At 40.0% G+C, this 144,179-nt stretch overlaps 3 protein-coding genes and 1 long non-coding RNA gene across 13 annotated transcripts; 1 reads left to right on the top strand and 3 right to left on the bottom strand.

The window, feature by feature from the left end:
* Positions 1-28,595: 28,595 nt before the first annotated feature.
* LOC132336836 (uncharacterized) lies at positions 28,596-37,401 on the bottom strand. Its single transcript, XR_009488971.1, has 3 exons — positions 37,293-37,401; positions 36,134-36,217; positions 28,596-34,224 (listed from the first exon to the last, which is right to left on the bottom strand). It is a non-coding gene; the product is annotated as an uncharacterized LOC132336836 (long non-coding RNA).
* On the top strand, positions 37,134-93,669 carry RNF19A (ring finger protein 19A, RBR E3 ubiquitin protein ligase). 3 transcript variants are annotated; one of them, XM_059864725.1, is made up of 12 exons: positions 37,134-37,294; positions 40,216-40,370; positions 71,889-72,118; positions 72,914-73,664; positions 79,467-79,675; positions 81,592-81,736; positions 82,296-82,458; positions 86,907-87,021; positions 89,055-89,216; positions 89,879-90,092; positions 91,512-91,655; positions 92,023-93,669. In XM_059864725.1, exons 4-12 carry the CDS (start codon positions 73,048-73,050, stop codon positions 92,705-92,707), a joined length of 2,454 nt encoding a protein of 817 aa, XP_059720708.1. In that variant the 5' UTR covers positions 37,134-37,294; positions 40,216-40,370; positions 71,889-72,118; positions 72,914-73,047; the 3' UTR covers positions 92,708-93,669. The 3 variants fall into 3 exon arrangements, with proteins under 3 accessions (XP_059720708.1, XP_059720692.1, XP_059720700.1); XM_059864717.1 differs by lacking the exon at positions 71,889-72,118 and adding an exon at positions 38,043-38,167 and having other exon boundaries at positions 37,145-37,294; XM_059864709.1 differs by lacking the exon at positions 71,889-72,118.
* Positions 93,670-98,842: 5,173 nt separating this feature from the next.
* SPAG1 (sperm associated antigen 1) lies at positions 98,843-136,316 on the bottom strand. Of its 2 annotated transcripts, none has more exons than XM_059864697.1 (19): positions 136,244-136,316; positions 134,759-134,900; positions 134,050-134,209; positions 133,591-133,716; positions 128,926-128,993; positions 126,955-127,073; positions 126,373-126,478; positions 124,041-124,171; positions 123,301-123,407; positions 120,762-120,915; positions 116,471-116,884; positions 115,996-116,095; positions 113,757-113,909; positions 109,403-109,575; positions 106,705-106,846; positions 105,684-105,810; positions 102,478-102,642; positions 100,196-100,573; positions 98,843-100,028 (listed from the first exon to the last, which is right to left on the bottom strand). In XM_059864697.1, exons 2-19 carry the CDS (start codon positions 134,896-134,898, stop codon positions 99,897-99,899), a joined length of 2,895 nt encoding a protein of 964 aa, XP_059720680.1. In that variant the 5' UTR covers positions 134,899-134,900; positions 136,244-136,316; the 3' UTR covers positions 98,843-99,896. The 2 variants fall into 2 exon arrangements, with proteins under 2 accessions (XP_059720680.1, XP_059720670.1); XM_059864687.1 differs by lacking the exon at positions 136,244-136,316 and adding an exon at positions 135,212-135,334.
* Positions 136,317-137,747: 1,431 nt separating this feature from the next.
* On the bottom strand, positions 137,748-141,505 carry POLR2K (RNA polymerase II, I and III subunit K). 7 transcript variants are annotated; one of them, XM_059864637.1, is made up of 4 exons: positions 141,418-141,505; positions 139,109-139,172; positions 138,306-138,398; positions 137,748-137,903 (listed from the first exon to the last, which is right to left on the bottom strand). In XM_059864637.1, exons 2-4 carry the CDS (start codon positions 139,167-139,169, stop codon positions 137,881-137,883), a joined length of 177 nt encoding a protein of 58 aa, XP_059720620.1. In that variant the 5' UTR covers positions 139,170-139,172; positions 141,418-141,505; the 3' UTR covers positions 137,748-137,880. The 7 variants fall into 7 exon arrangements, with proteins under 7 accessions (XP_059720620.1, XP_059720659.1, XP_059720629.1 ...); XM_059864676.1 differs by having other exon boundaries at positions 141,354-141,498; XM_059864646.1 differs by having other exon boundaries at positions 141,361-141,492.
* Between the last annotated feature and the right edge of the window lie 2,674 nt (positions 141,506-144,179).

Raw genomic sequence — 144,179 nt, 5'->3', positions numbered from 1 at the left:
AGCCAGAAGGGAACAGGCAGCCTGGGTGCTGTTAAAAAGAATTGCTATATTAAAATCTCAGGTAAAAATTTTAACATAATTTGAAAAGAAAACAATGTGATCCAAAAAGGCCATTTCACAGCTCAATAGGTACATTAAGGCATCACAGGAAATAAGTTAATGTTTAAAGAATGGGAAGCTTACCCAAATTAGGAGAACAGGAAAGCCCATAAAATAAGGGCAAGTCATCCATATGCCCTAAATTAAAAAGGGTAAAAAATAATGTGAGTTGAGCCTTGCAGAGACTGATAGAAAATAGTTCTTTATATAGCAAAGGCAAGAAGCCAACTAGTTTGAGGACAAATATGTAAAAGGGCACTTGGGGAAGACAAGAAAACTGCAGAAATGCTCACTGGGTTTAATGTTCCAGTCTTTCCTGCTGAAGACATGAGAGAGAGCCCCAAACCCAGCATATTCTTGATAGCAGTTCTTCAGAGGAGGTAGTGCAACCTGAATTGAACTCATGGGAAGTAATAGACCAAACAGATAAGCTGGAGGTCAGTAAACCAGTAGGACCAGGCACCACTCACAGAATATTTCTCCTATGAAGCTGCAGAACTGGTGACCCAAGGTGTGTAAACTGCCATTAAAAGTGGCCTCTGTGCTGGAGAAGGAGGAGCCCAGAATTGCCACTGCAGCCCCTCAGCTAGAGGGGTCTTGGGAAGCAACAGGCCAGGGAGTTTGACCCCCATCCCTCCTACAACAGCAGAGCCAACAAACCACATACACACAGGGAAGTGTGATGTCAAGGGAAACAGTCCATATGATTTCTGTAAGGGACAGCCTTGCAACCAGTCTGGAATCCTTAGGGGTGGTAACAAGAATGCAGAGATACTGTTCATATTGTGTTTAGATTTTCAGGGAGCTCTTGACAATTTCTCAGCAAAGGCTATGAAGATACTAAGACATCATGGACTGAATGAAAAGTCCTTTTGTGATTTGAAAGTGCAAAGGAAAGTTCAGGGCTCAACTGTGACTTTTTTTAGGATGGAAAAACAGCAGCAAGAGAACCCCTGGAAGTCACTCTGGTGTTACCTAACACCCTCAGCAGCAGCCTGGAGCAACAGTGTGTGTCTGGCATGCCCAGGTTTGCAGGGAATGGCAAGCTCATTTGTCTGGTGAAGTGCTGAGCTGTAGGTGAAGAACTCCAGAAGTACTTAACAAAGCCAAGGGAGGGGACAGAAGGGTGACACATGAGCTTCAGTGTTCACCAAGGTAATGTCTTGGGTGGAATAATCTGTAGAATAATCTGAATCACATTTATATGCTTCTGAGATCACAACTGGCAGCCACCACTCAAGGAAATGCTGCTGGAGTCACCATGGACTATTCTCTTAAAACCTCAGCTCAGTGTGCCATGGCAGCCAGAAAGCCAGGGAAATGGTGAGCATCCTCAGGGAGGCTCTTCCAGCTTAGGGCACCCGCACGTGGGGCAGTGTGTGTGCTTCTGAATAGGGTGGTTTGAGAAAGGCAACCAAAAAGGAGAAAGGGATCAGCTTCCTCGAGAGGAAAGCCTGCAAAGCCAGGATTGCTCACATTAGAGAGGAGATGGGTGTGGTGTGATTACAACTTTTTAATGAACTTATTTTTCAAAGAACAGAGGTGGGTGTGAAATCTGGTCACCCGGAAGCGAGGGAGTAACTTGCTTAAAGGAAAAGCATTTGTTTCCAGAAAACCAAAGGCCTTGTTGATGATGTTGGTGGTACCCCAAAGCAATCAGGACTGTTCCTCTGATCTCCTCAACAGCCTGTGCCCAGAAGGCTCTGCAGATGGCTAGGCAATGTCCTTTGTTCTACAGGAAGTCAAATTTTTGCCCTGTCACTCGGAGCCAGTGGCTGATCCACTCCGTGGGTGTGCAATGCTGCTGAAACTTCTACTTGAGAAGAAGCAGAGGTCCTGAGATCAGCAACAGGGCTGAGGTATTTCCACATGAGCCACACATTTGCTCCATTCTTCTGGCCAACTTGTTTTGAGTGTCTTTTTCCATTATGTGGTTTGCAGTTGTGTCCCAAAGGGAAAGAAATTATATGTGTGCCCTTTAAGCTCTTTATAGTATATTAAAAAAGAGGGGAAAACTCTTTGTTCTGAGTTTCCTTCCAAACAGGATTTTTTGGTTGTCTTAGGATTTTTTTTTTTTTTGGCCTTAATTTGTTTCACTGGGTAATGTCATCATTCATCTTTCCTGTTTTTGCTGTGGAACTTCTTAGATGGTTCACAGATGTGCACTGGAAATTAAAAGGTAGCATGCTGAACCCTGAACACAAATAATCTTCATCAGTAACTTGAGCTGTTACTGCTCACAAAAGACAGAAAAGAGATTCCACTTGATCTGGCTGCTTTGGTTTCTCTTTTCCCTGGAATTTTAAAAAACTGCCTCCCAAGACTTGCGCAAGAACCAAAATAGGTTTTTTTACAATAACATCACAGCTCAGCTGGCAACCTTCCCCAAAACAAGTCTTTCCTCATCCCATGGTTCCTTCAGGCCTTTGCTAAATGTAATGGAACTTTCTAATCAACAAGGCTGTGTTTTTTCTTTTCCTTCATCTCTTCCCACTTAAAGCAGATTGTAGTCCTGTTCAAGTATCTATTTATATTATTTACTGCAAAAAGCCAGGCTGATCTGTGGACTCATTTCTCTGGTTCTCCCTATCAGCTGTTAATTTCAAAATCCTCTTTATATCTATTTTCCCACTCAAACATGTACTTGAGCTCATAGATGTGACCCCTTCTCAACCTTCCAGGTCCAGACAGAGAAGTTTCTGACCCATCTGCTCCACATGCTGAACATCTTTGGAGATGGACCCTTCCTAATTTTGCACCTTTCTGTTTCAGACAGGACATCCTCTTCTTAGAGGGAAGGTATGACTCTCGAGGCCACAGTGGCAGCCCTATACCCTCTGGCCCTCTGTAAAATATTATTCCCAGCTATTTCTAGTGTGTGTAACATCATGTTTTCTTCATAGCATGTGATAAAAAATGCTTGGTTGGAATGTGAATTATTCAATGGAGGTGGTGGCAAACATCCCCATGCCTGCTGCCCCAGCCAGAGTTAAAGTTGAGGGTGTTCCTGCAGAGAAGCTGTGTGACAATTCAGCAGAGAAAGGTGGCTGAGCATCAAGCATACCAGGCATCTCTGGAAATTGTATCATGTTGTTTTCATTAGGTTCTGATCTTGGTAAGCTGGGATTGACTGAATGCTCTGAGGGAGTTCAAAACGAGAACAGCTGAATCACAGCAGACTCACTGGAGTGATCGAAGGCAACAGCAAGCAGAAATCTGCATGAGTCATCCCAAAGAAGAGGCCAGAGAAAAGGGTGGGTGTGCTTTGTCCTAAAGTACATAGCTCTTCTGGGAACGTGAACTTCTCAGGAGCTTCTGCTTTTCTATTCTGGTAGATAGCCAAAGGGAATCTACTATTTTCTTTGACTTGCTCTAGATAAGGATGGGTTCTGCTGGAAACAAGAGGTACAGCCCAAGTTCTTATACCCATTCTATCCTTCAATTCAGCTGCTTTTCACCTGCTGCTGATCTATGTAAGTGAGAAGGCATCACTCCAGAGCAAAGGCCCAGGGCTGAGCAGGGACAAAAATGTACCCAGAGACATTACAGGACCATTACCTCAGCTTCTTCCACTGTGATATTCCGAAAGCATAAAGAAAAGGATGTATTCATTTTGGGCAGAGGCTGGGAGCACAGTGCCTCCCACAACAGGGCCACCCCTTGCCCTCACAGTGCCACCATGCACAGCCTTCCCTCCACAGCCTGTCTGACCAGTCGTGGCATCCACCCTGCCACACCTCCCACAGCTGCCAGTGCTGCCAGGAAAGGGAACTAGCAGGAGCCAGTTGACTTGACAGGTGGATGCATGGACTGGGGGATTGGCAGTGCCACAAAGGGTGCTGGTCTGAATCCCACCAGGCAGTGACTCAGCACCTTCCCATTTTGACAGCAGCCCCACAGCCTTGGTAAAACTGTGGTGTCTACTTCACAGTAAATATCTCCTTGCGAAGTACAGCCACCACCAAGCCTTCGCTTGAGATCCTTGAAGGAAATTATTTGTCCTGTCCTCTGCCTATTCCTTGGTTGTTCCTAGAAGGGTGTGTGTGTGTGGTACCCTGCTATTGTCAAATCAAATAATAGTTTCTGCTGCTCATCTCTGGTTGAGACAGCGTGCTGGTGGCACTGCTCCCAAATGTCCTTCTGTTGGAATCAGCTGGGTGAAATGACTCACTTTAAATAACCTGTCATTTTGATAATTTGGGTCTTTTTAACCCCAGAAGATTTGGGATGGCCCAAATGAACACCTGCCCTGGCAGTCTGCCAGCACACAGGGGCTGAGCCACTGAGTGCTCCCTCACACCCTCCCTGCTGCTGAGCACCTGGCAGCATGTTTGAGGGACTCCTTCAGTGACTCCAAAGGCTTCCTCTGACCAGGCTCCTGGGAATTTTCCACTCAGGGCACTGTTATCTACAAGGTGTCATGCTTCCACAGCATGGTCCAAGCAGGGATCTCGAAGCCCTGTATAGATGGAAATTAGTGCCATGTCAACAGTGACCTTCCCAGTCCCAGTCTGGAAGCCACAGTATTCCCAGCTGCTCCCAGAGCTCACCTCCCCTCTGTCTTGCTTCATCTTCCCATGTTTATTCCTTTTGGTGCTCTGTTGGCCAGAGGAAGAGTGCCAGCATGACCATAAACTCCGTGTTCCCTGGCCAGGCACCTCCCAGTTCAAAGGAACTAAGCTGTGCTAATGTTTACAAGAAATATTCTAATTCCAGTGTGTGAAACCATTCTCTTGACAACATCTTTCTGCGGCTAAGCATTAAAATGTTTATTCAGACTGGACCAAGATCTATTTCAAGTCAAAACCCCTAGTCAGACATTCCTGCATCCTACAACAGCATTCCCTCAAGCTGACTGTGACAGGGCAAAGCTGTTGTTGTCTGCGGGACAGAAGGATTCTCTCCTGCTCATGCATTGTCCCTTTGTTTCTGAAAAGTGCTGCCCAGTCACAGCAAGTGATGGCTCACCAGATGAGAAGCTGCTCTGCATGTGAATGAGTGCCCAGCACTTTCAGGAAACGGTGAGATGAGCAGTTCCCCTTTTCAATGTTCTTTCATGCCCAATAAAAATATATTTGTCAAAATATGAGCACCAACTGCCTTCAGCTAAGCATTGGATTTACCTGCATATTCCCACCAATCTTCAACTGCAGAAAATTACCTCATGAAAGTTTACCTCATTTCTAGCTTCGCTGTTTCTCAATGGGAAAAATCTAGTGTCTAATGATGTATGAGCTGGGTGTTTTCAGTTTTGGTTTGTTGTGGTTTTTTAATTTATTTTTTAACCACATTATTAGATTTCTCCCAGAAAGTTTCTCCTTGTGGTCTTATGGTATGGATAATCTTCAGGGTATAATGGCATGTATCTTCCCAGATGAATCTAGGAAATGAAATCACATGAACAAGCAGAAGTATAATTACGTATTCCTGCACCTTCTCTACAGGTAAGCATTTGATATGTGTATAAAAATACAAGGCTTGCATTGGTAAATGTGATTCTCTGCAGGGAGACACTGTGGCAACAAATATGTGTATGTCTACCTGTGTATAGCCTTCCTTTTTCAGAGTGTGGTATTACCAACTTTGAAAACTGAAAAATAAGAGGAATGATCACACTTTCTTAAAAATGATAAAATGATAGAAAATATTTTAAAACATCAATATATAGTGAATTCTGTGCCTTTCAGTCTTCAGTCTTCAGGTTCTGCTCTGGGAAATACTTTCAAGCCAAAAAGAAAAGCATTGTTGAGATTCCTAAATAATCAAACCAAGGCTTGAAAAGACAGCATTTGTCATGAGCCACGCACTGAATCTGTGAGAGCTGGCAGCAGTGACAGTATTACAATTAAGTATAACATTTTTTCCAGAGAGGATAAACACCATTTGTCACTTCATAAGCTTTTGGATGTGAAAATGGAACTACGACTATTCCCTTTTCTTATCCAGATGTAAATGATGTTGCTTCATTTTCTGACAATGTATTTAGTAGACGTCAATTAATGAAATTTAAAGCCTCCTCCCTTTCAGTTCCCCTCCTTATGCCCCAATTCTGACACTGTTTTCTTGATCACTGATAGAGAAGCCATCCAAGTGGTTTATTACTGGTTGGCTGTATCACTTCATAGTCAAAATGTGCTATACCAGAAAGGAAGATCCAAAAAGGATGACAAAGAAGTGTGTGGGAATATGTGTAGTTGTTAATATCCATGCTGGAAAAATCTGGTATTAATTATGGCAGTACATTTCAGAATCTCAGGTCTAGGGTTGGTATGACAGAGGTAAATTTGTAGCTAAATGGGATGCCTGGGTATCTTTTTGTTATGACAGTTGCACCCTGCACAGAAATGTCAATAAAGCTGATAGCTATCCATTCCATATGTCAGCAGAGGAATGTGTGTGACCACATCCAGGGGTGCAGCTGGGAACGTTTACTGCAGCACTGCAGAGCAGAGGAAACTGAAAGGATCCTGGCCAGGATTTCCAGCTATTCCCACTGTAATATCCTGGTGCACAACATCCAGGAAATCTGAGGGAGTGCTGGGTGTACAACAGTTTTGAACACCTCTGAAAATCCTCCAGCCAAAGAAGCATGCACCAAAGTGAAGCACAACTGCAGGGATGGACCATTGATTTTTTTCAACAAAATTAAAAAGGGATTTTTAATGACCACAGACAAATAGCACCCAGGTAATGCCTCTTGCTGCTGAGATGTCATAACAAGGTATTTCCTAAGGGACACAGAGGAAAAGCAGACAAAAAAAATGGCCAGTTGCCCATCTGTAGTTCTTATGTATTTCTTTCTGAAATCTCTCTCTTGCTCTCATATGCCCAGCTCTGAGCCACAGGGGTACTTCCTTGAGGGATTTTGCCTCCTTAAGTGACTATCAGAGTTCTGCTTGCTGGTATGGTCTGCTCCTGCCTGGGCTTTGGACATTGACAAGTCATAATCTTTCCAACTGTTTTTTTCTTTTATTGGTCTGAATTTTGTTTTTTTACTTTTTTTCCCCCAGACAGTGCCCTCCAAAGTGTGGAGAGGCAGCCTGGATGCAGATGTTCAGGCCAGAAGCCTCTCCCCCTCTCAAAGCCAAAGCAAATGCAGATTCCTTTGCAGGCTCATGACAAGGGAGACACACAGCTCCCCTCTGCACAGCCTGCCCTCACCTTGGCAAGCAGTGGTGCCCTTGTCTGGGGAGGGAAGCAGGGCTGGGCTGCTCCCTCTGCCCTCATGGAGGAGTCTGTCCTTCCTGGGCCCTGAGGCCATGCCTGCACCAGTGCTCCAGGGAGAGCAGCACAACCAGGAGTGCATTCACCACTCAGCAAAAAGGAATGTTAACTTAAAGGGAGACACTGTATTTACAGTTCTTGAGAGACAACACCCTACAGCCACCACCAGGAACAAAGCAGTGACTTAGGGGGGGGACAAGAGTCCCACAGACAAGAAGATGAGATGAAGCTTGTTAGAAACTGCAAAGTGACACAACCTAAAGAACTAAATAAGTGCTGAACAGCATTAATTCTGTGTGCTGCAGTACTCTGTCCCCACATGATTGCACATGATGCCTTCACCAGGTCTGTGATGGGCCCTGAATGCACAGGTTCCCGGGCTTTACCCCATTGCTCAAGGCTCTCTTTCCTGCCCAAGGGGCAGCCCCAGCCTTGCTGTCTGCTCCCACAGGAGAAGCAGTGCACTGAGGCAGAACCCCCTGCTTTGTCCCCCTTATGGCATCCCAGTTCTGGGGAGAATGAGGACCAGCCAGAAGGATGGGCCTTTCACCCTCCTCAGTTCCTAAAATATTTATAACCTTAAACAGCCTGCACACTTGGCATCTCCAGTGCCTTTGATCCTCTGACATCTGCTCTGACTGCCTGCAGTTTCCAGCCTGGGAAGGATGGCAATTTCAAGGTAGTCCCCCTTGATTTAAGCACGTGCCTGCCTTGGGGTTGAGTCATGCCTGGTGAGATGATTTGCAAAGCAAAGCCTTCCCCACCTGAGCTCACTGAGCTCTGGGTGCTGCCTTGCCAACGTGCCTGTCTGCCCAGGGCTGTGACAGGAGCACTCACAGGCGTCAGATGGTTCACAATGCACAGGCTCAGAAGCACCAGAAAAAGTGTTTGACCTTCGTGTGTCAAGTGTGCTAGAAATGGATCGGCGTGAGAGGCACAGGTGCCTTTTGAGCAGGGGAAAAAAGGAACTTGGCAAGTCTTTTGATGTGTCTCAGTGAGCAAGCAGCAACACCAACAAAGACAGGAAAAGATTCAGAAAAGCATACTTGTAATAGCTGAATACAAAACTGTGCAAAAGTAACAATTTTGATAGCTTCAGAGACAATTTGCCTTGTGTTGTGCCTGATTTGCTGTCATTTCACACAACATGAAAACTTGAAAATAAGACACAGTCAAAATGCTCTGGAGAGGTAATGGCTGTTCATTTCCTAGGCTAACATCCTGCCTCAGGTGAACGTTCTCCATTCTACAGTCAAAGGTGGGAGGTGTCCACAGGCCTCCAGGTGGGGATGATTTATGCTGCATTATTTAGAGCTACTCTAAGTGAGGGGAGAGACAAGGATATGAAAACAATCCTCCCTTTTTACTTTTCTGCTTGTCGTCATACAGCGAAAAATCTCCCCTTCCTGTGGGCTTTCCTATGACCCTGGGCTGGGAAGCTCAGGTGTTTAACCAAGGAAATCACCCAAAGCAGAAACTGAAACAAAGACTGTGACTAATTAAGATGTTATCTTGTGATCACATTCAGATGAAAGTTCCTGGGAAGAGAATACAAAAATTGTAAGTAGCTGGAAAGTGGTTCTTTTCACCAACCGTAAAGCAGGGTACCACATAATAACTCACAGCTGTGCATATTTGATCCCCATCTAGCATCAGTTCATGCATTATTTACATCCTTATTACTGGCAGTTGAACAGAAATCTGTTATACCAGAATATCTGTTACACCTGATAGGAGACAAGCATTTTGCATAGCTCACACTCGTGGCTGAGCAGGGCCCAGAAAGGCAGGGGCAGAGAAGGCAGAAAAGCAACTGAGCTCTGAGAAACTGGAACTCCTTAGAAATCAGATAACAGGGAAGAGGAAGCATGTTTTGGAGCATGAGCAGACATTCAGTGGATGGGAGAAAGGAAGAAAACTTGCTCACTTTGCCTCTATCCAGAGATGCAGCAAAGAGCAGCTGAAGTGAGAGAGGCATGAGTGGAGAGAATGAGCAGTGCATGAAGCGCCAGCATCCTACAGAGAGTGAGCTGGAGTCCTTGTCAGTACTGTCCTTTGATTGACACTCCATGGCCTGTGCTAAAGGTAAGGGGTCAGGCAGGTTTCATGTCGGGACCCAGGACATTCCTCTGGCTGCCCTGGGTGATTTGAGACGCTGGCAAGGAGCTCAGAGACCTTGGCACAGAGTCAGAAACATCTGTGCCATCGATTTTAGTCCATGGAAACAATTTCCAACTTTGTGTGAAGATTTACAAGCCACAAGAGTTTGAGTTAAATGACAGTTAATTTGTCACAGGGTGAAAAAGTAGAATTTTGAAGTTTTAGAATAGGGGTTCAAGAAGCAAAATAGAAGAATCTGAGCGTATTCTGTCTTTCTTCTCCTTCTTCTTGTCCTCCATCTTCTGCTAAGATAGTGACACTTTTTGATTGGTTTAGAGTAGAGACAAACTGCCTAACATAGGTGATAAGTATTAGGAAATTATTGTGAATAAAATACACATAGTTCGTAGTATAAAAAGTTAACACCACGCCAAAAGCAGTCACTGTGACACAACTCGACCTGCTGGACAAATCTCAGCAGGTCAAGGAAAGAATGTAATAGATAAAAAAAATAAAATCAACCTTGAAAAGCAGAACCAACAAATCTCGACTTCTTCTTTGGTCGTGGGACTGGGAAAAAAAAAGAACTTTCTAATACCTCAGAAGTCATCTCAACCACAGAAACCCGAGAGTTTCTTGGCCAGTAACCCAGGCAGAGAGCTGCTTCCTGGCTTGCAGATGTCTAGTAAGACACAAAGAGCTTTGGCATTCCCCTAAAAGAGGTGGTGAGGTACACCACACCCTGTGGTGACCAGGCCATTCCTGCCATCAGGAATCCCAGGACTGCTGTCACGTAGCCTGGTTGTGGAGGTGATTGGTGATGGCTTCTGTAGGGATGACTGCCCATGGGGAAATGGATGGACACCACCAATTTCACTTCTGCAGAGCACTTGACAGCTGGTGGCAGCTGAAAACCTTGCCTCCTTTCCAGGAGTTCTAGAACAAAACCATGAAAAGGTGTGTTTTCTATATCTGAAAATGAGTTTAGCTCCTTCATGCTGTTCCATAGGCACCCTGGAACCAGCTACTTCTGCCATCTTTAGGTAAATGCTCCAAATTCCTTGCTGGACAGGAGGAACGAACTTCCAGACAGGCTGCCAGGCAGGATGGTTTGGCTCCATTGCTGTCTCATTGTTATTAACAGAAGTATATTCCAGGACCACATCCAGCTGCAGGCAGAAGCAGGCAGGAAGCTAGCACACAACCATCTGCTCTAAAAACTGGAATCCAACCCCAATCCAGTCCTTCAGGCAGTAACACGACTATACCCAGGTCACCTGAAACCAATTTCTCCATTTGAGTAAGCAGACCTCCAAGAACAACTTCTCTGATGCACACAGTAGCACCATGCTGGATCATCACACATTAGATGAAATTAGCTTTTTTCCTGTCCTGAGCTCCAAGTCAGAGCCAATTCTTTACAACAGGTCCACGTGGGTCATAAACCAGTAGCACAAGATTGCAAAGTCTCTCTGTGCTGGCCTGGCTGCAGAGAGGAGCGGGAGGAAGAGGTCAGCAGTGGGAGGCTCACGCCAGGTCACGTTCCTGGGTACGTAGAGGGTTTCAACTCAAGCACATTGCCAGCTGCAGCCACCCAAGGCAGCCAAGGCTCACCAACAAGCAAAACATCTGTGTATGAAGGTCACAAGAAGAAAAAAAAGTCCAGAGCTGTACGAAAGGGCCCATTTGGAGGACCTCTAAGCAGTGGCCCCCAGGGGAGGCATAGCTGCCAGTCTGCATAATTGCCAAGAGGTTTAAAGGGAAAACCCACAGCACAGCAGGACTCCTAATGCTGTCCAGATCAAAGCAGCTTTGTGGTTTGGAAAATGTGTCATCAGAGGGAGGAAAAAAAATTAATGGCAACCTCTTCCACGACAGCCTAGTAGTGCCTACATGGTGCAAACACCTTGTGTTACACTTGTATAAGCCTCACAGACATCCTGGAGAACTGCCAGTGGGCTTGAGAAAAGAGGGTACAGCAGCCCCAGCAGCCCCTGACCAAGGACAAGCTCATGTGCATGGGCTACTTTGTAGGCTACACCACAAAGCAGCCAGTTCAGCCTGCTTTCCCCTTCCAGGGCACCTGGACAATTTTGACTGGAAACATCTTCTCTAGTGTTTCATGCTGACTTGGGAAAACGTAAGGAGACATAGCTTGAGGTTTCCAGAAGCATCTCTTTCACAAGACAGCTATAGAAAAACTCCTTGTATTCCAGCCCTCCCTCCCTTCCCAAGTTCTTCTGTGCAGGGGTGAGGCACAGATGCACCTCAGCATTTGCTGTTTGGAGACAATCCTACACCTGAGACCTTTATCTAACTCACCTGATTTGCCCTTACCCCAGAGTAAAAGCAGATCACTCCACGTGACTGATGTAAGCAAGCAGTAGGACAAGCCTGGTGTGGGGGAATATGTTTGTTGGCACATTCCATCCATCCAGTTATCCACAGATGCCTAACAAGACCCAGGAAGGCAGCCACAGGCCAGGCAGCTCAGACTCCATCTGTAATTGCTTCTTGTGCAACAAGTTGCAATCATATGAGAGCTACAGACACGAAGACTATTGCCCCACCAGGAACATAAGCAGGAGGAGAGACACAGTTTTAGTCCTGATCATCTCAGGAACCCTGTGTGCTGTGAGAATCACAATTTGTGGGCTAAATCCTGAAGGCCTTAATCAGAATTTTTCTGGAATTGAAATGCATTTGTGGAGGCTGTGCTGAAGTCTTACCTGGCTAAATGCTTTTAGACCAAGAGCCCTGCTTTCCCTCAGCAGATATCTGGCACCACAAAAAACCTGCTTTGCTTTACAAAGCACAGAAAAGGGATTCTCTGCCCTGAGGAAACCACAGTATAGGAGATGTAAATATGAGGATGGACAGTCTCTCAGTCTTGTAGTGGATCAGTCTCCAGTAACCTTTAAGTCTTTTTGATTTTTGCTATATTTGAAACAAACAAACAAACAATTCCAATGTTGTTGTGAATCCCTTTAGAAACCTAAGGCAGCAAACCACTCTTGCACATTTTCTAGTGAGACTTGACAAGAGGAGTGGCTGGGCAGCTTCAGAGGAGTTTTTGCTTGGTCATACCCTTATGGCAGGTGCTGACCAGGGGTACACTTCTCAGCTCTACCAGGAAAATGGAGAGAGCTGGGAAAGAACAGGTATTTGACTCCTTGTATTGAAACAGGTGATTAAGTACTACACACTGTAGCACTGTGTGTGTTCTGTGTGTGTTCTGAACCAGTGAAGGCAAGGGGTTCTGTGGCATTGGGTATGGAGACAGCCTATGGTAGGCTGGGGCCATTGTTTCTGAGAGAGCACAGCAAGAGGTGTGAGTGCAACACAAAGAAAGATGCCTCTCCTCTTCAGTATTTGTCATTAGGGCTGAGGCTCTTTCAAGGATTCCCTGCCCTCCAATCTCTGACAGACTGAGTTCAAATGAGAACACAAATCTCAATGATAAGGTTGTAAAATATGCCAACAGAATGTCAGATATGATTAAAAAGGAAGATAATAGTGATGTGATGGCTCATGGGGAGGAGACTGCTGAATCAGTTGTAAAAATGGACAATATATTAAAGGAGGCAGCAGAACCCAAGCAGAATGAAAGGTTTACACTGCACAGCAAAAGTAAAATGTGGGTGCTAGTGCAGGAAGCTTTATTATGAGCACACCAGTCACTATGGGAGGTTTGGAACATCTTCTTGGGAAATCACCATCCAAATGGTTTTGGGAGAACTTCCAGAGATACCTGTGATTTCACTACATTAATGTGTTGCATTAGATTCCCTGGTACACTGATTTTCAGCCTGGACATCTGTCTAGCTGAACTGTCTCTGGGTGGTGGTGGTGTGAGTCCTTAAAGAAATTAGATCTTTAACACTGCCTGTGCAGCCCCAAGGATACAGCAAGGAGAGGAACTCCCCCCACACACCCCATTAGCAGGATCACAAGGACAACTTCCCTATTCCTCATTACATCAGCTGCTGTGGCAGCATGCTCCAGGTCAGCCAGGAATGGCCATACAACTCCTGCCACTCAGATTACAGCCATACACATATTTGTACAAGAAAAGGCTGGAGGCTGAGGTGGAGCAGGAAGGAAAAAGCTGGGTAGAGAGATGGTGAAGGGCAGGACAGGTGTCATAGTGCCCTTTCAGCCACCCCAAAGCACCTCAGCAGAACCAAGAGGTGATGTGGAACAGGTGAAGAGGACCTTGCCTGTACCTCAGAAGAAAGCAAGAACACACACAGGGAAGAGTTCTTACTTTCCTGGCTCATGGTTTATGTTGTTTCTGAGACAGTCACCCCACAGGAAGCTTCAGGCACACAAGAGGCCACTTCACCCTGATCTCAGCCTCATTTATTTCCTTGTGCTCCAACCTGTTATTAGGGAAAAGCTGGAACAGGCAGACCCTGGCAGCTCAGCCTGGTGCACCCTTGGGCCCCTTGGATTCTGTGGCCATCCACAGGTACACTGTGCCCCTGGCACTCTCTTGGTGTGCTCTGCCTTTCCCTTCCCAGCCACACAGGCACCCCCTTTGTCCCAGCACACCCGTGGGTCTCCAGTGGACCACAGCTCCCACCTTGGCCAAGCTGAAGGGATGCAGCAGAGAAAGCAAATGCTCTGCACCTGCTTCTGTGCAAACTCAGTGTAACAGCTAGTGCTGACACACAACCCTGGCACAGATGCAGCCAGCTGTAACCTTCACACAACCAAATGCCAGACAAGCATAAGTTGATGATGGGAGCTGAGGCCATGGCAAGGGAGCAGGTTTCTGGCCACCAACAGCAGAAATCTGGGTTAATCTTTCATATCAATAACTCTTCCCTTTAAATTTAAAACTCCCTCTCATCCTTCTGCCTTCCTACTCTGCACCAAACACGCTTTGCCTACTGGTGATTTACTGCTAGTGAAACAGATGAAATGACCATTTTTCTTGCACTGTCACAAAGCCCCATTTTGGGGTAACTGCATGTGTGAGGTTTTCCAGGTGGTTGTGATAAGCAGCCCACGTGAACAGAAAAATAAACATTATGGCTTTTAGATGCTACTCAAACTGCCCTGGACTGTTTCCGCAACACCTGCACAGGCCCTCAACCAAAGCCTCGGGCTGCCTCCAAGGGAAGCAAGGCATTTGATGATATCACAACAACCAGATGCCAAGCAGAGAATTTAGAAAGTGTCAGCAAACAATACAGGAGTTGTTGGGATATTTAAAAGTGTCTCAAGCAGCTGTAGCCAGCTAGAGTACATAAAAGGGAATAGCAATTAATTCACAGTTGTCCATACCATTGATTTAACACAAACAGGAGGAGCAGGTGACTGAATCATGTCATGTTTCTGGCTTGTACCTGAAACCCAGGTGACAGATTTCTAGTTCCTTGCCAGACGTGGGAGAGAAAAATGTGTGGTGATGTACTGCAGTGGCTGTGGAGTCAGATACCTCCAATAAAAGGGGTTGCTTTCTCTAAACCACAGACAAATATAAAGTATAGAAGAAAAGCCCAGTTTCAAATCAGTTGCTTTCCTCCTATTGTTAATTTGATTTTCACATTTAGCTGAATTATTTCTAATTGGTGGTATGTTATATAAATCCCTCTTACCTGAAATCAGATTTCTACAGATTCTTCCATCCACTCCTGCTCTTCTTAAAGCCAACAGGAGTTTTGTTGATAGTCAGGAGAACTAGCTCCAGTGCAGACCCTGGTCATGAGAACCAGTGTACAGGCATCAGAAGGGTGAAGGCATGTAGATGTACCTGTACACACATGTGCTTTAGCAGAAGGCACAGAAAGGGACACATTTAGGGGCAGCCCCATGTCTGGGTTTGGTGGGATGCTGGGCTCGCTTCATTGGTATGAACCAAATGCCTCAGATGATTTGTTGTACAGCAATATATATGCCCAGGGTAGGGAAAAGGGGCTAGAAGGGGCTCCTGGGATCATCAAACTGAGCTCTTGACTGCCACAAACACTGCATCTTAATTCCCAGTATGAATTTCCAGACAGAACAAGAGGGGATATTCTCACCTTCCCCTTGCACCCCAGCCCAATGACACTGCATGCCACATGGTGGCCAAGCTGTTCAGCCCTCCTGCCTGTGTGTGTGAGCTGCTTTCTCACTGTGCATCTGCTTGTCAGAGCCCCTGAGGTCATCATGTGTCCCTGAAAAGCCTTTGAATGGCCTGGCAGTCTTGTTCCCCAGCCTTGAGCACTGAGCTATACAAGGAAAGAAGGCCATACACCTTACAGCTACATCTGTTGGTCTTGATCTGCCCCCTGACCCTTTCCAAAACACCCCAGCTGACAGTTTCCTGGAGTAGACCCCCCACTTCACATCCTTGACAGCCTGCCCCATGCCAAGGACTGTCCTTCCCATCTCCTGTGTGCCACACACCCGAGCCCTTCAGTCATTCACATCCCTGCTCACTCTCGTGGTCACCTGCACACTCCTTCCCCAGAAGTCTTCTGCACTCCCAGACATCTGCCTTCCCCATCCATGAGAAGCATTTGGCTGCAGCACCAGCTCCATAGCCACAGGTGAGCCAAAAAAGGCAAGCGGAGAGCAAACCCTGGGACACTGATACTACACCTCCCTCTCTTTGTTTTTACTGTCAAATGGGACTCAAAGGTACCAGAAAGGTGCAGGCATGGGGTATCATCCAGATACAGCTCACATCTCTTCTGTGAATTACAAGTAGAAAAACTTGTGGGGTGGCTGTGGGCTGCTCCCAGAAACAGCCTTGGTGTTTCTCTTCAGCTGGTGCTGCACCTCAGGTAGTCCTTCGAGGCCGGAGCGGAGGCAGCACGCAGCAGCCTGGGGACTGCTCTGTGCACGGGCATGAATTCAAAGGTCACAAGAAATGCAGAGGCTCTTGGAGTCATGCACAAAGGCTGGCTGTGCCAGATGAGCTGGGAACACCTTGCAGAGAGCAGACACCAGAGCCACACAGCCCATGGAAAAAAAAAATCAGCCCAAAGGCTTGAAAGGAGACAAATTTCTTACAAACCATACTTTTCCTGCAGTACCAATAAATCGTGCTCAAGAAATATACCTCTTTTTTTAGAAAAATTCACCTGACTTGCTCCTTCTCTTGAGCAATGTTTCCAAGCCCAAAGTGAATGTAAACAGATGTGAATATGTCAGAGGCTGTGAAGAACTGGAAAATCTTTATGTGAAATGGCAGCCCCAAAGAAATACAGCCAAGACAGACTTTGAAACTTAATAATGGTAAGGAATGGTGTCAACGGGGATGACTTTAAGAAAATATCCAGCCAGCTCACCTGCTCTGCAGCTCTCAGTGCTCCTGCTACCTTCTGAAGGGCTGGTGCTCCTGATCCTCCCTGCCTGGCTCCCAAAACCTCCGCTGCTTGTCTCAGGATACAGCCTGGGATTTTTGTTTTATCATTCTGTAGTGCAATGACAATGTAATATTTAAGAGGCATATGAAATCAAATGTGGCCTCAAACTAGGTCTTCTCGAGAGTGGTGCACAAGGTGCATTATTCATTTTCATATTTAATTCATTCCCAAACTCCATTTGTGGGTCCTGTTGATGTGTGCTGGCCTGAAGCAGCACAGAATCAGTGTTTCTCACCACAGAAGGTATGGGGACCCACACCACACCATGGAGAGCTCTTTCCACTTCTTGGGTGTCTTGAGCATCACTACAGAAGTTCATATCTGTTTTCAGATGGCTCAGTGACCTGGGCTGTGATCTGCAGTTAAAGGTGGCTTGCTGCTTTCTGGGCTCATGTTTTAGAACTTCTGAGCATCAAACAGCTTCAGGAGCTAAGCTTTGAAATTATAGCTATTATTTGGTGATGGATATTGTGAAAAATTAGGTGTATCTCAAATTATGTCCCCCAAGTTTTTTAATTTTTCACTTTAATCTATCTCAGTTGTGCCAAATCAAAACTACCCTGCCTTAGTCTAGGTCAATTTGCCATTATCTAGGGACATCACCCCTGCAGAAGAGTGGAAACAACCATTTCTTTCCAGTAGCAGTGTTTGAACAGCATGCAACAACTAGGATGCAAATTCACCCATGGAACAGTCAGGGGAAAGCCAGTTTTTCTCAGTAAGTTGGAACCACACATTTCCAACACTGAATGAGGTGATGAAAAAGCTAAAACCAGACTATATGATCAGGTAGTTAGCAGTATGCAAAGGGATTTAATTAAAGTGGCAAAGGACTCCCTGGTCCTGGTCTTTCCAATCTCTGTCTGCTTGAGTTTGCAGCCTTAATGTTCTTTGAACACAGATTTTGAGTTATAGATCAATATTTGTGTGTGGTTCTGTGATTTATATTACATGATTACCCTCGTTTCCCCCTCAAGACAAGATGCACCAGTACAGGCATAGCATCTGATCCACAAAGATTACAGTCTAGAGAGACTAGTACAGGAGGAAGGGAATAAAGGAGAAATAAAGCTTCAACACGTATGGTTGTGTGTATGTACATCCACACACACACATACAAGAGTGCATCTCTGTATTTATGTTACATATGTACCGATTGAAATACTCAGCATTTTTAATGTATGTATATTCATAGAGTATTTGCAGAGCTATATATGTATATATCTGTGCATACATATATATATATATATATTTTTTTTAAAAATATATATATGTCTTGCATATGTTAGGGAGCACTGCCTTTCCAGCTGCCTTGCAGCCTGGATCACATACAGAGGCTGGTTTTCCTGTTGGTGTCACAGCACCAGCAAGCTGTGAGAGGCATACCAACAACAAGGCCTTCCAGATTTCTTCAGGGACATGCTCCATGCATAACGTGCAGTGATACTGCAAAAATGTTTGTGAAAGGAATGGGAAAAATTTTTAAAGCTTCTAGGAAATTACCTTTCTAATTAGATTTGGCTGAAACAACAAGCATTTTAATAAGAAATTATTTTTCAATTTCTTCTATTTACTTGTCATTTGTAGACATTGCCCATTGTGTTTACTCAGTTTGAAGGAAAGAGAGCAAAACCTGATATTTTTACTTTCCAAAATTATTTGTATGTGCATCACATGAAAATTGAGGTTTAATGTATGAGTTTTAACATTAGAAAACAAACACTTTTCACTGTGAGGGTGACTGAGCATTGGTGCAGGGAGGTTGTGGAGTGCCCATCCTTGCAGATATTCAAAAGCCATCTGGACACAGTCCTGGGCAACAAGCTCAAAGTGAGCCTGAGCAGGGCTTTGGACTAGGCAGCCTCCAGAGGCACCTGCCAGCCTCACCACTCTGTGATTCTGTTCATTTGAGCTAAAAAAGTGAATCTGATGATTTAGATTTTTCATTTATATAATGTTATTTACAGTCATCTATCTGCAAATGGCAAAAGTGGTAATCAGTAGTTTTCAGTTATTTTTTGAGTCATTAAACCCTAAATGATTTCCAGTAGAAATACAGGTTTATCTCCAGTAAAATAAAACCTAATCACTGGGAGTTTAGTTTTCTTACTCATGGTTTACTGAGTCTTCTGGTCCTGGGTCAGTGAATCCCAGCAGGGCTCCACAGGCTGCAATAATCTAATTGTTATCATGAATAACTATTATTTTCTTGGAAGGACTTTGAGCTCTATAAGGCACATTCAAATACCTACCAGTGAGTAATAGTAATCATACGTGAGTATTGAGACGCATGGCACTGCTCCCATCCTTCAGGTACTAACTAATAGAGATGTCCTGTAAACATCTGTGGGCTGTTCTTGGAAGGAAACCAAGGAAACTTGAAGGAAATGCCTGTCAGTCCCACCCACAGCAACCCTGGCCTCTAACTCCTGGTAGAGTCTGTTTCTGGAGTTCCACTGATTCATTTTTGAAGCAGGCAATTACCTACTTTAACCAACCTTACCAAAATGAACACAACTCTTACAGGAGCACCAAACATCCCAGGAAATCCATGCAAATACTCTTTTGCCTTCTTGAAAGCCTGCTTGTTCTGTGTGTAGACTAACAAATCAAAGTGCCTGCAGTGGTGACTAATGCCTCCCTTGAAGAAAAAGACTGGTTTCTGTGATCTGCTGCACTTAGCAAACCTGCCTTTCTTCATTCTCACCAGGGTAAATAAAGACTAATTTAACTGAAATCAGTGGTTATACCAGTGGCAAACTAGGGTACAGTAGGATTCAGCTCGAGCCCTCTGTGGTGAATATACAGCTGTAGACAAGTGTGCATATCACAGGCCAATCACTCAGCTTTCAAAAAGACTGGGAAGCCTTGACATCGTCTCTTGCATCTGTACCAGCTAAAGCCTGTTCTGTGGAATGACCCTTCTCATCCTGGCCCAAAAGGTAAAGGAAGAGAAAAAGAAAAACTCTGTTATTCTGTTATGTAATTAGTGCTACATATTAACAGCACTCCAAATGCCCACCCTTCCTCCAGGGCCTGCTATGAAGGGAAGAGTCTAAGAGGAATGACTTTTCCTTGGAGGAAACGAATGGACCAATGAATTAAGGAGACAACACCTTCCAGAACATGGGGAGAGACAAGAAGGGATGGCTGAGGGGAGGCAATCACTCACATGCCACATGTCTCTGAGAGGCTTGTGAGTCTCTATTTTTCATTCAACCTCATTTCACAGTTGCATTCAGTTGCTCCAGCCTTCACACAGACTGACATGAGCAAAATTGTCCATCAGTGTTACAAATGGTCCAGCTCTTACTCTATAGCTGTCACACAGATTTTGTATTAACCCTGGCTGCCTGGAACACACAGCTCAGAGTCTCTTCTTGAGCACCTTGCCTTAAGTCTGAAGTGAAAAGCAGGGTTTTTTTTTCCTATTTCTGATATAACATACTTGAAACACATGCACTGAACTCAGGAAATTCCTGCTACTTTATATTCCTTGGTAAAGGCTCTTCCAAAAAAAGTGCCTGTATGTGTTGCAGTGTTTGCTAGAGGCACAGTGGTAAACGGGTACTCTGTGTCCTTTTAGCTGGCATTAACATTGTAATGAATCATTGATAGAGCTAATAATGTACTCAGTTTAATCTAATATTACAGCACAGTAGCTGCACCCAGTGCTTACAGCACAGGAATATACAAAAGTAATTAATTTTACACTACTGCTGCTAACTGCAATTGAACCTCTCCAGGTCATAAAAGTTTGCTAAAGCAAGTGATGAAAATGATCACTGTAGACTGAGCAGGGGTTGAGCTTTAAAGAGCAGAGCCAGATTCAATGGCACAAACAAAAGAGGATAATTGTATCTGAAATACATCTGATGTATCCCAAGCAGCCCATAAAAAAGCTATTGACAGCTAGGTATGAAATTGAGCTACATGGGAGCTCACTTCAGGTAGGAATCATTGCTTCCCAAGTCTTTCCTGGAGCATGATGGATGTTTACTTTATAAGCACATTCATTTCATTTGCAAAGTAAGAACAGATAATATGGGCCCAAAGTAATCATAGCCCTGAAGCCAGCCCCTTTGTTGGCATGTACCATAATAGCTCCTTGATAGGAGTCACGCAGTCATGGGCCAGGTGAAGCTCTGATCCACTCCCTGAAATTACAAACTAAGCATTGTCCTTTAAATTAGCATTAAAAAAAAAAAACTTAGATCAGATATTATATTCCAGCTTACTATACATTTAAGCAGTATCCATAGTCAGACAATTCTCATCTGGTATCATATCCTGCTGAGGTGGAAAAATTTAGTTGAACTCACTCCTCTGGCAGCAAAAGCCAGAACCAAATTAAACCCAAATTTATGCTGGTCTGTGGATCATCACAGCCCAAGACATTCACAAGGGAATTTACTGCTTCCTCACTAGCAACAATGCTGCATTTTTTTTCCTCTTCAGAAACTGTACTGTTAGCTACATCATAAGAAGCAGGGGAGGATAGGAAAGAAGAGGACAGGACAAGGACACATTACTGGCTTGAGCCCGTAATGCCATCAGACTCAGTCTTCTGCCACGTGTAATTCTTTTGGAAATGTTTCCATCTCAGAGACTACCATCATGCTACCCATCTGCCAGGCTCACTCTCTGGACTGATCAAGGAAACATCAGCTCAGGCCTCCAGCCACCCTCTGAGGGAAACCATCCTCTTCCCACCCAAATGCCCAGCATGCCCTATCTTCAAAGGGAAATCAAACAGATGGTGTTGACCAAACAGGAATTTATTGGGCAGGAGAGCTGAAGAGCAGAAAAAGCTCCCCAAAGACAAGCAGTCATTCCACAGCCCCAGATGAACAAGAGCTTGTCTCTTGGTGGAGGCCTGTTTGGCCAGAATGCCACTGCTCCCCACTGCTTAGGGTGGGCTAAGCAGAGATGCCTTCCTCCTTAGCCCCTGCAAACTGCTCTGCTTCGACTGATGCCCTTCTGCACCAACTCAGCAGTGAGCAGGGAGGGCAGCAAGTCCCCCTTCCTCCTCCCACAATTTCTTTACCTCAAAATGAAAAAAGCAGGTAGTGCTGTTACTCACCCTACTCATGCAGGGTTGGTTTGCCCCCTGCTATCATAACAAACGGGTGTATTTCACATCAGGTTATGGCGTGGCTACTTTTCTTCCTCACACTACCAGGACTAGGACAAGTCAGAGGTGGTGGGACAGAGCTGGGCATCAGCTCCTAGCAGAGTCAGCAGTCCCCAAAAGGTTAGGCTCCTGCATCATGTTTAGCAGCAGTGCTAATGAAGCAGGAGAGCTCAGTGGAAAAAATGTCTAAAGACAGATATAAACATTCACAGAGATGGAACAACACGAGGAAACAAGAGTAATGTAGCCAACTGAAATAACACTGAATGTTGGAAAACTGCTATCAATCTAGGAGATAGCCTGTCAGAGCTGAAAAACAGGGCTTTGGCACAGGGTTTGCCACCTCTAGATTTGAGCTTTAGAGCTAATCTATTTCATTTTACTAGTTTTATGTACCTTGTCCAGCTGGATGGAGTTTTACAAAGTTCACTGTGTTGTTCAACAATGAGGTGAGTTTTGTTGAAAACACATCTCTTCTGGCAGTATGTTGAGTTTTTTGGTGATAGTCACTTCAGCGTTATGTTGAGAATTCTTCTGGGAAGTCTTTATTGCTAGGACCATTTGGTTAAACAGAGCAGATTCTTACAACTATTCAATGTTGCTTTTTAACAGTAAAAGTTTCTACAGAGTCACCATTTTATCTCTCAAGTTGCCATAAATTTCCATCAGCTACTTTCACTAGAGATCTATGATGATAACAACAATAATAGGTCATAAACAATTATGAAAGGTCCTAGCAAACTCATTTCTATTCAGAAGGATAGGACCTACTTTGACTATTGTCCCTGCTATTCAAAAACCCCTTCATCAGTTGAAGTCTCTTCAGTTCATGTGCTCATTTTGTTGCCATTTATCCTGGCTTTCTTCAACTGCCCTTTAGTTTTGCACAGTGGAGATTAAAAGACAAAAAAAAAAAAAAAAGAAGAAAAAAGACCCAATTGCTTGAGATGATTTTTCTGCTTGGTGGGAATGTCTGACTCTTCAAGGAGACCAATTAACATTCTCATCATCTCTCTGGACCTAATATAAATATGAATAAAATATCAAACTCTTCTTAAAATTGTTCATTGTTCTTCTTACCATACTGAAATTAACTTTTTGACACGATGCCTGGCAGAACTTCTATGGAAAAGGCACGATTCCTCCCCCTCCACATTTGCATAATAAAATGCACTTGTGTGTGTAACTGGGCAGTGCTACTGTAACAACAGACACCCCTCTTTCCCAAAAAACCCCAACCCTCACATGTAACGATTCAGAACTGTCCCAAAGTTTGGTGGGTTTGGATATACAGATTATGACACATCATTTATGAATATATGGCACCACATCTTTTAATTTGCTTAAAGAGAGGAGATTGTACTAAGTACTGAACATCTCATAGAAAGATGAAAATCTCGTATATGGGAACATTTGCAAGGTTCTTGCTCATTTCTGGCTAATTATGGTCATTTCCACAAGTAATTACCCAAATTGCTCTTGCAATCAATGTAATTGTGCTAAGTAGTTTAAAAATCAGCTTCATTAGATTTTGCCTGGTAAAATGTACAGTTTTTCAAAACCTAAATTTTGATTTTGTATTAGATGTCAACAGGCCTTTAAAAGCAAAGAGGTTTTATTCTGTCTTCCTTCTCCCTTTCTTGCATGTTGGTGTGAGATTTTTTACATTCAATACAGATTAACCATAGTCAGAAAATTTACTATAACCTCTTGCAAGAAACTATCACGTGCGTCTGCAAGTTATCGTATGGTTCTCTTTCATTTTCAAAACCCTAAGCTTTCTAGTTTCTATGGGTCTGGAATTAAAAGAATATTTCAAAATGTGAATATTGAGTGTTTAGGTAATTGTGCGGTGGGCTGAAATAACAAGCAGTCACACAATAAGCAGAGCTGTTCACTGACTCCTGCTGCACCCACACAACCACGCTTCAGAGGAAGAGAGCGATGTGCCAGAAGCATGCTCCCTCCCAGCAGTTTCAATTGCATTCTGTCTAGGATATAATACACCACCACCTCTCCCTCTCTGACCCCACATCTCTCCCTGGCAATCCACCTGCTGCTTTCATTTCCTTTCCAAATGGTTCCTCTTTACTCAGCCATTTACAAGGGAAAGCTGTAACTGCAGTAAGGTGCCCTCCGTGTCCTTCACTGCAGCTAGGACCGTTTCATAGGACCTGCTCCTGCTGTTAGCAAGCATTTGGACTGGCATCATAAGCATCTGCTGCTCAGGAACAGAGAGAAGTTGGGCTTGTGCTCTGGAGAGAGAATGGTGCTGGGGTGAGAGGGAAGAGGAGCACTGAGAGGAGGCTGAGGCTGCCGCAGCACAGCTCCAGTGATGCATCCGAAGGACGCTGGCCCTTCAGTGGTACATTTAACCTCACTGGCATCCTCTGTGGTGGGAAAGCCAGCTCTGTGTCAGCTTAGCAGCCCTGGGTTACACCAGAGGTGGTAATTGTCAGAAGGGTACAGTAAATGCCATGCTGAGTGTGAACATCCACTGGTACGCCTCGGCAATCCTCCATCTAAAGCACACTTTGTCACATCATGTTTTCTTCAGGAATAAAAGCTATTTACTTATCAGTAGTAGCTACTTGAGTCTCTCTTCTCTTGCAACTGGGTAGCAAGAAAGAGGCTGCAGTATGAAAGGGGCTCTCCCTGGCCTCAGTGCTCAGAGGTGAGGTATCAGATTTATGAAGGTTTTCTGATGCGAGGAAGAATGATGCATCTGACTCCATTGATTCAGAAGGCTAATTAATTACTTTATTATACTATACTATATTAAAGAGACACATACTACATCATACTTACTTCTAACACTACTGAAAACTCATGACTCTCTGCCTGACAGTCCTGACCCACAAACATGGATCCAATTGGTCACCTTGGGAAAACAATTTCCAGAATACATTCCACATGGGCACAAACACAGGAGTAGCAAACGAGATAAGAATTGTTTTGATCTCTGTGCTTCTTCAGGAAAAAAACTGAGAGAGAGAATTATGTCTCCTCTGTTCAGAGAATGTGAATGCCAGAGTGAAGGGACTATCAGGAGGCAGAGCCCCAGTCAGCCCCTCAGAGGCCTGTGTGTGGAGGCAGGCTGAACCTCAGCACTCCAGCCTGCAGCACAGTCATTTGGGTGCAAAGGCAGGATTGACCAAAGTCTTCTTGTGAAAAAAGTAAATGACAGGCCCCGAGGACACTTTCAATAGATTTTTCTCTTACCTGAAGATCTCTTATTTTCCATGCCTCCCTTTCATTGTAAAGGAGATTATGTCAGAGTCATCTGTAACAGCTGCACTGTAAAACACCTCAGTCACGTGGCTTTAAACAGCCCAGAGGGGGAAAAAAAAAACCCCAAACCCAGTTCTTTAAATAAAGATACATGTATTCTTGTGACATTTACATACAATTGCAATTTTCAAGGGAACCAAACACTCATTACTACACAGTTCTTCAGAGGCCAAACCTGACCTTTAGTCAGAACAAAATCCCACTTGGCTAGGTTTATTCATACAGCCTACAGCTCTGTTTGAATTCTACATTGACTGAGAAAATTTCAAGCTGGACTGCAGAAGTAATTAGATTGAGAGTAGGACTATTAAAAAACCTGCATTGGCAGAGTAATGGGATAAGATCCTTAGCCTCAGGAGCTAAGGTTCTTATCCTACATGTACATTCTAGGGATCAAGACTTGGAGAAGTACTTTGGAATAGTGTACTTTAACTGTAGGGAGGAAGATGAAAAATTCTGTCTCCCCTGCTTCCAGGGTTGTGGAGATCATCTTTTCTCTGGTATATATCCATATAATGTCCCCAGGGCAGCTGTATTCTGTGGAATACCATTTCCCCCCTGCTTTTACTAGAACCTAGCAGCTGGAAAAGATGAGGAGCCAGCAACACAAGTCTGTGGGGACCACCAGGCAGCTCTCCATAGGTCACAGTAGGAAATTTCTAGACAGTTTGAAAAGAATTGGTCTCACTATTGTTCTATGCACTGACACTGAGACATCATCTTTAGTTTTGGCAGGAAAACTATTTAGTAGAGTATTATATGTGCTAAGTTATGGTGGGGTTTTCTTTTCGGAATTTTTCCTATTAATAGTTTAAAGGCAGGTACAAACAAGAGGCAAAAGAAAGTCCACAGCATGCAGTATTTCAGCTGTACTGAAGTCTTGGCCTTTTGGGTAAGATATTAGTAAGCACGATTACTCCACTGAAAAACAAGAAGGGACGGGAAAAACCTGCAAAACACCAAGGGAAAATAATCTCATTAAATTGGAAGGTACATAAGAGTTGGGAAAGTGAGCAAGCTGCAGAGAACTAGGAGTGCATGGCAGGGCTGTGCTCCAGCAAACTCTGGCCAAGCCAGTTGGAAAAGCTCACTATATTTCCCAAAGGAAAGTAAAAGTCATCAACACTCTCCTCCAAGCCTATCTGTGCATATGAAATAAGGGAAGGAAAGAGTTTTCTTTCGTGAACTATTTTAAAACTGCCTTTCATATACCTGGCTATAGAGAATGGACTAGGATTAGATATATACCAATGATCAGTTTATTTCTTGATAAAAATCTTTGCCTATTGAAATGTTATAATGTGAAGATATCCATAGGCAGTAGGGATGAAGAAACTTTGAAAAGGAAAACACCCAGAAGATACATCCAGGTGCTTGTCTGTGGCAATATGAGCACTAGTCAGTTTGGACACCCAAAGATTTGCCTAATTCCTGTTAAAACATTACACATGATTTTCTTGTTGCCCTGCTACTTAATTCTACATGCAAACTATTGTGACTACTTCTGTGACATTGTTATATAAGTACCTTATATCCTGCCAGTATCCATTTCAGTTTCAGGAAACTTAATATTTAGATATATTTTATTATTTTTCTTGCAATGAAACTAACTCAACAAGTTTAATTGCTCAACTTGATTAAGCTCAACTCCATTTGTGGCATAGAACTTCTCTATTTTCTCCAACATACAACATACTTTAGTGAAGTTCCATTTGCCCTTAACTTCCCTTTTCTATAGATAACAATCTATTTTCTCTGAGCATTCTGCTTAAATTGATTTCTCAACTGAATGCAGTGTTTTGCCATCTTCTTCAGAATTCTGCAACACTATTAAGATGGCCAGAACTGATAGCCTCGTTGCTCTTATGTGTCCATGTGTAAAACAGAACACTAGATTTTGCAACAAAAATATATATTCAAATTACAGATTCACTGGCATCATGTCTTCATATGGTGCTAAAATAATCTCCTGCAGTCTATATTCAGTGTTTCTATTCAGGAAACTTGTGTTTTGCTTAGCAGTTAGACAAAGAGAAAGCAGGCCATCGTGGGCACAGCGTTGAGAGGGTGTTAACTCTCTCCCCTCTGGACTTTTCCTAATCTTTCAGTACTGGGGGTGATTCTATGAAAAGCATGAAAATGACAGTTCAGTATGGTGCAAAAACCTATGATCTTGTACTTTCTCATTCTACTTATTCTAACCCTCCCTTAGACCTGACATACTTTAAGCCCACATGGGGCACTCTCAATGGCTGTACAAGTCCTGTGGCTTGACCCTTACACATTTAGAGGTTTCATATGGGATAAAGAGGAATAAAAATTACCTACCACCTAGCTGACATCTCTACACACACACACACACACACACACACACACACACAAAAAAAAAAATAATGCCTTGCAAAGAGGTTCACTCACTGCTTCTCTCCAGTTGTCTGCTGTGATTTGGCTGATAGAATCCTCCAGCTGTGGAAAAACTGGTTTAAGGGTCTGACAAATGGGGTAAGAGTCTATTTGCAAATTAAACTATGAAAACGATCATCACTGATTAATCACAGCACTTTGCTTTTAAGTATGAGCATTTATTATATCAAATAATTCTTCAAGAATCACAACCTAGATTTTCGGTAATGCTATGGAGGAAAGAAGAAAAGAACAATTGATATCTTTTCTGATATTTGGCTAACTTGTGGACAGAATTTATCTTATCTAACCTTAACTACTCAAATGGTAAGGTTGAACCTAAGATCATAACCTGTGCTTTCTCTACACTGAAAGAAGAGAGGCAGATGAAGACAGAATATGATTCATACACCTTCTTCAGAGACTAGCTCACATGAGGCTACAGTATGTCACACAAAAATGACCTGCCTAAAATATTTACACTAACCTATGTCTTCAGAATATAAACTGTTTAAGGATCTCCAGTCTTCAAAACACTGTGGTACATCCTTCATGTCCTAATTGCAGGTGGTCAGGCTCCAAGGTTTGTCTTACCATGGTAAGTTAAAAAACTTTTAAAAATTAGTCTTCACACGTAACAGATGATATGAATCCAGTTTGTGAGGGTTTTTTTTTTTCCTTTTTTTTTTGGTCTGGAAAACTTAAATAAGGAGCATCCCTCAAAACCTTTGATAACTACATGAAACTCACCTTTGGGATGGGGAGGTGTTTCACTCCTGTCAACTGCAACCTAGAAAAATCTGAATGGTGACACTAGTTTCTAAATTCTAGCAGCACATAGAAAGAAATTGCAAATGGCAAAGCAATCTAATCAGAGCAATTGGAAATTTGCAAGGAGTGAAAAGACTGTAAATGTCGAATCCTAAAAAAAGGAAAATTAAAAAAAATATAGAAAACAAACAGGAGATGGCAAAGAATCCAAAGATCTCATCAAAATAAATTTATTGTCATTTTGTCTTCCCCTTAGGCAGTGATACCGTTTTCATGTAACCAAGCAATACAGCTGTCACAATGCAGGTGTGGAATCAGAAGGAGTGTCATGAGATTGCTGCTGTCAAGCTGTAATTCAGCACCCTGAAAAGGATTTCCACTGATGTCACTGGAGTATCTCTCATCATGACTGAAGTGATTACCCCACTGAGCCCTGTGTCAAGTGGCAGGCAATACCAGAGGCTTCAGAGGAACCACTCTCCTATGAAGACTGAATGCATGTGTGGAGGTGCACGGTCTTCCCTGGTCAGAGCTTAGTAGAGTGCATCATTTGCCTGTTGCCTTCTTCAGCTCTGTACTTATATGGATTTCTTATTGATCATAAACTTATCCAACCTTTTGGATATATCAGCTAAGTACCTGGGTCTAATAATGAATTCCAGTCACCAATAACTTCTGCCCCTATATTTCATGGCCCAGACCTGACAGATAAGTAAGTGGTGAACTGGGATGACCTAAAGCCTAAAACACAGCCTGGGCATTGCAGAAAGAATTCCACATAAGCAAAGAGATCTGTGTTGCCTGTTACTGTTGGAGGGAACAATTTTGCACAAAATCTCATAACCTCAGTATTCCCTAGGGAAGTGAAGGGGGAAAAAAAAATCAAGCAGCAGTGGAAAGAGTAGGATCACAAGATCTTGACTAGTTCAGTGTCAGCACTAATGCTGCAACAACACAGAGCACTTCACATGGAAGTGATGGTGAGCTGTTGTTCTTCACCAAGCTCCATGCTTGCACAGACAGCTGAACCCAAGCAGAACTGGCCCAAATGTATCGACACCCCCTGCATTATAGATAAACCTCCCAGCAACATCAGAGAGACTGCCCACTGAGCATCATGGCTGCCCTTCTGTTGCTTCAAGCAGAAAACTGGACTATCTCAGTGGTTAAACTTCATCAAAACTTGAAACCAAACAAAAACAAAAACAACAAAAAAATTAAACAAGTTTCAGTGCCAAATGTCAATTCTAACCCTTTAGGGATAAATGTGGGGCAGAAACACCTTCCATAAAGTGATGAATAGCACTGCAGTCTCCAGGGAGGACTCACTTCTGCAGGTTTTGTAGTAGAGTGCATCTGCAGTAAGTGTAGGATTAGGAATGGTATCTGAAGGAGAAAGTGATCTCCCAAAAGGCAGGTGAAACCCTAACCCTTCCTTCTAATCATCCAGACTTTGTGACTCATTACCCTTGGGTGAGAGGAAATCTCTGTCTGTATATCTTGGCCACAATTGAGAGCAGGGGGCACAGAGAGTGTAGTATAAGGTGTCATGTGTTTAGTTGATCTAATGCAAAAATAGAAAGGAATCAAAGGAAAAAAAACCTGTGAAGACAAGCCAAGGGGAAAAAAAAAGGGAAAAAAGGAAGCAACACCAACACACAAGCACCTTCTGTAGAACTCGAGGCAGATGCAGTCCTCAGAGAAGCCAAATCCTCTGATTCCTGACTTGATTACTTTGGGGCAGTAAGCAAATTCTAGAATAAAAATAAAAAGGCTAGTTCTGGTTCCAGAAATTAACAAGTATGGCCTTAAACATATGTTATATATATTTTAAATAAATTCTGTTTACTTTTTGAGGAGAGGCACAGCTGGCACACCATCCAAAAGCTGTAGCACTCCACTTGCAGCACAGCAGAGGTGAAGCCAGATGGAGTACCAGCTCCTGGGGACCTTGTTGGACAGCAGGGAGAAGAAAACACATCTCAGCATTTCCCTCACTTTGACATCAATGCAAATGCACATAAAGACCCCCATGGAAGACCTTGAGGGGAAGCCATGTAAGGAGCAGCTGAGGTCACTTGTTCTGTTCAGGCTGGAGAAGAGGACACTGAGGGGAGACCTCATTGCAGATTCAACTTCCTTGTGAGGGGAAGAGGAGGGGCAGACACTGATCTTTTCTCTGTTGTCCCGGCGACAAGACTCAAGGGAATGGCCTGAAGCTGTGTCAGGGGAGGTTTAGGTTGGATAATATAAAAAGTTTCTTCACCCAGAGGGTGGTTAGGCACTGGAGCAGGCTCCCCAGGGAAGTGGTCACAGCATCAGCCTGACACGTTCAAGAAGTGTTCGGACAACACTCTTGGGCACATGGTGTGACCCTTCTTTGGATGCTTCAGGTACTTCTCGTGCATGAGGAAAGGACATTTGAGACCAGCAGTTCTCTCCCAGTCACATTGCATCATGGTCAATCTAGGCATGTCCTGGTATGCTGCCCCATGAACCAAAAACAATATTTAGATCTCTCTGTCAAAGATTTAATTATGTACCATTCCTGGGTAAACTCACAGCACTGCAGTCACTGTCCTCTCTGTGTGATGCAAAAGAGGCTTGAAGTCTTGAAAACTGTTGGAGAGAGCATTGGAATTGGGTGCTCCTGACCACAGGAAATTGTTGTTATTAACTTGTGTCTGGAGTCAGCTTCATGCAAGAAAGCAAGAGTTTCACACTTCTGGAAGGCCTGGTTCTGGCTAGCCTGAGGAAACAGAGACAACAGAGGAGACTTCTGGGCAAGAGGTAAAGGCCAGAATTGCTGCTTTATGAGGGTCATGCTGAGAGCAGTCACAGCAAACAGCAAACTTGCCAGTGATGTTGGCAGGAAGGCATGGTGACGATGCTCATGACGAAATGACCATCCGAGTGCATAGAGGAGAGCAGTGTAGCTGTAGCTGTTGTACTTGTAGGATTCACCTGCCAATGCTGAGGAGAACCAGGATGCATCAGAGTCCTCCTCTCATGTCCTCTGCCCTTGGCAGTGGCTGGGGCTGCAGAATGTGTTACCATAAGTGGGAACTGCCAGACAATCTGGCAGAGCTGTGTTTGCAGCTCCCCACCTAAAGCAAGTGACTCTATGGCTCACCTGCCCTGGTGGGGCCAGCAGGGATGACACACTGAAAAGCTCTCTGCACAGAGGTCCCGTGTCCTATTGCTGCTCACTGTTGGCTCTCACAGCTATTGTATGAGAAAATGTGTTCCATAAGCAGAGGCTAAAGGTAACCACTCTTCACCTCCTCTGTTCTTTTCATCCACCAATCTAACTGCACACAGCAATGCTCCTGGACAGAGCTCTGCTTCTGTGAGCACTCCCTATCCAGCTGAGAAGGACACCTTGCTCACTGTCTTTGTCCAATGTGTGCTTATGCCGGACATGTAACATCTGGCATGACCACATGTGACAGCATGTGACAATGGGTTGGTTGTGTCTTGTCATGCCTGCCCAGAATCCCTTCCTTCTGCTGTCCAGGCTAGCAGCTGGTGCCCTGGCTGCAAACACATGCTGTCTTCAGGTCCACTGACCTCCTGGCCATGGACTTGAGGTAGGTCAGCAGACACTAGAAGGTGCTCTTGAGGAGAAGCACTCTGCTTCTGCACATCCCACAGACAGTTGACCGAGGCCCCTCATTGTCACAAAGATGGTTTACATTTTTAAAAGCCTGTGGTACTTAACTGTGACATGAGGACATGCAGAGAGAGAGAAGGCCACAAAATCCTGCTGCAACACATTTGGAGATCCCATACCACCAACAGCAGAGCGTGGCCACAGTGTGCACTGAAGTAGAGCCCCCGTGGGCATCGAGCCCCTCTCTCACCAGCCTCCCCAGTCCCAGTTTATTTGTGAGAGAACCTGTAGATACACTGCAGATGAGCCACCCCATGAATAATTAGGCAGTAACGGGGCAGGACTTTGGGGTACAGTCAGTGTGTCACCATGAAAATATGGAGGAGCTGTTTGTGACACAAAGGACAGCTAAATCTGAGCAGATACTTGCCCTTCCTATCTGGGAAGGTCAAGTGAAAATGCTCCCTGGCTCTGACAAAGATATATATGCTGCTTGAAGGACCCATTTGAGACCAATTTTAGAAAAAGTATAGGTCTTCCCTGAGCAGGGTTATTTCCACCACTACTTTCATCTCTTCACATCTCTTCATGACGAAAAAGTTATTTAAAAAACCCTAAAGCACTTTTACCTTTATGCAACATTTCCCCCCCATCCCACTGTTCTCACACTTAAACTAGCAAAAACATTCTTGCTCAAGGCTTCCAGTAACAATTTCACCTTTGGGCAGAGAATAAGCACATAAATTCTGAACCCAGAAAAACAGAAATTTCAGGCTGTTCTGACTAAAAGAGGAGGAAAGCTCAGGAGACGAGAATGGAAACAATGTTGTGCAACAGAAATTAGTCTGCTGCTTCTTGCAGTATAACTCTTACTTGAATTTCATTTATTTTTCTAACAAATTGAAGTTCCTTGAGGATACTGACAGTAACAGACAACTGGCCTTTATAAATGGCTAACTCCAAGAAAATACACAGTTATCACTTTTGCATCCTGCAACTCCTTACCTCCAGAGCTTTAATACTACATCTAGGAGTAGAATTTTAGGTATTTGAGAAAATTTAAACTTATATAGAAGTCTTTTGCAGACTTCTGGAGCCTTGTAAGTTGAGTGACATCTTATATGGGTTTAGGAACACTTTTTGGGTTCAGGCACTCAGATTTCTCAACCTATTTTTATTCACTGTCATAGTGGCTGGAAATAACTTAATAAATTTTATTTATTTAAACAGATTTTCTTTCTTGCAGCAGGCATGTTCTAGGGACTGCAGTTCTATATATTACCAGTTTTCTACTTTTTCTTTATTGACTACCACAGAAACTGATTAGATCAGATGATATAATTCTAAGATATCTGAGATGTTTGAAATGGCTATGGAAGCCTTCATCTTTAATGTTTTATGACATGCCAAAAAATTTGGAAAGTTCTCAGCTTGCACATTATTTACTGGTATCTTGCCACTTTGTAACTTGGATCAGTGAGATTGCATCTATATTAGATAGCTCTATTTGGCACTAATGCATTATCCTAGCCTTGTCATCATGGTACACAGGTATTATTGTCTTTTTTTTTTTAATCTACTGCACTCAGTACCATTTATGACAATCAGTGCATGGCAAATAATCTTTCACAATGGGCAAACAGAAATCTGATGGTATTCAACACTTATTCCTGTTCTCTGCATTTTCTCTCTTAGCTGCAATTATACATAACATTTATCAATTGTATAGTGGTATTTATAAATATTTTCTCTTTTTACATGCCTGATTTCTGTTTTGCTATCCATGTGTATTGCAGATATTTTAATTCATCGAAGGCTTTTATCCTCTCTTCTCCAGTTGCAAGTCAGAATGCATTTCCATACAACATTTTTTCCAGAGGCAAAACTGATCTGGACAGTTCTCTTCCTTCCCTATGCCACTTGTTCCTGCTGCCACATCAATCTTCTGCAATGCTTTTTGTGCAAATGCAGCCATCTGTGGGGCAATACTGTAAGACAGATCAGTAAAATCAGGGGTGCTAAAAATAAAGTCTCCAGGAAAAAAAAAAATTGGCGAGACAGCTGAACTGGAAAACATAGGAGAGTGGTGAATCTTCCAACAGAGGGTGTTCTTCAGAACAAGATGAAAGAAAGATCAAGGACACAAATGTGCATGTCAAAAGGGGAAGAGTTGAGGACAGGTTTTTCCCAAAAATGATGGGCTGGAGACCAGATGATGACAGAGCCTGCAGGAAACATGAAATTACCTAATAAAAAACAGAGTTTGACTTTGCCAATTTTATGTTGAAGATGATGGTTGAATATTCAGATAAAATATTTCAAAGGGAGACTCAGTTGTGGGATCAGAGACATGAAAACATTTACACATCATATTTGATACTCTTCCAATATGACTTTAAAGAAAAGACCACCAACACATGAAATTCTGGTCCAAGGTACCGATTTTACACTACCATATGAGACAACAGTGTTTCATATGTAAATATTGAAATTACACTGAGGCCAGCAGTCCAGATAAGCAGAGATTATGGCAAGGACATAAAAAATTGAGATGAGGTTGTCTATCTCATACCCATTTCTCCATTCCTTACAACCAAGAAGAAAAGCACTTTCCTTCCTCAGCCCTCTCTGCTCACCTTTCTTCACGTTGGTATGATTTTTACCCTTCCATGCTTGACAGCATGTTGAGTGTGCTTATGCCTCCTTAGAACACACCAAATGCTTTGCTGAAGGGCAGTATTTTTGTATTGTGATATAAGACTTTGTACTTTTCTGCCAGCAACTGAATTAAATACCCACAAAGGTTAAATCCTAGATGTTCTTCAGAAAGTGTTTTGGAAAGACAGGCTAGTTAACATTCTTAAACCTTGTATGCCTCACCAAATGCAGTGCCCATAAAGTATTTCCTCTCTGCTCAAGAGTTTGAGCAGCCCCTATTTTTCCTTAATACCTCTTTGTCATCCTGTTCTATAATAATAAACTAGCAAGCAAGCAAACAAATGTATCTTCCTTACATTCCAAAATAAACAACTGCCAGTTTTGGTGTACAGCTTGTGTGCAGAAAAGAGTTTCTTTCTTCCCTATGCTTAGTGTATTTCATTAATTGACTATTTTGAACACTTCTGATGAAAAGAACCTACTTGGCTGCAAGCTCTCAGCAGGGGGGCTGGCTGGAGGTTTGCTTTGTCCCTCATCAGCTTCAAGGAGAAACCATCTCACCATCACAGTGACTGCTCAATGTCCCAGTGCAGAATTTTAAAACAGGATTCTTTTCCCCTCCTATTCTCCAGCACTACCCAAGATATTTCAGAACATTTGTGCTGATTTGCTGAATCCCTCTGGACATTTAGAAAGTAATATATTACTGAACTGCTTTGCTGGCTGGTTTTTGTTTTATTACCAGCTGCACATTTGAGCTGGTAAAATGGTTTGCTGTTGCTCTTCCAAAATTTGTTCACCAACCTACCATCCTATTCTATCTGCTAATCTTTTTGTTTGTCTCTTCATTTTCTTTCCCTCACACATCTCCATTCTTGTCTTTTTCTCATTTTATGAGCTAATTCCCTTTCTCTAATTCCCTTTTTCTGTATCAAATTCCATATATAACAAAGTGTCCAGGATTTTACTCTGCAAATTGTTGTACGTTATAAACTTCTGTATATCTTATCCAGCTGAACACAATGGCACCACTTACACACCCTAAGTGACATGTACATATTTGCAGTACTGGAGCCTGAGCAACTCACCTAGCCACTGGCTTTTACAAGCCAAGAAGGAACTACCGTGGTTTGTACACAACATGCCAAAATTCCAGTATAATCTCATTGGTGTTACCCTTATTTTCCACTTCCCCTCCCTGTTTGTTGTAACTGCCTATTCTGTCATTTCAGATTAAGTATCTCACCATGGAATCACTTGTATTTACTCTTAATTTGATGTACTGGAAGTAGTCCTATTGACTTAAACAAAACTATGCACATAGGTAAGTATACGTGCAAGACTTTAACTGATGGTACATTGCAAATCCCACAGGAAAAGCATGGTACATTTTATTCATTTTACTATCTTTGTGAGTGTTAAATGCAGGCTGGGTGGTTAATAACTTTTTCCAGAGTAAATTTTCGGGTTTCATACCAGCTTAATGGAAGAACCACTAGTCATAAGCACAGGATCAGCTCCAGTTCCACAGAATTCTGAGACGACAGTGTGCATGATTAACTAGGAAAAAAAAAGCACACGATTTAAATCCAATGTAATAATAATGTAGGCAGAGAATTCTGAAACATGCCCGAGGAGATTGGGAATTGGGCCAGGAGTGGAGGTCAGGAGCAACAAGCCGGCTGCGGGAGAAGGCGGCAGCTACGATAGGATTGCAGAGGGAAGGAATCCCGTGGAAGACCGCATGAAGGTCGGTAGCAAAAGGAGACGGAGGACCCGACCTCAGGGACGGGTGAGCGATACAGGTCGGCGGGAGGCAGCCCAGGGCTGCGGCTGCTGGACGCCGGTGCCCAAGAAGCCCGGGGCTGACCGCAGCTAAAGGCAGAACAGGGCCAAGCCACCAAGGAAGAGATGGGGGCTTGTGAGCAAATTCTGAGGCGGCTTCTGTTTCAAATGGCAAGGGGCGGGGGGGGGAGCGAAAAGAAGATAAATCTCTATCTTGCAGCACGGAAACAGGGCTTTGTCACTTTGGCAAGTGAATCAGCGTTCAGCAGCACGACCTATTGAAACGCCCCAATAATTCATTCTTCGCCTCGCGCTTTTCCATTTCCACGGGTACGAAGCCCGCGGAACTGTACGTGCATGTAACGTTGTACCTTGTGCTGCTACTGCGGCTGGCAGCGCTGCGGCGTCCCCCGCCACGGGGGCAGAGACACTGCACCCACCCCGCCGGCTGCGAGCATCCTCCGCACCGCGCCGGGGGCGGCAGCGAGCGGGGACCGCGGCAAGTGCCCCCGGCCCCACCGAGGGGTCCGCAGCGCTCCCGCCCGCCGGGGCCGCCCTGCCGGGGGCGGGCGAGGGGCGGCACCGCCGTGCGCGTTGAGCTCAGCGCGTCGCGGAAACCGACGGCCCGGGCGCCGCCTCCCTGCCGGGCAGCCCCGGCCCCGGCCCCGGCCCCGGCCCCGCGTCGCCCCGCCCCGCCCCGGCCAGGCGGTGCCGCCCCCTCCGTTCCTCACTCGCACTCACACACACACACACATAGACACACACACGGGCACACACAAACGGAGGCGCTTCCTGCGCGGCGCCGGGCTCGGGCGGGCGGAGCAGCGCCGCTTCCTTCCCGCCGACTCACAGGTACCGGGGGTGGGTCCGCGGCTGGCGGGGGGCGCCGAGGGGCCCGGCGGTGGCGGCGTCCCCCGGCTCGGGCCTCCGCCGGCGGCCGCCGCCCTGAGCGGAGCGTGGCGGCGGGTGAGGGGTGGAGCGGAACCTCCGAGCCGGAGCCGCCTCTGGGCGGGAGCCCGAGCCCGGGGGGGAGAGGGCCCGAGAGCGTCCTGGGGGCCGCGGCGAAGTCGGCGGCGTCCCCCGCTGCTGCTCGCATTGCTGGAGGGTGAAGTCATCGTGCCCATTGTCTCCCCCCGGGCGGAGCGAGCGGCCCGTGGCGGAGGAGGGGGGCACGGCCGGCCCCCGGGGCTCGGGGAGCCCCGGGTGGGTCCCGCTCGGCCCCGACGCGGTGTGCGGGGAGGAGCTGCCGCCCTCCGACAGCCTGGGTGGGCCGCGGGGCCCCTCGGCCGGCGCCGCGCTCCCTCCGCCTGGCAGCGGCATCGGGCCGGGGGCCTGGGAACTCCGGCACTTGAACTTGCGGGGCACCGGGAGACCTGGCACGGGGAGAGGAACGCGAGCAGCTCCCCGGCCTCCAACTCGCCGGGGGCAGCGTTCGCACCTCCCCCCGGAGAGCTTCTAGTTGATCTCTCTGTGGTGTGCTGCCCACCCCGGATCCGGTGGGTCGGAGGAGTTTGCAGGGATAGTGCATCTCGGCTGAGAAGGCAGTGGGGGACAAGCAGTGGGAATAGCCCGCGTCCTGCCCAGTGTTTTCCTTGCACAGGTCCTTCTGCAAAGCTGGGAGTTTTCCACCTAGCAGTTTGCTAGGCACACACAGCAGCTACTGCAGGCGCACGTTCGAAAGACAGGGAGGAATTGGTAACAAACTGTGTGAAAGCCAGCGTGCATGTAAGTGAGCTGAAGAGGTGATGGCTGGCAAAGGGAAGGCGTCCTTCTGCCTTTCTCGTTCTGCTCCAGTACTGCCTCTTGACAGAAAGAAATGGGGCTTTGCTGGAGGGGCAGTGGTGGAATGGAGTTGTGGGGATATACCAAAGAGACAGTAGTAGAATGCTGTTAGTGCTGAGCAGAGAAATCAAAATTTGAAGCCTTCATGCCCTTGTGGTTGCTTATTGGATATATGTCTGTGTTTTTCCATGAGGTGCACAACAAATCTTGTTTCTGTTAAAATACTGTAGTTGGCATTGGTACTGATTAGAGCTTTATCTCAACTCTCATCAAGGATAGCATCATTTTATTAAGCACGGTTCGGGGAAACACATCTTGCAGGGTTTAATTCTGGAGACAAAACTAAATATAAATTAATTTTGAAATTAATTTTTCCCCTCAGTGTTTTTTTACTAACTAACCTTTTTGTTAGTCAAAGAACCATATTTCACTGTCTGATTAAGTGTTTCTTATTAAATTCGTTGGAAAAGAAACTTTCTGGTTTAATATCCACATCAGACTGAAGTAAAATGCTGAATTGCCCAGCTAACAGAATTCACTTGAATAATTAGAAAGGATGGCTGTGTAACATTACTTAACAGTTTACAAAATCTGGTACTTACTTAACTGTAAACATTTAAATGCTTGTACTTCAAGCTTTCAGAAAGCTGAGAAAGCACTTTTTTATTTTTAATTGCATGTGAACTCAGCCTGTTTGTCCAGAAAATAAAAGGTTCGCTTTTGCACAATGATAATAATGCTAATCTTAAAAACGAGCTCAGTAAAAGGCTTACATATGTATAATTCTTCTCTGTGCATATTTCTTGAAGTATGCCAGTTTCAACTGCATTTTATACAATTCAGCATTTATAAAATTGCTGAATTCAAGCTGTTATCAGCTATTTTTGATTTTGTGGACGTAAGATCAGAATTTCTAAAAGAAGGAGTTGAAATGTTTAAGTGTGTTTTTCTTCACTCCCCTTCAACTTGAATCTGTCAGACAAATGACACATTCCTTATGCAGAGCAGTCATCAGATTTTGATTAATTGTACTAGCTAAGGCTCAGGAGGGAAGAAGATGCTTGACAGATGTATTTGTTTACCTTCGTAGTGTGTACAAATTCTGGTCTCTCCATTAGTAAATGAATCATTAAAACTCCCTTAGCTATGAGATTCCCAGTTAACATTAATAAATGCATTAGGAAAACTTGGTTTATGTAAGTATTATCAACCTGTGAAAGAACACAAGCCCTTGAATTCTTTAGGTAGTTAGGTAGAGTCTTTTGTCATGGAAAATATATGTTATATGGGTTTTTTTCCCCCCATATTCTTAATTAACAACATTTAGCTACTGTTCCCCTATGAGAAATAGGGGAGCTACTATGAGAAAAACTCCAGACTGAATTTGTTTGGTGAGTAGGTGATTCTTCCTAACTAGTACAGTAGATAGGGTTTTCTCCCCTGTTTACTGGGCCTGTTTGATCCATGCTTATTCTTACTGAATTATTCCTTACAAAGATCCAACACAAACACAACCCCCCTTCCTTCCAGGATGACAGTGTAGGATGCCTAAATCTTTTCATAGGTCTTATGAATCCTGGTTTGGAAGCACTAAGAAAGATCTTTGAGCTCTGAAGTACAACTATAGTGCTCTAGACCACTGTCCTCTGATGGCCTTTAGCCAAGCTGGTGCTCTTCGTTTTGGGGTCAGTTTACTCTGGCCCATGGACAGACATCCATATTAGCTTTGTGATTTGTTTTCTGAATTGTACCTAAACATCATGTACTGGCCTAGCAGAATAAATTTTAATACCTGAATTAAATGAACTGATGGATACATGTTTTGGGTTCTACTCTTAGTGTGATTTCTGTTTGTAGCTGAGGTGTGAGTCAGTCCAGTTCTTTCTGAGGGTCGGTGAAAGCTCTCTGAATGATTAATAAAAGTGTTAATTTTAACACTGGCTTATCCATAAAGAAATTAATTTCAGATTTTTGTCTTGCGTTTGTCTTAGCTCTGTTTCCATTGTGCCTTCTGTGTCAGCTGATGGAAGATGTGTAGCTGAATGAATTGGTGTACCTAATACAGCTTCAAGACACTGGGACTGGTGTTGGATCTTACTGCTAAAAGCATGTGAATTGCACCTGGAGGTAGACTTCCACCAAGAAGGTAAAAAGTTACATTCAGTCTTAGAGAACTGATTGTTTTTATTGGTGTTGCATTATGGTACATTAAAATGTACTATTTTTTCCCCCAGTAGGATGAATATGGAAGAGGCTCTTAAAACAGTATCAGTGCCTCTTGAAACAGTTGTTTGGGACTTTTTTAATGTTCCTATTTTTCACAAGAGGAGACTTCCTTTTATTTATGAGTCTCTGAAGTGGAAGTTTTATTCTTGTTTTATTTTAATTTTAGTTAATTTCAAGTAGTTTGTATTTTAAATCATCAATGAAATATTCTTTAAGGAAAAACATATATTTTTGTGTATTGCATATAGATTACACTTGAGATACTGCTGTGCTCTATTTTAACCCAGAAAGAAACTTTCACGTAGAAATACACTATTCCCCCTTAAGTATTCACTTGAGGGATTACTTCAGCAGATTTCTTCAGGCACTTTAAAAAAATTATTTTATTTCTTGGTGCATTGTAATAATAAATAGGTGTTTAGTCTGTTGCTGATATTTATGTATTGACAGATTTCTTCCAAACTTGTTCACCTCATTATTGCAGATCTTTTTGTAAGTTTATTTTTTAGTTGATGGAAAGAGACTTTGTGGAAGAGATTTCACTCGTTTGAGTCATAAGGTGCCTTAGTCTTTTCTTCAGTGATCTTGATTGTTTCATGTACATTTCTGGCAGTTCTCAAGCACTTAACAACTGTGTTTTGCCTTGGTTTTGGTTGCTGGTCCTTCTCTGGCATGGGTTGCTTGTTTTTTCTGGTTTTTTTTTCCTCTTAATGCAAGTACTGACTCAAGGATCCAAACCAAAGCAATGGATATCTAGAAAGAGCTGTAAATGTTGTGTGGGACTAGAATATTACAGGGCTCTACAAGAAGTTTTCTTCCTGTTGTGAGCATGTCTTATGCCAGCTTTAGAATGGTCTTTGAGTTCTTCAAAGTAGAATTTGTAGAAGGAAGAAAAGCCCCACAGGTGAGCTGTGAGATGTCATTTGTGATACGACCCTTAGGTCTTCCACCAATACGGAAAGTGAGAAGGGGTTTGTGTGTCTGTTTTGCTTTACCTTCATTGGTGTTGTAGCAAACTTCAAAAAAATAAGAATTAACCATACCTCAGGGCTTATCCATCGAACAAGGAAAAGCAGGAGTACTTTCATTTTAGATTACTTTTTTTGTAATGGAAAGGTTACTGTAGACTTTTCCACTTTTGAACTGTGGATTGAAGTCAGTCACCTGCTGGGCAGCTGGTAGCCTCCTGTTGGATGTGTAGCCAAACACAAAATGGGAATAGTTGTTGCGGTTTTTTGGGTGTTTTTTGAAGAGCGAGTTTCCAAAGATTCACTTTGCATCTAGACATACTGCACCAGTCTGGAAAGCTGATATCAGAGTTATTTTAACCTAAAGCAACTTAGCAAAATGACCTAGTGAAATGAGCTTAAAGTTTCATATATACAGGTGTTTCCTCAGGCATTAAAACTTCCTCTCTTTAGAGGCCAGCATATCCCCTAATGATGTCTTCAGCAAGACATTTAAAGGGCACCTTGCAGAAATAAATGTTTGTACCAATTGAGTTTGGTATAGTCACTTGTTTTTGCTTCCTAAATAGAGCACAACTCTGTTAATGCAAGTATCCTGTTATTGTTCAGCACAAACTGTCATTGTGGGACTATGTCAGTTCTGTTCTGCTTCCATTTATAGTTGAGACAAATTACTGTTAAACAAACATTTTTCCATAGGTCCTTTAGTTGCTCCCATAAGGCAGATTAGAGCTTACTCTAAATTGGAGCGCCTAGCTGTCCCCTTCTGTTGTTCCATTTAGTGGATGAAGAACTGCTTCAGCAAAAGGACTAACTCTGGGGAAATTGTATGCAGTAAGAATTGTGTTTTGTTCTCATTGTGTTTCACTGATACTGCATATCCTTAATAAATAAAATTACCACTTTTAAGTTTCTTGGCTAATGATCAGATTTTTCACATAAAAGCAAACTCTGTGAGCCACATCAAGTAATCAAGTTTCATTTTTATCCTAAAATGCTTAATATATCAGACCGTTCCGGCTGTAGTGTTTAGTGCATTGTGTATGACTTCTGGTGAGACAAATTTACCTTGTGCATATTTTCGAAAAATGTTTTTTAGGGAGTGCTAAGTGGTCTTGCACCTTGGGGATCTTCTGAACAGTGGAGGTTCAGGTGGGACTGAGGGTTTTGGTTGAGGCATGGGGCTTTGGCAGTGCTGCCTGCTAGTGTTCTGGATTTGATGGCAGCACTGCACTAGTGCTGCTGTGCCTTGTTTTTATTTTTAAGTATTTATACAAAATAACCTTGTTAACTGCTCTTAGACAAGAGTCTTTCTTAGCACCATAACAGTTGCATTCCAGAGGAAAAGAGTATTGGTGTTGCTGTGCCTAAATGCGTCATTCATCTGTTTCCTTTGCTAGAAGTACATGGTGCTCAGGACTTGCTGTATATTTCTGTGAAACTGGACAAGGGGAGGGATGTTTTGGCAGATCTTCTGCAGTATTGCCATTCAGAGCTCAGTCTCAGGAAGAAACATTTATACTTTTTTTAGGAAATAGAAGGCTTTTATTTTGTGTAAATTAGATAGTTGAGGAGTGCTTTAGGCTTTTTATGACCTGCACATTGGGGCCATATGCCAAGCCCTATTCAGTGTTGCAGCTCTTCCTCGTATCAAGATCTAGTAGGACTTTCCCAGTAAATGTTTTATTGAGTATTAATTAATATCTGTACAGGAACTGTATATAGTAAGTGACAATGCTGACAGAGAGTGGTTGTTGCAACATACTGTTTGGCTTTTCTCCTTCATATCAAAATTCATTATGTAGGGAACTTCCAGGTGTCCCTCAGACTTCTGATAGTGGAAGAACATTTGGATGGGAATAAATAGTGATTGTGGTGACATCATTCTACTGGCAAAGTTGAAGCTTGATAAGAAACACTTCCTTCTGGTTGGCCATTAGGAACTGTCTTACTCTGAGTCTGCCTTTCATGTTTCCATGATAAGCAATGTAATACACTGATCAATGCAAAGAAATGTGTCTGGAAGGTAGAGCATGTTCAAGGTTATTTATTTTTAGATTGTGTGGAAGAATAACTTTAATCAAAGTGTTCTCCACTCTATGAGGTGCTCTGATTTTGTGTTCTGCTATATATTACATCAAATATAAACAAAATAAAGCATTTAAAATTACCTTTTTTTTTCCTGAGTTGAAGACCTTGCTTCAGTTTACTGAGACAAGCAGCTGCCTTTTCACTTTCATTTTACCTGTGAAGCTGTATCTGATACTTACTTTTTGTTTGACTTTGTTTTTTTCAAAAGAAGTTAAGCTTTCCTTTATATGATACTGCTAAAAACATCTTGGGAGACCAGGAGCCCTTTTACTCAGGGTCAGAGATGGAGGTATCAAGCTTCTAGCTCCTTTTTAAGTGAAGGGAATGGTATTGCTTATAGTCTGTGAAGCCAGGCTGTTGCTTTACTGAAGTGTAAGATTTTACAGTCAATGTAAGATTTATCTGTGGGACAACATAGAGGGGAAACCTAAAAAGCTGTTATGCATGCTGCTCTTCATTGCACAGCACCATGGTTTTAAGCCATCTGCTTTTTGATTGAGAGTTTTTAGTACCTAATGACCAGAAGTATTTTCCTCCTAAAGTTCTTATGTGACTAGTTTGGTTTTTTTTTAATCTCCTCTCTTTCTTCATCTTTCTATTCTTATTTGCTATTGCACTTTCTTCCCTTTATGTGCCAGTATGCTTTGTTTGGACTTTGTGGTGGTTGTACACAGCTGAAGAAAACTCGACTTCGCCTTCTGTGACCTGACACCAGGCAGAAATTCAGCCAGGGCAAGAATAGAAGAGAGCATGTAAACTCAGCACAGGAGTCCTGAATCTTTCCATTATTAACAATTAAAGATGATTCCAAGATAAATTAGGTAATGGATTAACTAACTAATGAAAAGAGAACAAGGATAAACAAAGAGAAATATCCTGCTTTGCAAGAATTTAGATTATTAGGATTACATGCTGTCTGCATGTCTGGTAAAGGAAGAACAAACTTCCCTGTTTTCAGTGTTTAATTTAGTTAGTAGATAAGGTATATGATGTGCCAGATTAATTCAACAGAAAAGAAAAGTTTAAGCTTAGCGGGAGATGTTTTTACTGGGGAATGGGTTGAGAAATAGAAGCATCCTGTTCAGTCCTGCCCAGCAATGCTGCAGCTTTTTATTTAAAACAGTAAGCAGTGAAAACGGTTTCTTCCTACCTCCTACACCCTGTCCTAATCAGCATAATATCTTGGCTGGATCTAGACCAAGAACTGTTGATTGAGTAAAACATGAAGACAGTGACATGGTTTTGTTTTCATTGTTCCTTTTTTCTGTTTTGTTTCTGAGGTGTGAAATATTGCTGGGGATTTTTTTAGGGCTATACAGTCATATCCTTTTTCTTGTCTCAAAATTCATGCAATATTACCTTTCTGTTTTAAGGGTAACAAACAATTTGGAAGTAACAGTTGCATCCTAAATTATCTTTCACAAGCTGTGGGGATCTTTGCACTGTATGCTTTTTAAAGCCGCTTTATGTAAAATTGCATATGCACAATTAATATAAAATTTGTGGGATGGATTCTTTTAAACTATCTGTAAGTTTTCTTTTGTCTCTGGCGGATAAAAATAAAAAAAGAATTGATAATAAAGAATATTTTATATTGTTGGTATTTCTTATGAAATGGTGAAAATGCACCTCTAAGCACGCAGACGAATAGTTTTATCGTGCTAAAAATCATTCAGTGAGAGAATAAATTAGAATCCTGAAAGGAAGGAGCTTCCAATTGGCAGTACAGTGAACAGAAATGCAACACTTCAGGGGAAGCCTTGGGTAGATTGATGCTTTTATCTGTAAAAATGCAGTGTGGGTAGTGAAACTCTCTGTAAAATACAATCCTTTTGAAGTTAGAGCTGTTCACCTTTAAAGTTCATCTGTGAAATAGGGTGCTTTGTACAGTGTTACTGTAGATTAGTACCTGGATATAGGTGATTTTGAAGTATTAGGTGATGAAGTCTTGTTTTGGTGATCTGATTTTCCTTCAAAAAAGGGGGTTTATTAGATTTAACTTTGTTATCACAAGTGTCACGTCATAAAAACACTTGACTGGAGTATGGCTTTGAGTATGTTTTACTGAAGTCAGTACCTACATGGAGTAACTTTAACTTACCTAATGTTCATGCATTTTGTAGGTGAAGAATGGCTCAGGAATTCATTGTACATAGAATGCAAGACTTCTGTCTATTGTAAAGACAGGAAAAATAGCTTTAGGATACTGGTAGTTTAACTGTTTCTCAGAAACCATGATAATGAGTGCACTGGAAATACTAGAAAGAGCAAGGTATGCCTTCTGCAGCAATTACATGACTGGTTTGGCCAGGCTTTGAAATGTGAAGGATTGCACACATAGATGAAAAGTGTTTCTGCCACTGCATGCAATTAATTGTAATTTTAAGGGGTTTCAGGTGAAAGTCTCAAATGTTAAAAAAGGCCAGAATTAAAGGTGAAGAAGCAACCATAGCTGGATTGTCATTTGTACCTACCTTTATTAAGTTACTGTTCTTAATTATACAGCCGTGTTTTTTTGGTTTTTTTTTTTTTTCCCTAGAGAAGCATTATTCAGAATACATTTGCAGTCACTACTGGGGCATCCATCTACTTTGGTCTTAAATAAACCTAGTCTTTAGGGCAGTTATTTCCATTGAATAAGAGATATAATGCAAAAAAAGATTTTTATCTTGTCTGAAATAGACATCTGAATCTTGGCTGTGTTTGGTGGGGGTAGGGGTGTGTGTACACTATTGATACTGCAGGTATCTTTGATCATATTTACTGTGTAACATACCCAAGAACTTAGTTTCATTTAGGCTATCTCAGGTCAGGCATCTGAGGTGGTAAATAAATTAATCCTTAATCACGTTCTAATATTGCATCTGTTAACAGGGATAATAACCATGCTACTTCAGTGGAATGAGTATGGTTTTGACTATTTCAGCAATATGAATCTAATATGTTGGTGCTCTGCAATGACTTAGGGAAAATCAATTTCTGCTTTCAATGTAGCATTATACAGTAGTTATTTATTTGTCTATTTATTTCTTTTTATGGGGGGCACAATGAGTAAGAATAAACAAAATCCTGACCAGTGACCTGATAACTGTGTACTAGGCTAAGATAGTACTGGGGGGAAGGGATAAAAGCCATGCAGTTGTACTGTTGTAATGTACTTCAGCAATCATTTCCAAATGCAACTTCATCAAGTAAAGAGAATTATTTCTAATGTAGTTTATGTGTTGTTTTCTATCCATTAAAAATAATAATTAATATCAGGAGGTTGGGAAGCTACTCACTAGGCAGACCGCTGCTGTTGGAGCTAGTAGTATTTAATACAATACTGTGTCATGCTTTACAGGGATTGACCCAAGACAGTATGATCCAGGTGCTTGTGTAGAGTGTTTTATCTCTGTCTTTGGACTGTAGAGGATGGGCAATAGAGGAAGGCTTGCCTTGAAAGTACAAGCTGCTTTTGCTGCCTTTTTTTTGTCACTGGCAATGTAACTTTTACTTTCTGCATCATTAATAATGTTTTATGCAAATCCTGTTCATATTTAGCCAGTTAAGATTTTTGTTAGGCTTGTGATACCTTAGCTAATCTAAAATAATATCCTTTCCAGTACCTAACATGATGTCTTTACTTTTTCTCTCCTGTGATTTGGAGAAGATTTCCCTCTCTGTTTCCTGTTCAACTACTCTGTAGAATCTTCCTTGCCTTTATTGGCTTGTTTTCCTCTAGTGTTTGTGATCAGCCAGTCCATTCTGTCTCTCATATGTAGTTTCTTATTACTTGTGCTGAAGTTCACAGATTACTTCCCCAAACAACAGCTGTTGGTTTCCTCGCTCTGCAGTCCCCCTTTTTTTTTTCTTATATTATTCTCTTTAGCATGCTCTGATGGAGTTGCTATTCAACCATGCAGTTTCAGTGCAGGTTTCTGCCTTTCTGGCAGCCACCACTTTGACTATCGTTAAAATTGCAACTCCCGTTAGGTTGAAATCCCACCTTCTCCACATTTGGTTGAAGTTTCTTCTACATTGGTGCCACTTAGTAGTTGGATATTGGAAAGGAAAAGTCAGCTTCCTACCTCTGTTTTCTGGTACTTTGATCGAGGCATATTGTTCACCTGGAAGTGAAAGGAAGATTCTATTCAGTTCCAGGCTGGACCAAGTTTAGTAGAAATATTAGCAGACAAAATACATGCTCTTTACTGAAGACTGGGTATCTTTTTCTCTTATTCCCAAAAACTTGCAAGCATGGTTATATTCACATTGCTGAAAGTGTGATAAAATGTACATCCAAGTTACACAGGCAGAAATTCAAATTCCAGCTTCAAAGTGTGCTAGTGTTGAACATTTTCAGAGAAAATACTGCAAGTTTTTGATTTATTTTCTCTTCTAGGATAATTTTCTTCATCAGATTGTTGCAGTTTTTTGAGCTGTGGTGTTTCTTTTGTTATTGTCTTAAATAATTTGGTTGAATTAAGAGTTCTAAAGAAGATTCTAGTGTATAACTTTCAGCCCAGTTTGCTTGAGAAGTTTCTAAGCAGGTTGGAAAATGGGATGTTAAAGTGGGAAGTGTCAGGCAGTCATAACAATAACTAGCCTTTCTTTTAACAAGAAGATACTTCTTTTGAAGTAAATTACTTGCTAAAATCTAAAAATGAGGCGAGTCACAGTGCGTTTAACTACTACTTTATTTTCTGTTTCCAGTAGCATGGTTTTATTTTTCCAATTGGGCTTAATCTGACTATGTGCTTGCATTCTCCTCCCCCATAACATCTGCTGTTTAGCCATGAGGTGCTGTATCCATCCTTGCTTTACAAGCCTGCTGCTGCTTTTTGTAGGACTGCTGTACTCTGTTGGGTGCTGCTGGTATCCAGCACCTCTAGAGTGAGTTCTGGTAAATGATTGCCTTCTGGGAGTTAGTGTATAAGCTAGTTTGGCAACCTGGCTGCTAGCAGAAAGGCATTGTTTATTTAGCAAATAGCCACAGTGATTTAAAATGTTAATACTCGTTACCACCTTTTATTTATTAATGACTTTCTCTTGGAATTTACTAACCTACAGCTGTTCATGTAATGCAATAAGTGTCCCTGCTCCTATTCAGATCCAAAGATTTAGCTTAAACCTCTGTTACAGGCAGTTTAACCCAAATGCCTGACCTCACGCTGAAGAGTGAAAGGTGGTCTTGTTCTGAATTTGTGCTTCAGGGTGGGTTAACCTGCAACAAGGGATAGCATGGGCCATTGCTTGTAGTAATTTAACCCTCTGAAGCTAATTCAGTGGGGGCTGCTTCTGTAGGATCTGAAAATATGTAGTGAAGCTTACTGAGCATAAAGTTCCTCTATACCAGAGCCTCTTGCTCTCTACATTGGAAAAGTTGTATTCTCTTTAGTATTTAAATATTTTAATATTTTAAAATGCATCCATATCTACCTACATTCATGTCGTCCTGCCGTGTTTCTGTCCACCCTGAGTTGCTTTGTGCATTGTTGGAAGTAATTATGTTAAAATACAGAAAACTTGCAAGCTGCCTAATTGCACATTAATATAATTTTGTAAATGTTTTTTTTCCTGCTGAAATACATTTCTTAAAGCTATATTTAACTTAATTAGTCTTAAACAAGTCCAGATGTTACTGTAACTTCAGTGATAACTGATTTATAAAACAAGAAGTATATTTGAATTGAAACTGAGGGCACATTGAAAAAAAGTGATGTAGTATCTCATGGAATTATGCAACCTAGCTTAAAGGGGCATTTTGAGTTGTTAGTTTGTTTGTTTGAACTATCATGTCCCTAGGTATTTTACTACATTATTTTGGTGATGCTGAAGATTTTCTTCATATATTTACAGTTTGAACTGACATTAGTGTTTTCTTGTCACTGTGATCATTTTATTTTTTGCTTAGGGCCAGAACATGCATTGCTTGCCAGTACTGTTAAATAATACCCTGTGGTTGCTTTCTTTTAATAAAGTAGCAAGATAAATATTAAATTTTATGTTCTAGCAGATAACATAAGGAAATGCTTGAAAGATCTCCTGGGCTGACACAGTGTTTTTCAGAAGTTTAAATAGCTTTTCATTGAAATTTTACACCTGCTTCCTCTAATGTATTTGTGTAACGTTTTTCTTTGGAACTGTAGGAGGAAATAAATGGTTTCAAGTAAACAGTGAAGCTCCTGACTTCAAAGTACTTCTTTCAAAAGTGAAACAACTTTCCTTTCTTAAATAAATAAAAATCAAACATACCTTCCCATCTTACATTTTTTATTTGTATGTATAAATCTGAAGGGATTTTCATCTTGAGTCTTTCATTGCAAAAGAATTTTTACTCAGGTCAGACACCTCAGATTAGATTATATTAGGGACATGGTTTAGTGGTGCACTTAGTAGTGTTAGGTTAACACTAGGACTCAATGGTTTTGGGTGTCTTTTCCAACATAACTGATTCTGTGAATTTGTGCTGGAAAAGGTTTACTGGGCTTATTTTAATTTTTCATATCTTTATTGTAGTGGTGTAAAAAGAAAAGTTTTCCATGGAGATGAGCTCCCTGGTTGAGAGAGGCAATAGAGATTTTTTTTTTTTTTTTTTTTTTTTTTTTTTGTAGTGGTACTGCTGGGCAGTATCTTTTCTTCTTCAGTGACTCCTTGCCTAGAGTATCCCAAAACCAGACTAGATAGCATCTATCTCATGCTTTGCTTAACCAGGACATTACTCAAGGAATATAATTAATAGAGATTAGTTTTTACTGGGAAAGGTTGCTTAATTAGGATGTCTGCAGATACTTGATTTTCAAATGCATACAAATATGCAGAATTGTTGGATGCCCTTTTGTTTTTGTTTTTCTTACTACAGCTATAATATTGAATGCTGCTCAAATTCCGTCATCTTGAGGTTTCACTGCCAGTTCATTTCTTCTGCAGATCTGACCTGTGAGGACTGCTTCCCCTCATTCTCCTGGGATGCCATGTGTTTAATATTCTTGCTGTGTCTGTATAAGTGTGTGGTTAGCATTTTAAAAGATGTGATGCTTTTTGTTTGCTTTGGTCTGTTACCAAAACTTTTTATTAAAATTTCCTCCTTTTATATTACGTTCTGTAGTGAAGTGCTTCCAGCAATCTCTTGGAAATAATGTAATTTCCAAGACTTTTTACTAGTTCAGCTCTATTTCACGGCACCTTTTTCGTAGCTTTGGAGAAATATTTATCAAGTCCATGATTGGTGAAATATTTTGTTCTTGATGACAAGCCAGAGCAGGTGTGAACTACATACAAATACAAGGATTATGTTTTATAAACTTAATGTTCTCCCTGGCTCAGTAATTAGGCTGACTTGATCTTACCTTTATTCAGGGCATAATACTAAATATTTGTATCAAAATTGTGAAATTATTTGGCACAAGAAATCTCTGTCACAGATTGTCATAGATGAGACTGTACTTTGATTCATTAGAATAAAGCTACTTTAATTCTTTTTTAAGGAAGCTTTTCTTCACAAGCTTGTTTATTGGTTAGAATCAGTTATACTGTAATATAGTATATTGCTTTCCATCATGTATTTGGTATTTTGGGAAAGATTAAAAATAAAAACCAACACATTTGTTGGAAAACTGAGATATTAATGCACATTTATATGTCCATAAAATTTTAACTTCAAGGTTATCTGTTAACTAACTTGTTCCTCAGCAAAAAATTGTGGGCTAATACTGTTTGTTAAAAGGTAGGCTTTGAGTTACTAGAACATCTGAAATCCAACACATCAGTTTAAAAATTCTTCTTGCCAGTTGTGATTGCAGGCTATTGTATAGCTAATTATTATATTTCTGAGGCATTTAAAATAATGAGGAAAAATAAGATTTGGTATAAAAATAATTCTTTTGAATAACTGGATTGATGTTACAATATTAGGTTTCTTAAAAATTTAATTAATTTGAAAAAATGTGTGGACTATTATAGATGTTATATGTAATGAGAAGGGAATATGGAAATAAGAGGGAGTTATTTCACCCTGTTCTGTAAAGGAAAAACAAAGAAAGTTTAGTGATAAGCAGAGGATCAGAGTGCTCCTGCTATATTTCTTTTCTTTTGGTAGCTGATACAGTGATTGACAGGAGTTCAAATTTCCCCTCCACTTTTAAAATGAAACCAGTCTGAATCCAAGTTGCTTCCTCAGCCCAGAATGGCTAAGGACATAAATTATATGTTGGTTTGGAGAGACAAGTTCGTTTCTGACCCCTCTGGGTGGCTGGTGAAAACTTGGCAGCCTGGGATTAAGTCAGTGTCAGCTGAAAGGCCTCCAGTGTGCCCCAGGGTGATTATGTCCCACCTCAAATAATGCTTCACAAATGGGAAAAAAATGTGCTGTCAATTTGCCATAAAATTTATTATTAAGACAAAAACTGTGCCTGCTCAGGATTCAATTTTATTAATTTCCTTCCCCCATAGATTGGTTTTGATTGGGGAAGTGGGGGCAGGCAGAATATTTTGTTGCAAAGTTGAAATTCGAGTGATTATTGTGGTCTCTAGTTGGGGTTATAGTCTGGTTCTGTTGTTCTTTTGTGTATGCAATTAGACAGCTGTCTGAAAATCTCATGTTACATCCTGAATCAAAATAATCTGGCTATTGACTGCCATTTTAATTTTTTGTAGAAAGGGTTTCTCTTGAATAGCTAGTGTCTTTTATTTTTGTTTTTTTAACCTGCTTATTTTTCACTCCTCTTAAATAGCAGATGGGACAGACCATAAGAAATGGTGTTCAAAGGTGACAGGATTTTGCATTTGCATGGGAGAGTGATTTCAGAGCTTGTTGGTGTCATTGTATGTTACTTCTTACAGTTCATTGAAGGAAGTCCTAGTGAAATGTAAATGCATTATCAACAACATATTTGTAAAATGGAGTCCCAGAGTTGTTGGAAATAAAGCCTCTTGTGTGGCAAAGTTGGAAAGAAAATGAAGGGTTCACTGTAATTTGGCACTGATGCTTGTTTGGCAGCCCTCCCAACTTTCTTATCTGGGCTGGTGTTCCATCAGTCAGTGAACTTGGATATGGATCATGATGCATCAGAAAGACACCTGTGATATGACATAATATAAAGAAAAAGAAGACTCAAATCTGTTTTCCTTTTCTGAACAATCCATAGTTATTCTCCTATCTGTTAAAACTATGATTTTTAGATCAATTTTTCTGTTGAAGTCTGTCACTTTAAAAAATAATGAATCTTATGAAAGATCAAAAAAATTCATGGTGTTTCTTCTCAAGATTTATTATTTCAGCTTGATTAATTTCCTGTTTTTCTGCTGACCACTGCCAAAAGGAGAAACAAGTCTTCTCCAACTGTTTGTAAATCTAGAAAATATGTAATTCACTGTGTTACAGGTGGCTGTGTGTGGCTGTAAATGACGCAGAGATTTATGCAGTACTTCCCTCTGTCAGCCCCTGGTCATGCACTTACTTGTTACCCTGGCTAACACTGCTGTTCCAAGGCTTCACATCTTTCTGGGTGGAAATTCAGTTTTGATATTAGAAAGATGAGGATAAGTTAGAACTTCTGTCCTCATATTATAATGTGAGAATAAGAATATATTCAGCTGGATTAGTAGCAAATTAAATACTGATTTTTGAAGGAGCAGTTTTTTGAGCTGTGTTTCGTTAGGCTGCTGGGCTCATTGCCATAGATTTTCTTGGGTATTTACTGTGCTGAGAGAGAGATTTGGTATTTATATGGATGGCAGTATAGAAGGTACTGGAACATACTAGCTGGGAGATAAATGTACTTTTTGAATCTGACTCCACTCTGACAAGTTAAAAGTTTGTGTTTAGGGCCTGGTACCAATAGAAAATTTGTTGCACCTGTCATTAGCACAATGGAGCCTTACATAGGCTGCAGACAGGATCCTGAACTCATAAATTGGGAGTGACTTGTTACATTCTGGTGAACTTGGAGGGTAGTCAGGAATGTTAATTTATTTCTCATGGTTACTGATAGCTTGAAATGTATTAAAATTGTAACATTTTAATACATTCTTGTATGATTTATATTTGAGCAAAATATAGACTGGGCTTTAAAAATGTAGATTGGCCTCTTCCTATTGAAAGAATATGTCTTAGATGAAAGCTACATCCATTCTCTTTCAATCAAGTGCCTGAGCATTTCTAACAGGGTTTTTTTTTTTAGCATGATGTAGTTCATTCTGTAATTTGCAAATTTATTAATTAGTAGACAGTTGGAAGTTTGCAGTTTCTTTTACAAAACATAATCAAATTAAGTAATTGCTTAAATAGCTTTTTTAAACAATTGGGGATTACAGTAGTGTGTTATTGAAATCCTTTTAGAACTTATATTTCTGAATTAGTTTGAGGGATAATATAGCTGGCTTGGCCTTTTACATATTTATTTCTTAGTTAGGGAAGATTGCTTCACTTTGGAGGAACAAACCAAGGCCTTCAAGCTTTTAAAATAATTTTGTCATTACCTTTCCTTCTGAAGGTATCAGCACTTTCCTGTTATAATTTACAGAGTCAATATATTAAATTCTTTGAAATTGTTTTTGTCTCTTTTTAATCAAGTGTTTGTCTTTCCTTCTAGATACATATGTCTTTCCTTCAAGGATGAGAAAGGTATACTGTTGAATGGCATTAAATACCTCCAGGCTGCCATTACAGACCATATATTTTGCTAGGCAAAGGAAAATAAAGAGTAAAGAGTCTTTCTCCAGTGATGTCAGTCCTGTGGAGGATATTGTAAAATGAGCAGGAGATAAAAAGGAGGAACAGTTGTTTGTACTGACAAAGTCTTGTGGATATTTGGGACAGATGATGGAGTTACATATGAAGGAGCAAAAAACATGCTTTGTTTCTATTCCAAATAGTGGTGGGATTTTTAAATGTTTTTGAGGACAGCCCATGGTGATGAGTGGCCTGGTGTGCTACATACATTAGAAGCAAGTGAGAGCAAGTTGTGGAGTTACTGTGGCTTAATCCTTAGCATCTTAGACAGAGGTGGCTGATCATTGCTGCCATCCCAGTCTGGCTGTGGGGTAAGACATATTCTCCTCTGCCCACTGTCACCTTTTCTGTGCATTGTCTCTGTGAGAGTTTGGCAAGTCACATTATTTGGCTGCTTCAGACATCTGTCTGTAAAATGAATGATGCCTCCTTTCTCTTCATGCTTTGTTTTTAGAATTTATACTAGATATGAAAAAAATTCAATTACACATGTGATAAGTGTATGATGGAAGGGAAATATTCTTGGTAGGTATTCATTTGTACTGGGGCTGCTACATGAAGTAAACATCAAAAAATTCCTCTTTTTAGGAGTTTGTTAGAAGCTCCAAGTATTGTGTATACAACTCTGTATACAATACTTAGAACTGACAGAATCTTATATAAGTAAGATTAATACTTCACATTATGAAACCAGGCATTCATGTTTTTGGTTATATTTCATCCAGAATGTAGTTGGTCTAAAGCAAAAAAATAAAAACCCCGTCAAATATTGTTTCTGAGAATCCAGAGGAAAGGTTTCTTAATGTTTAAAAATGTAGTGCAACTGCTCTGAGAATGTCATAACATCTGTATTTTGGATCAGAGGTTGGGGTGGGTTTTTTTACATATTATTTTCTTAGAGAAGCCTTGCTTCATCTGTATTTTATTTCTGTGAAAACTTGCAAGGAATAGCAAATTTTTAGAAAGTGGTTCTGAGCATTTTCTTGAAAACAGTCTTCTCTGACTGTTGTGGCACCAAAATTCTGAACATTTCACATACAGCCACACTTTTTCAGCCATTGTAGCAAGTGGTGAGGTACTTAGATTTTGTATCACAGCTGCTGGGCATCAAGTCAATGATGAGACCCAAGTGAGAAGGGGGAATGCTTCCTTCTGCTCTTGATTCTGTCAGGATGAGAGGCTTGAGACAAAGTGTGAACTGTCTACCTTCAGTTCAAAGGATGTATAAGGAAACATGATGGGTAGAGGCAACAGAAGAGGTAGAAGGAAAAATGATAAGTGAGGAAGAGTAGGAAGAAAAGGTTGCATGAAGGAACGGAGGGTGATGAAGACTGAAACAGCTGGTTTTAAACCAAATCAAAGAGAAACTAATTCTAGTTAATGCTAGCTAAGTCTTGTCGCTTGGTGTCTGCAAATTATTAAATTGCAGAAAATTTGTGGTAGAGAACATTCTCATGCCCTTGCAACAGAAAAAGTACTACTGGTGTTTAAATCATTAGACAACAGCCACGTTATTTGGAGTGTGTGTCTTTAAGCTTAAGACAGGGAATGCTAAAAGAAGGAGTCTGTGGCACCTCACTTGTAGAGTGTTTATAGTATTGGCTAAGGCCCTTATAGAATAGTTAGGTGTTTTCCTATATGCCCATCTTCAGACTTTCAGGTGTTGGTCAGCAGGTCAGTGCTGTCAATATCAGTTTTGGACCTACACAGTCCTATATTGGTGCAAAACAGCCTTAGAACTTTGGCAGCCCACAATATCAAAATCTTATTTCAGGTGACAGCTTTAGCTTTGGTGTTTGTTTCTCATTTTGCAAATTTGGAAAATAATCTTCCATTGCAGAATTTCTCTGAAGGTTTCACGAGACTGCTTTGGAGATTGATTTGCTAATGATTTTGAAGCCTTCAGTCTGGTAAAAATATCTTAAGGATTTGTGTGGTATTTGTGAATTCAGTGTTGTATAATGTTGCTATAAAGCAAAAAATGTACAACATGTAGATATGGAGCCTCATTTAGTATGGAAATGAGAAAAAGCTGTTGCTGGAATTAGGCCACTCCAGAAAAATCAGTATGTCTGTGTGATTCTGCAGGAAGTTCAGAAGCTGTACACAGCCTTTAGGATCTCCCCAAGGCTTGGAAATGACTGCTAGAGCACTAAGTGGCATCCAGCAGAGGTCTTCCAGCTTCTCTTACTGCAGCTCACGTACCTGATGCTGTACTTCTCGCTGCTTAGGTGGGAAGCAACTGGCCCCACTTAATTTGTGTCTGCCTGTCCTGGTAGTTGGATCTTTGTTGTGGAAGAGATGTCCTGATGTCCCTGGAAACGGTGACAAGGATCAGATATCACATCCAGCCATCATAGGTGCTGAAACTGGACCAGAATTTGCATTGCCTTCCAGTGCACCAGCTACACTGTCAACTGGCTGGTTTGGGGGGATGCTGAATTTAGTTTTTATGGGCAGCTTGCTTTCTGGAATCCTTAATTTTTGAGCACTCAAGTGTGCAATATTAAATGTTCTAATAGTTCTTAGTGTAGCTTTCTGTGCCTCTGTTACCTGAAGAGTGTTTGATAATATTGTATATCACAGGCAGATAATTTATTTACTGGGGAAAAGACTTCCTGGGGGGCAGAAGGAGGGTAAGATTTTGTCTTCTATAATAACGTTAACAGTGGTATGATGACAGTTGCTTTCACTTGTTTTTGCCAGGTATGGCAGGGCTGTGTAGAACTTTCATGTACTAGAATTTAGTACACTGTAGGAAACAGTTCTATATGAAAAAATAGTTTAACACAACGGTTTTGTTGTCCTTGTTAGAAAAAGACTTGGTAGCTCAGTTTTTTTGGTGGATCTCGATACTGTAGACAAACATGAAAGGATAAGAAAAAGTGTTTTTAGTAAGGTAGAAAGTCAAAGTAGAAACCAGAGTTGTCAGAAATAGTGAAACATGGACATGATCCAAACTTCAGTATTCATTTTCTTTGTTATCAGGCCAAACTTAAGGAAGGAGTAGATGACACTTACACAATTACTCTACACCAGTAAGTACCTGATAAGGAGAGGGCAGTTTCTGGATACTTGTGGGTTTTTTCTTACTGTCCTGAGAACAATTTGTGTTACATCCTCCTCCTCTTTCCCTTCTCTCAGTAATTTGAGGTGAGGTCAGATTAGTGAACAAACAATACTGCATCTCCGTGTCAATTGTACAGAATTCTGCTTTCTATGGTCGGTTGACTTTCACTCCACAGATTTCATATTTCTTTTCTCTTTCTCATTTTTCTTCTCTCCCCTTCAGTCTCAGCAGAAGTCTTCTAGGACTGTGGCTTCAGAGACTACTGTGCTACTGGACATTTAGAGAGAAAGGAGAGGGACCAAGACAGTGAAACCTGTGAAGTTTTAGTAGTGCTTTGCTCTTCCATTGAAAAGCCACAAATGCAGCTGCAGGTGCTGTAACTTCTCTAATGGGGAAGTGTGGGCAGATACAAACTACCTCAGTTATATCAAAACTAAAATGTAAACAAAGTGGTGTGTTTTAGTGTAGCTGTTATCTTCCCAGAAAGGAACAGTCAGCCTGACCAGCAGGTCTTTTTGGCTGCTCTCAGCATACATTTAATTTTAGGTTAAGGCTTGCTAGTATAATAAAATAAGTCTTGTGAGCTGTAACAATCCTTTTTTGGACAAAGTGTTGTGCCATGTGAGTTGACCTGGCAGATTGTTCTTCTAGTTTATTTGCATTTATCATTCATAATCTCTACCTATAGTGATGTTTGAATCCTTTTAAATATACCTTGGCCTTTCAGCTTCCTTAAGTTCCATCATACGACTCTCACAGTTGTACCACTGTGATGACTGCAAGGTGGCAACAGATTTGCTCTTCAGAGGAGGGTTCTTTAATAATACTGGCTAAAACTGCAGCTGAGTACTTCTGTAGTTGCACACAACTTGAAGAGAGTGAGGAATCATTTATGTTCTTTCATACAGTATTTGATAATTTTCTGTCCCTGGAAGTATTTGAGGATGAGTAGGACTGCAAATCAGAAAGGTCAGAAATGAGGACAGAAAGTGAATTGTTACAAATACTTTTGTTCATAATCATAAAAGATGTGAGCATGAAAGAAGTGAATGACAGAACAGCTAAAAGAACTTCAGAATTAATTTCTGAATAACTTTTCTGTTACAACTTTCTTTTTTAGTGCAGTGTTGACTAATTGTTTAAAAAATAGAATAAGCTCCTTGTACTGAAAACAGACACTATACCAGAAATGTTAAAGAAACTGCATTTTTTTTTTCTTCACTCATAGACTTGAAGCTTCTAAATAACTATTAAATCATTAAAGCTCCTGTTTTATCAACTTACCTAAGTTAAAATGATCTGATTTAAATGTCTCACTTGTAGACCACTAGAACACTTTTGACATTTTATATGCCTTATTTCTTAGGTAAAGACACTGAAAAAGTTAATCCTACAATGCAAACAGATGTGCAACCAGCATTTTTGTAGGGGACTTTCATTCCTCAGTAACAGTGATTGAGCTTGTTTTATTCTCTGTTCTGGCACTGGTGCAGTGTATGATTCATTTTTGTCTCATGCTAGCTTTAGCAAGGAAACCACATACATACTGCAGTGTAACAAGGCTAGAGAAGTACATTTCAGAATGAATATGAAACAGTCATCAAGAATATTTATTTGTTCTGGTGAAGTTTCACCCTGCATTATAAAGTAGACTTGCAGAAAAAAGGTCTTGCACAGATGCACTTTGCAGTTGCTGTATGCACTTCTGTGCTGCCTGAAGAATGGAGCTGGTGGTAACACTTTATTCTGAAATCCTAAATACTTTCAGAGTTTGTTTATTCTTGCTGTTTCTTTCTCCCCACCCACCCTGAGAAAACATACCACATTTTTAAAATTTGTTTCAATGGCCAAAAGAAAGGTCTGGGTTCAGACTAGAGCTTAGGAGTTATACCTGTGCAGTAATCCTTACAGCTGAGAGAAAGAAAGCTGTGATATCCAGATTTGATATCAGGATTTTCTAAAGAGCAGCTGGCATCTTGTCCAGGTATTTTGTACTGATCTGGTCTTGCTGTAAGATAGCAAATACAAATACATGTTTGTCCAGATCACAGTGCACTGAGTTGGAATGGGATAGTAAGCTACAGTTAACTCAGTAATGGTTGGTAGTGTCAATAGGTTATTTAGAGACAGATGTGGCCCTTTGTGAATATGAAACTCGAAGCTCAGTTGTATTTGGTTTTTGTTTAAATGTCAACATCTTCTCTGGTTTGCCTGGTGTCTGTCAGATGCTCAGTTTTCTTCCCAAGATGATTTTCATTAACAAACAGATGTATGTCAGGAGCCATGGAAGCTAAGTGTCATTATCTTTGAGTATTCGATGCAGGTATATAAAATCCATGTTATGAATCTGTTTCAGAATGCTGTCCTCAGTGAGGGTTCTTCTGTTTCATCTGGCATCTGCTGGATGTCAGGAATGCAAATGCTCTGACTGAAGTGAGGAGCCTTTTATCTAAATATATGGCGTAGCTGAGAGTAAGGCATGAAGATGGTTGCAAGGTCGTTTTGCTTACAGACTTGACTGCGGGGATCTGTGACATGAGCCATCACACTTGTGAGTGTGCCTTAGTGCTTTTGTGTAGCTTGCTGAGAGTGAATGCTACATTTCTGAAGGAAGAGTCAGAATGTTACTGGTGTTGGATTGGTGCAGAGGTGAGCCCTGGTCACTGTAAAAAAAAAAAAAAAACAAACAAAAAAAAAAAAAAAACCAAAACAATAGGGGAGACTGAGTTATTTTAGATATCTTTTTAGTATTATTGTACATTCCCCAGGCAGCCAGTATGAGGTATTCTGCCACCACCACGGACCAGTGTCTGCAGGCAGTTTCAGCAATCACTTAGTCTTCAGCAATCCGCAGAGTGTACAACCTGTTAGCTTTGGCTCTGGTTTCTGCTTCTAGAATAATTCAAATATTTCTTGCTTGAGGCATCTGGTTTGTTTTTGCGAGGTGGAGAAGAAGGCCGATGCGCTGCCGTGTGCCCACGTTGTGTCTGGGCCAGGCGGGGTGGCCCAAAGGGACAAGGTGTGCCGGGAGCGGGCTGCTGCTGCCTTGGGCCAGCCGGCCGGGGGACGGCTCGGGCCGCGCCCCTGCCCCGCCGGCGCTCCGGCCGCCGCGACCTTCGGCTCCTGCCGCCGCTGCTTTGTTCCCCTCCCGGCTCTGCTTGGCTGAGAGAATTTACCTGAAGCCTGCAAAGCGAGCCAGTCACAAGGACAGACCGTGCCAGACACAGCTGTAATCTCGGGCTGAAAAATTGAATTTGTCCTCCCTCTCTTCCTGCTCTTTTTGCGTTCGTGTTCCATTGCAGGAATGCAAGCTCTGAGTTACACAGCACAATGGAGAATTAATGTAACTATTTCTAAAGCGTCTGCTGGCAAGAAAGCTCTGACGTCGGCAAAGTCAGCGTGAGGTTTTGCTGTGCGCACTTTGAGTGGCTCTGCTCTGGGACCGTGGCCTGCTGGAATGGAAACAGTGGTTGGGGGTGGCACTGGGAGTCGTCCTTGGGGCCCGCTATTCGCTCTGTGTCCTTTGTGGGTAGAAAATGTACTTGATAAACTATCTCTCTCCCGTTTGTTTATTACAGGCATTTCAGAAAATTCTGTAAATATTTGTGCCTGACACTATTGGCTGGCAGGATATTGCTTTCAGCTCTTTGAACTGTGATTACAGTAAGAGTTCTTTGCTGGTGTTTCAAGTGAAGATATTCTTCAGAGGCAAACTAAATATATTGCTCAAGGATTTCCCTCCCCCCCCACCCCCCCCCCGGTTAGCACTAGGTTTAGATAAGCAAAAAGAAAATAAATTGGTAATCATCTACTACAATTTGAAATTCATAATGGTTAACTTGGAAGTAGAAAGAAAACAAAGACTCAAGGACACTGAATTTAAGAGCCACCACAGAAATTGGTATTTTAGATTTAAGATGAGCAGAGATTTGACTTTCGTTATTACTGACTGAATAAATATCTATGGCCTGAAAATAAATATGAAAGCCTGTGTGTTATATTCAGTTTAAGATACTTGTTTCATCTAAGACTTATCTGGCTGCTATATTTAAGGCCATAAGAACAGAATGGAGCAGTGGATGCCACTGTGACAGGATTCAGAGTCAAGCTGTAGGGTTGCAGCTGAATTTAAAAATAAACAAGAAGCTTTTATGCTTGCAAATTGTTTGTGCTGCTTTTTAAAGGAAGACATCTCAACCCTTGAGGGCTGGATCTCAGGTTTAGGCTAACAGGTACTCATGGTTAGAGGCAGCATCTTCTGTACTAATTCAGTTTACCAAATCTGATATTTCTGTGGTCTAGGAGGCTTTTAAATCTGACTTAAGGTGTTGGGTTTTTTTAGAGATCTACTAAAAAGGGTTCAGTTGAAGGCATATAACCAGTGTTACTATGTAAAAACCACAAAGCATGGTTTTACCTCAGAACCTGAAATAAAACAGGTTTGTTTGGAGGCTATAATTAGGAAGCGTTTAGCTGTTCTAAATAATGAAGAAAATAAGCACAGTAGCTTTTCTACGAATTGCATTGTGCTTGCTTCGTATTTTCTGCCTGTAACTGCTGGAAATAGATAATGTGTCACAGTCTATTGCACAAAGGGGCCTAACTAATGTTTCTATGATTATGTAGAAAGAACTGTTTAAGATGATGCTTTTGAAGGAAAAAAGTAACATTCACCACGGAAAAGGTACGTGAGTCTGAATGTGAGGGGGTGAGTAGAAAGGAAAAGGCTTTGCAATCCCTCCTCAAAAGCATGAGGGCAAGGAAGCTGTATTTCAGAAATGCTTACTGTGTTGTAAGGCCTGGCAATGGAGGTGTAATTCACTAATTAAAAAGTAACAGAATAAGTGGAATAGTGCAGCTACATCTTGACAATGCTCATTTGTGTCAATAAGCACTAAGAACTGCTGTAGCATCCTCAGCTGGCAGAGGAACATCACTCTAGGTGTTCTGCAGGTTTTTTTTTAACTTTGTATTCTGTTGGTAAATGTGTGAAACATAGCAGGAAAACTCTGAGTATTTATTTTTTAAAATTTGGTGTGAAGCTTTCTGACCATCCTGAATGTGACAGCACTGTCAGGGTCTTGTCAGCACTTTGTGACCCAGTGTGTCACCTGACATGAGGCCTCTGGCTAATGCAGTGGTGTGCAAGGGATTCACAAACTCCCCTGTGTTGACTCATGCTTGGACACCATTAAGGCAATAAAGCCTAAGAAAGTTTCACAGGATTCAGTCTTCAAAGCCATGAGTGGGTGTGTTTGTGATGACTTTTCTACCCATTTTATGCAGCAGTTGTTTTGCATAGAGAAACTCTGCTTACTGCTCAGTCTGTGTCAATGTCAGTGAAAAATGTTTAGAAAAACTCTCATCAACCTGGCTAAATCCTGCTGTGTGCTGACAGACATATCTTCTGGCATAGTATGGTGATGTTATAGGTGGAATAATTGTACTGGAAAAATAACTCCTGCCATTGGCACGTATTGTATTTCCAGCATAGGTACAGCATCAGATGTACTTTAAATGACTGGCATTCAGCTTTTTCTTGTTTTGTGCTTTCAAAGTAGTGTTTACACTATTTACTGTGCTAGTGGAGTCTGCCTGTAAATGCTGCTAGATCATTCCCCTTCTCCTGTGCTGAATGGGTGCTGTCTTTTCATCCTGGTGTTTTTTATTTATTTATTTTCAGCTGGACTAGAATAATCTTTTCCATTATTTTTTTTTCCAAAAACACATCAGTAAGATTTAAATTTTCACCTGGTGTAGTCATAAGCAAAGATCTGTGGCTAGTCCGTTGTCTTTGCCTTCCTTTTCTAATGTTCTCCCTTCATTTTGCATTAAGTTCAGCTGTGAGATAAGTTTCATGGTACTTCTGCCATTTCCTGACGCCAGTGGTTTTTCTGGAGGCCGTGAGTTTCCTGTCTGGAAGCTACAGGCAGTGCTTCTGGCAGGATGGAGTATTTTTGTTTCCCTTGCTAGACCTTTCTCTGTCTTTGTTTTTGTCTCTTTTTCTCTCAGTTGTTCTTTCTTTCCCTTTTTTTTTGTTTCATCTTGGGCTGTATTTGATATTGCAGCAGTTAATTTAGAACTATTATTGCAAAAAGTGACATGGTGATATGAAAGATATCCATGCAGGATTTTTCAGTTAACATACTTGGCAGAATAAATTAATAGGTCAGGCTGCAGGAGAATTGAATGTGTTTTGCTAGATTTTGACCTAATCTCACCTCTTGAGTGAACAGGAGTTGTTGGTTAGGCTGGTGCAACTTTGTACCTGACCTGAGGGCAGTTTCAGAAGTTGTGGCATTAGCCATAACAGAGTTCAGAAAACTCCGTCATAGTTTCTGTCTGTATCCCTGACTTGCTGCTGCTAGAATAGACAGGCATGGATTATTCACTCAGTCATCCAAATTTTTCTGAAAGTTTTATATCGAATTATATTTACCAAATTATTTATTCTCTGTAACAAGATATCAAAGAAGACCAATGCAGGGCAGTTGTTCAGTTCTCAAGGGAAGAGACTGGCAAAGTAAGTTACTGTGAGTTGTCACAGTGACTTTCAGAAACTTCACCAAGTTCTTATCCCCGTGGTAAGGTCTTGTTAGTCAGCGTAACCTGATGTCTTACCTGGACAGCCTAACCTGGAAGAATTCAAAGCTCTTACTAACTTCTTAGCAATTCTAAATATCTTTTAACTAGTTTACTTTAAAAGTGTTATGCAAAGTGTATCTGTATATATGGGGTTTTTTTAAATTGTAAAATAGCACCAAATGTTTAATCAAGTAATCCATTAATGGCTCCCAGGATTTCTTAGTTGGAGGCAAAGCTATTTCAGGATTGGGGTGGGGAGGGGGATATTGATGTTTGTGAATTGTTTTTCTATGTTTTTTCTTTGTCTCCCTTGCCTCCGAAATAGAGGTTGATTATGCCAGAGATAAAACAGAGCTGGAAGATGCTGCTAGTCAGACAGTCAATAATATCTTCCCTCAGTGCAAGACAGAAACTCTGGCTCTTGCTGAATTTAAAAATCATTAGGAGGTAGGAACTGCAATCTGTAACCTCTTATGTATCCCTTCAAGCTGCTGTCTCTGCTATGCTGTTCAAATTCTGTCTGTGTGCTCTCTCTGGAACTCCTGTTCATGGTTCCAGATCCCTCTACCTACAATATTTGTCCAATCTCATTTCTTGCTGTGCTTTATTTGTTTTGTTTTTGTAGTGGGGCAAACTTGTAAGCCTGCTTGAAAACAAAAGCTTGTCAGAATTCAGTATGTAGCCATTACTGTTCGACCAGGCAAAATTACAGACCTGAAATTAAATCTGCTTATTCTGGAAATTTGTTGGTATTGGTTATTTTCATTTTGGAACATTTTCTGTAGGAATGATCTTAACATTCAGGAGTGATGCAATGTTTTCCACTTGCAGGGATGGTGACACTGTGGGAAACAAAAACTGTCTTTTGCTATTTCACTGGTGTATGTCTTTAATTATTTTGCAATGTATAGTGTAGAATAAAAAGCAACTGCAGGAATGAAATTATTAATACAGTTAGATTAAACCTTTTTTTTTTTTGGTACATAGTAGACACAGCTTGTGCAGTTTTTAAATCCCTTAGTGTTGCTTCCACTTTTCAGAGCACTAGCTAGTAAAATATATTTTAGAACAATACTTATTTTTATGTATCTGTATCTATATATAGATATATAAATCTCTCCACAATGCTCAGAAGTGAACGTACCTGCCCATCATTGCGCTAAGAGAACACATTCCAGTTCCTTTTGCAAGAAAAGCATAGTGTGAGGATTTTAATGATTAAAGGATTAAAGTAGTTAAGTGTTTTGATGATTTTTGTTTTGCTTCCTTCTTGGTTTTGTTGTGTTTTTTTCCCTTCAGTGTTTCCAAGACTTTGGTTTCCTCTTGGCACAGTTTGGTGTACATTTGTTTGCAGAAGGCACCACGGAGCACAGGAGAAGATTTTGACATGCAAGCAAATGCGTGGTTGAACTAAGATTGCTCTGCTGAGTTAGATAAGGGAAAATTGCAAATAGTCTTACTTGCAACAGACACAGGCCTGCAGATACACAAATAGAAAGCATCTCTCCACTGAGTTCTTAGCTTTGGTCAACCACTGCACACAATATGCCCAGATTTAATGCTGCTGGCTTGGAAAATTAATGTTTTTAGAATTTAAGGTATTCTTTCCCTTTTGCCACCAGACTGAGGGAGGCACTTTGGGTGTACTCTCTTATTTACAGGCATTATCTGCAAGAGGAACGGTTTTGCCAGTCATTTGTGCAGAGACTTTCAGAATGAGCTGAGCAGCTTGCGAGACTTCCTTTCCTAATAGCAGCTGTCATGGACACATGATACAGGATGTATTGCTCATAAATTTCTAAGGAAGAAGCATAACTTTTTTTTTAATAAGCTGTTGAAGATTTTTCTAGCTGTCAGGGTTAGTTTGTCATGTGCTACATACCATTGTGAATTTTAAAACAGAACGTTGTATATCAGTTCACTTTTGACAGTTCTGTAGGCTTCTCTGTATTTTAAATAATGTCAGTCTTTTGATTTTCATGCCCGGTCAGTCTGACTCTCTCAGTCCTTGAGCCCAAGTGGGTTCATAGTCAGTCTGTTTGTGTCATTGTTTTACAAACAATATTGCTTTGTTCTGTAAGTGAAAATAGAATTTCCAGATAATTGACACAGGACCTTAAGGAAAAATAAAGTGCAGTCAGAACAAACTGAGACACGGTAACAGTGCAGTGGAGATAATTTAATCTCTGCCTCACAAATGCTTTTCTCTTAATTTTGTATAATGGTATCCATGAATATCAGGGTTTTTTTAATAACATCGAATCATAGAATTATGTGGGCTGAAAAGGACATTAAAGATAATCTAGTTCCAACCTCCCTGCCCTGCATGGGCAGGGATATCACCCACTAGATGAGGCTTATCAGGGTTATGTCCAACCTGGCCTAGAACACTTCCAGGAGTGGGGCATCCGTAGCTTCTCTGGGCAACCTGTGCCAGTGCCTCACTATGCTCTGAGTAAAGAATTTCTTCCTAACATCTAACCTAAATCTCCCCATAAGAAGTCAGGTGAGACTAATTATTAGAAGACTTTCTCTAAAGTAAACTGACTGCATTGTAGCAACTTCCGTATGTTAAAGCAACTCCTGTTGCTCCTGGAAGACCCCTTGTTCCTCACTTGGCACTTGTCTAATGGTCTGCATGTGCCAAACTGGCTTTTTCCAGAGGGTTTGACTTCCTCTCAAATTAGGGATGGGGGACCTACCCTGTTCTGCTTACTGTGCTGATATGGGCATGTCCCAGATCTCGTCAGCACCTTCACTGAGCCCACTGTGAGCTCCAAATTAGTGTTTGAGTGCTTGGTATGGTGCTTGCTAGGAACTCTGCTCCCAGTCTTTGGATTTACATAAATTAAAGAAATGATATTATGTCACTGCAGCTGTTTTTCTGTCATTTAAAGATGATACGTGAAGTTTAAGTTTTGACATGGCAGATTTCTAAAGTTTGAAAAACTTGAGTTAGTTGTGGATTTGGGAATTCTGTTATTGGAATAATGGCCTCTGCATCTATCAACAGCCCATTGTAAGCATAAAGAAATGAGATGTAATTGACTAAATGATCCAGTGATTTTCACTCTGGAAAGGATTTACTACTAGTAGGAGCAACTCTAGTAACTTTTGTAATAAATGTTCTTAATGCTATGAGAAAAGCATTCGCATACATAGCTCTTAGAACAAAGCAGGATAGAAAGTAAAAGATACCTTCCTGTGAAAGTGTCTGAAAGGTGAGACTTCCACAACATGTAAATTACCATATTGGTGGTTTTTTTTGAAGGAGAAAAGTCAAAATGAAGTAAAATTTACATGAGCATATATTTAAGTAGTTTTACACAGTTCAGTTTGATTTAAATGAATTATTTAAGAGGCTTTGACAAATTTTTGGATCCTGTATGTCTTACTGTAACAAATCACTGTAAATGTTTAATAAGTATCTGTATGTCTGAGTTTGTGTTAAAAGTTTGAGAAATCTTCTGATACAAATTTGTTAACTTTCTTTTGAAGAATTAACTGTTCAGTTTAGTCCAAATACTATCAACTCTTTATTTCACCTTTTATTAGAAATCAAAGAAGACAATCAAAAATACCACACAAATTAAGTTGAAGTGTCTTTACAGTCTTTGAAATTCCACATGGAAAATGTTGCTATTCTTGATCTTAGAATATGAAGGGAAATCTAGTGAAGGAGTCATAAAGCTATTCTGCTAATTGTTGCAGTTGTGTGTCACCTGCACAATATGCATTTGCCTGACACAATATGCTGCATTGTGTTACCATTAAAGGATTATATTTTTCATCTTAGTGCATATAAAGGTTCTGCCAGAACCTTTGTTGTTTCAACATAATTTCCTTCTGTTTTCTTCCAAGTTGCAAAGTGTTGGTTCTGCTTGTACTAAATCATCTGCAATAAAAGTAACAGTCCTAACATGCCCTGACACCATGTGCATTGACATGACTATGGTGAGATGTTTTTGATGGGACAGAGTGCTGCAGAAGCGCACAGATGTCCAAATTTAACCTTATCTAAGATGTTAAACTTTTCCAGGCTGTTCATCACTCTTTTAACACAGCAATGCCCGATGTATACTTGAACCTGAGGCATGTGTAAAGCAAGTAGGGATACACTCTTTTAGAAATCTTCAGGCAAAAATGTTTATATTTTTCCCCCAGTTTTATACACTGCTGTGGAATGAGCTGACATTTAAAGAATGGCCATTGAAATCAGGTACTTGTTTGCCATTTCAAAATCCTGTGTGTTGGTATTTGAGTAGCTTCAGCTCACCATATTTTTGTTTTACATTTTATTCCACCATGTTTATAGCTCTTAGACCATGGATTAAATGAAAAATTTGGTTTTGATGCCTCTTTTAGATGATTAGTGATATCTCTATGTTAGCAACATCACAGCTTAGAAATTTTAGAATTGTGTGTGATTGGTGGGAGGTGCTTATTGGAAGAGGGAAGCAGAAATTATCCATGATGGTGGTTGAAATTCAAGCTCTGAAGGTTTATTCTTTTTTTTTTTTTACCAGCTCTCTTCAAGCTGGATCAGTGCATTTCAGAAAGCAGCTAGTGAGGACAGATTTTGGGAATTGCAGATATCAGAAAGGAAGCTATTAAGAGACAGTTTTAATCAAGAAGTGGCTTTCAGTATGCTAACAGAGTTGGAGGAGCAAATGCCTAAGATGAAGAGAGTTTGTTTGGAGCAGAAGTCTAGATTGGCTATTTAAGCACCAATTACATGAGGGAATATTTAAGGTGTTTAGTGAGGATGTAGTTACATTTGTGTTTATGGTGGGTTCTCTCCTTTTCTACGCTGATGTTTAAGCCTGCCTTTGTTTTGCAAACATGTGAAGCTGTTTGTCCTGATGGCAGACTTTTTGCCCCAGATTGGGCATGTAATGGAACAGTAGGCAGCATGCTGAGCTTGTGCCTCTGGTGTGTTTGGAGGACAGTTAGGAGCATGAGGAAACTAATGTCCCCCAGCAGCTGGGCTTATGGAGGTAGGCATTTGTCACTCTTTTCTTGCAAAATCAGCAGAGTTATTCTCAGCTGCACTTAGGGCATTTCCGAAGTGTTTTGAAATTGATGAGAAAGCAAAGATTGTGCCATGGAGAGCCATATTAGAAGATACTCATCACCCCAGTCATCTCTTCAGTTGAAATCTTCTCCCTTGGCAAGATTATTCCCAATTCCTTTCCCTCCCCCTCCATTATATGGTCACTGATAGTATTTACTTAAAAGAGTATGGTCAAAAAGAACTATTGAAGGCATTTAGCTGGATACTTATTAGGTTTCCCTAGCAAATAGTTTAGGCAGGGTTGCAGAAGGAACAGATACCAGCTTAATACTGACCTTCAGATAGTTGCAACTCTAAATGTCCTTTATGCATCTTCAGATGACAAGGTGTGTTTGTGCTGTGGCAACTGGTGTTTTGTGGTAAGTCTGTGGCACGAGCAGAATGCAAAGCACGGCTGGAATTCGGATTTGTGGTAGGGCTTTGGGCATGGCGGGGAGCCAGAAATATGGTTTTTCTGTAGTCGCTAAGTGCTTTTGAGGAAATGTTGAAAACAGTGGTGAACTTAAAAGTTTTAGGATTTGCAGTCTCTGTTTTTTCTGCCCGTTTGCTGTTGCCCACATTAGTTTCTTCTGTGTTGAACTTGACAGAGTTCATACTGGTCAGTGAGAGTAATGCAAAACTTGCAATGTATGTTGCCTCAAAATCAGATTGTTTATTACTACCATAGTTTGTGTATTTCAGCTCATTTCAAGTAGTTGGATTTCAGAGCTTCAGTTTGCACACAGAGTATCCCCTTCATGTGAACTTGTTGTTGCTGGAATAATGCAGGCATTGTTTTTTCTGGCTGTACAAAATCAAGTATTTTTTACTTATTTGTCAGCAGAAACATGCAGATGCTGTGTTGGGTTGGGCAACATGAGAACTGGCCAGTGCTCCAGATTGCGCTAGTAAGGCTTTTATGATTTTGTGCAGCTCTGATCATTATTAGCATTGTAACATTTGTCTTCTTTTTTTCCTCTAATAAATCATCTGCTGAATCTTTTCACTTCAGCAAAGTCATCTTTGAACGTCACTAGCATGTCAGTCCAAAATTACTATATAAGGAAGAGCTTGGCTTTTAAAACTGGTTCTATGCATTTAGATCTAAAGAGCATAATTGATGATTGTCTGAAATAACTGGCAGAGCAACTGCCAGTTGTCTGAAATAACTGAAATAACTTTTCAAAAGTCCTGTCAAAGTTTAACTATTTTCCTTAGAAGAGCAATCTGCTTTTTTAGAGAGACTGCTCATCAGATCCCATTATGCAGAGAGAACCATGGGATGTACTGGTCTCTTTTCTTTACATCATGGGAGAATCTTTGTTTATTTAAAAAGAAAAAAAGTACAACTGGTTCATCACCAGAACTGCTATTTCTTGATTTTGTACATCTGTTGGAACTGGCAGAAATGCTGTAATAACACATTCTTTTCTCTCCAGAGAAAGGGAGGAGGGGAAGGCTTGTAGTCATACACTTGGCTGTGTTACTGTGTTTACTTCCTACCTTTTTCTGTTTTATTTTTAAAAACAAACAAAACCACAACACCACCACCCCCCCCCCCCCCCCCCCCCCCCCCGGCAAAAAACAAACAGCAACAGACTTTTTGCCTGAAATGAATGCTTTGCTTGCTGTTCATTTTGTTCATGAACTCTCCAGATTTAGGAGATTGGCACTTTCCACTGCCCTCGTGGTATCTGTGTGAACATACCAATGTTAGTAATTATCCAATTATAAAAAATGTTCTTAAGGTTATTCTTGCACTTCTGAACATACAAATTTAATTGTCAGCAATGGACTGTATCTGTAGTATATTTCACACATGGTCTACCAGTTGTGTCTTTCTATGGTATAACATAATACCAAGATCCTGAAGAGAAGGATGTCTTCTTCTGTGAAAATTATGGAGTAGTTTTTTACAGTTTAAATTTTTTTTATTTTTTTAGATCAGGGTGTGTTTTAGTTCATTTAATGAGAAACAGCGGCTGCAAAGTTATTCAGTTTGTTTTGGGAACAGGAGCAGGTAAAGCATCCAAGATCGTTTTTTGACTAAAAACATTCCCTTAGGAGAGAAGGAAGAGTATGTTATGTTCTTGAAGTATTTATACTCTTTATTTTAGACGCTGAGGGTAAGCTAACATTATTTTTTAATATGTTCACAGTGGTAAGATTTTCCTTTATTAGAAAAAAAAGAAGAAAGAAGAAAGCAGTAATAATTCAGCATTTGAAAAATAGAATATGGTGACTTTTTAATTCTAAAAAAACTCTAGGTGCTCAGAATGTAAGACCTCTTTTTACCAAAACCAGGAGATGTACATGTTTTTTGGTAGGGGTTTTTGTGTGGGGTTGGGGTTTTTTTCCCTTTTTTCTCTTGTCTTTAATTTTCACACTTGAGGAAGGTAGTATTCCTGTGGAGTACTGCCATGCCGGCTGGTGGTGGAAACCGAGCGGCGCTGTCTTGGCTGCCTGCTGGTGCAGACTGAGCAGCTGCCTGTGGTGGTGTGCAGAGGGCCCAGCAGTGGCTCTGGTGAGAGGGACAGCCTGTGGGCTATTTCTGTGTTTCCTCTTTGGAGAGGGATTCCTGTTTCCGCTGCTGGTGAGCCGTCCCCTGAAACTTCCCTAGTCTTGACCCAAGCAGCCCAGTGATCCCTTCCGGAGGCTGCTGCACGTGTTTGGATTTGTGCCGGTCTCTAATGGCTGTGCAGCCTGCTTAGCTCTTATAAACACAGGCATTCATCTCTACATTCCTTTGTTCCTACCTTTGGACTTAGTTTTAGTATCCAGTTTCAGATTTTATCTTTTGGTATGGTCATAGAAACCCATTTGCACCTTTCTGGGGGGTCAGTTGGGAAACACTGAGGAAAGAAATGATGGCAGTAGTTTTGCATGGCAGTAGCTTTCCATGTGGATTTGCAACACTGGTGTCATGTAAGAAATGCCTTCTCATTCTTCTGTTACAGATGCAGTTCACCAAAAGTTTAAAAAATTCCTTTTGTACAGTCAAGCTTCCAAGAAGTGGGAATAGTTGCATGTTTGGGGAGAACTTAGTGATTTTGGTTGGAGATGATCTGCTGCTTTTTCCTCTGTCAGAGGAAAATAGAAAGAGTTCCTTCTTTCTCTCTCTTGTCACTGTGCGGTCATTTAAGCAGCAGAGAACAGAAGGAAATCCTCGGTGTCATCTTATACATAGGTAATAACTGAAGCTTGGTATGTGATGGGAATCTGGATTGTAGACTCTTTTTTTCTTACAGAAATATATCTGATAAAAAATTCAAATGTAGTCACCTTAACTGTAGTCTTTGCCGTGCCCTTCAGCTTCTATATAATCAAGCAGTGTTGGCTGTCACTCTGCAGCTCTGCTCCCTGAAATATTCAGATGCCTTATGCTGTAAATATGCATACTTCTCTGAGAACCCTCAGATTTTGAGAATATCTTGAGTTGTTTAGCCACAGTGATTTAATTTCTGCTGTCAGTCTGAATGGTTCAAAAAACACTGAGGAATCTTTCGTTTAATTAACTGTATTAGATTTGTACTTGACCTTATCACATGTGCAGAAAATGTAAGGTAGAGAAAACAGAAAAGTTTCCAATGCTGTAAGCCTGTTGCTAAGCTTTATAGAAGAACTTGCATATTTACTTAATTGTCACCTTGGGTTTTGTAATTTCTACTCATGCATAGACACATGCACACACCCTACTTCCCTTGGGGGAGCAGGGGAGTGCAGATGCCTTTCTCTGCACTGATTAAGTGTAACAAAGATAGTCCTTGACCAGAAGGAAATTCCAGGCTCGTTAAGATAAGAAGGATGTAAAGGCTAGAAAAAGCTGACAGGAAGAGGTATTGGGTCAGATGGTGAGGAAAAGATGGCAGCAATAGGAATAACAGGTCACTAGAGTGCTGTGACCTTTCGGAACCAATAGTGATAGTTGTGATTCTAATCCTGCCTTTTTTTTTTTTTTTTTTTATGTCTCCTCCTAATATAGGGAATTCTTCTGAAGGATTTGCTGGAAGCAGATATGTGTGGATTTTCTGCATGAAGACTCTCAAACTGGATTACATAATAATATGCCTGTACCCTCTGCCTCTATTTGATCCTTAAAAATGATTAGGATTGTATATGAAATTTAACCCCTTTCTGATGAGTGACTTAGACATGAGTTTACATCGGCAAATGGGCTCTGATCGGGACCTCCAGTCTTCTGCTTCCTCTGTGAGCCTGCCATCAGTTAAAAAGGCACCAAAGAAAAGAAGAATTTCACTGGGCTCACTTTTTCGGAGAAAAAAAGACACGAAACGCAAGTCTAGGGATTTAAATGGAGGTGTTGATGGAATTGCAAGTATTGAAAGTATTCATTCAGAAATGTGTACAGACAAGAACTCTATTTTCTCCACGTGTACCTCTTCTGATAACGGAACAACCTCTAGCAGCAAACCAAGCGGAGACTTCATGGAATGCCCCTTGTGCCTTTTGCGGCACTCCAAGGACAGGTTCCCGGAGATAATGACTTGTCACCATAGATCCTGTGTGGATTGCTTGCGTCAGTATCTGCGGATAGAGATCTCTGAGAGCAGAGTTAATATTAGCTGCCCAGAATGCTCAGAACGCTTTAATCCTCATGATATTCGTTTGATATTAAATGATGACATCTTGATGGAAAAATATGAAGAGTTTATGCTTAGGCGATGGCTGGTTGCAGATCCTGATTGTAGGTGGTGCCCAGCTCCAGATTGCGGGTATGTATTTTTCCTAGATTTGCAAAAAAGTCACAGTGTAAATACATAATTTTCGTAACATTATGGTTTTTGAAAAGTCACTTGCTTTACTTAGGGTGTTGTTACTATTGTACGAGTGGGTACCAGGTAGAATTCTCTTTAATAAGAAAAAAGACAAGAAATCAAAACAAATTAAAATGAAAACAACAGTAAGAACCACTCCAAGCCACAACCTCCTTCCCAAATAAAATGCATTCTGGAGTAGGCTTTCCCCTTTTTTTCTGCACAGAGGGAATTTCAGCCATGTCAAGCAACTTTTATTGGTAGATGCCTGCCATTTATTTACAGCAAGCAAAAGAAATTTAGATGTTGCACTGCCTAGGTAATGGTACTAAGCTCAAACTGAGGAGAATTGAAAAATTGGTGACTGTAATTTAACTTAATTTGTTAAAGCGCTGTGGGTAATTTGGCTTTTTAACTGTGAAAAATGATTTAAGCTTTTCTTTGAATTAAAAGGCCTTTCCTGCTTCACATATCTTCCATCTTGTGGCTGATGGAGATAGTACTTGTTGCCTGTCAGCAGGATTCTGATGTAAGATAATCAGCTTGTTCCTGCTTATTATCTGGGGAACACAGTGTTTTAACTTTGCTTTAATACTTTAAACAGTTCTGAAACCATGCTGAATTCTAAGTAGGCTGAATACTACTGAGCAGCAGCTCATCCTGCTTTTGTGCTGCTGGTGTCTCATAATGCCATTCTTCAGCAGGCTGCTTTTTTTGAGATTGTTTGTGTTATCATACTGCTTAAAGATTATAGGCATGACTGCAATCCAGATGTGCAGTGCACACTAAAAACTCAGAGGCTGACAGCTCTGTTTCAAAGCCTCACAGGTGAGCAATAAGAAGAATGAAGAAGAGGAAGAATGTTGAAGGAGAACAAGCAAGATAGGACTGACTGTTAGGTAGATTAAATACTCCAATATTAATAACCAGGTGCTTAATGTTTAGGACTTATTTAAAATACAATTTTGCTTTCATACTTTGAAAGAAACAGAATTTGCTGACACAAGTCAAAAGCAGGGACTGGAAAGGTGATAGTTTCATATCTAGTCCAAAGTGGATGGCATTGCTGTGGCATAGTTTGAGGACAGAAGGAAAAATAACTTGAGGGATATTTTGGTTGCATGAGCTTGTAACAAAATCATATTAACAAAACAAGTACAGTTTACTCTTCATATTTTGGTACTGAAAAATAAAACAACCACTAGAAGGTATTATTTGATATTCAGAAGGATGTTTTGCCCTGAGTTTTTGTGGTATAAACAGTGATTATTCAGGCTGAGGAGAAGCATTTAAGACCTGTTAAAATATTTTCTATTATACCATGTTTCAGTGGTTCAGATACTTTTTTAGTGTTTAATAAAGTAGACTAAGGCAGGTTTGTTTTTTTTTGGTTTTTATGTGTCAATTTTCTTATCTGCTTTTTAAGGAAAAACCTCCTAAGTATCTTTCAGTGGTCAGAAACTGTGATGATAATTGCTATGGATAACACCACCATAAAAATAAAAAGTGGGTGTTCAGAGCAAAGTTAAAGTTCCATGCAGTCATGTGGGACCACAGCAATGCGTTAGTGTGCAGCAAGTACTTAAATCATTGCTCCAGAACTGCTTGTTGCGTGCTCCATACTCTGAGAGGGGAGTCCTGTGAAAAATACAGTATATTGCCAGGGAGATAAACTCTGCCATGTCTGTGTGAAGGGAACAAACTTGTACTGTATGGGCAACCTTATGTTGTGCTTTTGATACCATGATTTTTCCTTATACTTGAAGTGGCAGGGAAATGCTTCACAGTGGTAGATGAGTTCTACTTTTAATGCACAGATAGTGCTTCTGCACTGAATTCTCATTACTAGTTTAAAGTGGAATAAAGTTGGCTGCTTGGGTACTTCTCAGGAGGATCACTGTTTCTGGTTGTCATCCTAAACAAGCAAGTGCTCCTGCTATTTTTATGTTTTGTCTTTTTCCCATCCTTCTCCAGATTGTTTTGAAACCTTCAGAATCCTTAGATCTGTTGTGCAGCAGGGATTGAAACTTTAGCAAAAGTTAATCTAAGTACTTTAGGGGAGAGGGCATACATACTACTTGAGCAACAGAAAGACCATCAGTAGTGCCTCCAGCCAGAGAGATACCTGTGTATGAATCCTCCAGTTAAAAATTTAAATTTTGCTTTCAGGCAGCCACCACAGCACTGTCTGACAAGTCTGTAGGTGCCCAGCTGAGGGAAAGCTCACAGTGGGAGGAAGGAAGGAGGAGTGAGAGTGGTGTGGAAAGTAATAATGGGGATTTGATGTTGTGGTGGAGCTTAGCAGGAAGATGAAGGAACTGTTCAGGTGTAAGGTTTAGGGAAGCAAACACTATTCAGACTTCCACAGAAGAGTCTTTGCTAACAAACGCTGTTCAGGGATGATGCATGACATTCAGTGCACACAAACTGCAGATCAGTGGACATTTGCTTTAATAATTACATGGTGCAACAGTAGTCACAGTTTCTAATTGCTTTGGCAGCTAATCCAGTTGTACAATATGCAGTTAAAGCTGGGGTTTATTTCTTTTTCTGAACAGCTTTTGAAGTGTAGAACTGGCAGAAATGCATTAGGGTTATGACCTTTTAGCATGGATCAAATATTTCATGAAGGAGATGGATGGAATGCATTTACTAAATTTGCAATTAATCTCAAAGTAGGAGAGGTGCAATAACTTCAGAGGGTAGCATAATTTCCTGAAGTTGACTTTAAGATTAGAAACAAGTACTGTAATAAATAGGAAATTGATATGAAATTGAGGATTTTGGAAGGAAAAAATTACTGCACAAATAGGTAAAAAATGAATGGTGCACAACAGTGCTTCAGCTCTTCTCGGTGTTGATCAGACATCCCATGTAGTATTGTTTCAGGGTTTGGGCATCACACTAAGTCAAAAATCTGGGCTGGTTAAAGAGCAAATAATTATAAAAACTTTGATCCCTGAAATGAAAAAAATGGAGGGGAACCAGATCAGTCTTTTAAAATATAGGGGTTTTTTATATCATCAGTCTCCTGGATTCTAAGGAAACAACAGTTAATGGTTAAGAAGTAAATAATTCTTTTTCGTCTCTGTTTCAGCTCTGTTTGGGTAAAAACAAGTCCTAGAGTCAGCAAAACATGAACCAAACAGATCTTGAAACAAAGTTACTTGCATGACCAAGTGTATTGCTCTTTCTTCTGTCCCAATGGAGAACTGCTTATGCTCCCCGTAGGAGAACTGCAGATCAGTTTGGAGGAGAAGCTCTGCTGCAGCAGCTCTGCCCTGGGTGGGCTGAGGGGTCTCCTGCCCTGCAGCAGCCCCCTTGCCAGAATGGTCCATACCACTGGCACCACAGACTCTCTGACCCTGGGCTGCTTCATCCACAGCCTCTGTTGCAAGTTCAAATGCATCCTGATCGTGGTTGTTACCTGAAGCGCTGTGAAAGTCTGGACCAGCTGTAACCTGCCAGCAGTGGCTTGATAGGAGACACTGTCACATAGGTGATCTTTCCCTGGGGAAGGAGCAATGGTACAAAGCCTCATGAGCCTTCTCCTAGACCAATATCTTTATATTCTGTTTTTCATACCACTTCTCCAGTGTCATCTTAACAAGCATCACTGAATCAGTATTCCAAATGAGTTCTGTCTTCTTCTGTTTGAATTATTTAATGGTTTTGCTCTAAGATTGTATTGCTGACATCATTAGAAGAGAACAGCGTTGCCTAAATTTTCATACCTTTATCAGGCAAAAAGCAGATCATGCAAAAGAGTACAGATTCTTCTTCCATCTTTTCACTGTGCAGCCTTCAATTAATGGCTCACTGCCTCTCGTTTTTGTTTTACTGGGTAATACTTTGAGTTTGATTGGTTGTCCCTTCTCTCACTCTCAACAAGGACTTTAGGCCTTCACATCTCCTTTAAAAAGAAGGCACATGTTAAAATTAAACCTGTAATCCTGTACAGTTTGAAATGAGATTTTCTCTGGTCTAAAAAGTTACTTTCTAAAGGTGTGCCAGATACATCAGTCCCAGTTAGGGGGTGCTTTCAGGGATGTGCCCATGCTTTATTAGTGATAGGAAGGTGGCAGGATATAAATTGATACTTTATTCTGTGTCTTAGACTTGAGATTTTTTTTGGTTCAAGATTAGCAAGCTTGAATGTATCCCTGTATGTTGAAGAAGTGTTTGGATCAGTGTCTCTTTGTGTACATGCAAAGCAATTATCTCTTCAGTTTGCAGAAAGTGGGGAAAATGAAGCTGATTAACTTGGCAGCAATATAGAAGAGTCTAGCAATTATTAAAATAAATCTCTACTTGGAAAGCAAGAAATATTTGTAAACAGACAAGCATGTATCTCATTTGTAACTGCATCATCTGTAAGTTAAATGCTGAAAGTCTTATTTGTTGGCAAGATTTCTTAGGGAGGAACATCAAATATGCTGTTTTAAAACAATAATGGAAAGGACAGGATTTGCATTAACTTTGCAGAGTTTCAGATCTAGCTACTTAAATAAAAATAGCTGAATTTTAAGATAGGCTTGTAAGTGGGAATATTTTTCAAGTATCATTACTAATAAAGAATATTTTGACTTAACTTATGCAACTGCTATAAAATGGACGGGGGGTAAAAATAAACAGGCTTTTAAAATAAAATCACCTTAATTTGAACAGACAGAAACTTAAATCTTGTTGCATTTATAAATCTGTTGAAGTCTACTCAGGGACCCTGTTCATGTGAATAAAAACATATATCTGTTTTAAATGTTCATAGCAGTGGATTTAGTATTATATATTTAAAAGACAGCTATTACATAAAATCATTGAAAAAAGCTACAATGGGTATGAATTAATAAGCATATATATATATGTTTGTATTTACTGTTAATGTGAATACATTATGTTTTTATCATGTGAGCTTTGCAATGCAGGTCTAATGAAGGAACAGTTTTGTCACTTCAGCTCTTATTGTATAGAACTGTGTCTGATTATAAAGTAGTGTAACACAGTTTTGTAAGTCTCAGCAGTCTTGGAGGTTATTTGCTCTCTAGTATTGTCAGAGTAAAGGTGGCATTCAGGCCCATACTCTTATCAATTTTTGCCTTTGTGTTTGAAATGTATTTTTTAAAATGCCTTAATTATTGAGAAACCAAAATCCAATTTATAAAATGCTTGGTTCGTTGTTTTGACATTTTAAAATACAAAGAGTTAACAAACATCTATTTAAAGTAAGTAGTGGTATTCATGATAAAAGGCAACTAGTAAAATCCTCAAATGTCTTGCAAGTGCCAGACCAGATGTCGTCACAGCTGTAGGTTACACTGCAGTGGACAGGGTCAGTCTAAGACATGCCCAGAGTGCCTGGGACATTTCTGAAACTATAACTTTTCCTAATTGCTTAAACACCTTTTTTGGGTTTATTGTCCCCCTCTTCTAAACTGTGGTTTCTTGGTGACTGTAAACCTTCCATTATTGCATTCAACTTCAAATACAGTGTATTTGAATCTGCATGGAGTAAAGGTGAGCCAGTGTTGCAGTGATTATAATATTTCTGTACAATCTTAATCCAATGCAATGGCAACAGAGTTGTGGAAAGAGGAGTTCAGGAACTGGTGCTGGCCACCTCCTGAAGGAAATAGTCAACTTCTAATGTCCACTGCCTTTGTACCTGCTTCAGCTGCTCTGACAGCTGTCTAGTCAGCTTTGTTCTCTACTTAGAGCTGGTTTTATTAACGAAGTTCTCCCTTGCCCCCTTGGCTGTTAAAGGTACGCAGTGATCGCGTTTGGATGTGCCAGCTGCCCCAAGCTGACGTGCGGGCGAGAGGGCTGCGGGACGGAGTTCTGCTACCACTGTAAGCAGATCTGGCATCCCAACCAGACCTGCGATGCTGCCCGCCAGGAGAGGGCTCAGAGCCTGCGCCTGAGAACAATTCGTTCTTCATCTATCAGTTACAGCCAGGAGTCTGGAGCAGCAGGTATTTATCACTGGGCTGCTGTGTCTGTAAAACATCTCTTCTGTACATTTGCACAATTAGCCCTAGATAAGGAAGGAATGGAATAGTGACATGGTAGATAGATACTAGATGCTTTGTCTTTCAGAAACATAAAATAACAATTCTAAATTTGGATTAAAATTTTAAATGTTATGCTTCAAAGTACTCTGTGACCAGAATATCTGACTTAAGTCTTAAAAGCTTGTCACCGTTTTAATTTCTTTGTAGTTGAAAAATGGGAAATCAAACTTGCTGCAAGGCATCCTATGTTTTGCACATTGACTTTTTTAGTTGATCACTTAGTACACTTGCTTTCTCCACTGTAGGTGAAGTTCCCCAGCTGTTAAAATTAAAACTCGTAACCACTGATTTTCTGTTTTCAAAAAGACTATTACTCTGATGCCAGCTCTGATGTTTGATATCTTTGTTAGTACTAATTTCTGGTTTTCCAGGAGATGCTCATCTGTCTTGTCTACCAGAAGGCAAACAATTTCATCTCTTAAAGCTGAGCTTGTTTTTAACTCCCAAAAAAACCCCGATAAACTATTCAGAGTAGTGTTTAGCACATCAAAATTCCAGTTTGCTGTTGGTAAGAATTGGCTCTGAATTACACCAAGCTCTGATTTATTTGGCAGCTTTTGTCGTCTCTGCCTGAATGAGCAAGGTGGATTTTCGGGGTGAAGAGTCTCACTTGCACCTTGTAGTTAGATCTGTTTTTCTCCAATCCAGCCCCAACTCAAGAGTTTCTAATTTGTAGTTTGCACTGGCTTATTTTAACAATGCATCCCATCTTGCCCTAAAAATTAGCATCTTGCTCTAGCTTTCAAATAAAATTAAAAATAAGATAAATAAATTAGCACACCAGCTCCTTTCTGTACCCTTCAGTTCCTCTCAGCCTGAAGAGCAGTAGCTCTGCCTCTCCTGTGTTGGAGAACTTGCTCTGTGTACTTTCTGCCCTGTAGGCTGTGCATATGCTCTCATGTGGGAGTAGCTAATGAATCCTTTCAGCTGCCTGCTCCTTGTACACTGGGCTTGGCAGAGGTACTTTTTTCTGCTGGTTCTGCACCTCTTTCTTTCTGTGAAGTATGAGCTCTCCTTTCCCTTTGTCTCACCTAGTAGCATTGAGGCAGTAGACTTGGAATTCTGTGCTAGGACTTGCAAGGTATTTCTGCTGCTGTGAATAAACAGCTTGTCCTGTAGTGCAGGTGCTAAGCAGGAGTGAAGATCACAACTCTGGTGTGTGTGTGTGTTTCACTGTTGCTCAATGACCCCTTGTTGGACAGAGCTGGTCGCTTAACCTCATTTTTGCACATTTGACTTGGGAACATGTTGATTCTCCCAAGTTTTCTTCTGCTCCACTATATTTTTTGGGGGAGTTAGTAAGTATAAAGTAGGGCTGTGAAAAGGACTCAAGAGGAGGTTGGCAGTACCAAAGAAGGACATTAATGTGAATGGGAAGATGGGTTTAAGATACATTAACAGAGTGGAGACTGAATATTAGAGTATGAGATTCATAACAGCATGAAATGTAAAAGAGGATTATATTTAAAGAGACCTTATTATCAGTTCTGTGTTAGCATACATATTTAATGCCAGATTCTAATATATATTTCATTAAGCTTAGAAAATCCTTGAACAGAGAGCATGCATTAACTATTCAATTACTTGAATGTGGTCTACTACACCTTGTTTTCATTAGTTTTACTCGGTCCAAGGTTTGTAAAAACAGATTTGATACCAAGTCATGGCCAAATGAAGATTTGTAAAGCAGCCTTACAAAAAACTTCTTCAGTTTTGCAGATAATGGTTCAATCAGTTTTCCCAAATGTATGTCTGTACTGTGTTTATATTTGATTGTCTAAAGAACTGATACGATTCTAATATTCATTTTGAAACAGCTGATGACATAAAGCCATGCCCACGCTGTGCTGCTTATATAATAAAAATGAATGATGGAAGCTGCAATCATATGACTTGTGCTGTCTGCGGCTGTGAATTCTGTTGGCTATGTATGAAAGAGATCTCAGATTTACATTATTTAAGGTACATTTAAGAAAAAAAATTGTGTGGTTGGTGATTTGTTTTCTCAAGTATTTAGAAGGAGATTACCAAGTGCTGTAAGTCTGGCCTTCTTCTTAGAGTAGAGAATCGCAGTTGAAGTATTCATATTAGAGAATTAAGTCAGTTTTCAATACATGTATTGAAATAAATGCTTTATTATTTTTATTTTAAAATATTTTGTAAATTTTATGCATGCAATATGTTCTTAGTACAAATCAAGTATTTTGGATTAACACACCCTCTTTACTGATGTCTTAATACATCAGTATTGTCCTTGTATTAGGCAATACAGAAGTTCAGATTATACAGGTTACTGTGAACCATAGATTGGTGTGTAGCAATATACAATATGCTTCTTATTACATTGCAAAATATGCTCTCAAGGCAAAAAAAAAAAATCTGATGAAATAACTGATGATGTGTTACATCTGTAACTTGAGCATAGGGACAATAATTTTGTAACTAGAGAAATGTCCAGTAGTGTACAGCTACCTTGATTTACTTACTGTTTCTTTACAGCATTCTTATTTCTCTCTCTTAGCCCATCGGGTTGCACATTTTGGGGAAAGAAGCCATGGAGCCGTAAGAAGAAAATCCTGTGGCAACTAGGGACACTTGTTGGAGCTCCTGTAGGAATTGCCCTAATAGCTGGCATTGCTATTCCTGCTATGATTATTGGAATTCCTGTCTATGTGGGACGTAAGGTAAAAAGTGCTTCAACTCCCAACATGCTTCAGGTTTTACCTTCTGTTGTATGGCTTGGGTGATAACTATGTTCAGTTGGGTATCTTAACTGGCCTCTAAAAGAAAAAGACAAAACAAAAAACCAGTCAATCTCCAAAATACTAAAGCAACCAACCCCTGCTTTGTTTAAGGATGTTTGTGTCAGTTGTAGAGGAACTAAAAGCAGTGTTTTTAAGAATCTAGGTTCTCTCAAAACATGCAAAGCAAAACACCGAACAATTTCCAATTTCTGCATCCTGCTATGGAAGTTCCTGCATGCTTTTTCAGAATTGCTCTGGTTTTAATCTCTGGTTTCCCTTCTGTCCCTTAAACAACCTTTAGAGAGCAAGGAAGACAAAAAGGAATTTTTTTTTTCTTAAAAGCAGCTAGTTACCAGAATTTTAGTATGAAATTATGCTAGTTCAGGTTTTTGTATACACTTATTTAAGCATTTATACTCAGCAGCTTGTTAACTGCCTTGGGCCAGTCCACCAGCGTGAAACAGTCTTCAGTGCTACCTAGCCTGCCTTCATTTTACTTCTTCTGGGAAGGAGCTAAAAACAATCATGTTAATCAGAAGGCAGTTGATATATTTCCTCTTAAAAAATATAATACCTTTTACTATAAAGTAATCAACAAATTCTTATATGTAGTTTAGGATATAGTAATAAGTTATTAGATCTCTTGGAAGTAGGCTTTTTGAAATGATGTCTTGGAAGATTTGTTTTTCTGCTTTTATCAGCACGGATTCTCACAGTGACTGGCAGAGACACAATTCTGTATTTGTTGGGGAGGGAAGGGGGAGTGTGTCTGCTAGACAGAATGTTCAGGGGCGCAGCTTTTCCACTGTATTTGTTTAATCTTTTTCTTTCTAGCAAGTACTTTCTGCTACAGTTGGGTTTTGACCCTTTTATTCTGTTACAGCTTAGTCCCATACAGTCACTGGAACCTTCTAAGTGAGGAGAGGAAGAAGGCAGCAGTTACCTGTTTCAAATTGCAATTGCACTATTAGCTTTTCTCATTATATTTTGGAATAGGACCCCAACACAGGGCAACTTTCATGTACTAAAGTCTCAGAGCACTCTCACATTAGTCTGTGAGGGCAGCCTGGTGAGAATTTCTGTGGTACCCCAGTGCTTAGTGGTCATTTCTCTGTGACCCCTGTCAAATATTTGCACTTCAAAACATCTGACAGTGGCGATCCCACAGGCCCTTCAAGCTTGGTTTTCTTAGAAGAACTTGGTGTTTTTAACATAGGTATAGGAGGAGAATTTACATTAGATTCGTACTACTCTGTTCTTTAGCTGATGCAGAGAATCCTTTTGTTTTGCAATATGCTCCTACATATTTAATGATACCTCAGGTCCATTCTTAACAAACCTAGCACTTCCAGCTTTTCTTGTTGAACTGTCAAGAAAACACTGGTTGAGGTTTCAGATTCTCCTCTTCTGGATTTCCTTGTAGTTGTTCATGCCACCTTTTTGTCCAGTTTGAATACAGCAGTGAAGGTGCAGCCTTACTACTGCTGAGTTAAATGAAAGGGTGATTCTGTGCCAGTAACTACAGGTTACCTCTTCTTCAATAAAGTGCTATCTTCATTTTGTGTGCTCTAGAACACAGACCCTTTCCCCCGTACTGGTAATCCAGGCAATTGGCTTCTTCATACAGGTAGTCTTGAACTCATTGCCATTCAGCTGCATCTGGTCATTTCAGGCCATTTCAGCTGCAGCTGGTCGTTTCAGACCATTTTTTCAGCTTCTTGACTGCAGTGAATTCTGGCATTCTTGCAACCATGCCAGATTGTACTGGCCTGAATTTCAACACACACATTCTTCTCCTTCCATCTTCCACATTAATGAAAATGTTCAATACAATTGGATCCAAGGCACATCTCTCAGAAGAAGTATGGAGTGAAGAGTCTCAATTTGGGTAGTTACAAAAAATGACTATTCACATGTTTTCTCTAGTTTCACATGAAGCTTAGTAGATTTCTCTCATCCTTTTTTTTCAGTCTGGATTATTATAACTGCTTGAGTGTCATACAAGAATGTAAGAATTTAATTAGTCAGTGTGTGACATCTGTTTCTCCCCATCCTCAAGGCTGACTTATCTTGTTACAGGAGAAAATTAAATTGGCATGATTTCTACTTGAAAAAAAAAAAATTCAGTGTGACCTTTTTGTTTCCTACCTTTGCTTTGATATTTACAAGGTCCCAATTTTCAGGAAATGAAAGTTCATTCAGTGGTCTTTTACTTCCTCAGCTTCTTGGTTTGTACCCTTTTAAAGATTATCATTTCCATTTAACCATTTCCAGTTTTCCTGGATTTTTTTTTTCAGACATCTACTAATAATACTTTTCAAAAATTACTCTTAATGACTCTGAAATTTGGCCTGCTGAGATATTTCTCAGATCAGCTCATGTAAGTACACCCCAATCTGCTGTATTTGTACAGATCTTACTTCTTTGTCACCAGTTGTCTGGCTCACAGTTAATCTTCAATGACAACTGAAGGGAAAAGAAAATAGGAACAGGTCTCCAGTTTCATCTTCTGGCGCTCTTTCATTTTTGTTAAACAGCAAATTGATCCAATTTGGTCTTCCTCTTACTAGCACTGTACTCATAGAATAATTTCTTCTTGACTTTAATATCCCTTGCTTTTTGTCTCCTCTAGTTTAACCTTTCTGATTTCTCATGCTGTTCTTCTATACCCATTCATAGTCATTTGACCTACTTTCTATTTTCTTAATGCTGCTGCTGCTTTGGTAAAGGAAGCTTCATTGTTCTTTTTAGCATTCTGTCTGTCCTTTGCATTGCAAGAGTTTGTGCTTGTGCTTTGATAGAGTTTCCTTGAGGAAGTGGTAGTGTTCTGGTTTTATAGATAGAAGTCTTGTAACCTGATAGGTTTCTGTGTTTATTGAAATCTCTCTTCTGGCTTAGTATTTTTGTTTGATTATTCTTTATTATTTAGTGAATATCCAGAAGTTTCTTATTTCATGTAGTTTCTACTAGTGTGACCTTCTATCTTGATGTTTTAAATAAGTTTTTACTCTGTAACCTCTTCCTTCCATTCCTTTTTTTCTGGTTTGTGTTTAAGGAATCCAGTAACCTTTATGGATGTCTGTTTATTGTATTATGCCTTTTGTTTTGGGAGTTAAAATTGTCCATAAGGGTAAAATTCAGCGCCTTAGGCAATCCTGCTAATTGCTCAGAGCCCCATGAAACCTAATCTTTCTGGGTTTGTAATTCTTACACACTCACACTGAGAGTGTTCATGTTCAGTTTTTCTTTTAATCCATAGGCATATTCAATATTCAAGTGCTCCCTCACTCTGTATTGCTCTCTGTACAATGTACCTCAGAGCAAGTAAATGCATTCTCGTTGCACAAAGCACAGTGCCTTCTCTGCCCTTTCTTTGCCTGCCTTGCCTGAACAAAGACTTTGTTTATTCCAAAATGAGAACAGCCCTACCAAATCTCTAATTGAAATTATATTTTAGAAAGCACAGCATTCAAGAACATGCTATTTAGAAAGCATGACATGCAACTCATTTTTTGTCATTGTCTTCTTGTGTACTCATCTTTTGTGTTCTTCCTTAGGTGGAGTGAGGATTTACTTGGCTTTGTGACAGACATTAAGATACCTGCTGTTCCTTTGTAATTATATCTTAGATGTAGTGCATACCTCTGAGAAACCATGTTCCTAGGGAGAGTAAATGAGACACACAAATGTGGGAAGTCTCTGTAGAACAGTGGTCTTTAAAGGCCTTTCAGGTCCTTATAGGGTTTGTGGCAGGTGAGTTTAAGGCAGTCACATTTCAGAGTTATTGCAGACTTGAATAATCAGTAAGAGGTTTGGGCAGCAGGTTCCTCTGTAAACAGAAGCACAGCTAAGACTCAGGTTTGCAGAAACATTTCTTGTCTCAACAGCTTGTCATGAGGGGGTGCTGGAAAAGTGGAGTTCCTGCTTTCCCCTCCCTCCAGGCTATGTTTGGTGAAGGCTCTCTTGTGGCTCTGTTATGTCAGCCCATTTCTATAGATCTAGTAATCTGTGAAAGTTTCAACTCCATACTGTTCAGGGAAAAGACAGCTGGGAATAAGATGTGTCAGTTTGATCATATGTGGCAATTCCTTTATCCTGAAAGTTTGTCTGCTTTTCCCAGCCATGTAAGCTGGAGTAATGATTAAACAAAGCTCTTCAATTACTTAGCTCTTGAAACTTGAGGCTGAGAAAAAATGCTTAATTGCTGGGTGGAAGGACTTCTTACTTGTAAGAGATTGCCTAATTTTAGGCAATGTATAAATTTTACTTTCTTTGAGATAAGAAATAAATCGTTACATAGACGTGATGATTGCACTTCTTCCATCCTTGCAGCAATGTATTACTGATGTTGCTAATACTCTAAACCCCCTTTCTTTTCTTCTTTCCAGATTCACAATCGATACGAAGGCAAAGACATTTCAAAGCACAAGCGAAACTTGGCTATAGCAGGTGGTGTAACCTTATCTGTAATTGTTTCTCCAGTTGTAGCTGCAGTAACCGTAGGTAAGCAAACTATTTTGTGTCTTGGTAGCACCTTGCAACCAGAACTCTATAAACACTCATGAAAAACTCAGCTAAGTGCTGTAGTTTCTTTTTATAGGTGAAGGAACCATGACAAGGAGGAGTCTGAGGTTATACATTTATTGAGGCAGAGTCAAGAATACAGTACTTGATTTTAATGTAGCATTTCCTCAAGAATTAAAACTAATTTTTATCTTGAAAATTAAAGTTTCTACATGTTGTTTCTGGCTTTTAAGGTTGAAGTATTTAAAGGTTTTTAAATGACCAAGAAAAAAACTGTTGCCACAGAGTCTATTCATATTTTAATAACTTCATATCAAAATTTTCTCCATGCAGAACAAAAATAGTCTCTTACACTTAACATTGCAGTAGTTGACAAACCACTTGTTTTGCTCTGGGAGTCAGTTCAGATTACATCACACTTTTTATCTTGGTGGTTGTTGAGTATAGCATTTAAGGAGAATCTTGCTGTTCCTTACAAAATAGTTGTCTCATCTTCCCAGGTAATTTCAAGATCCCTGTAAACCCAGATTGTTTTTGAAAGGAGGGGACTTGCCTGGCACTGCCTTGCTTCTTTGTTACAGCACAGGCATCTTCACAGTTGCACAGTAAGCTGCTGTGAGTAGCTAACTCCCACTAAGACACACCATTTAGTTTGAAGCTGGATCAGCCCCCTGTACACAGAGTTTGTCTGCAGTGTTCACCCTTGTGCCAGAAGCAATGCTTAGAGAGCAGTAAGTAACATCCAGAAGATGAGACCACTTTTAGCTAGTGAGATTCAATTTGGCCATGAAGCTGTGGCTTTAAACTGCTTGTTGTCAATGCTGGAGCACTGTGCAAATGAGGATATGCCAGCCATGAAACTGGTGTCAGTCTGCATTGCATTGTTCTCGTGTGGCTGTGGTGTCAGATCCCTGCTAAACAGGTGGTGGGACACAGTCTCATAGTTGTATTTATAGCTCTGCCTTACTTCATTCTCTCAAGCTGTTTCTTATTCCTGAAGAGAGATGAAATGTGGCTTTTCAAGGAAGGCAGCTGGGTTTTATTTTTTGGAGTTTTGCTCTTGCCCCATTGCCATTAACAAATGGCCTCCAGTCTCAGAGCATTGTGTGGTTTCCAAAATAATGACCATAAGAATATGGAGTGCCTCCTTGAATGTGAACAATTTCTATTGAAGGAGACTTTGGAACCCTTAATTTAGATTAGACTGTGTAGCCTTTCTATTAGCCTTTCTAGTAGCCTTTAGGTCTGCTTCTCTCCTGACATTTTCAGAATGTGCCAACTTGACATTTTTCAATCTGCTGGTTTTTGTACCTTCTGTATACTTCCATCAGCAAAGCCATAGGATGACTTAATTCATATGCCAAAGGACTAACTTCCATCTTCCACTCGAAGTGGTGGGATGGATGTGTGTGTATCTGGGTGTGCTTTAGTCTACAGCTCCTTTAGCTGGTTCCCCTTAATTCCTGCCACTGTACTCCATTGAATTGTTTACTTTTAAAGGAAAACTTAAATTGAAAAATCCCAGGGTAGTAATAATGTTAAGTCTATTAAATCGATAGCAAAGCCGTGTCTCCCTTTAGTGGATGTAAATTGAAGCCCCTTATTAAAGTAGCAGAGGTACTAATATTTTCATTTGAGTAACATTTGAAATAGATGTCTGCTATTTCTGCCTCTCAGGTGGAACAGCGGAGTCCCCAGTGAAGCTTTTGTGAATCTTTAAAGGACTTTAATTTTGTTTGTAAATTATGTTATGGACATATGGAAAGTATTAATTCATCAGTCATTAAGTTTCTCTTCCTACCAATGCTGACAGAGAACATTCTGCCTGCTGAAAGTACTTTACTGTCATTTCACCTCCGTGATTTACCAATATTTCTTAATTTTGCTCCCTGTTGATCTCTTTCAAGAGTACTATTAATCAAATATTAAGTAATCTTGGAAAATGAAATTGCCTTTATGAAAGTCTCTAAAATAAAAGTCAATTAATTTAAAGCCTCTACTTGCCTCTGTAGGTATTGGTGTTCCCATTATGCTGGCTTATGTGTATGGAGTTGTTCCAATTTCCCTCTGCCGAAGTGGAGGCTGTGGTGTGTCAGCTGGCAATGGAAAAGGTGTCAGGATAGAATTTGATGATGAAAACGATATAAATGTTGGTGGAACAAATGCAGCTGTAGGTAAGAAATTCTGTTTTCTGTAAATATGGGCTTTGTGACTTGTATTTTCTATCTTGGATACTAGAGTAGTTACTTGCATTTGGGGCTGCTTCTCCTCATTGCTGAAATTGCACCTCTCAGATGATAATTGCTTCTCTGTGGCATTTTGTGCTGGGCTGTATTATGAAGTTATTGACCATTTTAATCAAAACCAAACTCAAGTCTTCTCCATAGATAAAGGTTTTAACATAGCATTAATGTTGCTCTTTCAGAATCCTGGTTGGTGGAAGCTGGTTAGATTTTTTCTTTATTTTTGATAGGGCCAACTAGGGTCTGATGCTTCAATTTTTTGATTACATGGCACTGGGCTGTGTGATGGGGTCTCTCTGCATTCCTTTTATCCATGTTTCCTGTCCTATCCATGGTTAATTTTTTGCTGTCTTAAGTATGTGATGTCAGGCATAGCCATTATAGCAGTGCCAAGAAAGGTGTCTATTAAAATTATTTCTGGTTTTTGGGGATTTTTTTTCTTTTTTTTTTTTTTACAAAGTTCTCCTTTTTTGTGACCATGTGTTTTATAAATCCTTCTTCTCAGCATAATTTCAGAAACAGCTTTCATGGTCACATTCCAGAAGCAACTAAGTGCTGCTTCCATAGCTGAGGAGCCTTCTCTGTTTCTGTAGATAGCACGTCGGTGGCGGAGGCGCGTCACAACCCCAGCATAGGGGAGGGCAGCGTGGGGGGCCTGACGGGCAGCCTGAGCGCCAGCGGCAGCCACATGGACAGGATCGGAGCCATGCGCGACAACCTGAGCGAGACGGCCAGCACCATGGCCCTGGCTGGGGCCAGCATCACGGGCAGCCTCTCGGGGAGTGCCATGGTGAACTGCTTTAACAGGTGAGGGACCCACTGCCAGCCTGCCCTGCCCTGCTCCTCGTAAAGCCACAGCAGGTGCACCTCCTCCATTCCCCAGTTCTTGCTTTTTGATATCGGTTCCTATTCAAAGGAAGTGTCTCTGGGAGATAAACAGTTAATCCCTGGCAAACTTACTGATTTTCAAGAGATCTTCCCTGACCCCAGTCCTCAAGACGTTGCTTTTGTTTAGGCTGAGTGGGGCCTGAGATCTTGTTCTCCTGCTTCCCCAGAAGAGCTGCCTGTAGGCAGGACTCTGAGGGAGGCAGCTCATCTCTAACACAGTTGTGTTCTCTGGTGCTCCTCACCCAAAAGTCAGAACCGCTGACTTGTTTGGTCTGCAGGCACCAAGCCGTGCCTTCAGAACACCTGGGTGGATTGTGGGCTCCAAATGGACTTCAGGCAGAAGGGGAGGCAGACAAACACCTGGCCTTGCCAAGGTGCCAGCTTCAATGCCTTCTGTGAATTTGACCTTTCTGGGAGTTGGCTCTCCTGCATCCTGAAGATAAAGGGAGTTTGTGGAAAGGATTGTTAGCATGTGGGGTTCAGCTGCCAACACTGCTCATTTTGAGTAATTTGGCATTCCAGGCTATTTAGAGTAGAGAGTGGGATAGTATGAAGAATTCCTCTCTGCTGGGACAGGTGTACCAGGCTGTGACTGCTGAGTGAGATATACGTACCCTCTTCTTTAAAGAGCTGAGAGTTAAAACAAACAAATGAGCAAAACTAAAACAAAACCCACAAAAACAAACAAACAAACAAGAAAACAGCAACAAAAATCCCCACCCCAATTTCAATGTCAGTACACAGATAAACAAGACATTTGGAAAAAAGCTTGATATTTGATTTCTGGCATATCTGCTGAGCCCAGTTTAAGATTGCTCAGGTTTCTATTATTCCTGTTGCAGTTGATAGCACTACAATGTAAAGCAGAGTACAGAACACAGTTCTCTGCCTCTTATTTGATTAGTAGTAATTTTCAGCAGGGGTTACATGGGTACTATCATGTCTTGAATTTATGTACCCTTCTGATTGTTTTTACCATTTTTAGAGTATAGTGTACTATCTGCAGAAGAACTGTTGCTTAACCTGGAAGCTGTCCTTGTAAATCTCAGGAGGGAAAGAATCCAGAATTTTTGGTTAACACCTTTAGGAAATTACTCTGGTTTTGCTTTGAGGTGTTTTTGTTTGGTTGGTTTTAATCAAAAATAGTGATTTTGACAATGGGAATGGAGAACGTGTCAGTAGGGTAAATAAGCCCATCTGTACTGGAGTGACTCAAGAACTCTATTTAATAATTACTGATTTATTTACTTACTGCCATTTACAAGGTGACCCTAATTTTCAAAAAGTGTGCTTTAACTGTTGTGGTAGTATATGTAACTTTCTCTTTCTCTTTCAAAGACTGGAAGTACAAGCAGATGTGCAGAAAGAACGATACAGTCTGAGTGGAGAATCTGGCACAGTTAGCTTGGGAACAGTTAGTGACAATGCCAGTACCAAAGCAATGGCAGGATCCATTTTGAACTCCTACATCCCTTTGGACAGGTAAGGAAAATGTGGTGAAAATAGAATATTTATAAGCTGTGCTTATTAAAGGCTATTTTAAGCATGCCTCAGCTGTTCTGCATTAAAAATTACACTTTGAAACTGTAGATTTTGTTACAAATGGAATTAGGTGTGACTGCTTTCTGCATTTTGCCAGGGTTATTTCCAAAGAGGAATGCCATTGCTGTAGCTCAGTGAAGCATTTGTTGGTTCAGACTTCGTGTTTTCCTTTGGGCTGTTTATTTGGTTAAACATTTCTCCTTACAAGATACACAGTGAAAGTGAGAGGGATGGATGTAGGAAAGCAGCAAGAGTTTGTTGCACCCTCCGACGACCTCTTACACTCACGGATTCTCCCCTGTTCTAGGGAAGGTAACAGCCTGGAAGTGCAGGTGGATATCGAATCCAAGCCAGCCAAGTTCCGGCACCACAGCGGGAGCAGCAGCGTGGAGGACGGCGGCGCTGCCGGGCGCGGCTCCGCCGGCTGCTCCGGCCCGCCCGAGGGCAAAGCCGGCGCCACCAAGTGGTCCAAGGACAGCACGGCGGGGAAGAAGTGCAAAGGTAAGCTGAGAAAGAAGAGTAGCATGAAGATTAATGAGACGAGAGAGGACATGGATGCTCAGCTGTTGGAGCAGCAAAGCACAAACTCCAGCGAATTTGACTCTCCCTCTCTGAGCGATAGTATTCCATCTGTAGCAGATTCACACTCCAGCCATTTCTCTGAGTTCAGTTGCTCAGATATGGAAAGTATGAAAACTTCCTGTAGCCATGGCTCCAGCGACTATCACACTCGCTTTACCACAGTCAGTGTTCTCCCAGAGGTGGAAAACGATCGCTTGGAAAACTCTCCACAGCCGAGTGGAATCCCTGTGCCTGTTCCAACAGCCCCAAGCACTGATGTTCCACAGCTGAGTTACATTGTTGAGGAAAGCATTAATAATGGATCTTCAACAGATGTAGGTTTAGGTGTTGGTGAAACACCAAAAGAAACAAACAACAACCATTCACAACAGGCTGTGGAATTAAGCACTGCTATTCAGACTGAAATGTAAATCTGTAAGTGCTGCAAAAAATATATTTGCCACTAAAGAACCCTGTCAAAGCTGGTTGAATCACATGCGACTCCCGTAGGTTTCAGGTGACCAGCAGAAGCAAGGTTTTGATACAACTGCATTTTCTATATACTTGTCTGATAAAGCAAAATACTTCCTATGGATCTTCGACCTGTATGAAGAGACATGAAGGCTTTAACCAAGTGCATTACAGCAGTACAGAAATGTCCATGTTTTGTATTTTTGCCACAACTTTGCTTGAAAGCGTATACTTGGTGTATTTAGATAAAAATTGGTAAATTCTTAATATGTTAAATGCTGAAATGAATAATATGTCCTGCACTGTTCACTTGGAAAATATGGGGTTTGGGATAAAGGGTGTTAGCTGAGCATTAGTGACTTAAAACCATTCTTGTGTGAACTCTTAAATTTAAGGGAAGCAAAGACCTGCAGAGACCTATACAAACATACTTCAACAGTGAATATTCAGAATGACAATTTTGTTTCATAACTGGACACACTGTATTTAGAATGCATGTAGAATGAACTGCATATCTTCAGATGGATGTAGCCTGTGTCAGAGGTGTTCGTATGTGTGTACACTTTGAGCAGGGTTATGGCTTTTACATAACTTCAAAACATAAGAAATTGGTACTTAATATATGGTGGAATGGAGACATCACCTGTGTAGAACAGTGGGGTTACCTATTTATTCATGCAACCAATCATGCAGCAGTTAAGGCTACTATATAGTGTATAGAAAGTGTAAAATAACAATCCAGTGATTTCTAAGCATTGTAGAAAAGCAGATGCAGCCACCTTTCATTAAGGGGAAAATTGGTGCCCCGTCCATTCTTGGTGCCTTTGGAAAAGACTGGGTTTGAAGTGCCTGGTCATCTGAGGATTTTACTGTAATGTTTTCCAGAATGTCCTATTTGGCCACCTTGGATCACAAAAGAAAATCCTAGTGAATAAAATGACTGTGGTAGATATAACAATGAGGTATTGGCCTACCAAAGACTCACTCAGGCTTTAGTGGACTTGACATCTCTTTGCAAGACATGCCTGTCTTCAGTCCCAGAATCTTAAGTGCAGTGCAATGACTGCCCAAATGCAAAGATGGGTTCCAAATATGCTGGCTTTTTTCTTTTTCTTTTGCATATGGAAGATGTACAGCTGAACACAAGCTGATGAAAAAGTTGTGACTCTCAGAATAACAGTTAACAATGTTCTGTCTTGTGTTTCATGTATTGCCATTATGGTGCTACTGGAGGTGTGATTGGATGAAAAGAATGCCATGAGCTACAGTCCTCTTCCATGACTTATCCTCACCAGTTTCAGTAATAGCTTATAACACTAGTGCCAGTTACGTTATTTGGTAATGCTTGTTACAGTATTTGTATATTTGCAATTCGGTTTTACTCAATAAAACGCGTGTAAACTGCATATCTGAAATAAATGTCTAAATACTGACTTCTAGTGGTCTGTTGTTTAATGTGCTGATCAGCCCTATGAAAATGTGTATATTCCCAGGGAGCCTTTTTTCCTGACTGCTCTTATCTCTTGCTGCCTTTAAATATTTTTATTTTATTAGGTGTGCTTTGGAAGTTGAATGTTCTGATTCTTGGAAGTGCATGATCTGAAGTCAGTTGTGTTTTTTACAAGATTTCAGCCTTCTCTAAGATGAAAAGAAATCTGATCTGCCTCTCTGGCAGGCAGAACAGTGAATGGTTTTGGGAGAGGGATGCAGTTCTGGCAGGAGCTCTTTAAACAAAACTGCACTATCTTGGCACAAGTCAGATGGCTGACTGAACTCAAACTCCGTTTTCTCCATCTAAAGTGACGCTCTTCTCAGTTCACATGGCCTGCACCGAGTTCTTTCTGTGCAGTAACACCACAGATTGGTCAGAGTTTCTGGGTAACACCTGGTGTTTTTGCTGAGCTGAACTGCCTGTTCCTTCAGCTCATTTTCTCACCTGCATCATGAGAGGCCAGGGAAGTGAGAAACTAAAACCGATGGGGATGCATTGCAGAAGCCCAAGCTGGATTGCCTCACCCCAAACCCATATGCAAGTTATACTTCTGTCAGATGGAAAAGCTATTTCAGCAAGTTGAAACCTACCTCTTAATTTCTCAGGACCTCAGTTTTGCTGTGCAGGTAATTGGGAGTATGGCTTACTCTTGTAAATAAATTTTATCAACTAATACCATTATTTTCAGTCACTCCAAAATCATCTGAGAATTTTATACATTACTTGAAGAGGTCACGTTAAAATGCAGGTAAGTTTTTTCTGGAGATAAGTTTTAAGCAGAAAACCATTTTGCTGATTAATTTTTTAATATTTTTAAATTCAGAGGTAATATTTCATGTGTGAGGCAGTCTTAACAGCACCAGTAAATTTGATGCAGACTGACTTTTGAGTCTGTAAAAAAGTAAAATATACACTCCTATTAATACACTAATGTAGAAGATGGTTCTCTTATTTACAGATCTACTGTAAGAATTAAATAACTTTTTTTTTGCACTGAAATAAATTACAGGAAAGATGAAGTTTACATCTGATGTCCCAACACAGTGGGTTTTTTTCAGAATTTTTTTTCTTGATTCCTAGGCAATTTGACTAATTCATGTCAGGTTGTGGATCTTGAGGAAATGTATTTTAATACCTGCTGAGACTATTTGTGATAGTTACAACATTAGATAAAAGCCATCATAAAAGCTTTCCTCATGGTGTTTGCATGTCTTTGTTGTAGTGAAGCATCCAGGCTTGTAAATCCATCCTTTCATTCAATCAGTGTCACAAAGTTTTGCATGTATGAGCTAATTACTTTTTATTGTTGCATAAAGATTTTTTGACTGACTTACATCTCTTCCAGTCATTCAAATTGATTTTTAAATACTTGCCTACTTAGTAATACCACCACTCTGATGGATAATAATGCATTTTAAGGATAATCAAGCAGAAGTTTGAAAAATACTAGAATTAATGAACTTTAAAAACCCATTAATATTCTAATTCAGGTGAAATTGTGGCAGTCTTGAACAGAAACTCTGTCATTTCAGAAAGTGATTCTAAATAAATCTCAACATCGTTCCAAAGATCCGAGGAGCACAGTTACCACCTTGAGTGCTCCTGCCATCCCAAAGGTGGCACATGGTCTTCCCAGATGGGATAATCTGGTGTTGCTGTGGGAGCAAAATGGTTTTCCCGTGAGGACTGGGGAACCCCACGTGGTGAGGAGCACAATCCCAGACTGGTGACAAGGTCTTTGTTGTCTTCAGTCTCAAAGGGTAGGAGAAACAGAGAAGAGTGGCTGTGAGGTACTTGGTAATTGAAGCTGGTCTGGAGGAAAAGGAGGACTTGGATCCACAGCCTTAGGGATGACACTGAACTTCTGTGCTCAACACAACCGCAAGTCTTGGCAGATGGCTCTGGAGATGAATTTGCTGTGGCACCCCGCTCATGTGCCAGGCCAGGTAACTGAGTATCTTTGAGGTGTGACTGTCTCAGCACCTGCCTGCACACAGGGACCAGCCGGAAGCATTTGGGAATCTAACCCAGCCAGCTGCCAGGTACAGCTCTCCTTGCACCAGATCCCGGTGAGCTGGCTTTACGAAAGCCGGCTTTATTGTTGATTCCATCTCAACAAGGACATTAAAATTCCCAACAGCCTCAGTTGGAGTGGTTGTGTTTAGGCACCAGAGCTGTGCTGCTGGGGTTGTGTGGGCTTGAGCTTCCCTTTGCGCACAGGCTGCATTCTCCAGACATTTCTGAGCACAACATTCTGTGTGAGGAGCACTTTATCCCCTTATAATCCCCCTTGCTTACGAGGAAAACCACTCCCATGTTGCTGACTGTGTTTACGCAGGTGGCATTAAGCAAGGAGCAACTGAGAAGCGGCACAGGGGTGCAAAGAAATGGCACTGCCACAGAAGTGGCACAGGGCTGCAAGGAAACGGCACTGCCACCGCTGGAGGCTGCGTCTGCACTGCAGAGTGTTACATCCCCTCGGGGAGGGCCCAGGGAAGGAATGGGCACTCAGGTCAGGGATAATTCATCCCTCTCAGCCAGCCGGGCTGAGCCCCTGCTCCAGCTGCCAGCCCTTTGTCCCTTGGGCAGCTGCAGCTCACAGGCACTGAGCAGAGATACACCAACCTGGGTCATAACTGGGTCATAAATCTTGATTACAGCACGGAAGAAGCTTTGTTTCCTGCTGTTCAAAATGATGTTATTTTGTTTATTGTAGTGAGCAAGTCTAAGACTTCTGAAAGGCCCAGCAGCCACAAGAGTAGCCCTTTATTTGTGCAACTGGATTATGTAAAGCAGAGCAGGTTCTGATGAGTGGAAATACATCCCACATAACGGCAAGGAGTGTGGTTTGCCAGTAACCGAGCTCTCACCACCGCCTGCACCACTGGGCAGGGAGAGTGGGAAGAGTGGTGGCCCTATGGTCCATTGACTTTTTGGCCAGGGAAGCAACTCTGCCATGCTGACACTCAGCCCTGGCAGCACCTGGCAGCCTGGAGCTGGCTTCTCGAAAAACATCAAAAATACTTCAAAAGCATCAAAATAACAACAGTGTGATGAAAGCCCCCCCCGTTCCTGTGCTATTCCCTGGCCACTGACTGCATTTTTAGTGGCTACAGAAAGAATCTTGCGTGTAAAAACCAGGGATCTATGTCCAGTAGCAGCTGGGTGGGTGTAGGCCTGGTCAGCTGTACAGGACACATCCTCTGTGCTTGTGACTGGCTGCATTATTGCCACTGCAGGGTCACATTCACTCCCCTGCTCCCATCACCTGCAGAACCAGTGCTCTCCTGCTTTTGTCCTGTTGTTGGGTTTGGTTGTTTTTACAGAGGTGGGTGCTGACTCTGAGGGGGTGACAAGCCAAGAGCGTAACACCATGCTGAGACTGGGGTCTCCCTGCCACAAAGCCAGCTAAGACATAGGGGGTGCTCTTCTCCCCCCTTTTGCCCACTCAGTTGTTTCTAGGTGCTGTGTCCACACTGAGGCAACTGCAGTACTCAGGTGGCAGCTACAGTCCTATGTTTGCCTGGCACAGCAGCCAAAACTGCAGAAGAGATTATGGAGAGCAGAGGGAAACAAAAAAAAACAAAAAACAAAAAAAAACAAAAAAAAAAAAAAAAAAAAAAAGAAAGGCATAAATACAGGCCAAGCACACAGCAGAAACAAGATTTAAAATATGGGAGTGTTCAAAATAGGAGGGGAAAAATAGACCAGGAGTGTCAGAGATAGAGACTGTCCAGGGAGAGAGAACCTCCTGGCCCAGAAGTGAGGAAAGCAGTAATTCAGCTCTGTGGCTTCTCCTGCTGACCATTACACAGATGGGACACAAAACACATTTTGTAGCAGGTCCCATGGTGAGCAAGGAACTGCTTTAGGTCTGCAGCTGCTCCAGTGCCACACCTGGGATGCTGCAGCAGCCTCTGTGCAGAGGCCACTCAGCCTCACCTGGCCAAGGACACAGTCTGTGACAGGTACCCCACGTTTGCTGTTCAGCTGCAGCTGCTGGGAACTGCAGAGATTTCTCCCACTGTTTCCCAGCCTAAGGCAAGAGGAACTGTCTTAGGCAGCCCTGATCTGTCCAACAAATGGTGAAATCCACACCCAAAGATATTCCATTCTGCACCCCCTGCCTACCAAATGCCTTCCAGTGGTCTAATGCTGCCCCTTCAGTTTTGAAGACTGGTGCTCTTGTCTTGAGCTGTTCAGGCCCAATCAGCAGTACAGTCCCTTACATGTGTTTGATTCAGTTTTTTCCTAAGTTCTGTAACTTTAGAAATTGTTCTGCCTGTCCATCAGGCCCTCCCAAATGCTGTCTAAAAAAGTAGCCAATCTCAATGAAACCTGAAGGAGGCAGGACCAGCACCAAAATGACTGCAGGCAATGCTGGTGTTTTACATCCTTAACAGCCAAAGTTTAGGGTCTGCCTTTATCCGAGGAGATCACATGCATACAAAGTGAAAACCTGTTAAAGGCTAAGTATCAGTTGTACTGGCGATGCTTTAGGAATTAAAAGCCTCATTCTTGGAAATCCAAGCTGAAACTCATGATCCACTCATGTCAGAATTATAAACCTAAAGTATACTAAACCAGAAAAGGAGCCATAATTGTACTTCTCAAGAAAAAAACTTTATTAATATACACCTGAGAAAAAATTTAATTATAACAACATTCTTATGCAGTGCAGATATTTCTGCAGTGCTAAGTGAGTTTGATATACATTTATATCATCTGTGCAAAGAAGGCATCAGGGTATCTGAAAAATTTAAAAGCATCACCTTTGAAGGAACTTTGTCAGAATCAAATATAAAATGTAAGTAATGCCTGAAATTAAAAAAAAATCATACTGGTCCAAAAAATTGCTGTAGTTTTATAAATATATCTGTAAACAGAAATAGCTGGTATTTTAAATAATCTGAATACAAAACTCAGAGTTAAATATTTCTATTGTGCAGTGCAGCCACTTGTTCTTCTGTCACTGCCCAAAAGTCAGAAAACCAGCCATCCTCCTGCACACACAGGAAAAAAGTTCTCTGTGCAGTAAAAATTACTCACTTGTTAAAAACATACCCATCCATTTAATAATTGTTTCCATGACAAGGTAATCAATTATTCATTCACCTTTTTTGTTAAGCTGTAATGAGCCAAAATATTTAAATCTGTTTTGTATAGACCAGGAATAGTGAACAAACAGATGGCCCACAGGAGTTTTCTGAAAAATATTAATACTCCTTGTAAACTCATTTTAGCAAAGTTACTGCTAACTGACCCATTTATCTTGAAGACACTTCTTTATCACAAGAACACAGAACTCACAAAATGATGTAACAAGTGATGACTAAAAGTGTATTTACCTACTGTACCATCAAGGTATTTCCCATTGCATATATAAGGTAAAATATATTTTTCTGAGTCTAAATAAAATCAGTATGCCAAATGAAATGAACTCTGTTACCGAACATAGATGGGCATTAAATTCTAGAGATGTATATAACTACAAGAAGAAAAGACCAGCAAGATTTTAAATGTGCATATGCTGTCAAAACAAAATAGAATTCCAGCAGTCCAGGTAAAGACCCACTTGAACCCAGGCAAGTCTGCAGAGTTCATTCATTTATCTTCTAACATGAACTATATGCATGCAGCCAATAAACTTTAACTTCTTAAAGTTCATAAACCTTTTTAAGGCTCTCAAGATCTTCCACTGAGTACTGATCACTGTGGCTTTCTCTAAGTAAGTCAAACAGATGCCGAACCTCTTCTTTTTCATTCTTGCTGAGAAGTGCCAGCACCACCTGAAAAAACCCACAACAAATTATTTTATAATCAGCACAGGTTGACTGAAAATCATAATATCTGACAGAGATACAAAATTCAGTGTGTTTTTTCCTTTTAAGAGATGAAAATTTCCTTTAGATTTTTGTGCAATTTAAGTACACATTCAATCAGTCTAGGTTCTTACCTTAAATCTTTCTGCTTTGCTCAAGTAGAATAGGTGCTGATATGCAAGGTCAGGATCTTTTCCAGCTATGTAATGTTCCAATGACTGGATAAAAATCAGAAGGATTTCTCCTTCAAGTTTGTTACTTAGCAGCACTGGCAGTGTTTTTGGATCAGTAGCTGTTAAAAGATCTGCACAAGCAGCTTTATCCTTATTGGCATTCAGTGCATTTATGATCTGACCGAAGTCGTAAGCGTTGGGTGGTTCCGAAACGCGGAGTTTCTGAGAGGACCTCCTTGGCACTGCCTTTGGAACAGCCTCCCCAGCAGCAACATGGTGAGCCTCAGCATCTTCTGATGGAGCAAACTGCCCCTCTTCCTGTTCATCAGCTTCAGTCACCTTCACAAACAAAGTGACAACAGATCACTTAATGTGGACACAGAGATAACCTGAAGCCTCATAAACTGCATTTACCCATCACAGCACTGGATTAAAGCTGGCAGTCTGCTCTCCATCAAAGAAAGGCACCCATGTTCTTCCATGTCCTACTGCCCCCAGAACAGGAGCTCTCTAATTCACCTTTAAAGGCTCACAGTCAAAAATGTATTTTTTACACCTCCTTTTCACTGCTTGGCACTGCACTGTGGAATCACCCCTGGAGAGCACCGGGAGAAAGGAGGACTCCACACATGTATTAAATGGGAAGTTCCAGAAGACAGGGACAACTGGAGTCAAGGCAGAAGACACCCAAGTTTCATTTCTCTGCTGTGCCTCCAGGGCACTACAGGCACATGGCAGCTGCATCAGGTTGCTGTTTGGAGTCTTGCTTTGAAAAGATAAAGCTCAGCATGGATAAACTGCCTCACTGTCCACTTAACTTCTGAGACTGCAGCCTCCATCAAGATTCATGAATCAGTAAATAAAAATTAACTATGGGGCCAACTACATTTGCTAAAATCTATTTCAAGCCATCAAGAGTTGTGAAATTATTATAACCTAAAACTTACTGACCAGGGTCTCTCAATACCAAGTCTTTTGAAAAGTCTGAAGATACTGTATTACATAGAACAGGGGATTAGTAATTTTTGGAAAATACTGCATATGGCTTATAGACATTTTGTTCTATTTTTCAACAATCCCTAGAATTGAGGGAGAAACCCTAACTGTCTTTTATGTAATTATAGTTTGATTAACAAAGAATAATGACCATAAATTATTTTTCTAATTTTGTTTTTCTTTGCAGTCTTTGTGGAAAAAGACTACCTTGTACTACAGCAGGTGAAAGAGGGGAGCCTCCCCACAGGGGCACTTGTAATGATGCCAGCAAACATAAATGCCTCCTGCATGACCCTTAGAAAAATTACCAGTGCCAGCAATGTAGTTAGCTGGTCTCTGAATTATGTGGTCACTTCATAAACCGCCTCTAAACCCTTTCCAGGTCCTGTTGTTTGTCACAACTCAGAGCTTAACTAACACTATACCAGCTTATGGCTGTTACATAAAATCCCATGAGCTCGTGACAACCTGAAGTGCTTCAAGAACGTTTTTTTCCCCTATATTAATAACTGCAGTTTCCATTATACCAGATTCTGAAATTACATTATTAAATTACAGTATCACTGTACAGACTGTTAAATATGTATTTTAACTATACATTTTTAAATGAAAAGGGGAAAAAGAATTCTTTAACGACCAGCAAAGCTACAATCCAAAAATATCAGATGACTGAGAAAATCCTTTCATCACCTAATTCTACCCAGAACAGTGCAGAGCTAACATTTTGATCCTGTACATAACATTACATCCTGTGTTTCTTTTATAAGATCCTACAGATGTTTTACTCTTGCTCTTTAGGGTAGAATTTCATTTTTCAGACCCATAACTTTAGGACCAGCACAGGAGCAGCCAGCACATCTGCTGACCACAGACCTCTGCCACCACAGCCCCAGAGGCTGCCCAAGGAGCACAGACTTCAAAAATCAAACTGCTATTTCACAGCTGCACTCTGTAAAACATATTTCAAAGCTTAAGCAGCTTTTGTTTACAAGGAGCATATCCTCGAGTTTAGTGCCATCTAAACGGACTATTTTCCTTCCTGCTGTAGTTCTGAATACACTCATGAGCAGTCCAAGCTTTATCATACGTAAAAAATCCTCCAATTTGCCCTCAAAATGATATGAAAAATACAACACCATCCCCACAGAGATATAGATTCAAGATAGGCAAACACAAGCTTTAGTATTATCTCTTCAAATGTGCAGCTTCTGTTGTGTTTGCTTTTAAGAAATTAACAGGTACACCACCTCTTCTATGGTTATTTTCTTCCCGTGTCTTTGCTGATTGCCAGCTCCAGCACTGCTGTCAAGGTGAAGCTGTTGGGTTACCTCCTCTAATTCCTTCTGTGCTTCAACAACATTTGGATCTATTAGAAGTACCTTGCTGAAATCATCAGCACTGGCTTGATAATTCTGTAAGTAGAAGAAAATATTTTTCTCATAAGCACATCACTAGAAAAATAAATCTGAAGTACCATACTGTCCTTTACAAGTAAGAAAGGCAAAAATACTGGGATCTGGACACAAAGTAGAGAAAAATAATCTAAATACTGATAGTGTGATTTCTATAGAGGGGAAAAAGGAAATGAGAATTAGTTAATACTCTGTGATGAAACATTTCCAATTAAATATGTAATATGAAATAATTTCTTCTCAGAAACCTATTCCCTGTGTCAGAAAGCAAATTATTGAAATTTGCTGCTTTTAAGCAGAATTGCTTACCGTGTAACACTGCTTCACAATTAACATGAGTCCAGCAAGTTTGCATACTTACTTTACCAATAAGAGAGTTAAACTGAGCTTTGATTAAAAATATATCTAATATTCCTGGGCTTCAATCCAATAGCCCATCTCTTAAAAGTAAAATGTTGCTAATACTTGAGAAGGCTGGGATTATGTTATGACCTCTGGGCTAAACAAGATCAGGACTAAGACAGTGACAGAGTGGCATTAGGACACAGTTCCTCAATAATCAGTCTTGCAACTTGTTCCATGCTTTTATTTCCCATTTTTAATGTATAATTACTATCTTAAACTAAATTTTCTGAAGTCACAAAGTTAATAGCATCAATTGAGGAAGACTGGAATTATCACATAGGAAAATCAAGACATCACAAGGGCTGGAGTATCAAAAATAAAGATGAAATGTAGCAGTAAACAATAAAAGACCATGGAGACAGTAAAGGACCAACATAATTTTTTGTGTGAGTGGTCTAGTATTTCTTCTGCTCCCAAGCAGCATCATAAGGTTACTATTAAATCATTTGTATTATGGAAAAAAAAATCCTCATGTACCACCTGAGGTACTTCCTCAGCACCTCAACTGTAACAGAGGAGCCAGTGTCCAAGTCACTCAAACTCTTTCCCACATTTTGTTCCAAACTGGTATTCAGTATTCAAGGTGCAGAGGGGCTGCAGAATATCAGTAGTGAACTGAAGCCTGCTAGGTCATGAAGGAACACTGAGATAATGAGAATTATGTACCCCTAACACAGAAATGCACAAAGGAGCCAGGTTGCTTTCATCAGAAATCCACTACTAAGTAAGCAAAATAATTTGAATAACAGATGCGAGGATTCACAACTACAGAGAAAAGAGATTCTGGAACAGACTTCTGGAAACAGTAACAAGGGTCAGCAACCACCTTCAGCTGCAGGAGATGCCGTTTGGGGTCCTGTGTCACAGGCCTAACATATCTCACCAGTGTTTTTTCCTGATCTTCCCTTAACTACATCTGGGTAAATATGTAAAAAAAATCCCTCATTTACTACATTAAATTCCACTGTGACTTTTTTAGTTAAAGGTGTGTCTAATTACTTAAAAATAACACTTCCCACCTTAGTTAGATCTTTAGCTCATACAATTCTTCATTACAGAGTAATTTGTCAACTTCAAATAATTTTTGTCATTTTATCTGATTTTACCTATCACTTTCATCCCTGAAATCAGCAATAATGAAGGCATTAAATCCAACCATAACAAAACATTTTGGGAGTCCCCAGCTCAGGCTGTTCTGAAGGAGTTTATCAACACTGTGTTTCAGGTTGTCTTCAATAATACAAAAATAGCACTTCTTTTCTAGGAGATGCAAAAAGCAATTCTCAGCCTTCTTCACAGGTGTGTAAAATCCTTTTTTACTGTCTGGTAGAATCACATTTATACTGATGTTTTATCAAGTTTAACAATATAAGGTTAGAGATGATTTATACCAGGTAGCTTAGCAGAGTTATAGAAAAAACATTACAGACTGGGACTTATCACACTTCAAAAAATTTTATAGCTACTGCAACAGAGGGACAAATGTATCACATTCCTAGGACCTGCATTTGGAATTATAACATGGGATGAGAATAGACTGGTATGCTGCTAAGCACAAAAAGGTTCTCAGGTGACTTGTAAGCTGAGACACCATCCAGTAATTTTTTGTTAAGGCATCAAACATAATTGAGGTCTGAGTAAGCATCCATTCACTTGAAGAACAATGATGAAACTTGGTGGACCTCCAGTCCACTCTTGCAACATGGAGAACAGCACTTCAGATGCCTGTTTAAAGACAACTGTAAATTTAATACAAAGCAGGTGACAAGAGCTGCCATTATGAGCCTACAAAATCAAGAAGCTGATCATTCAATACCAAGTAAGAGCTGATGGGTAGAGCAAGGACTGCTGTGGGAGAATTGTGGAGTGTAAAGGCTAACTTAACATCACTGAAGATGGGGAACCACTAGAGGGAGGGACAAACAGAACAACATAGTTCAGTGATGGAACATGAGATTTGAAGTCACATTTGGGATGGATATGATCACTGTGTCAGCATTTATGATGATCAGGTAAAAGGATACTCTAAAAACTGTATGTAAGATGAGCACTGTGGAGACACCACCAGCATGCAGATGGAAAGGAAAAGGCTGAGTACTGCCACTGCCACAGAGTGACAAAATACAGTACTCACAAAGGCTTGTAATGCACTGGGGGAGGAAGGAGAAAATGATGATAATTAAAACCCTAGTTTAGTAGGACACTTAAACAAGAGCAGATGCAAAGACAGCTTGAGATTTTAGTTTGGACAGATGAAGACAAACTTGGAGAGCATCCATTTGTCATCAGCAAAGTTATAGTAAACTCCTTGACAGATAAGAGAGACTGGGATACCCAGAAGGAGAATACTAGAACATTAGAACAGATTGAAATTTGCCTAACCAATCTCCAGTCAAACCTTATTTATTGCAATATTATTGTATTTTCTCAAATTATTACATCAACATGCAGGTTTTGACATAGCAAAAGTACTTATATAATGTTCTATGTATGCTTTATGTTCTACAAAGTAATAAATCATCACACTGAGTACTTTGTTTGCAGTCACCCATTGACAGCAACTACCTCCTTGCCTTTGAAGGGGATAAGCAAGTTTAGAAGTGCTTAAGAATACCTGGCATGTTCTTTTTCCTCACCTGTAATCCTTTGTACGCTAGTGCTCTTCTATAAAAAGCTTTAATATTAGAATCTTCTATCTGAAGAACATGATCACAATCCCGCTTAGCCTCTTCATATTTATACAGTTTCAAGTAACAGAGAGCTCTAACACAGAAAAACAGAATATACTGCAATGTAAGTAATTCTACAGTGCTGTAGTGCCAACATCTTCTAACTCGCAAATATTAATTAAAATACTTCAAACCATTCAGTCTCAATGTGATTTTTTTTAAAGTACCATTAACTATCAAGAACATCACTGGATGGATTTAGAGAAGGCTAATTCTTGAAAAAAAGCCAAATTCAAGTATGACTAATGCTTGAAGTTAAGTAGGTGTGCAAATATTTTAAAAGCAGAGCCTACATTAGTACAATATGATAGTATAGTGGTTAATGCAATACAGATTTTGGGTAAAAATGAGCTCTGAATTCAATAAACAACACTGCTCTCTGTACCTAATTATTACTTGGAACTCTCCTATTCAAGTACTGGTCTAATCAAATCCTTCTTAGTTTGTAGGAGCTGATAAGATTAGCATAAAGAATTATACTGCTGAATTAGGTCAACCTTTAAAATAATGCTGATGCATGACTGTGTTCTTACTTTTTATTTTTTCAGAATGTACATTTTCTCCGAATTATTATTACTCTTCGTATCTGAGATATTGTTACTGCATGTTAAGTTTTTAATTCAAATCATACCAGAATTCTGAAAAAATTTCAAAAATGCTTCAAAATGCTATGCTAATTATAACTTCTACTATTGCTTACTCTATTTAGATATAAGATTTTAAGATATTTATCAGTGACATTAATACTTGTTCCCCTTGAAAAACGTTTTTACAAGAAATCCATTTTGTTATTATAAACACTTACCAAGTAGGGAAAAAAAATCCCTTTTTTCACAACAATGAGTGAATGGATGCAACACCTCTATTTGAAATGAGAAAATGTAACTACTGCTATCCCACAAAGCAGCATTAGCTTTTCGATCTTTACCTGTTAGTGTAGACAGTACATTCCTCAGTATTTAACGTCATGCACTCACTGTATTTATTTGCAGCTTCTTCATATTTCCCCATTTTTACAAAATCATTCCCTTCATTTTTCAACCTCTTGAACTTCTCCGTAGCTTCCTCGCCTAGAGCATGAAAGGATCACAGTGTCATATCAGGTCAGTTCCTTAAGGGTGGCAGAATGATCTGTGCAGACTAAGGATTAATGCCTGGCAATGGAGTCCCTGTGTCACTCTGCACACGGCCATTCCTGTCCCCAGCCTCCCCTGCTGCTCCAACCAAGGTACAGCCAGACCTACATTTGGCCCAACAAATACTTCCCCATCCACCAGCGTTACTTCCCTGCCGAAAATAATGGGAATGCAACAGACAGCTCTAAGCTTTCCCAGTTTTTGTGTGGTAGAGAGGGCCTACCTGTGTCCACTGCGACCCTGCTTTCACTTACAATGGTGGAGACTTAACTGGCAGGATTAAAGGCCTTCCAGATCTCTACCATCACACCAAGGTGGCCATAATTGGATCTAATATTCTCTTTGCAATGGTTCCACAGTTACTATGCTAAACTGACAGTGACAAACAAATCATCACATTAGTTGGAGTTAGGGATACATCAGTAATATTCTGTTAAGAACGATTTCTAAAAGATGCAGTGAGGAACCTTGAAACACCTAACTCGACTTTTCAGTGTAGTAACTGTGTTCTTCCATAATTGCCTTTCCTTCTTAATTCCACATCATTTGCTGCAGATGCTTTTGGGTTAGGCTACAATTTTTAGCTGTGTTTGCAGCGAAAAACTGATCCCAACTGTAGCTTCATGACTCCGTTGCGAGCAAACAGTAATTATCAACATAGCTCTAAGTAAATCATAATGAAATAATCCACTTTTTGCAGCATGCTAAAGAATATGAACCTCCTGCCAAGCTTCAGGTTTTCAGCACTGTATATAACCAACAATTTAAACCTATAACTGAACTCACTGAGTTTTTATAAAAAAACATGGCAGTTTCCTATGCCAGAAAACTACACATGGAGCTGGGCAAAAATAAACTACACGAAACACACAACGAAATTGTAACTCAAGTTGTAAGACACAAAGAAAAACATAAAATTCTTGCAAAAAACCTGTCAGCCAACAGTAAAAATTAACTACCAACTGAACATTATTGTTGGCAGCCTTTTAGTACCAGCTATCACTGTCACGTCTCACTGACGCAACAGAGGCCTGAGAAGGCAACCAGAACCTTGAGTCCATCAGTGAAGAAAACAGTTACACAATCATTGTTTTAAATATTTCTAAAACCAGAGCCTAACCAAAGCCTGCTCTATTTGAAATAGACATGTTTTGCATCAAAATGCTGCCAAGCACTTGGAGGACACTCAGTATTGCAGTAATGCGTTATAGACACATAACCCCATCACTAGAACGTATTTGGAAACAGCCCAGTTACAAACTGCAGTCACCCCTGTTGTTAATCAAGGGGAGATTATCTTCAATACTACTTTATATTGAAATAAACTCAAAGGGAAACCAAGTAATACTTGAATAAGGAATCACAGGGTTAAAGCCTTTGCAAAGGGAGTGTTTAATGTCAATAACAACTGAATCAGAGAGCTTCCGTCACCTTATTTACTGAAGGAGAAAAATGGAAACTGCAATGAAGGGGAAAAAAAGTCAGGAAGGAAGTTAAGTTTCCCAGAGCTCAGCACTCAGTGATTATGTATGGACAAGTCCAGAACATCTCTGAAAGGTGTCTCCTTATCTTCTGCCAAAGTTGGGTGTTTGTTTGGGTGGTGGTTCTTCTGGGGGAAAACTGTTTTATAACTCTGCTATGATGTCAGGGAAACCACTGATGCTCATGTCCTAGGGGCCATCAGGCACAGCACTGCCAGCAGGGCATGGGAGGGGATTGTCCTGCTCTGCTCTGAACTAGGGCAGCCTCACCTTGGGTGCTGGGGGCAGTTTTGGGCACCACAATGTAAGAAAGATACATTAGAGAGCATCCAAAGGAAGGCCAGGAGCATGGTGAAGGGTCAGAGGGGAAGCTGTATGAGGAGTGACTGAGGTCACTTGGTCTGTTCAGCCTAGAGGAAACTGAGAGAAAACCTCACCAAGGTCTTCACCATCCCCACAAGGGGAAGCAGAGGGTCAGGCACTGAATTCTTCACTGTCATGACCAGTGACAGGACTCAAGGAAGCAGAGATAGGGGAGGTTTAGGATGGATATCACAAAAAGGTTCTTCACCCAGAGGGTGGTTGGGCACTGGGACAGGCTCCCCAGAGAAGTGGTCACAGCACCAAGGCTGATAGAGTTCAAGAAGGGTTTGGACAATGCTCTCAGGTTCATGGTGTGACTCTTGGGGTGTCCTGGGCAGGTCCAGCAGTTGGGCTTTGGTGATCCTGATATTTTGCCAATGAGTGTTACTGCAGATTTTATATAACTTAACTTTATATAACTAAATTACATACTGCAAACTACATCACTTGGTTAAAAAAAAATTACCATAGCTGCTCCACAAAGCACTTTAAACTCCATCACGTAAATGACAGTAATTTACTTTCAGTTTTCACAAAGGTCTCTTCACGAGTGTTTTCTAAAGCAGTTTCTTTGACATTGTTAAAATATATTCATTTTCTAATTAGGTTTATTTTCTGAATGTGTATTTGCATTAGCTATACATACAATTCATCTGCAATTCTTCTTCTCTGCTGATGTCTATAGTACTTGGTTTATCCTCCGAAGTGAGGCTTCCTCCATCCCACCTGTGTAGCTGAGCAGCAACTGGAACAACTGGAATTGGTGGCAGCTTCTCCCTCCAACTGGGACCATCCTGATCTATTAAAGTCTTTGTTATTCTGAAAAAGAACAGCCCCACCAACATGACTTTTCATATATTTAACTCTCACTTTAATAACTTTCAACCAATTCAACACTGCAATGTTCCAATTAAAAAAAAACAAACTTGAACAATTATCCTTAAGGCTAATTAGAAAAATATTATCTCAGCAGTCATTTAAGATTTAGACTTTTTCCACTTTAGAGTATTATGGAGGCATCTAGAATACAAGCTGACTTCTGCATGATCTGTAAATATTTAAGCCAATGACTGATTCTGCAACTAAGCTCTAAAAGCTGCCTACCACATCAAGTAAAGAAATACAAAAAAACCGAAATCCATGTATTTATTTTGGTTACTCTTCCCAGCTGTTCATAGGTGTTACTTGAAGTAAGTGAGATTACAATATTTTCAGGCAAAATGTGATACTTAAATTTGCAAATGTCAAATGAAACCTCTTCCACAACAACTGTCTAAAGAAAGCAATGCAGGTCATAAAGTAGTCTGCATTAAGTTGCATTTTATGGTTATATAGTCAGAAATGGATCAATCAATCCCCATTTAAAAATATTTTAATTACATATAAAAACTGTCTAGTCTTTCTTAAACCAACACACACACACACACATATATGTATGTCAACTATTTCCACATATGTGTGGTTCAATCCAAAACTATTTATGTAGGAGTTTCCCACTGCCTTTTCTCTTTGGAGAAAGACATAAGTTGACATAGTAAGATTTCATGGTTCCATTAGAAATTTTGTAGTGTTAAAAAAAAAAATAAATTCAATTATGAGAATAACAGTGTGATAAATATCTCCTAATCTCAAAATGGGCTTAAGAATCAAGTTCAACTGGTAAAAAGTCTAATTCATAATTTAGGAAAGGAAAATTCTGAATTGAGTAGCAAAGCAATTCACATTGATACTACAGGAAATAAAACTAAAATTTTTTAATCAGGTGCACTTCCATCTAAAACTGAAAAACATACTACATGAACGCACTTCAAAAAAAAAAAAACAAAAAAAAACAAAAATCAAGAACCTTGAAAGTGACATGAAGAACAACACAGAATGAACATAAATTACCAAATGGAGTTTTATTTACTTTTGATCTTTTAAAGTATTTGAATAACTTAAAAAAAAAAGGATCAGTGTAATACTTTGGCAATAAAATTAGAGCACTCAAGACCATATTCTTTTCCCATAGTGGTCTGATCAAAAGAGTAATACAAGAAGCAGCCCTAGTTCTAATCTCCTTTATGTAGAACAGAAATTACCAAAATATTTTAAAGAATGATAGAGATTAAAAAGTCTGTTTGTAGAGCGATATAATGAGTGAGTTTCTTTCTTACACCATGCTGCATAAAAAACATGTTGTTTTGAGTTGAAAGTAAATTTCTTCATTCACAGAATATCACATTCCATAGTATAATTTAGTTGCTTGATTTGTTTTCTAAGTTATCAAAACCACTATTTTAATTTGTGTTTACTGCACATGCCCTTGCAGGGGCTCTCCTCTGCATTCCTAAGAATCTCAGAGGACACACCAACAATGTGGCTTGTCCAAGTACTGCTTTGCTCTAATTTTACTAAAACTTCAGGATTTTAATGATAGCCTGAACTCAACTGCTAAGAAAAAATGTGGCATACCATCACAACTTGAACAACCCAAATATTTACTCAGGCTGGTGTTCTTAGGCAACAAAACAGTACAATTCATATTAACATGTCTATTAATTAACTTCAGATATTTCCCATAGAAAGTAATGGAGTAATTCCACAGAAAACCAGAGTCATATTGAATTCCTGTTTGTTTTTTCATTTATCATAATGGGCTTAAAAAGTTGCAGGAAAAAACTCTTAACTCACCAAAATCCACAGAAAGAACCCTGCAGTATCTGATGATCAACTGACTCCTTATAATACCATAATGTAAGCAGAGTCTTTTGCAAAAATGCACACTTGTGTGCCATGATTAGCTTAAAAAGCACAGGTGTCTCCTGAAAAAGCTGGGACAAACACACTCATTTCCCACCACCAACACCCCAACTTGATCCAACAATCCTGCAGCTCTGGAGCTGATCACAAATTTCTTTCTGCAGTACAGTACTCATATGGGACTCTGCAAAAACAGCTTCCAAGCTATTTCAGGCAATTTGCTCACTGATACTAAAGGAATTGAGACAACTGGAACAAAACTTCAGTTTAGTAGGAGGAAATGCATAAACATATTCCCACGCATCAGAGCTTCTGTATTTCTAACAGAGAAAAGTAAATAATGAAACACTCAAGAGGAAATTAAATACACAAAGTAGGAAATCCACTGATGTTCACAAAGCTAGGAAAATGCCACTAATTAAAAGCATGCTTGAAATGCAATTTGGAGTTATTTGGCAGACACCATTAAAAGAGCCAGTCCTTCCAGTTTATCTAAAAAAATCACCTCAGGAACCAATAAAAGACACAATTTAACATCACCTAACCAACATAATAAACAGTCAAATAACTGTTTATGCTTGTTTTCCATTATATACCCAAACTCTTAATTATTTCCTTTTGATTGCAAATGATCAGACAACAGTTTGCTGTTAAAACCCTTGTTTTTTATGTGAGCATTAAAAATACACAATTGATTCTAGGGTTTTTGAAAAGTCTGCTTAGCTATGTAAGCACAGAGAGACAAGCTTCAACGTGGTTTATCAAACCCACCCTCAAACACAAGTAGGATGATGAATTTTTTCCTGTCAGCATCCTAAAGCATCACTATACAATTTCCCACAGAAAATTAAAAACCAAGAACTCCTCCAATAAAATAAGGTTAAGATCTGATCTTCCTAATATTAAAAAAAACCCCAAAAATATTACATTTGGGGTAGTCTCTTTAAGTTAAAAGGCAGCAATGGTTTTTTTAAATTAATTTTTAGAAAGGTCTCTTACTTTGGAAATGAAAATGAAAGCTTTAGCACAGTTTCAAATGAGAATTTTTTTTTTAAATATAGTTAAAGTTCAATTACGCAGGAGGTCTATGGTTTAGAAACTAATAATTCGCAAGCAAAAATGAATTACCAGCAGAAGAGAAGAAGGAAGAAGCAGCTGAAATAAGGTGATGGGTTGCCAGGGAGGAAAAGAGTAATGAGCAGTGAAGCTAAAAACATAAGGAAGGCCTAGAGAGGAGAAAAGGAAGAGTGTTAAGGAGAAAAGGGAAATAAGCTTATTACTAAGCAAGTTCCAAGTCAAGGAGAAATATGAAAAGAGTATAAAGAGTATCTGCAGATAAAATAAGCCAACAAGATTTTTAAAAAGTGTAATAATTACATAGGTACCAGGATAAGCAGCTCTTCCACCAATCCAATTGCTCCATTATCACCACAGATACAGAAGATCACTAACAATATTTGTGGTATCAAAAAAAAATAGGACTTCTAAGAGAGAAGTTCAGTTAGGAGAAGCCTCAATTTCCTCTGGTCAAATAAACAGAATTTAAAGAAAGACATTATGAACTTTTTAATGAATAGTGCAAGTGCGCATGGTCTTGCCTTAGGAAGGAAAAAACCATACTAGATTCTACTGTAAAAGTCACATGCATGTGGGCTTCTGCTCAGTGATTAATGGCTGCTCTGTTTTCAACTTTATAGTACTAAAGTATAATTAGAGAAATTCAAATGTCTCTCTTAGCAGAAAGTATTAATGTTGAAAGTATTAATACTTGAAAATAATATTCAATTATATTTTTTACACCCCGAAGCTTTGTAGCCAGCCACTGCCTCAAGCTACTTCAGTATTTCCACAACTGCAGCATACAGAAGGATTCACACTTAACATAGATCTCCAAGTGCCACAGAAAGACTGTTAATACGTAAAGGAAACAGGATGTCAGAGAAATGGCATGGATCTTAAATATTACTTTATATAGTATAAAACAGAAGGTAGGAAAGAGAACAAGTAGAAGCACCATTAAAAAAACCCAACCTTAAAATTTTGAAAGTATTTATATTTTTGAAAAACAGGAAAGGAACCCACTGCTAGGAGAAGAAAACTGAAATTATGGGAAAACAACTAAAAGAACAGCCTATACCTATAATGAACTAGTTGTGCAACAACTCCCAAGGGCACAGAATAGAGGGAGCATGTAAAACAAGCAAATTTGAATTCTATTCTATTTTGACTGTTATCAGAGAACTTCTGTGTGCAGTTACCTGTTAGCACTATCATTTGCTGCCTGGATACTGCTGTCTATCTGCAGGACTGTTTTGTAATCGATGTATGCCTGTCGATACCGCTCCATTGACTCATTTGCCATTGCTCGGCGTAGAAGAGGCTTAAGGGAAAATGGCTGAAGCTCCAGAGCCCTGGGAAATCAAAAAAGAAAAATGCAGGACTGAAAAGGAGTAACTGAATTAAAAGAACTATTTTATGATATACACAACTATATGCAACTCTGTAATTTCAGATGGCACTTACAGTAAAATAACTAAGGAAAATGGGTCTGAGTGGTTCATATCAACACCCTAAATTACATCCGGTTTTGAAATTGTTACTGTTTTTACTACAGCTTACTCTACTCAAAGCTCTGCCTTCCATCTGGAAAACTGCTCTCATCACCATGATATGATTAATGGAACGGCACCTGCTTATAAGCAAAAGCTATTTTTCCTAAGTCATGCCTAGATCTACAAGCATTTCAAGTATATTTGCTTACACAACTTTCAGTTCTTCTTCCTTAAATGAAAGTATGCACTTAGAAAACTCACTGACTAGGACAGGAATATACACTTTTTTTTGGACTTTAGGTTTTTGCCTGCCATTTGTCTGTTTACATTTTTGATTGTCTGCCTGGTCAAGACCAAGCTCAACATTGTGCAATTAGAACTTCTCCCCAACACCATGCATTTTTCCAGCAGTATGACGCAGTCAAAGATTTTATTTCTCAAGAACTACCTTCTTTTCAATGATTCTTGTTAAAGAGAGATAAACTTTTGAAATAGTGAAATTAAGACGAGTCTAGACAATTTGATTTCATGAAGTCATAAAGCCACTCAGACTGAGATATCCCAGCTTTCTGCTACAGACATGTTTAGCTCCCAAATCAGACAAGGCTGCTTGGGGCTTGGTACAGCTGGGCCTGAAAACCCTCCACGGGATCTCTGGGCAACCTGTGCAATGCCAAGCAGTGTTCATGGGGAGAAGGTTTCTCCTGATATAACCCTACATAATTTTTTACTTTGAAAACAAGTAACCTATTTGTAGATAATTATATTGCACTGCCTACTGAAGATCTGACATTACATGTGTTTGCAGGTTTGCAGTTCTGCTTCCCAGTCTCTAAATTATTTCTACCTCTCTATTATTTCTACCATTAAGCACTAGGAGTTCTGGTGCATCCAGAAAATATGCATGACATTAAGGACACTATCATTAGACAGTAAGAACAAAAAGCTTCTAACTGGTAAGAATACAAAACCTAAAACCTCTGTATTATTGATTCCAGCTGAAGTTTTACATACTTCAAACTTCCTGAATAGAAAAATGTGATGGGTCTTAAATACACCAGCTTGGCCAGCTGTCTGTGATCCTGCATCTATTTTAACAAAATACTGCTAATGAGTAATTTTTTCAGACAACTTATTCTGTCAGGAAGAATACATACAGTAAGTTAAATGTTTTGTATCTTCGCACTACAAAGGTACATGCATATTTTATTTTTAGTTTTGGAGGGCTTTTTTTTAACAGTAGAGTTGTGCTGTACAAAAAACCCCACTGATTAGGTAATATGATTTCTAATTCTTCTAAGATTCTTTTTTGCACCTTAAGCCTCAGCATTATAAACTCAATCTACGGAAATATTAAAAAAACCCAAAACATCAAAAATACAGTATTAATTTAGTGGGACACAGTGTTTGAAAGTTACTGAAGGTATGTGATCTTCTCTAACTCCTGTATCCTTAAAATCCACAATAAGCAGAAAGGATTTTAGCTCAATTCCTTAACAACTGTAATTACTGTTTATAATTATGTCAAGTATATATTGAAAACCCCCAAACCAAAACAACAAACCAACAGAGAACACACACACATACACCATACACATGCTTCAAATACCGTGATTAGCATTTGGCTTAACAGAGCTTTTACATATTAGTTACTGTAGAACTCCACTGTAAACCTACTTTTATATTAAAAACTTGACTCCCACTATGCATTTCTGTGAACATAATAAGCTTAAAAGCTGCCCTTACACAGTAAGACAGTAAGTTAAAACTTCTTTCTTTCCTAGTTTTCATGTGATTGTTTATGTAACAAAGGTATCTGTCATTTAGACAGGGAATCAGACTTTATTGGTACTGTTCTGAGTCAAACAGCACTAGCAATATATCAGTTAAAATGTTTAATCATCACCAGGAATGTTGTTGCTCTACATGGGAGGTTTCAATTTACCTGTTACAATCCTGAATGCAGTCACTGCAGTTCCCTTCTTTGAGGTAACATGCTGCTCTGTTTGAGTACAAGATACTTAAATCGTCTGGACTTTGTTCTCCTAAAAGAAGTTACAATTAAAATCAAATAGTATTACTGAATTTACACTTAAGAATTAAAAATCTGCATTCTCCAAGCTGCACTGCAGTGATGCAGTTTGCTGACACTGCAAATCAGCTTTCTTTTATCACGTCACCTGGAGTATGTAAGTATTCAAACAGAAATGTCAGCAGCTCTACCCCTAGAAAATAAAAACATTATTTCACTCATCATTCTCTATCTTCTGTCACATGAACTGCTGCCTACTGAAATGACGCAAGATTTACTGCGTGGTAACTCCTGTCAAAAATCCAGGGGCAGGCTAAATTCGTTCATTTGTAGCTCCTTTAAATCATCTAAACAGTTCTAGATTTAAAGTATAAGGTATTACACTCACCAAGACCAGTGACATACTCAATTGCTTCCGAGTATTTGAGCACAGCTTCTCCAAACTGTCCACTCTTAAATAACTCGTTTCCTTCACTTTTTAGTTTTGCTGCAGTAGGAGGAAGTGAAGTGGAACTGCCACCACCAGCCGACTGAGACCCTTCTCTATGCGGTGTGGAGAGCTCAGCTTCGGCGCTTTCACTCTTCTCATCACTGCGTACATAGCCATTAACTTCGCCTTCATAGTCTGACAAATGCTTTTCTGACTTCTTTGACGCGCCTTTTTTTCCTCCGCTCTCGGAGGAGTCCTTGTGTTTGTGCGTGTCTCTGTCCTGCGCCTTGCCTTTGCCGTGGGACTTTCTGTGCGCGTTGCCCATCGCGGGCTCCCCGGCCGCCGCCTGCGCCGCCGCTGCCGCGCCGGAGCCTGCAAGGGCGTTAATGAGCGAGGTTAGCGCCGCATCATCAGCGCAAACTATCGGCCTGCCGCGGCGCGGGGGTGCTGCACAGCGACACCGACCCGAGCCCGCGGGGGCTCCCAACCTTACGGGGGCTTCTCTGCCTCGGAAAACGCTGCTAAGGGCGCACAAAAATTCCTTATTACAAGGAACCTGCAGTTGTTATTGAGAAGGGATTTCTACGAAGCCTCGTTGGCCCTTGCTGGGCACACGGGAACCCCTGTCCTGAGGTGTCAGAATGGTACAGGGCTCACCTTGAAATTAACACTTTAAATACCGCCTATTACAACACGGACGCTTTGATCTTCCGTGACCAAATCAAATGTCTGCGTATTAAAATTAGATCACAAGCTATCAAACCAGTAACGTTATACACAATTCTCCTTAAATATAACATAGAACAGGCAGAATAAAAGCTTATAAATCCTTCTCAAGAAGATCTCCTTTAAACATGTCAAAAACTCTTTTATGCATGCTTGTGATTATTCAACCTTCACTGTTATTGATTACAAATTTATTTAGGAAAACTCATAGAATAAAGGTATTAGATAATAAAATCTCTATCTTCCATATTCATCTGATTTCCTATCAGATTACCACCACAGTGTTCAAAGAGAGATTTCTGCAGAGCCTGACTCTCAATATTACTAAGCACACAGCAACTCTGCCTTTTGGAACGATTAAGATGGTATCTTCAAATTCCCTTAACCTGATGTTCTTATCTGCCCAACAGATTTTTTTTCACATACTGGAACAATACTTTCAATTGACTTCAACAAAACATCTGACACTGACTCAACACGGATGAACTCCAGATGGTCCAAAATGAAAGAAATTTTTTTTTTTTTTTAACAGATAAAATGTTACTGCAATCAAACCAAACAGGATGGGACAGCATAAGATTTGTAGAAACAACAGATCCTCTAGTGCCTCCTACCTAGCTGACATCCCTGTTTTGAAACACCATACTTAATAATAAGGTAATACCCCACAGTGGGAACGATAGGCTAAATCTACCCACACAGACATTTTTGTACAACTTAAAGTATTTATATTTGAGACATCCATCCACCCACTCATCCAGTTGGTGGTACCAAATATACCAAAAAGGTTTAAAGTCTATTTGCTAGGGAGAATGGTGGTAAAAGGCTTGCTGGGCAGATGAATGAAAACACCAGTATATTAAAAACTTCCTTAACATACATGCTAAAATACTTTCATTTTACATACATCAAAACAGAAAAAAAATTTAAATGTCACAAACTAACAGGTGATAGGACAAGCAAAATTTTACAAAACATAGTGAAACACTGTCAAAGAGCATCCCAGCTTCTAGAGACAAAGAAAAAGCAAGGCAGGCAGGCAATATGTGATGTGAATGTTGTTAATGTGAATAATGTGTAATTCCTGAAGACAGGAAAAAAATTTCCTAAAGATGAAGTGCACAGAACCAGTCCTGGATCAAACAGGAAGCATTTATAGCATTTGGAGTCTGGAGTCCCCCTGACAATAGGAATGCTGACAGTTACCTTGTGTAGCTGCTGGGTAATACTAATTGGTTAAATATTTCAAGTCTGAGTAAACAGCATGCGAAAAAAAGTACAGCTATACTTCTCAAATATAATTCTCATTATATATGGACTTTTATAGTTCTCATATTATATGGACTTTTCTTAAGGAAAAAAAAAATTCAAGACACATTATGAATTCCAAGGAGAATTTGAAGAAAGGTAATGAAAAGTCTGGACAGAATTTTGACCGGGATGACAACAAATACAGTGAAAGAATTTTAATTTATGTTATTACTAAAATAACAAACTTAAAATGGAAGGACCATCATAAAACTAAAAAAATCCCTACTGAATACTCTAACAGGAATATTTGAAGTTTGGTAAGTGTTCACTATTATATAATATATAATAATATAATATATATAATATTCTTTATTATTGTAATAGATCAATTATATACCACACAGCTCAACAAATTTTTCTTAATTAAAAGGGGCTATTAAAAATGTACCAATTTATCTTTAAACTGTATTTATTACTTGGGGCTATAACTTCTGGAAACATGTCAAAATACCAGGTGCTTTGTCAAGCACATGATTTTTAGTTTTTGCAGTGCCTGAATACTGGGTTTTATAGTCTCTAGGATGCAAGCAATTTTCCATTTCTACTGTACAGAAAGAGCTCCATTTCATTTTGCTTTCAGTTACATAGAAGATGAAGAGAGACTACACTTTGACTGTTTTGGTCCAAGTTCAGAAATCAACCCTTTAGCCCTAAAGAAAACAAACAAAACAAAAATTCCAGTCTCTAAATTGTAAGTTCAGTAGGAATGCATTAGGCTTACCAATTAGAATGTGAAATAAATGTGACTACATGACTGGACTACATAGACTACTGGACTGCCTGTGATTACAGGACTACATGTTTAGTCTACTTATTGCTGTTAGGGTCACAGAACATTTTTTATTCATTAACTGAACTGAACTCATATTTGTTTCCAGTTGTACAAGAAAATACAGTGTAATCTATGCAAAAGCTTTCCACTTAAATCTCAGAAATACTTATGTGTATCACAGGAACCCATATGCCATTGGCGTCAGTTGGCAATCCTCCCTGTGTTTAAAGGCCTAACCTTTCATCAACACAATGGAAGTCTTCCTATGCAGCTAGAAGGCACACAGTCATCTGAATGCTCACAATAGAAAACACCCCCAAATGAACAGACATTTAAGGCTAGGGACATGATGCACTCCTTTCTTTCAAGGTTTTAGCTCAGGAGATTTGGTAGACCCCAACTGATGTGGGAAAATATATTTTCCCTAATCTTGTGTGCCAATAATACATTATTATATCACACATTTACAGTCAATATTCATGATATGCTGCAAAAACCACAGACTGATTTAGTTTCAAGATAAAAGACAGAAAACATAAAAGTCACAGCTGTCATTCCACAATACCTTAAACAGCCAACATAACTAAAAGAAAGAGAAGGGTGAAATCAGCCTAGGGATTTTATTCTGTTGCAGGCTGGAGGCCAGCCATGCAGCTGAATCTAAAAGCAAGCTGCCAATGCAAGCCTTCCTAGCCCCTGCTGCCTCACCTCCTCCTGCAAGCCATGGATTCTGATTATGCCAGTGGCTTCATCCCAAGAGCCTTGCAGTTAACCACACACTAATCCAGGAATGGGTGATACACTTCAACTGCTTGTAAACTACATCCAGTACAAGAATTACATGTTGTTTACCTCTAATAAAAACTTCCAGAGCACAGAGATGAGCTCTTACAATAAAAAACAAACAAACAAAACCAACCAAAAAAAAAACCAAAAAAGGAATTATAGTTTCCAAAACAAACAACAACAAAAATTATAGATGTTAACAAATTATACTTGATCATTTTTACACCCTTTGATACAAGCATGGGAAGAAAAATGCAGAAGAAAAATGTGCTGGTGGGAAGGCAGGAAAGCTGTGTGAGAGAAAGATCTCAGGAACACAAAATGTTCTCTCACCAGAAGAAATTTTTAACTGGGTCCACATCAAAGGAGAGGTGTAAAATTACACAGGGCACAGGGAAGTAGGTGATTTATAGCAACATTTTCCCCTTGTCTCTGTTATGCCCATTCTAGGAAGAATTAGAAAGATGTGTAATAAAACTAGGTTCTAGATTTCACACTCAGATCTACTTTAAGTAGTCAATATAAGTTTAGTCTTCGAACAGGCAAAATTCTTTGCAAGAATATACAGATGAATTGTGTGAATAAGCATTACTATCTCAAAGACAACTATTTTTTCCTTAGGTTAAAATAAAGTAGGAAATAATAAGGCATTACTTTTATCTCCACCACGTCTTTCACATTCTTCTGTATTTTCCTCTCTTCCTTCTGAATCCTCTATCTCTTCAATAAGTATTTTTTTTCCTTTGGCTTGAGGCTCAGATACAGGCTTTAAACCTTTCAGTTTCTCTTCAATCTCTTGCAGACTTTTCTGCAAGAGAAAAAAATCAGCAATAGCAGAACTTTTTTTATTATGTATATAAATTACAGTTTATGTACAGCAAATACATTCTGTTAAATAATCCATGTGAAATCCTGAAGAATTATCAAGATAAATGCTGCCAATATAAAAAGATGGTAAATAAATGTGAATTTTACAAGAGTCAGAATCAAACCAAGAGTAATAGTCAATTTCTGTCTCTCTCACAAGAAATAGGCACGAGATATCTTCACATCTTTGTGTGAAGATATCACATAAATAAATAAATACTATTCTTGAATGCACTGCTTATCAAAAATAAAAAACTAAATTCAAAGGAAAAAAAGTAGATTTATGATTGTGAGATCTGGCATGGTCTACTAAGAAGAGATATGGAAAACAGGTTCTCTAGAGAATCTCCAAAAAAGCCTAAAATCAGAATCAAAATTTATGCTGCGGAGAATCTGATGTCAGATGGACAACTGATGGAGAAATACAACTGAGAGAACAAGAACCAAGAGACAACAGTCTCTTAACAGTGTAGCAGAAGGACACTGGTGAATAATGATAAGGTTTGCTTCTCTTGTAAGAACTGCAATTAGATGATCAAACAGCTTCTCATTCCATAATATTTTTCCATTACTCAAAAAATCCTCTTTAACTGCCCTTGGAATCATCAAGGTTGGAAGAGACCTTTAAGATCTAGGCCAACTGTTAGCCCAGCACTATCACTGTAACCCATAAACTACTAAATCCCTTTACACTGTCAGAGCAGAGTAAGACACACCCAGCATTATGTGATATTCTGAATGTAATTCAATGCTGTGCAAGAAAGTGCCATCTCAGTACTTCCTGTCTCAAGAAAAAGATAAGAACGGGATCAAGGACAGATTCACATGGACAAACTACCCTGAAGAGTTCCAGTTACTGACAACCAATTCACTTTTCTATTAGTGATTCTGAATATAAACATGCACTCTGCATAAGTTCCATACATTCATATTTAGCTCAAGAGAGTTTTGAGGATTTGCCAAGCAATGAGAAACTTGAAAAAAATGCCCTGCCAAGCACTTGTCATTTCTAGATATGCCAGCCAAGGCATAATAGCTGGCATGAATAAGGACAAAGTACAGATATCTGCTTTCAGCTACAAAAGCACTGCTCAGCAAAGCAAGTCATGGAAGAGTGTAATCAGAATGAGTGACTATCTCTGTCTGGTATTACAAGAAGTCTCAGCACAGCCTATTTGATACATCTTTTCACATAGACTGTTGTACAATTTGTCATCACAGACTCACAAGCTATTTAGATATTCAGTCTTGTAAACAGAAAATAACCAAAATCTCTTTCAGAACTCAGATCTAGAGACATGTAATTCTCTGGTTGATGTGAAACTCAGGAACTCAGCTCCAGGAGCACCCTAAAAAGCATAAATGCTGTATGTGGTCAGTTTGACACAAGAGGCTTGCACCTCTTTCTCTGGTTCAAACAATAGTAATAAATAACTCCATGGAAAGAAGCAGCAATGAACAAGCTGCTAGCAGCTTATGAGATGCCACCAACAAGAGCTGGACAGAAGTCAGAAATTGGGACAATTGCACAGCATCCAGAAGTCATATGTAAAAACATTGGGAAGGTAGTAGTATGATGGACTCATAATTAACATACAATGAACAGTTTACTATCAAAACTGCCCAGTACTGAAGGTTCTCAGGACACATAGAGTCCAAATGCATGGATTGTTCTAACCAATGAAAGGACACAAACCAATCCTGTCCTAAACAGCCAGAGTAATAGTAGTGCAAGGACCACATCCTGACTTTAATTTTCAAATAAAGCATCTAGCTTTCTTTGATCCAAAATCAGTTATGAAGAGTCCAGATTTATTGGAAGGTATGAAAGGTTTTCCATTCTACCCTGGAGATGAAAAATGATGATTTATAACATCACTCTGAAGCAAGAACAGAATCCAGCTCTTCTCCTTTTGGGTAAACTTTACCACTGTAACAACAAAAGCTTGGCATCTGTTGAATTTTTCTTCTCATTATGTACTCAAACTTAAATGCACCTATCTCAATGGATCTTTTCAAGAGAAATTTCCAAATAGCTTTGATCAGCAAGACACTAATACTTCAAGCATGTTCAGCAGAAAATGTTTTAGGCACCTAAATTACTCTAATAGAGAAGGCTTTTCCTCACAATCAAGTCATGAAGAGAAGATCTGGCCACATTCAAGTACCTGATTTCCACCACATGTGATCCTGGGAAGCTGATCAATGGCACAGCAGATTGTGTCCTCAAAACTTTTAGTTACATCAAACAACATGAACTGCACTAACTTTATGCTACAACTTCATACAACCTCTTTTTATCCATATTCAACTCACTGATCTTTACCTTAGCCATAGAGTTTTCTGGTTCAACAGACAACACTTTATTCAGATCCTCTATAGCTGTCTGGTAATTCTGCAGATGATTGTGCACAGTGGCACGACGCATCAAAGCTACAAAAGAACAAAGTGTATTGTTTATGTATTTAAAGTATAAAGTGAATAAAAACACTGTTTTTTCTAGACATAGTGCAGTCATGCAGTTTTTAAAATTCTGCACTTCTATATTAGTAACAACTGTTTTCTTGATGATTTTTAATGATGCAATTTCACATGACGTCTTTTGAGGCAGCAATCATGAATTGTGAAGCACCTTTTCATAATTTTCAAAATTTCCACCTCCACCCATACAAATACAGTTAGCTACATTCAAGTCCTTGACTTCCAAAAGGAATAAACCAATAACTTTTCTTGTTTTCATGTCACTTTTAAATTAATTTATAATTTAGTGTGGGTATTATGGAAACACTGCATGAATACAAGAGGGCTTATAGTTATCATAAGGAAAACATGTAGTTATCATATGGAAAACATTGTGATGTAAGAATTCCCTTTACATATCAATAGGATGAACTGCATAAAACTTCAGTAACCCCCAAAGAACCATTAAAACTGCTTTGGGGAGCTATGCTGTTCCCTTATTTGTATTTAGACCTGACCTACAGCTCAGTTAAGTTAACTAACAACATGTACCATTTTATTTGCTAGAGGTAAAATAATACATTGAAATTTTATTTTCTACTTTACCTTTTATGTTGCCAGGTTCCATATCTAGTACCTTCTCACAATCCTGCAAAGCATTGTCCCAGTCCTGAAGTTTGATTTCTGCTTGAGCTTTGTTATTATACACAGCTGCAGTCGGTATTACTGATATACTTCTAAAAGAAAGGATACATTGATCATGTTACAGTCAGAGTTAGAAAACCTGAATCTAGAAACACTTCACTACTGGAAGATATAGCAATATTAATACTGGTATTCTAACCACAGAAGTGGTTAGAAACTCCCTCCTGTGAGACCACAGGCAACCATCCACCAACTAGATTTACTGTCTTCAGAGGCCTCTTGCTTGCCAGGACTTAGACCTGTGATATTGCAGAGGAGATGCTGTGGGTCATCTGTCACTTAGACTACTACCTCCTCCTACCATCCATGTAGACTCCAAAAAAACTGCCAGATGGGACCTATGAGAGATGAAGAGTAACTGCACAGCTCTGGGGATTATGATGAAAAGCATGGTGGTGGGGAAGAACACATGGGATTCTCCTTGATCTTGCTTGTAAGATGGAAAGACTCAGGTAGCAGTGGATGAATTGTCAGGTACATGGCTGGCTGCAGGGCTGGTATTGTAGTTAGTGTTTTAGTGTCTGTAACAACAGGATCATCTCTGAGGAACAAGGACAGCTAGGATACACATAACAAAATGGTGTAAGGGAATCTTTGCCAACAACCTTGTTAATGTTGCAAGGAAGACCCTAAACTGTGGTCTCTGGAAAGAATAGCAATGGAAGTGCCAAGGGGGGACAGCACACTGCAATAGACACAGTTTCCTTGGGAAAAAAAAAAGGTTGAAGAACAATCTCAAATACTTGTCCACAAATGCACAACATGTGGGAAACAAAAAAAAAAGAATAAAAGCTTTATGCAGCTAAGATCCCCATGGGATAATCTGTGCATGCTCTTTAGAAAGGGTGGGAGGGTGAGAAAGAAGAGGAGATGCATTCTAGTCTAAGCAGCGATTCAATGTGTGAAGGTTTGTCTTCACACAAGAGGAACAGGCAAGAGACTGACAAGCCAGTCAAGAAAGCCAATGGGTAAGAAGAAGAGGTCAAACTCTACATTTTCCATTCTAGCCACAGATGACCCCTTCAGGTTATTAACAATTCACTCCAAAATATTTTACTTAAATATTTATAACTCTAAGAAAATAGATTGCAGATAGGGTTAGAAAAGTGACCAGTTAGAACAGCCTGGTGTCACTATCATACATTTCAGAAGGCATATAATGCCCCACGGGGGTCAAAATTGGAAAAACTCTCCATTAGAAAGGATTCTGCCTATCCTTAGTTATTAGTACCTTATTTATGTACCAAAAGCAGATATTTTTACTTATTTTTATATTATGTACTTGTATTTTATTTATTGTACATGAAATACAGCTATAGACTTTTTATGTTTGTGTAAAAAACCCAAACAAAACAAGAAAGATCTTTAGGCTGCAATTCAAGAACAACAAAAAAAACCAAACCCATCACACATCAAATGCCTCAATTAAGCAGCTTGTGCTCTATGAATATCATTACAAGTGTGCACACACACATACATATATACATATCTATCTATATCAGCAACCTCCAGATAAATTTTCATAAGCTGTTCTACAAAATCCTAACTCCTTCAGTGACATTATGAATGAAACTTCCTAAGCATCAATCTGTTTTTTATTTCATTGCTGTTCCACACTATTTCTATTCATTATTTTCTCCATACTTATCTGCACTGACCACAAATGTATTAATATGTGCATACTTTTTTCAAGGTTATCCCACCATAGCTCATTAATTATCTTCACGTTTCATTCCCAGTAGTGTCATATCATTATCCTCTGTTTACACTGGTAATTAATACCCCAAGATTCCCATGTACTCTAAATTTCTAAACAACAGCTTTGACACTTTCTGATTTCTGGGGTTTTTTTAAGTCCTTACCATTTCAAATCACAGAGTTAAATTACATTTGTAATTTGTAATTATTTAGTTTCTCAGCACTCTGATTATCCTTTTATTTTTGTAAACATGCCCTTGACTTTCAATGGTTTAAAAAAAAATCTGAGGAAATTTGTGACACCTGCAGATTGCATTCCATTACTTTCTAGCCCCTTCTCTTCTGATAAATGAAAATTAGTATGAGGATGGATCAGTTCTTTAAATATTCTTGTGTCAAATCTTTCTGCCCTTTAGAAAATAATCTAACAGTCACTAGTTGCTTCAATAGGAAGTTGTTTCAATTACATTGGTCTAAAACAAACATTCACAAGTAAGAGTTATTAAAATAACAGAACACAATAGTATTTACTCACCGAGTGTAATATGTCACTGCTTCCACATAATCGCCAGTGGCAAAGGCTTCGTTGCCCTTTTCTTTTTCACGAGTAGCAATAAAAATTTTCTCTCTCTTTGTCATTCCTAGCAAAAAATACTTCTGCATAATAACACCAACTAGCAACTCGCACAGATGTAACCAAAACAGATAAAATACTCTGAATCTCATAGTCTGCATTTTTTTAAAAGCACATGGCTTGCTAAAAGACAAATTTGTATTTTATTTTCTGTAATAAAACACTAAATTCTTCTGAGAGGCATACAATTCAGCATGCAAGAAAAAAGCAGTTGGCTATCTTCTACCATTCATTTATAATACCAGATGTATGCTTTACTTCTTTACCTTGTGCCCTCAACTATACATAAACATTCTTACTGTTTATTAAGCAAGACTAGAGTTTTTTTTAACATGACTTCAAGCTCATTTGATGATCTAACAACTTTTAGCATCTCTAGGTGCTGAAAAATAAAGGCACTTTATGATATACTTCCTTAAGTAGTATTCATACTCTACAACACAGTATTACAACTTAAGAAAAATTATGTTTCTAAGACATTACCAGTTGTGTCAATTTTTTTTTCAATTATGGGTAGACTTGGCCTACTGAAGAATCTTGCTTTTGAGTTACTTTCTTCACAGTCTTCATCAATTTTAGAACATTCCTTTTCCACATCGAACCTTTAATTAATAAAATGACCAATTCAATAATGCTGCATAGCAAGACTCCCCAGCTGATAGAAAGGCATATTGTATTTTCATTATAAACCAAAGGAAAAGAGATACAGGATGCATTCAATTATTGGTGACCTAGAAAAACCTCTGCCTCACCTCCTGACCATATTCTCCAAAAAAGACAGGTAAAATTTAAGAAACAGTATCATCAGGCTCCATCCCAACCCTATCAAACATCCCCATTAACCTTTGCCAAAATAACTAAGAAACAGCTTCAAAGCAACTTATGCTGTAAACTTGAGTCTCAGACATTTCAAAAGCTACTCTAAAGCAGCTTTTGAAAACATTGTTTAGGAATGTATATCAAAGAAATACTGCTGCTGTAATATTGTAAGAAAAATTAGTAATAATCAATTCCTACACTATACAGAAACATTGTTCTTACTGCTTTTGTGTAGGGTTTAAAGAAAAATAGCTTTTTCACAATAATCTTGACAGTATGAATAATTTCTTTCTGAAATTGAGATACTATTTTGAAAATTTCTCCAACTCAAAACCTTTTCACATAACACTAATTGTTCTCCATTCTGAATCTGATCTTTTGCTAGCTTACTTTTACCTATTTATTATAAATTAACCACATTTAAAATAAATGTTTTTAAGATAAGAAGTGAAACAATTTGTTTAGAAATTGCCTAAGCAATTATTTGAAACCTTTGAAATTTTCCTCAAAGCATTTTAAAACCATGTTATGCTTTAAATTGGAAAACATCTTTCCGACAGCTCTGTTTCGGTGTACTCATAATCCAAAATAAATACACTCTATGGGAAAATTGAAAACCTGTACTATTATCAGCATGCTTAAGCACTTAAAGATTGTGTACATAAATGGGTAAAGAAAATCTGTATGATTACTTTGGAAAGATACAGTACCAAGAGTAAAGAATAAATGAAAGAAACAATAAATTGTTGGAGAAATTATTTTTATAACCTCATTTCTTTGTCCACATTTGAGCAGGAAGGCACCAATTTCTGAAAGAGACATGCATGAAAATAACTGATATGCAAAACTTATGCAGAACAGGGTTTTTGTAAGGGCTTTTGGGGTATAGTTTCATTACTCAAACCCCACAATATCCCAGTCTACTGCACTGGAAATTTGTGCCTCCTCACTCTGATTCTAGAGCGTTATATTCCAGATTTCAGGAACTACAGAAAAGCTTCTACGATGTACAACACAAGAATGTGCTTTTTGCTTTCAGTGTTCAACAATTTGGGCATGAACCTGCCATGTAACTTGGGAGGCTGATGTGCCACCATTACATAATGCAGAATGTCTTTGTATTAGAGCTCCATCCATTCTAAAATAGTTACTCTCTAAACCTCTATTAAGTGTAATTGCATCTGAGTAAACTGATGCACCTGCCTGAAGCTCATTCTTTGAGGTTAGTGGGGTTCAGTGCCGGACTAAGTATTCATCAGTTTTGTTTCCAGTGCAGAACTGTGGCTTTAGATATAGATAAGTCCATGTTTGTAAATCCATGTTAAATACCCCTAGAGCTGTTTTCAAAAATCTCATCAATTAAGTAATCAATTTTTATTTATATTTCTGCTGGTTTACTAGATTTCAAACAGCTTGTACAAAAGTGTAGACTAACTTGTTCTCAGCTGTTAGCAACACAATGTGTCATTTGCATTTTAACAGAATATTTGTTAAGAAAAATCAAAGTTTCACCAGTGTTACAGTTCCCTAAAATGCTGACCTTAATACTATGTCTCTGCAAAATACACTGTGTTCCCTAGTTAAACAAGTAAATTAAGATTTATTAAAAACTGAAATAAAAGGGATTAAACATACTTGTCCCATTCACTGTAATCCCGTGGTATGTTTTTCTTGCTTCTTTGTTTGTTTTGCAATTTTTTGTTCTAAAAGAGAAACAAACAGCCATCTTGTAAAACAATTTGTTGCAGTGGAATTCACTGTGGTTTTTTTGGTTTTGTTTCTGCAGTACATATTTTCCTAGTAACCAACACTACTTGTGACTAATCTTAGCTCAGTCTTGAAAATGTATTTCATCTTAGTTTAAAGAAAATCTTGATGCATTTCACATATCATTACAATCTGAGGGGCTCCTGAGTCTCACACTTCTTGTCCACTGTCCTGTCACATCACAGAGGCACTGAGTGAAACTTTCTAATTAGTATCTTGTGATGCCATCTTCCCAGCCACCCTTTCAACACAGCAAGGAACAACCCAGTCTTCGGAAGACTCAGCCTTGTGATGTGGTGTTTGACATGGAGAGTCAATCAGGAACCTGGTTTTAGGCTTCCCTTTCCCAAGAGAATTACAGGCACAGATTTTGGTAGTCCCTGGAACACTCACAACATATTTGGAAATAAATTACTTCAAAGTAGTTTCTGGACTGCTTTTCACCATTTATCACTTCACTGAAGCTAATTCCAAGATTATTTACATTCCTTTTAGATTTTAGACAAGCTCCATCACTGAAGCTTGCCTTACCTAAAATTTATCTTGATGACCTTCCTGCAACAATCAGTTCTGACAATCAGATTTAACTGCCTTGTATCTCAACCCATCTCTAGAGTCCATCTCCTACACTAATGGACTCTATTTCCCTAGCTGTCACCTTTGGCATCTCTTCTACCTCCGTCATGAGACTATACTTCTTCTATGCCCCTCCCTGCTTGTTGACTTAAAAATACTTAATAGCAAGGTGTGGTTCCAAACAGGTATTTCACAGTGGAACAGCCAGTTCAAAATATTCCCATCTACCTATCCTGGCCATTCAGTCCTCCTCTTACCTTGCAATCCAGCATTCACTGAGCTAGACCAGAAATTCTTTGTAGAATTGCATATTTACAATTTTCTGTGTTTAAACAAACAATCTGATAGAGATCACAGTACAATCTCCAAATATCTGCACCAGTTCAATTCAGCATGTGATAAACTGGACCAAAGAAATGACGAGAAGCTTCCTAAACTCGCTTTACCAGTGGTGACACTGTAACAAGGACATACTTCTGCAGCTGAATGTAAACACCTCAATTTACATAATGCAAATGTGACCCTTCCTATAAACACTTCTGACCATCTATAATATTAGGTTACACACATTTTTGTAATATATAACTCCAGAATTACTCTTAATGTTATGTATTTCAGGAAGCGAGACAAAATGACAAATATGTTCAGCGATCAACACATGTTTAGAGGAGGGAACTCCTAAATACACCTTCCTGAAACATTAGTTATCCTTATATATCCAACCTGGTGTATATTACTAATTTAATGAATATCAAGTTTTTTTTTTTTCAACCAAAGTCATTAATTTAAATGAGCAAAAATACTGCAACTCTCAGAAGAGACTCTCATAAGGTACTTGCACTAATGCAACTCCAGCTTAGGGAGAGAACTACAGCATGTACATTTAAGGAATGAGGAAGAAACATTGACTCAAAACCCCACGATTAAAAAAATTCTAAGTCTCATATATTTAAAGTAATTGTGGTTACTTATTATATTAATATAACATTTAAAGTAAAGTCGTGGTTCCAACAGAGTCAGGAATTTCTCAATCAGTAATATTTCAGAGGATCTCATCCAAGAGGCATTGATAAAAAATGTACACTTGCATGCCATGGAACTCAAAAAAAAGAAATCTCTGTGCTTTTCATGTTTCCTGCCATAATTCATAATGCATGAATCCCACTGGGTTTGAAGTTCACTGAACATTTTCTGAACCAAAGATGAAATTGGCTTCAGTACAGGTGACACAAATTGGCCTTGGTTCTCCTGTGGGCCCTGTGTGCTGTCCTAAAACATTACTATTCCATGGCAGCTAACCAGTGTTAGTTTTTAATGCAGAATATCCAAAACAACATGAAGGCTATTAGATCCTATCATGGTGGATTTTTATAGCATAAAACTTGTATGCATTTTGCATGCCCTGGGCTGTGGCATGTGGAGGTATCTGAGGATGCAAATCTTTCTGGAACAGTATTAGAAAACCATGTTTGGCAAAGAACCCTAAGCTGAAATCCCATCAATACGGTCTTTTGAATATTAATATCTTTAAACATATGCTTTACTTCTCTCCTGGACAAAATAAGGCAGCAAAAATAATAATTATGCAGTGTGGACAGTTAAGACAGTTCTGGGCAGCATGATAGGAAAAGAGTGGTGTAAGACAGAAACTCCACATTGTATTATAGAAGGAAATATTGCAAAAAATTTCCTCTTTTTCAGCCCATTTTTGGAAACCCTCCCATGGATTCACACCAATAAAAAGAAAACACTATACAGGTTACAAACTATCAATAGTGAATTGAAATTACACCGACATCTAGTATCAGCAAGTAGATCTGATTACAGACAAAACAAGATGACTTCATTTACCAAATTTGTACCCATTAGTACAATCTACTGGTTTAGGGTCAATGATTTCCAGAACTGGATTCATTGAAAATGCTGAACTTCTTATGCATCAGATCAGATGAACAGTCTCCAACCAAGTAATAACATAAAATTATGGAAGGCTTTGTGCATTCATTTCCAGCAGAAAGGATGAATTTGGATGATTCTAAACTTGATCCCACTTACAAAATTATATGATGCCAGTCTGAAAAATAATTATAGTCCCACTTGATTAGCCAAACATGTTTAAAAACTGTAAGATGACACATATCTTTATAAGAAAAAAATAAAGAAAAAAAAAAGAAAAGCAGATTATTTACATTATTCAATTTTTTGAGATTTCATGTTGTAGGTATAAAATTTAGTGTGTGCTATATAAACAGCTTCTTTTTATTCAGTGGGAATCTAGTAGTGATATAACTGTACTGCTGCATAAAATGTTTCAGGCATTCCTTCTCTCTTCCGGGACAGGTTACAATCCCTTCAGAGGCCATCTGCTTAGACAAAAGGAATGGAAATCACATACCACAGGTAAAGCATAAAGCTATATCTAGGTTTCCTGAATGCTAACACCAAAACCTAGTAGGAGAACAAAAGCTGAAGAACAGAAGAACAGAATTTGATCTGAAGACTGCTGCATGGTTTAAAGGAAGAGGGGAAAAAAAAGGTGAATATTTTGTCTTTGAATGGAGAACACATCCTCTTTAGTAACATGATGTATCCTAGATTTCAAGACACTTTCTATCACTTTATGCTGACATTCTAAACTGGATTTACTGAGTTCACATGGTATTAAACCATTTTCTCTTCTAGCAGTTATAGAGGACATGAAGCCATAGTGGTACAATCCATCTCAGCAAAACAGGACAGTCAAGAGGAACACACATTGCAAAATATGAAAGAGTACACATTAATTAAAAAGAAAAACCAAACCACAAACCAAATCAAACAAAAGCACACCTTAGTCTCAATACTAACCACTTCTAAAACATTCACTGGAATCCCCAGCCTCTTTGTATACCACATAACAGAGACTGCCTAGCTATCCAAATGTCCTGGTCCAACATTTACCAACCAGCTGACAATAAGAAGTAGTTTCTGACAACATAGGAACACAAATCAGGCATTTACTAATACATAATTATTCAAGAAAAATAGGAATTAATATGAAAGATCACATGACCCGTAAGATTCCTTCGTAACGTTTCTGACTCACAAACCTCCAAAATGAACAATGCTTAATGAATTTCCTATTGCAGTGTCCCAGAATTTCAAAGAAAATGTTGAGAATCAGACTAAACTGATTAGTGATAGTATCTGACAATTCAGAAAAATCCCATCCACACCTACTTGTCTGCCAAGATGCTTCAGTAGCACTGTATTTAGTATTAGCAAGAAAAGCTGGCCATAATAAAAACTGATTTCAGGCAGATAAATAAAAGAAAAAAAGAAAAACCCACCAAAATATAAGGAAACCAATACCTGAGATAAAAACGTAAATATTTTTTCTGTAGTCATGAAGATTTGTTAAGTCTGCTTAAGGGCTAAATTAGGAAGTATGCTGTACAACTGCATTGGGAATACCAACACAATCAAAGACTACATATACTCCAGCACTACCCAGTACAGGAGTGGCTAGAGAGTAAAACAGTTGCTGCAGAGACTCTAATATCCACAGTGTATGAGTTCCAGGGTGTTTGTTTTGGACTGGCTTCTGACTGGCCCCATGAACAAAAGCTTGCTGGCAGCTGGAGAAAATCTCCTAGCATAATTTCACCCAGAAGGAGCCTAGTTCACATGCTTAAGCAGTACTTGGAAATACGAATCCAAGAACATAAAAGGCTGTTTAAGGAGATCGGATTTGGCAGTGAATTCTTGATCAGAATTAAAATATTATTGCAATACACATGCTAGTACTAAAAAAGCACTTTTGTTTAAGCATTGGTCTCTTGCAAGGGAGCTTAAAGGTTTTTATTTTCTGGTTAACAAAATAAATTTAGTAAGAAAGGCACAATGATTAGAAATTCATACATATAAAATCTCCCAGTTTTAGAAAAATGCATAATTAACACAAAAAACTGGAGATACCTGATTAGTGGGAAGGCAGCTGCTAGAACAACGAATGGGAGGCAAGTTATCTTGTCTTTCATTTGGTGTGTCTGTTCTCAGGAGCTGTGATTTCTTATCATCTTCATTCATTTCTGCCAGCCAGCTCTGAAAATAAATAAATAATATATTTTTACCTTAAGGCAGTAGAGCAGTGCTTTTTAAGGCATTATCCTTAAAAAGCACTGCTTTTAACAGGGAAAAGCAATTAAGACAAAGAACAATAGTGCTTTTTTGAATAAAAAGTGATCTGCAAAAAAAAACAACCATAGAGTTAAAATGGGCAGTTAATGTTCAGTGACATTAGGAAAAAATTAATTTTAAAACAGAATCCTTTGATAATTTCCTCTTTTAATCAAATAATTACATTCTACTTAGGCACAAGAAGATTGATACATCACAGTGATTGTATTATGGACCACTATAAATGAGATCCTGTACCATCAGTTCACTATTAATTGCTTGCCATTCTTCAGCTGTGAAATCAGAAGCTGTGGCTGCAGGCTTATCTTTCCTCAGAGCTCTGTTCCTTGGATCCAAACGCTCAATTCGCTTCTCACAAACCAAAGTAAGTTCAGGGTAACACCCCTCCTCACCAGACCTTTAAAATGTAAAGATAGAAATGTTAACAAAAAAGAACTGCACCACATCTTCCATGTTTCCCTCCCTGTGTAGTCCATACAGTGACTGCAGACGACTATTTTCCTGTTACAACCCAATTTTACTAACATCTAATAACATTTTTATCAGAAAATCCCAGTTAACTTTCAACCATTTTCCAATGCCCACATACACAGCTCAAAAGTTATCACCACGGTGCTCATAAAAAAGAAACTTGTGCCATTTAAAGCAAAAGTTAAACAGGTGTGGCATCTGAAATTGCTAGTCATGCAACATGGATCATGAGAGAACCAAAACAGAGTGGCAGCATTTAAAAAAAAACCTAGCATTGAGCTACTCAAACTTTTGGGTGGTTAAAAAAGGACTTGGATTTCTAGTGTTATCATTGAGACACTTTAGCATGATCACTTTAACTTCATAATTTAATTTTAAATTAGAAAGTCACAGGTTCAGACAAATAGAAGAGGGTTCCTTCCAATTTTACAGACCAGGAGTATAATTATTAATGAAGGTTAAAAAATAAATTTACCTTAATACCCTGAGAATCTTTTCCAGGTGCTTAACATCTGTGCATTTTTCAATGAATTTGTAGTCCAGATGACTAATAGGTATTTGATATGTTTTAGTGGTTCCTTCACCCAGAAAATATGGCACTGACTCATCACCCATAACTAAATATTAAAAGAAAAAAAAAATAGCAATTCTGTAAGCTTCTAGTTACATTTTGAAGTAATGTAAATTTAAGGAATAAAATTGCTCACACTCCACTCTCTCATGCAAGCAGACCTATAAAAGAAAAAATATCAGATTTGAAGGCCTGATCACATGAACTGTCCCTGACAAGAGGATTACTGACAGAAGTATGAGATATGCTTTTTAAGAGTATGCAACTCTACTGCAAGTCAGAACAATTGAGAAAGACCTCTTAAAGAAAAATTGCCAAATTTTGCTTACCACATTCTCTGTTTTATTTAACACATACCTGTTTTAACCAAGTGGGATAATCACAAAGGAGAAGATAGTGAAGGACACTCCTTTTTTCAGAGTGAAGACATGAACCAATGCAGCGTATCTAAAGGAACGAAAATCTTTGGCTTCTCTGCAGACAAAATAAATTCAGTTTTCTTTCCTCATTGACTGCATTTTCTGGGTCCCTGATTATATTACAGCACTAATCTGAATCTTTTCCAGTAAGTCTGTAACTGAAGAAATGAGGGATTCAAATGAGACATTTCTGTCTCCCTGTACCTTTGATCTGCTCATCTGCATCTTTTTCTGTTTTGACCACAAGCTCTATGGAGCAGCAATTCTTTTTTTCCCCCCCTTTTATACGGTGCACGAAGCAATCAGTTAATTTTGAAGAAATACAATAAGGGCAACTAGCTGGCATGTGAAAACAACTATGTGTAGTTATAAATCAAAATAAAATAATTACGTTGTAATGTCTTCCATAATTACATACATTAATTTGTAGTTACACGAAAATGTTTACAATACAGTATCACTTAAACAATAACTGGTCATAATTAGGTGTTGCATAGAAATTCTGCCCCAAGACTTTACGGTTTCAGTACCAGAAAAGGAAGAAGTCGCACGGAAAGAGGGACAAATGTAGGAAATAATTAAAGAAGAATAGAAGAATTAAAAGCTCATCACCACCGGCGGTTTTTCCCGTTTATTCCCGGGGCCGGGAGGGAGCTGCCCAGCGGAGCTCTCGGGCACCGCGGTGACCAGGACTCCTGGTGACACAGCTCCGGCACAGCCCGCCTCCAGTACAGCTTCCCCAGCCATCCACCGGCCCGGATCAGAGCTTTACCTCCAGGCCGGCACCCAGGCTCCCCTCACGCCCTGCCGGAGCCAGAGCCGCGCAGCCGGCCCGTGCCTAGCAACTGTTGCTATGTACAACATGGCGCCGGGGACACGGCGCTGCCCGCCCCAGGGATACCGTGCCGAGCCTCCCGCAGAGCCCCGCCAGGCTCTAGCGGCGACACCGGCGTCGCCCATCGGCACCCACCTGCCCGGTGCCACGCTGTCTCCGGGACACGGATGCGGCCCTGCCCACACCGCAGCCGGGGGCCGCCCGGGCCTCGCCCAGGCCGCGCAGGCGCAGCTGGGCTCAGGGCGGCGATCAGGGCTGCGGGAGCACCTGCCGAGGGCGGGCAGAGATACAGCACCGGGGGGTGCAGCTCTGGTTAGCATCGCTCTTGTGTTTCAGCGTAGTATTTCACTCAGCGGAGAGCAAGCGGTCCCTCTCCTGACGCCGGTGTCCCCAGGCGCCCACAGCAGTGTTGCCCGTCAGGAGTTCTGCACTCCTCCGGCACTGCTCTCCAAAGGAGGTCCATGCCCCTTCCCGAGGGCAGTGGGGGCCCATCGCCGCCTTTGTCGGGCAGCCAGAGGCACCCGGCGTGCCCGCAGAGGGGCCAAGCCCGCCCTCGTTTGCCGGCGAGCTTCGGCAGCGCTGCTGCTGCCCGCTCCTCCTCACGCTTCTGAGCAGCCGTGTCAGCAGCCAGCCCTTCGTTCTGCTATGCAGGCACAAGGTGCACGCTGTGCAGGCCAGCCTGGTGAACTGATAGCAGCTGTGTAGTAAGAAAAAAAGTTATCGTTTCTACCGAATGTATCTGGTTTCCAGGAAAAAAAAAAATCTAGTCTTTATAGCATAGATCAGGTACCTAAGAAAATCTAAACCAAACAGCTCCAAAACAGCATCTCAGAATGCTCTTTTTATCCCCTATAGCAAGCCACTGCTGTTCATTTACAAGCCAGCACACAGTCATAAAGACCTTAAAAAAGATATTATTACAGTGATGAGTTAATCAAGTTATGTCAGCACCGTTAGCACCATCAAAATGGAGATCAGGCACACACAGTCCAGCAGTATGCTGTAGTACCCTTCAGTGGTATTACATAACACACAAACAGATGCAAAAAGTTTTGGCTCATCATCACAAACCCACCACTAATTACAAACTCCTGAAAAGTCATCTGAAAAACCAGAGCCCACTTTTTTGGGGTGCTACCCAAAAAAATCTTTGTAACACAGATCTAATTCTTTCCTTGAATACAAGCAAGTCAAACAGCATTTAAATTTCTGTTTCCACATTGCTTCTTAATGTTTAACCTGCCTCCCTCTCCCTCTTCTTTCAGGAGAAATGATTTTTTCACACTTTCAGACATCTGTACTTTTGACATGTCCACAACTGGGTGCCAGAATTGGGAGCTGTGATGTCCTTAAAGATTTTCTTTTTTGCAATCCAGATCTGTTGAAATCGAGCCTTCTATAGCCTTCTATTTATTTTCAGTAGAATTTATTCAAACCACAGTTATTTTATGCAGTTCCCAGGAGTCCAAAAGATACTTAGCAAAGTTAAAAAGCAAATAAAGTTTAGATGAGAGTAATGAGAACAAAGATAACTCAAAACAAATACAATTATCACTGAACTTAAAAAATACTGCATACTTTGACTACAATTTAAACAACAGCTTTAGAAATCTATTAATGGAAGACAATATAGACAAAATTTAGTATTACAGTAAACTTTAATATTTCAATCTCTTAAAACACAAATAAGAGCGTGCATTTACACACAAACAGTTTTACAGAACAAAGTTGTCAGAAAGGTTGTATCATGAAGTTGCTATCTTCAGCGGACATCATCGAGCATCAAAAACTACCACTGGAATAATGCAGTTAAAGAAAAAAATATGTTGTGGTTGAAAAAAAGATGGAGGAGAGGAAAAGAGACTGCCTAAATCTAATCACAACTTTCTACATAAAGTATTTCAAAAGTCATCTTTAATAAGACTCTGAATAATACCAACAATTCACAGTATGTTACCCAGCAGACTATAGTAACTTAATATATCGTGCATAGAAAATGGAAAAAAAAAAAAGTGCAAGAAATGCAGATGCCAAATAACACTGCAGAGATTGTGCTACAGTAGTTTACTCTACCATATTGATTTTTGACCCTGAAGAATTGCTACATGATTTTTTGAATCTTCTATTCTGTTTCCCTTACATTCTGTTTCCCCTTGTCTCCATCCACAGCTTTCCAAAGGCACTTGTGAAAGGATACATCTTTTTGTCCTTTTCTTGTACATGATTCTGTAGCCACATTCTCTGCACCTGATAGGATCCCTTGCCTTTATTTCATTTTCCGTATGACATTCTGATGTTATGGAGGAAGAAAAAGGAAGTGAGGGCAAAGAAAACAGGACTGTTAATGCACAGATAACTTTGAAAAGTTGTGATAATCAAATTCTTATTTGTGGCAAACAAACACAGCAAGTGTAATGAATCTGTATCAAGAGATCAATGCTAACAAGATACCATGAAAAAAAGAAAAAGAGAAAATAAAAAGCAAGCTTCACTTACATTAAGATAAAAGAGAATCTTGCTAAAAATCACCCAAATATTACTGCATAGAACACATTTCACACTTGATACTAGATAGTCTACTAATGAAAATTTCAGTTCATCCTTCCAAAGCCCAAAGTCTATTGTCTTAAAAGACAAAATATTCCAGGGATTCCTGAAAATCACCAATTTTTAAGTTGTTGATTTATCTATAGGTAAGAGAGAATCTGACTACTATACTTCAGGGAAAGCTGAGTGCCCTTCCAGCACTGTCAATAAAAACATACAGAAATCGAGGAGCTCCACACAGCAACACAAGCTCTAGGGAATTACCTCCACAACACTGTGAATGTACCCCATACATGTGTCACCATCAATGCATAAAGGTTTAAACATCATCAGGATATACACTGCAACTATTTGTAGCTATGTACCCTTCAGTGTAATGACTAAGCACTCTTCATTATTAAAACACCAAATCTCCAGTAACAAGTAATAAAAAAATCACTGTCTTTTCTTTACCTCCACAAATGTAAATCATTGGCTGTTGCTTTGGAGGCTGAACGTCCTTCTGTGAATCCATGTTCTAAAACAAAAAATACACAACATGCACATTAGCTTGGGTTTGGGGATTTTTGGTTTGTTTTTTGTTTCCAAGGCATACACAATCATTTTAATATCTCAAGCTAAAGGTAAGAGAACATGAAATCTCTTCCTTAAAAGTAAATACAAAGAAATTCCATCTATATTTGATGCACATGACATGGGTTAATTCAGGTTGAAAGAGACTTCAGAAAGTAATTTAGTTCAACTTCTTAAAAGCAAAGTAACATCAGCTTCCACAGAGCTTTACCACTCTGGTACAGAAAACTTCTAAGGATGAGGACAGCACAATATTTTCCATTCAACAGTACTTTAAACATTAAAGACCAATGAGCAATATTTTTTTCCTCCTTCCTGCCAATGTTAAGATTTTCCTTGCTGTTCAATAATTTCTTATACGCCACTCCTGTAACAATGGCGCTAACAAAGAAGGTAAGCCTTGTCATCTTTCCTCCCCCTCTGGCACACTAGCTAACCTGATACACTATTTGTTGTTCTAAGATATAAGAAATACTGAGAACAGACTGTGGGTAGAAGAGTAGCAGAAATTGAAAAGCAAAACAAAAGAAAGCAAACCCCAAACAATGAGGGGCCATAGTGATGAAATTCAACCCTTCAAATCCTACCAATCAAGAGTAATAACTCAATGCTATTCTCCAAACACCTCTTAATGTCCCATAATGATTTTGATTGTTCAGACTTATTTAAAGACAAGTATTTCTTTATGGCATCAGACTAAATAGTTACATATACTCCACAAACACTCTACCAATCTTTAAGTAATCCTATCCTAACATGTAAATGTACTTGCAACCATGAATTTTAAGGTGGTTACCGTACATAGATAAACACTTTTTTTCCCCACCAAATTTAAGTCTAGACAAGAACATGAATATTTCCTATTAAGTTTTTTGAGGCTGCTGTTTTCTGTATTTCTGTTCTGTCTGACACAGAAGACAAGAATTCCTAACCCTTATGCCAGTAAATAGCCTTCTTGATGCTCCCTTATGAGAATGGCTCTCAGATGCTTTTGCTTAATAGTATAGGAAATATTATTTCCCTCAGCTTCAGAGTTTGTTTCAGCATAAATTCAGCCAGGAAAACTATGATACTGAAAACAGGACAGGGTCTTTTCTTACTTTAGGAGTCTGATCAACACTTGACAAACCATCTTTTGAAGTTCCCACTATGTCACTCCATTTAGGAGAACTGGAAAGAATCCATTAAACTCTTCAGCTTTCAAGTATGCTACACCATAATCACAGTGGCATCTTAACTCACATGTGCTAGAGTTTTTTTTGTGTCAGCAGGTTGCAGTAAGATATGTGCAGCCACCCATTACCACAGCAGATTTTTCTAAAACACAGAACCGATCTAAGGTGGATCACAGCTGTAGCTAAATAACTTGGCTTAGTGCTGCTTGTGCAGCAAAATTATACTGCTGCTAAGGACAGCAGTGAATTTTACACTTCTGTGTTTTGCAGGGAGGTACCACAGGTTTAGCTGGCCTTCACACACCGTGCAGCCTTAAGTGCCACCAAGCTGACAGCCAACAGGCCCCATCATGCACCAGCACATGCTGGGGTGCAGCCAGAATCCATTGCAGAGACGTGGGGGTAACATGTGCAAGAGCACCTCACCAAATCACAGAATGGGAAAGGCTGGAGGGGAAGGGACCACAGCGGGTCATCTGGTCCAACCTCCCTGCTTAAGCAGGATCATTCTAGAGCACATGGCACAGGAGTGCACCCAGATGGCTTTTGAGTATCTCCAGTAAGGGGGACTCTGCAATCTCTCTGAACAATCTGTTCAGTGCGCAGCCACCCGCACAAAAAAGTTCTTCCTCCTATTCAGGTGGGACTTCCCGCACCTCAGTTTCTGCCTATTGTCCTAGTGCTTGGCACCACCAAGAAGAGCCTGGCTTCATCTTCTTGGCACCCCTCGCTTCAGATATTTTTGCATATTAATGAGGTTCCCTCTCCGAGCATCTTTTATGCACCCGTAAAAGAGGCCAGTCCGCTACTTCACGTCCCGCAGAGCCCACGAAGGAGAAGGGCAGACAGCCCTTTTCACAGCCCAGGGGCCCCAGGCTCCCCATCCCGCCCAAATTCCGACCTCCCCGACCGTCCCGCGGGTCTAGCAGGCAGAAGCGAAGCCCACGAGCCTGGTACCGGCCTTTCCCTGCCCACCACGGCCGCACCAGCACCGCCCAGCAGCGAAGAGCACACCCGAAGGCCCGGAGCAGGCTCCCGCCGGCTCCCGCAGCTCCGCCGGCCTCGCCGCCTCCCCGGCGCACGCTGATGACGAACGCGCGGCGCCCGCGGGGCGGGGCGGGCCGTGCTTCGCCCCGCCGCCAGCTCCGGCCTCCGCGCCGTGAATCGTAATGAGGCTGAGAAAGTAAGAAATATTCCGTTCTGGGTGTTAGCCACCTAAGGAAAAAAAAAAAGAAAAAAAAAAAAAAAAAAAAAAAGGCACACAGATTATTTTAAGACACAAGCTTCCATATGAATAGCAGCGCCAGTTGTCAATGAAGAAAGTAGGCAGCTGTGTGGTTAGGTAAAATGAGCCCCAAGGTACCCCGTGTTTTCATTCTTTTTTTTAAGCTGTACCCAACATATTCGGGATAGCGAATGCCCCGCCCCAGGTCTGGTCGTGCGGCTGCGGACTTTTAAACCACCGAGGTGTTCTACCTCAAGGTCCTCTCTGTTTTCCAGAAGCATTTTACCTAAAATTTTGTGGATAAATCCGGCATCTTGATATTTTGATGCCGTGGTCGGTATCATATGTACCCACATGAAACCAAACTTACATACTACAAATATGTATATTGCACATTTTAAGTGTAAGGTTCTGTTATGAAAGAAGTTCATATGTCGCTATTTCCCGATGTACTGAACTAAAATAGTGCGGGCAAGATTTGAAACGACACCGCTTGCTCTTTGTCACTGGCTCCACCTCGCTTGCGGTGGGAGTTTTGAATCTTCGACTGACAGTTTGTAGAAATAGGTATCTTTGCTGTATTTCTTCCCTCCCTCTCCCTCCCACATGTTTAACGAATACTACGTTTGGTGAATATGCCAATTTAAACTCCTAGATCATTCTAGGGTTCCTTAGTTAAAGGAAAGATCTGTTTCTGAATACTGAATAAAAGTTGTTTCCTAAGCATCCAAATTAGTACGGATGAGGTTTTATGAGTTGTAATTCACGATGTTCTCCTACCAGCAAATTACCTTCTATAGGACTTGTAACTTACTTTAAATGAACTCGGGTAATAATAAATAGTTGTAGTTTTCCTAATTTTGTGTTTAAATTAAGCGTAATGAATTCACAGTAATGGCTTTAGACTTCCTTCTTTAAACTGCTCTTTAGGAATAAAGCAAAACATAACTTTTGGAATGCCAGAATAAAGCACGGGCAAGAAAAATGATTTGTACAACAGAGGTATTGTTATACGTTAATACTTGCATCCGCTCCTCTGCTACGGAGCCGCAGGTATGGGTGGGTACCAAGAGGTTTAAACAGAGAAGATAAACAGCCTGAGTTCTATCTTTCTTGGTAAACGCATGGTAAGAAATTACCAAGTCCTAAAAAAGCGAACAATTTCCTACCCTCCCCCCCCCCCCCCCCCGGTATTATTTCTCTAGGCTCGTTAGTATTTTAAAAACGCGTTTGTCAAACGACAAATTGAAAAGGATTTACTAAAAATATCTCCATGAAAAATTCAGTTAATCCTGTGAAAGTAATGTTTCCATTGTTAATAAAGAAATAATGTAATTGTTTGATTATTGGTATCCTTTAAACATTCCCTTGGAAAAATGAGATGCTTTACCAAATCTTAAAGCTTCGGTTACTTCAGCCGTTTCAGATAAAATCTGCCCCTTACGAGAGGAGCGCTTTGGTAAGTCCCATTCCCATCTGCTGGTGAATTCTAGCCCTAAAGATGCTCCTTCGGATTTAGAGTAGCGGAGAGTGCTGAGACTGTGTGAGAGACTCCCACTGTACTGTAAAGTGAAATAGTTTTGGGCAGTTGGTAGGCAAATGAGAGGAAAGGCTTGTGTGTCGAGATGGGGAAGGCACGGGGGTACAGGTACTTTAGACAGGGGAAGGAAATGCAGCCGTAACCGAGGGCAGTGCGAGTGTTGCAGAATCTCACCTCGTTTCACTTGTTAGAAGTAGCGTTCTCAGGTCTGGGTTAGGGTGGTTTTTTTTGGTTTGGTTTTTGTTGTTGTTTGTGTTTTGTTTGCTTGCTTGTTTTTTGTTGCGGTAGGTTTTTGGGAGGACTTTTTGTTGTTGTTGTTGTTAAAACACACTTTGTAGTGTGACACTTCTGTGTTTTGCGTAAAATGTCGCAATTACGACTTGTTAAATTTCTTGGATATTTTTGACCAAGCTCGCATAAATCCATCTAGGTTTGAGTGACGGAGACAGAGCTCGCAGCGTCTGTGTCCCAATAGTAAGCTTCCAGTTTTACCGAGAAGGTATTTTATAAATAAATACAAATAGTTGAAAGACAATTTTATTCAGTTCCTGCGAAACAGACGGTACTACAGAAAGCACTTGCAGAAAAATTCAACTACCTTTAAGAAAATTTTTTGTTTTCTCCTTTTAAAAAGGAAGGGGGAGATACTACAAGAGCCTTTCCCTTTTTAGCCATAACTGTTACCTTGTAGTCAAATAAACCGATATTCTTTCCCCAAAAAGTCAGTTTCCGCAGGCTCTGAGTCGGCAACTTTTAACCCTTTATTTCCTCGGGCCCCTCTCAGGCTGCCTCACACCAGGAGGAGCGGAGCTGCCAAAGGGGAAGGCTGAGAAATTGCCAGACTCCACGAACAGAGTTTACGTTGCTTAAGCCGGGAGTTTGCTTATTAAAACGTGGGCGTTGCTTTTAGAGTCGGGTTTAGGTCTGACATTCCCCATCCCGCCGGTTTGAAGCCTTATGTTATCCTTACCGAGCCCGAGAAAAACAGCCATCCACGTGGCGTAGTTTTGT

This window comes from Haemorhous mexicanus, chromosome 1 (assembly GCF_027477595.1).
Source record: "Haemorhous mexicanus isolate bHaeMex1 chromosome 1, bHaeMex1.pri, whole genome shotgun sequence".
Taxonomy (NCBI): Eukaryota; Metazoa; Chordata; class Aves; order Passeriformes; family Fringillidae; genus Haemorhous; species Haemorhous mexicanus.
Note: the sequence above shows the minus strand (reverse complement) of the source record. Positions and strands in the feature narration are given on the sequence as shown.

Bases quoted from the DNA above. Each gene is read 5' to 3' on its own strand.
- POLR2K (XM_059864637.1), bottom strand. From the start codon at position 139,169: ATGGATTCACAGAAGGACGTTCAGCCTCCAAAGCAACAGCCAATGATT. The intron at 138,399-139,108 runs GTAAAGAAAAGA...CCATAACATCAG, and splicing joins AATGATTTACATTTGTGGAG to AATGTCATACGGAAAATGAA. The intron at 137,904-138,305 runs GTATCCTTTCAC...GCATTATTCCAG, and splicing joins CAAGAAAAGGACAAAAAGAT to TGGTAGTTTTTGATGCTCGA.
- RNF19A (XM_059864709.1), top strand. From the start codon at position 73,048: ATGAAATTTAACCCCTTTCTGATGAGTGACTTAGACATGAGTTTACAT. The intron at 81,737-82,295 runs GTACATTTAAGA...TCTCTCTCTTAG, and splicing joins TCAGATTTACATTATTTAAG to CCCATCGGGTTGCACATTTT. The intron at 82,459-86,906 runs GTAAAAAGTGCT...TCTTCTTTCCAG, and splicing joins CTGTCTATGTGGGACGTAAG to ATTCACAATCGATACGAAGG.
- SPAG1 (XM_059864697.1), bottom strand. From the start codon at position 134,898: ATGGGTGATGAGTCAGTGCCATATTTTCTGGGTGAAGGAACCACTAAA. The intron at 124,172-126,372 runs GTGAGTAAATAC...CCTTTCTTTTAG, and splicing joins GCAGTGACATATTACACTCG to AAGTATATCAGTAATACCGA. The intron at 120,916-123,300 runs GTAAAGATCAGT...TTTCTCTTGCAG, and splicing joins CAGAAAACTCTATGGCTAAG to AAAAGTCTGCAAGAGATTGA.